The sequence below is a fragment of the Thunnus maccoyii genome, chromosome 17, assembly GCF_910596095.1.
Source record: "Thunnus maccoyii chromosome 17, fThuMac1.1, whole genome shotgun sequence".
NCBI lineage: Eukaryota > Metazoa > Chordata > Actinopteri > Scombriformes > Scombridae > Thunnus > Thunnus maccoyii.
Window position 1 is genome coordinate 19826969 of NC_056549.1, and position 121924 is coordinate 19948892.

A 121924-nucleotide genomic window follows, 5' to 3' on the forward strand; every position below is an offset into this window, starting at 1 on the left:
CCAAGTAGAAACAGTTGTAATTTGGAGGGAAAAAAAACAGCAAAACATTGTGTATTCTGGTGAAGAGATTGTTAGCTAAAATTATACAAATATACTCGGAGATTATGACTCACAAAGAGTTTTACAGATTCCACTGACCTCTGAAATACGCTCATTAATCCTAAAACTAAGCTACGAATCCCCATTTGCAATTAGGGCCTATTCCATATTCATATATACATTATTTACTGACTTACTTTTTAGTATAACAGAGAGAAAGTAGGATGATCTTGGAGCATTTGATCAAGCTGATTTCTGGGAAAGAAAAAGCAAAGAGTTGCCTTTTAATTGTTGCTTTAATTAAATATGACATATTGCTGTTAGAAAACTTTTTAATTGATTGTTGGTCTCTGTGGCTCACTTTGTTTCCTGGTGCAGAGACTGTTACTGGCATCAGAAGACTGGACAATTACAGCTGTATGTAATTCTGTTTGTGCTCATAAAATGTGGTATCTATATATGCACACAGGCCTGCATTTGAGACGTCACGGGATGTTTTATATGTTTTCACAGTGGGGGATTTTGAATATGGTCAGAAATAACCTTTAGATATTGCTCTGACATCTTATGACCTATTTTGCAGAGAGAATGATACACTCTTGCTTTGACTGCTGGAGTTTCATTAAGTTTGTAAACTGAACATTGCCTGCGAGCATTTCTTGATACACAACAGCCTCTCCAGATTGCCATTCCACGTTCAGTGTTTGCAATTCCCCTCGATTACACAGCAACAGTCTCTCTCCTTGTCCCCAACCCCCATAACCATCCCTGTGCTGTATGGTCCACTTTTTTTCCCTGCCTAATGAGTCTGTTTCACATAGGCTCCAGTGCAGCATGTAGCTATCCCCAGCCCCAAGGCTACAGTGTGTATCCTATAAACTTCTGACCAGGCAGGTTTCACTGCTGTTTGCCAAATAGGCCCACCTCATTTCCTAGGTTATGGATTGTCACAACAAAGAAAGGCTTTATTCATTTCCCAGATGCTCGTTACTTCATCTATAGCAAAGGACAAATTCCAAAGACAGTCAGATGAAGTAAGATGAAGGGCGTGTGTTCAGTCACATGAAGGAAGTTGGACGGCTAAACTGCACATTAGCACATCCGTAAAGAATGACAAACAGCTGATGGAGTAAATTACGCTTCTGACAGAACATCTGTTAGTGAGTGTAGGAAACAAATGATGACTTATGTCAATGTTTACATTTTGAAGAAGGAACATGTTTTCTTTTTTGTGGCAAACAAACTAAACTTTCTGAATCAGCTGGATAATTTCCAAATGTTCTCCTAAAATAGAACTGGCTCTACATTTCATGATGTCAGAGGTCACATGGAACAGTTCCCATCGTCAACTCTGTATAAACACGACGGAGAAAATATTTTTCATGCTGTCTGTATCGCGCCTCTTTTGAATGGAATGTAAATCAAACAAATTGATATGGTTGGGCGCACAGAGAGAAAGCAGAGTTCTCATTTTATTGTTGCACAGCAGCCTGAAGTACTGCGTGCTGGCAACTGCTGTAAGACTGCATGAGGAGGGTGAGGAGTTAATTGGTCCAGTGTATGAGGAAGAAAAAAAGAGAAAATGAGCTCTTCGCTTATTCTCGCTTTCAGCGCTGCTTCATGACAGTCTTCTCTGAACTAGTGTCAGAGAAAATCACGCAGTGGATCAGGATGAAGTCCCCTGACACACCAGTAGTCAAGGCAACAGGATAGTAGTGCAAAGGCTTATGAGAGGGAGGCAGTGTAACTATCAATCTGGGGCACAAGCAGGGCAGGAGATATAACGAGAAACAAGAACATTTTGTGTGTGTATGTGTGTGACTTTATAAATCATTGCTTGATATTTTCCAGCATACATGTTGTTATAATTCATATTCTAAATGTAAGTGTTTGGGAGCAAAAGTTTACTTTCATTTTAACAGCAAGTTTTTGCAACTGATTAGTTGGTTTCCTGCATTTTTTCTAGGAAGCACACTCTTGACATGTTGGCTTTGGTCTTGTTAAAAAACTGGAACAGTAGTGTTGAAATTAATGCACTGGCAGGCATAATTATGGCAAGATACAACATTTTTAGGGCTGCATTGTCCCATCAGAAAAGGAGACTGACACACCTTTAGCTTTAGATCCATGTATGTTTTACTTAGGGCACACTGATGACTATATTGTAATTAAAAATGACAAAAATAGTTACTGAAGTGTTTCCACATATATGATGGATTTCGTCACAACACAGCTTTATTATTTTTACATGTGATTATGCATACTTATTTTCTATATCATGATGTACCTATATCAATATTATTATCATGATATTTACAACTATCACTCACTCTGTCTTCAACTAAATATATAACTTAAATAAATATGAATTACATTTATTTCAGAATGTGTTTACAGTATGTTTAAAGCTACTTGCAAACTGCATTGAAAATGATAGATTTTTTCCTACTTTGAAACACTTGTAACATAACCTCATGTGTAGGTGAGATGTAGGCTGGTCTTGTTTGGGTGTAACCCCTTTAACACCCTCTTCTGTCTTGGGGAAACTGACACAGCAGTCCAGGGCAGACTTACCACTGGAGTATTTTTTACAATTAAGTCACGTAAACTTACCTCTTTAGGCGTAAACGTTGTTTGTGAGTCTTTCGGTTGAAAAGTCCACTTTGGTTAAGTCCACTTTCCCACTTTATGTCGTCACCAGCAGCCTAACTTCACCGTTAACTTAGCCTCACCTAACACCTCCTCCAACTGATAAAACTCAATGAAATCCAACACGACAATTTAAATGCTGGGGTGAGTTTAACGGCCGCCAAACACTTACAGAGAAAGAAATAAGATACGGAGTTTGACCAAGTAACGTCGTTTCTTCAAAGCTAGCTTCTTAGTCCTGCCTCCAGTTCCCGATGTAGCGGCTTTATCATTTAGTGGAAGATGTGGCACAGAGCTCGGTTTTCATCCGACTCTTCCAAGTTACTACTAAAGGGGTTCTTTTCTCTTTTAGGACGATTGAACGTACTTCGTCCGGGCACTGTGGTGCTGAGCATACATTGTGTTAATACAGAATGCGAAAAAGTGCCATAAATACATGTAACCGTTACTTAAAACGCCTTCAGTATAATTTTCTGACTTTTAGTTTAGGTGTAGTACTTCCAACCCCCCCTACACACTGAGTAGATCATTCCACACCCGCTCGCTTCCATCGTAGAAACGGTCGCAGCAGCGTCCTGTGGAAAATTATCACTGGGGACTATTATTAGCCCCATATCTTAAATAAACGGCTCACATTTGAGGCAAAATCTTGAAACTTGGAGAAGCACCAAGCAAATGAACCCAACATACATAAAAGCCCGCAGAAGTTCATTTACAAAGCCACTACTGTTTGGTAATTCTATACGAGATGTATGATTAATAACTCAATTATGTATAGCATCCTATAAAAGATGATTTTATTGGTTGCTATTATTATTGTGATGCCTGAAAATAACAAAAAGTGGCTTCAGGATATCAACAAAATCACTACAAGTTCTACAAACACACAGAGGAAAAACAATTTAATTTACTATTATACATGTTACATTTCATTTCAACCTACAACCACCAGCATCATTATGTATGATAAATAAAAATCAAATGTAAACTATTTTATCCATCACAAGTCTCTCTTATGTTGCAGTACAAGCTGCACTAGAAAGCAGTGGTATTACATAATCAAGTTATTTTCATCTTTTTTTTTCCAGTATGACTTCTCTCTCAGCCTCTTTGAAGACGTATATTCACCCATCAGCACCTGTGACAGTAACTCCTCTTCTGTAGGCTAAAGTGACACAGCAGGCACGGTGGTGTGTATGTCAGCATTTCAGTGAGTGGATAAATAATTAACTGTGAGTGTATGCATGTGTGTGTGTGTGTGTCTTCCTGAAGCCTGACACCTGTTTCTATAAGCACATGGAGTGTTTATCTCTACCTAAGAGTGAGTACAATGAAGACTGGAGGGGGTTCGAGGCAGTGATAAAGTAGTCTGAGGTTGCTTCTGTTGTTGTTGCCAGTTTGCAACTTAATACTGTCACAAGCCTGCATTGTTGAGGTAATGCGGATGAAAACATTGTTATGACTCCCTTTTAAAAAAGAACTACAGGATCCCTTTCATATATTTGGACTTTATCTTATACATGTTAAATCATTCCAAATATTATAATACAGTAAATACAGTTAAAATGTTCATCCCACAAAAGTCATACTGTAAATCTGTATGTGAGTGTTGTTATCAGGGCATCACAATCAAAAATTCAACATGACTACAGAAACTTCACAACATCAGTTTGAGCTCGTAAACAGTAATTGCGCAATGAAATAAACAAAAATCTTAACTCAAGGTCCACTTACTAGCTTTTTCTGAAAGATTTTTCTCAGATGAAGACTGTGAGATGTAATTGATAGCTCTGGCAGAAGCTAGTCAGTGGACTCTGATGTTCTACATGTTGATTGTTAACCTTTTTCACACTCGCTGGCATAAAATGTTACTCTAAATAGTGAATAATTGTAGTAATGAAAATTGTTACCTTTGAAGATAGTGAATATTGAGACAAAATTGTCTCTGTGACAACTGGACAAACTCCATCTGTGGAAGAAAAGTGTGATATGTAGTTGAAAGTTCCAGGAAAAAGTGAGATAAGGTTCTCTCTCTTTTTTTTCTAAAAGCCTTAATTGTTTTTCTAACTAGTTACTATTTCCCTCCAACAGAGGCACTGTTGTACAATCTATTTTGTCAAGGAAACGCAGTAATAGTGGATAGTCGACAAATAATACACACATACATTAAATCAAAAATCATCATATTTTACAAAATTAAATTCATCATTACATTTACATCTTTAACTTTGCACTTTAGGCATCAAGATGATTATTTAATCCAGGACAAAAGTTTAAATGGACTGAGCAAGGATTACATTTCTTAAGTCTTGCTCAATGACACCACAACAGAGCATAATGGCTGTTTCTAGGAGTGAATCTGAGACACTGTATGAAGAAGAGGGACAACTTCTATGTTATTCTGCAGAAATGTATTAATCCACTAGAGGCCACTAACAGCCCTCCAGTTTTCTGGTAGTATTGTTGGTTAGGATTGAGCAGGCAGGCCTGTCCTTAGAGTTGAACTCAAAAGCTTAATTTGATTCAGGGGTTAAACTTAATGGAATGAGACTTTTTATTTGTAATAGGGGTGTTTATTGGCATAATCCCCTTCCAACAAATGACTAAAGAGAATTTTGTACTTGGAAAGAACACGCCATGTTATGTCATATCATCTCTCCTAATTGTCTGTTTTGATAGTACATTACAGTGTACTGTTGTAACCCCCCCCCCCCCCCCCCCCCATACTGTATCTAAAATACTGTTGTTAAAAATGATGCATCTTTCCTTGAAAAGTATTAGATTTATGCCATTAAAAGCCAGCATAAATCTCTCCGATTCTTATTTATTGTCCAACAAGAGTAAATGAAATGTTACTAGTTAAACAAAGTTTTCATGTTCCCATTGAACAAACATGAACCAAATTTAGAACAGGTCATGTTTTGTAACCTACAGCTGTTATGACTGAAGACCTCATCATGTATTAATTTATTTTGTGCTAAAACCTCCAAAAATAATTTAAAAATACCTTCAGATTAACCAAGCCAAGATTTTATCATGGGCATGAAAACACTTGTAGAAAACATAGATATTCATGGGGCACTGCAAGCCTAAGCAATGAGCTTATCCCTCAGTCTGAGTTTATTGAGTTCATCTCCCTGTTAGGTGGATCACCAAGTCTATCTGCACAGCATTGCAAAAGAAAATCACAGGCTATTTTTATTTTATATATTATTTTATGGTTACTTGACTCCATACCAACCATAATGCAAGTGACAAGTGTTGTAATAGGATTTCATACTGTAAAGATGTGATTAGATTAACTGAGGTTCAAGTCTATACATGTTGCAAAATGGAGTCACATTTCTTCGGAAAAAACTTGTTGACCCTCTTCCTCGATTGCACGCATGTACATTTAATCTTCTGCACTTGTCATTAGTGACAAGCAGTCGCTGCACATGTAAAAGCAACACACACAGCTCAAATATTGATCTGTCTGCCTTTACATTCAACAGAGTGAGGGGCAATGATCCCTCTATAGTCCTCTGTCAATATTTAGGGAACACATGGCATTGAAATCAAGGTTTAACTTGATTAGGGTGAAATAACATGCCCTTTAAATTATTTTCCATGTGTTCCATGTACATTTCCAATGTGTTTCAGTTCACTTTATCTCTCTGAGATAAGTCACACAGTATCCATACTACATATTTAAGTACCAAACCAACATAAGACACAAACAATAAAATATTTTAAAGCATATCAGTATACAGTCACAATCTGCCCAGTCATGTCCAGTCATGTTAATGTTCCTCACCTAGTTCATACCACAATACTGGAAACCTACCGAAAGCATCATTGCAGTAATGGTGCCATAAAATAAGATATTTAAAAAGGGATATGTTGTGTACAATTACTTGATATAATTACCATGAAAACAATGCAACGTTTCAATTATAATCACAGTATTTTTATAGACCATGTCTCTCATACTGTTGCTTTTGGTTGTAAGTCAAATGTTTTCCTGCTTAGTTAAATAACCCTTTCAGACCAAAGCAAGGACCTGGAATAAACCCATGTTTGTCATCAGTATGAATGAGTCAGCATTGGGTATTCCGCCTGACTTCACAATAACATGAATCTGAGCAATTCTGCCCTGCTTTTGTATGAAAGGTATTCTATCAGGTAATATAACTGTAAGTAGATATTAGCTCTTACTTCTATCCCACTGAGAAATTCAAAACATCACTGGTGGCCAAGAGAGATATCCTATAAGGTAACTTCCAATTTGACCAGTGACAACACTTTCTAGCTCTTATAAACAGATATGGTTTAGGGATGATGTATATGCAACTACAGCTTAATGTCAGAAGTGAATAAAATGTAAGTTTGATGTGTATTTATCGCCTATCACTTGCAGTGAGGAGGTCCGCTCTGTCTGTCTGCCTGCCTGCCTCTCTCTCACTGCGCTTTCAGGCTGCTCTGACACACACAGACAAAAAGAGAAGTCAGGAACCAGCTTCTTCTATCACAAATAGTTAAAATCAGCAAGCCACACTTCCAAAATGAGGTTGGAGGTAGGAGAGAAATCTGGTTACGAATTTGCTACTATATGGCCACAGTCAGAAGAGCTCACCAGCGGCTTTTTATTCATGAAAAAAGGAGAACTGAGCTGTTGACCCCTCACACAAGCCTACAGAGGATTGGTTGAGTGCCTCCTGACCAGAGGGATCTGTATGGTTTGGAGACACCGCACAGCAGGAAAGTAATGCTCTCCCATGGGTTGTAAAAACTGCAGAGAGGATTATCGTCTCCCCTCCATAGAGACTCTGTACTGTGACCGCTGCAGGAGCAAAGCACAGGCCATCCTCAGAGACCCCCATCACCCAGCACACTCTCTGTTCAGGTGGACGAACACTGACCTGAGACATCACAAACCAAGAGAGTGTCAGCACAAACCGAACAAGATTCAGCAACAGCGTCTTCCCAGCAGCAGATTGGTTTCTAAGGACATTCAGGCTGGTGTGAAGTACCCTCGACCCCCCTTCTCACATAGACTTTGGTGTCTTAGCACACACACACACACACACACACACACACACCTTGGACTGTAATGTGAATTGCCTACATCTGGCACATCAAGCTTATGCTTATTTATTCAAAACCCTTATTTATATACTGCTATAACATGCTGCTACACTGCAGTATTATATCCTCGCTGGTGCAATATTTGTGCATTACCTCCTTCCAACTGCTGCTTCAGTACTTCATTAGAGCTCTGTAAATATCTGATGTAAATACTATAATATCGCTCAAACTTCACTACTCTTTAAAAAAGGTAACTTTATTTTTTATTATTTAATATAAATTTAATTTATGGTAAACTTGTTTCTTTTTTTAACCTGACTGAGTGAACTGCACAAGAATTCCAGTGTGCATGAACCCTGTGCCTGTGCATATAGCAATAAAGTCTCTTGAATCTCGAATCTGCTGCATGTACACGCAGATTTACAGTGACCAGATTACTACAGTGCATGTAAATATGTTCGCCGATTACCTGTAGTAACCTGGTTACTTAGGTGCATGTAAACTCACTGACTATCAGGGTTTGGATGATTGAAGAGATTTCTGTCCCTGCGTTTTGCTTCCTTCTCCATTCTTTTAAATTATTTTTTATTAGATAGCAATAGTGGAGAGATGACAGGAAATGAGGGAGAGAAAGTTGCTCAGAGTTGAACTGGGGACAACACAGTTCATGGTCAGTCACCCCCTCCCTCTCCAATTTTGTGGAAGTGTGTGACTTCCCCTTTTTGTGGCCTGATGCACAAACTTTTATGGTCTAAATCTTAGTTAGAAACTGCTAGATGCTATCAGTCATCTTCATAATAATCCTGTTTGTTTATGACAATTACAGCAGTATCTCAAAATGATCCATTTAAACACATAGATTTTGAAAGAACATGTTTTTTAGTAGAATTATGTGGATATGCTGATATACTGATAAGCTACATGTGCTATAAAACCCACTACCTGCTTATCATATTTGTACTACTTCACCTTTCATTGTGCTGTGTTGATAGTAGCAATGCTGAGTAGTCATTCCTAGAAGTTTCTGGATGTTGAATGACTATAAAGTCACACTGACATTGAGGTGAGATATTCTTTGTTTTTGAGCCAAGTGTCGGTAATGTTCCTCTCGTAAAGCAATACACAACATGACCAATGACATGACCCATGCTGACTTGAACTTAACTCCATGTTATGTCATACTATAGATTTAGTTTTAGAGGTTGAATTCAAAACCAGCAAGCCACTCTCAGTCGGTCAGAACATTGCATCTACTCTAGTTAGCAGCATGTAAAAAAGTGCAGTACATGCTGCTCTGAGTTGACAATATTGAATATAATGACACTACATGACATGACATGACATGACATTACAAGTCTTTGCAATAGATGCTGAGACTGACATATCTATCAGCATAAAAATAATAATGGTAATATTAGCAATACATCATGTGTTCATTTGATGACAACCCCCTCTTTGTTGGTACAAACATGGACATGTTTAATATTTTGTGTGTGTGTGTGTTGGAAATCCTTGTTGCAGTGATGAATAATGCTTCCTGATCAAGCTATTGGTTTTGTGTGTAGAAAGGAACAGGTTTGTTTGTGAACATGAGCATGCAACAGTTCTCATAACCATTTGGAATTCAAATCACACTAAAAAAAATTACCCATAAATTTATCTGAGGTACATGCCGCCTGTCCACTCGTGTACTAGCAGTGCTTTATGTTTTAATGCCTACATAGTTACTGTGGCAGCATACAGTTACTGTCACATATTGAACAAAGGTTGTATCCAACACAAATTTTGTCAATCAAAGTCCAATCACGACGTATGTGTGTGCTTGTGTGTATATGTCTGTTGGAAGGGAGCCAAATGCACAGTGTATATGTGTCCAGGCACAGAATACTGCATGTCCTGTACATTTGGTGTGCTCTGTTGCAAGAACTCATTGATGTGATATGAGAGGTACTGAGGTCCTTTCAACTCTTCAACATCATGGTTACACTACTGTATGTTAGGTCTGCAACTAATAATTATTTTACCAATAATTATAATAATTATTAATCTGTTGATTACAATTAATCAGTTAATCTGTTGATCAATAAAATGTCCAAAAAACGGTGAAAAATGTCAATCACTTCGTTTCTAAAGCCCAAGGTGACGTTCTCAAGTGTCTTGGCCAGCAGTCCACAACACAAAGATATTCAGTTTTCTATCATAGAAGAATAAATAAACCAGAAAGTATTCTAAAAAATTATTTAAAACTAACTATTATCAAAATGGTTGGCGATTAATTTTTGGTGATCGATTTATCGATTAATCGACTAATCATGTAGCAAGGTTTTGCAACTACAAGCATTTTTTACACTGAACTTAACTGAAATTAAGAACATAATTAATTCATTGAACTCCATTTCTGAAAATGCAAACGTTATGTTTGTATGCATAAACAATTCAGCAAAGTGACCGTAATAATGCAACACATTCCTGAGAATATGTCCACACATATATTTTCACTGTTGATGTCTAATGTGTAGTAGGTTTTTGCCTAATAGTGCACCAGCTGAAAACTAAATACAAGAAAATATCAAAATTGTAATTTTTTTTTTCCCAAAAAAGTCAAAGTACAAAATTTCTGTTACACTTTAATACATTGACCCTTGGGTGGTTTTGACTTCATGCCCTCGTTTATCATCTCAGCCAAGTAGACACAGTTACATAAATGACATTGTATGTTTGACTTTCTTTGAACAAAATACCTCAAAAACTAAGGGAAGAATAGAATGAGCTTTGCTGTTCACATTACTTAATCTCTATACTTCTTAAAGTCAAACCATATCAGTTTTGTTTATCCTATTTTTTTTTATATGGAGAACATGATCCAAACTACATTTTGAACTGATCATACCCCATCACCTGTTACTCACAGACATAAAACTTGGCATACACATTGAGTCTGTTTTTCTTAATGTACATTGCTATTTGCAGGGTGGAAACAATAAAATAAATACATGTGCAAAATCTAATGCAATAGCTCTCCAATAAATGCTACCCTGCTTCAAGAAAGATCAAAGAGTTACACTTACCTGATATATTCTTAACAAAAATGTGGCAACCTAGTTGGATGAATGATGATTAAATGAAAACTACAAATAAAATAGCATAATTTGACAAACTAGTTGGTCCTGAGACTCTTAATATTTGAACATCGGGATGTTTTTTATGCTAAGGGAAGGGGATGTTGAATGCTGTGCAGCTTGTGCAGCCCCCTGAGGCAAATTTGTGATTTGTGATTGATATAAATAAAAAATTGACTAGACTAGACTTAATGATCCATAAACGTAAGGATTCCTGTACATGTGAATCTTTTATTTGTGCATGCATATATGCATGTGTTCTCTATGCTGTGCAGTGCATGATAAACTTTTATCTGTCTTCGTAGAAAGTTTCTATCAGTGAGATTTTTATGAGGTTTGGCCCAAAGTGCTATGTGTCAGTACCTGATAAAGCTGAAGAACAATATGACTGAGAGTGAACAGGGTGGTTTATGACAGCGATACCCTGTGCATGACTTCATTGTGTCTGGACTTTCAGCCAATGTTTGCTCAATCAGATTGACTAATAGGTCAGTAAACTCTAGGATAATGTGCAATTGCATACTATATTATGCAGTTAACAACACTGCAGATTAATGCATTAACTTGTGGTAACAAGATCCAATCCAAGTATCAAAAACAGGAGTGTATGTTGAGCAATGCATATTAACACATTTAATTAAGCACGTACACATAGACAATAATATTGATTTTTGGAGAATATATTTGGAGAATATCTAAATTCTTTATGATTTTAATTAATATGACTTCATTAAAGGATGAGTTGTGCAAAAGATAAATTGAGACAGACTCATGAACACTGAGTTGTGGCCATTTAATCTGTCATGTTGTTGTAGCACCTCTGATGGGTGAAATAGCTGGGAGTTGACATAATAGTTCTGAGTTAAGTAATGCACTTGTCTGCAGTGCAAGTTGTTGCAATAGCAATATTAGATGTTGGCAGACATTTATAGAAAATAACACAGGATATTTTTCCATAAAGAAAGTTACATTAACTAAATGGGAAGAGGTGAAGCCATATAAAACAATCTGCAGATCACCAAACATTAGAATATATTTTAATATTGCAACAAAGTTACATTGGAAAAAGCTACTGCTCACAATAGACTTTAGGTAAGAGAGGCAAAGAGATAAAGCAAAATTTAAGATTTAAGAGACTTGAAGACATTAGTTAAAACAAGAGATGGAGTTTGAGGGGGGTCATGCACATTTCCAGGACTATATTTATATTCTGGGGCTCTACTGGAATATTTTCGTGATTTACAGTAAAAAAAAACCCTCCTTATTTAGCTTATACTGACCTTTTATGTAGCCCCTCAGTTCAGCCTCTGTCTGAAACAGGCAGTTTTAGCTACTGTCTCTTTAAGGCCCCCCTTCTGATGAGCCCACTCTGTTCCAATTGGCCGGTTTCAGGAAGCTGCCCTTCGACAGACTTCTGGTGGCTCCGGAGGCCACATAAAAAAACAATTGTTGATTCCACTTTCTGTTTTTTTTTTACGAGAAATGGAAATATTTACATCCGTACATGTTTGAGCCTGAATCTGATTTGAAATATGCATGTGGACAGCACGAACAACCCATGGAACGACCTTAGCAGAAACCATAGTAACGAAGGCTATGGAATGGATGGCCATTTGTGGGCATCCGTGAACGATCTGATGTCATTACAAGGAGGAAGTAGAGGTGACATCACAAACAGACCATTCAGAGCAGGCTGAAGCCCTTTTTGAAGCCCGTTTTGGGCCTTTGACCATGTTTAACAGAAACATCCCATATCATAAAACTATTAAATCACAAAACCATGATGTATTCCCTTTAACATTATCAAGGCAATCAAGAAAAGACAGGCTACACCCAGTTTCAAGATAGGTACAGTTGTGCATGACTCAGTATTATGGTGCATACTGAAAGCTAAATTACAGTGAACATACAGTAATTTCCAATAAAGTAAAATCCTTTGGGTTACGTTTGGAAACAATTGGCTAATTTTGCAATTTTTATTTTTTTACAAACTGTGACAATTTTAGTTGTTTTTGCTCTTTTAACATTTATCATGACTTTTTTAGGCATTTTACCCTTTATTGATAATTATAGTAGAGACAGACAGGAAACATTGAGCGAAAGAAAGGGATGGCCACGTTGCTTTTCAGAGCACAAATTGTAGTCAGTGTGCTGGGAGCATATATGACTGGATGAACAGGGCAAATCTGTAAACAGGGTGGGGTTAGAAGGAATCCACAACCTCTCAGTTAATGTGTTGGGAGCTGATAGCAATCGTAGCCAATCACATCAGCTCCTCTCATCCCTTTTAAAACCCGGCCCTGCCCACTAGGACATGCTGACAGTTTGGTTTTTACAGATAAATATATACGACAGCCCAAATACCTAAAGCCTGATAACTATCCCACCAAAGGCAAATGTTGCAAACAATGGGAAATAAATAAATCATAAAGTTGAACAGTACCTTACAAAATACTATCAGTGTTATCAGTGGATTAAACAGTTGACCTTTACCCTGAATGATTGATTAGGCAACTGAGCCAACAGCTGCCCTGCTGGGACAGAAGACAGCACATGTCTGTCTCCTGTAATCACAGAGTTTATTATCACTGTCATGGGCCTCATCAGGTGGACAGCAACAGCATGTACTATTCTTTCATTTATTTTGTCAGATAATAACATCTTCCTCTTTTTTTCCATCAACAGCCATTGCTGGCACCAGCTGATGGAATAAGAAGATGGATATCAATAGAGCAGCTATTTATATGATCCTCAGGGAAAAGACGCAAACAAAGTTAGTTACAGCCCACAACCACCCTCACACGGTCACAACAACAAAACTTTGAGTAAAGATTAACCTAGGAGAAAAAACAGCTTGCTGCAAATACATAAGTGGTTACAGAATAAGGCGTTTTTACAAATCAACAACATCTACCATACTGTACTACATTATTTCCATTCAGCACTACTGAACTAGCTCACATCTGCCACTGATCTCTTTCATGCACACCAACAGTTAGATCTTTGATTGAAAAAAATATTTCAAAGAACTATCATTTGTGCAGCATGTACTGTATGATTCATGTAATTGAGTTTATTAACAACTATTTTAGATGTTTTCCCTCAAAGTAGCTTCTCCCCTCTGACCCTCTGAGATCATTGAGAGCATGCAGATGAATTGAGCATATCTGAAATCTGCTCAACTGCAGTGAGGCTTGGAGGGGGTAAACCTCAGACTGTCAGTAAACTGGACTCTGCACGTAGAGCTTACATCACCGTTTAGAAGCCTACATGGGTGTAACTACTATATATATGATTGTTTTGATTGTATTTATATAAATATAAATAATGCATAAAGATAATTCATTAAAAATTTGACATGCTGGATTAGAGCATCAGCAAAATGTCTAAAATGCAAATGAAGCATAAAGTGCTCAGAGGCTCAAGCCCCCTTTGGACTCTATGTGTGTACATGTCTGTCAGTGCAAACACCGTCAATATCAGACAAACTTCTAAAAAGATGCTGATGGGGATCTATTGCAACAGGCCATTACACAATGTGCAGATGCAGTTATGTGATCAATGTACAAAAAAGATTTTTTTTAAATTGCATGCTCTCTCAAACATTGCATAGTTAATGCAAAATAAATATAATAAAATATAAGAAAAGGCCTTTGCCAATCCAAGGTTATCAAACATTTTAACATAAAAAAAATACATAAAATAAAATGCTCCATGGACCCTTGAGTCTTTGTAGATCAAAGTTCATATCTAACCCATATCGAAGTTTGGCAAATGTTTTCTGTTTTCATTTTGGCTTTGTTGCAGTGGAAGCAGAACAACAAGCATCTAACTCTGTTACAAGGTACTGTACTGTAAGTACTAAAATTATTTTAATGGTAAAGATTAGCAACAATTAGATGGAAAACACTGAGTATAGTATATGTGAATAGTATTGTGTTTAATAAATATATTTAAATTATGTGTGTGTTGGGGGGAGGGGGTATCTAAATTATTAAATGGGACATAATTAAATGTAAAACTATCCACAACTGTAACTAAAATTAGGGCATTAAGGGACTCATCCAACATTTACATAACAGTGGAAATTCTCCTTGAAGGTGCCGGTTTGTTTTGTGGTTAATATCATCAATGCATAAAAGCAGCTGATAAGTTTATTATCTTTTTCACATCTAGAGGGACTTTGTGTTTGGAGCATGTGTTGATCACACAGTGTTCGCTAATGAGTTAAGTGCCTTTCCAGTCGTATCAGTGACCTAATTCACACTGGAGCTGTTAGCTTCACTGATTGACTTTGCATTTTTACAGCATCAGTTCAAGAATATTACCAATTATAGAACATGGACCTTTGAAAATGCTGGACCTGAATTTTATGTTTTTAATGTATGTAATTGTTCATCAGTTCTAACTATGAATCCAGTGGAAGGCAAACCTACTTAAACCTGTCATTCTCACATCATGAACTGTGAAATATTTTACCCAAATTTTCAAGTCAAGTCAGTAAATCACAGTGAATGGTTTATTTAATCAACTGCAGCTTAACTTATTTTACTGACAAATAGACTACACCAAGAAAAAGGTCTACATATGACTGAAAATGTATTGTAAGCTGTCCTTTTGACAACACTACTGCTCATGGAAATTTTAATTTTTTGAATTTACTTTAAACCCACTACTATCTGAAAAGGCTGGACTTTATTTTAATCAAAGAAAAATTTAAATATCTTATCCAATTAAATATCCATAATATGCATTTTTAAATGCACATAGACACTTTGAACATTTGACAGAATTGATCATTTTTGTAAGCCTGTGCTCTGGGCAATGAGTATCTTTTTAAACCTTTTGCCTTTGTCCCTCCACACAGGAGGGTGGGATGGACTTTGAGCGTTCAAAGCACTGTCTGGGCCCCTCAGTGGTCTGATAGAGCACAGCTCAGGGTATAAAAGTCTCGAGCTGAATCTGAGAAATCAGTCTCCTCTGAGTACTCGCCAACCCTAAGGGAGAGAGTTTCACGAACCCATCATGGGGGACTCAAAGCTCTGCCTTTTGCTGCTCCTGAGCACATCTGCCTTGGCTTGTGAGTAGCTCTTCATTCTCACCTATGATAGCTCACTGTTTTGCTGCACATTATTTTATCAAGAATTTCCTAAATTGTATTGTTTTATTTCTTTTTTTTTTGTTACAAATCCTCAAAAGTATGTTGTAGTAAAAATTAGAAATAATATGTGTTTGCCACCCATGTGATGTGGGGAGCCAAACTACAACTATTATGACCTATGACCTATGGATTAGTGTAGTGATGTTACAGTTTATTTTATTTTATTTTATTTAACACATTCTGATTTATGTTGGTTTCATTAGAATTATTAAAAAATAAATGATCTGACTTTGTCTTCACAGTTGCCCAAGATGAAGATCAGCCAACCTGCCTGCGTAAGTTACACTAGACTACTTGCTGTGATCATGTAACTGTGTAGACATCCAAACTACACAGTTACAATCATTTTATGGGACTGACCTGATCACTATTACATGCACAATCTCTTCTCAACATCGATTTTCTCTTCTAGTTGCCAAAAGATACAAGACCCTGCACAAGTATGAATACCAATATGAAGCTGAATCTCTGAATGCCATCAACGGAGCCTCACTGTCTAAGCATGGACCCAAGGCCTCTTGCATGGTACAAGCAAGATATTTAAAAACATCTTCAGTCATCAGATTTTTCTTTCCATGTAAAAAAGAGACATGAGAAAAAATGTTTGCCCTCTCTCACAGGTTGAAATTGAAGTGCCTCAGACTTGCAGTTTCATTGTCCGCACCTCTGGCTGTAGCCTGAGTGAGGTGTATGACATGGACACAGACGGCAGCCCTATGTTCAGGCCTGCATCTGGCTCTGATGCCTTTGCTGCTGAAATGGAGAAGTAAGTTACTCCATAAAAAATCCATAATATCAAACTGCCACAAGAATATCTACTTTGAAACGTCAGAGCCAACTGAATTGAATTAAAATATCTCTCTTTTTCTTTTAGATATCCTCTGAAGGTTGTAGTTGAGGGTGAGTACGATGTGAAACTGTACCCTGAGGAAGGTGAGACAACAACCATCCTGAACATCAAGAGGGGTATCATCTCTGCTCTGGCTGTGCCTCTGCTGGAAGAGGAAAAGAACAAGAATATGGTACAGTTATTTCCCATGAAAATGCCCTAAAGAGCAATATATTTTGGTAGCATCTTCAAAAGGAATCATGCTTTCTGATAATTAGTTTGAAAAAAGCTGTCTATAATACACTCTAAATCTATATTTTTTCCTGTAATAATTTATTTTAGCCCACAATCCACGGCATGTGCAAGACCTATTACACCATCAACGCTAGAGAGGACATTGCAACTGACATCAGCCTCAACAGGGATCTGTCCAGATGTGACAAATTTGTCCCAATGAGAGATCACACCAGCCCCCTGGCGCTCATCTCTGGCATGGTAAGACATCCAACAAACATGGTAGCAACAAGAATTTTTTTGGAAAGATACCGAATTTGTGACAGCTTTTACATAAGCAACATTTGCTGTCTTAAACAGTACATCCAGTCTTGGTTCTTAAATCGAAAATCAGAAAGTAATTTTATGTTTGTGAGAAGAGCAAAAGTAATTTGTGTAAATTAAAAATGACTGACACTAGCGTTAAGTTGTAATAGTAGCAATGTTAAAAGTACAAGAAAAGGCACCCCTACAGCATTCAAGCTTTATGCACAGAATTTTTAAGTATAAGTACTTTACTGCAGTGCATAAACACAGTGGCTGTTAACCTCTTTAAAGTCAAATATTCCTCAATATTGACATGATCATTTGTCTACTTTCAGCATTACCCTCTTGCCCAGCTGGTCAGAAGCTCCCAGACCTGCAACTACAAGTTTGACAATGAGAAGAAACACATGACCTCTGGATCCTGCACAGAGAACCACATCCTCATTCCCTTCTCACACAAGTAAGTCCAACCTTGCTGTGCTCTATTATGTAAGTGTATGTACTGATATTTGATGTGTCTTATCCAAGTGTTCTACATTACTTTTTAACCAAGTGTTTTCTTCCTACAGGGGAGAGTATGGAGTTACCAATGTTGGAAAGCAAGAACTGACCCTGGTTCAGGTTTCTCCTCACAATGACAGAGTCTTTGACCGAAGTAAGCCCAATATTTCATTTGTGTTGTTTTAATTTATGGTTCATTGTTGAAATTACACTAAAGATAAATTTAACTCACTTCTACAATGCTGCTTGTGTATCACAGGTGACATTGCTATGGGTCTTCATATGGAGGCTGTCGAGGACAAGTCTGTTGTCCAGGATAAAGCTGCATGTCTGGATCTCCTGAGAGAACTGGCCACTCTGCCTGAGACCGAAGGTGAGAGGAGGGCCCACCTCTTCCACAAGCTTGTCACCATGGTCCGCGGAATGAAGACTGAGACCCTGAGCCCTGCTATTCCTGAGGCTCTTGCAGTGTCCCGTGTCCTGACCTACCAGGTTCTGGCCCAGTGTGGAACCCCTGAGTGCAGCAGTGCCATCATGCAGATCCTCAGGACCTTTGACAGCTCGTCACTTGAGGTTGATGCCGCTGTTTTTGCTATGGGACTTGTGTCCAATCCCTCTGCCCTACTGATCAATGACATGCTTGAGATGGCCAAATACAAGATCAGCAAGCCCATCATGTATGCCCTGAGCAATGTTGTCAAGAGGTGAGTGAAGTTAACCAGACTTTAATCAAGGTAGAGGATTAGCTGGATGTTTCAGCGGATGTTTTTAAAATCAGATATTCAGGCTTGGAATTTCATTATCAATTTTCTCTATAACAGGTTTTACAAAACTGAAGGAAAACTGATCCCTGAGATTTACTCTGTTGCTGAGTTCATGGCAGCCCAGTTGGGTGACTGTTCTGGTCACAAAGACAACACTTTTATGACATTGAGGGTAGGTATCTAAAAAAACAAAAATTGTCACAATATTATCTGTGGAATTACTGCATGCATGCGCAATAAATCATTTGGTAGATTATCAGATGCATTTGAATTACATAATTTTTTAGTTATGTATTTACAAAAACCTCTGTGGTTTTCTCTATACAATTTTTGATTTAAAAAAAACAAAAACTGAACATAGACCTACAGAATGGCATTGTGAAATAACACTGCCACTGCCAAAAAAGGAAAAAAAATTAATGAGGTAGAAAATGATGCTAAATGGAGAGTACCATAAATTATATTAAAAGACAGGAAAAACATTAGCATTTGAAAGGTTTTCACATTAAATAAAAGATGCTAACTTTAGTCAAAACCTGACCACCACTGGATGTCCCCAAAAGCATGTCTGAATTTACATTCTGCTCAATGAAGAGAATGATTTTTTTTTTTTTGTTTTGATTCTAGGTTATTGGAAACATGGCCCCAGCTGTTGTGCCTGCTAGTCCTGCACTCAGAGCTGCAGTGATCCAATGTGTGAACCAACCTGCAGCTTCCCTTGCTGTGCAGCAGGCTGCCATCCAAGTATACAGGCTGACTCCCGTCCCTGAAGAGGCAAGTCAAATTCATTGGTTTGACAGATTATTGTAATATTTATATCTACTGTAGGCTCATTTTATTGATCTCTTTTGGTCACAGGGCAGAGAGGTTCTCATGCAGGTACTCTTGGACAGCGCTAGCCCCATGCAAAAGCGTATTGCTGCATATCTGGTACTTATGAAGGACCCCCAGCCAAGTGAACTGGCTCAGCTGACCAATGCCTTGCCCACTGAGCAGGATAAACAAGTCATGAGCTTTGTGATCTCCCACATTACCAACATCTTGTCTTCAACTGAGCCCAAGACCCAAGAGTAAGTGAAGAGTTGATGCAGGTTTATATTTATATTAATGTTTAAATTTGTGTTTTCACATACTTGGTGAGTAGATTTTCCAATTTGACCACTATCATTGGAATAACTATGATATTTTTTCTTTCTTTCATAAAGACTGAGGCAGAAGATTCGTGATGCCCTGCAGGGTAATGAGATTGGTCCCATCATGGACCCCACCAAGTTCTCTCGCAACTACAAGATCGGATCTATGGAGGGCAACATGATCTTTGAGGGTACCAGTTACCTGCCCAAGGAAGTCATGCTTGAAATGACTCTTAAGGCATTTGGCTATGACATTGACATGATGGAGGTAAACAGTTTGAGCTATTTTAATACAAATCATGGTTGAGGTTGTCTTTCAGTAAGTTCAGTTGTGACTATGAAATTTTTGTCACCTTTACAGGTCGGTATGGAGGGCAAAGGATTTGAACCAACTGTTGATGCCCTGTTTGGAGAGAATGGATTCTTCCCTGACACTGCCCTCAAGACAATGTACTTTGTCGCTGACAACATGCCACTCAGAGTCAATGAGATCCTGCAGAACATGCTGCCAGCTATGAAGAAGTACAAGATGGAGAGACAGGTACTCAGAGCAATCCATTTGGTTAATCAGACTGAAAACAATTGTAGTCATCATGTGTAATTTTTACATAATGGAATACTTTTGTAATAGTGTGCACACCTCTGTTTAGGCTTCCCAGAACCTTATGAGGGAGATCGGACGCAACCTCAACAAACTGGTAACGGAACTGAAGAGCACACAGTCTCCAGAGGCAATGGTGTATATGAGACTCTTAGGAAATGAGCTTGGATATCTGAGGACCAATGATATGGAGAGGATGGCTTATTCTGCTGCCATGATGATTGACAGCATGTTCAAGATGTTCCCTACAGATGTAAGTTGTTTTCCCAGTTATGTTAATTAAACATAGCTAACAGAATTGATTGTGTATTTGTTTATCATTTAAATTTCAATTGTGTTTTATGTGTTTTTATCTGTCATAGCTAATGAAGGAACTGATGACTAAGGCTGACAATTCGATCTTTGCCCACTACATCTTCATGGATAATGAATTCTTCCTGCCTACTGTCACTGGTGTGCCTCTGAGGATTGCACTGTCTGGTACATTCACCCCTGGTATCAAGGGTGGACTTAAGATTGCTCGTGACATGGTAATTACCCATAAATGTGTTTAATGCCACCTGTAGTTTTAATATTACACAGCATTGACAAAACTATTCACATTTCTCCTACTTTCCCACACAGAGCGAAGTTGCATTCATGCCCTCTGCTGGCATTGAGTTTGTAACTCAGGTTGGCTCCTACATCCCTGAATATGTCAACTCTGGATTAGAGATGCACACCAACATTTTCCACGAGAGTGGGCTCAGTGCCAAGATCTCCATGGAACGTGACCAAGTCAAGCTGACCATCCCTGCTCCACAGAGCCCTACCAAGCTCATCAAAATGACGTAAGCCTTGGTAGAACTTTCAGATATGCTATTTTTTCCATCTCAAATGCAGGACACAGGCAACAGTACCATTAGTAATGGAATAAAGCATCAGGCAGAAGCTGTTTTGCACTTCTGGTTGTAATGCAACTGTTAATCTAGCTAACCTGAAGTATAAAGGGAACAAATCATAAATGGAGAGACCAGGGGGGCAGAGGGGTAGGCCGCCCCAGGACCCAAGCTCAGTAGGGCTCCACTAGGGACATAGCGCATGACCCGATTCGTGAGCGCAGCAGGAATAATAGAACTCTCTTAACTTTTTCAATTCATTCTCAATGTGGGTTGCAATGGCAAAGTGACTGTCTGTATTTCTGCTCGGTGACTGGGAAGTGAAGACTGCTGAAGCAGTGATTCAAAGTTAATGACCAACTTCGCTGACAACTTTATCCAAAATATGAGCTATTCGTGTCTTTTTATGTTTGTGGTGAATGAAACTTGCAAGACGAAGTTTCAGCTGTCTGAGGCTCATTATGAGCTATTTGTGTTTGTGCATGGATGAGGCCAGACTAACTGACCTCACTTAACTTAATGGACTATGCTTAACTACAGGCTGAGCAGGGTCAAAAATTGGTGAGTGAAACATGTAACTTCCATAACTTATGGAAATTATGTTATGTACTAGATCTTGTACTGGGATTGACAAGCCTGCCAAGGCTTTGAATAAGGTGGATTTTCCCCAGTTTTGCATTTATAAGTGGTCCAGTCACCTGATGACTGTGTGTGATTTGAGAATGAGCCTGTGCAGAAGCTCTGTCTGCTTGTTGCTTGTGACAATTCATTCAAGGATATAGATATATATATAAAACAAGAGTGAGTGAGTCGTGTATTTGTTAAAGGCAGTGATACTTTTTGACATGGACAAAAACTCTTAAAGAATGAAGAAATATATGTAAAGTCATGTATCTACAATATGTGTGCATTGTTTCTTTTTACATGCCGTCTAAATGCCATCCTAGAGTTTTCTACTTAAATGTAATGTGGTTTGCTGTATTACACCACTATGAAACACTCTGTTTTGATAAAATGACATGTTATCCTACTTAATACCTTATTTCTTTATAATGACCTGTCTTACCACACTGCTATTATAAGTGCTTAGTCTTAGACTTAATTTAGCTAACTTTGATGAATGTGTAGGGTCACAAGATGATAAAAAGTATAAAACAGAAAAAAGAGCAATTTCTGTTAATTTTTTTTTTTTTTTTTTTAGATTTTTCTCTAATTGCATTGCTCTTTTCTTGGGAAATACAGGGCATACTCACCTCTCCAGGGTTAAACAAAGATACAAACATCCGTAATAAGTCTTTACTAACTTAAATTTTGTTTATGAAGAAATCAGTCAGGATGTTATATTAATCTGTTTTTTAACTCCATGCTCATTGCATCTCAGCACCTCTCTGTGACACTGCCTGTGGTGTTGTAGACCACTGTGTCTATTTTATGTTTATGTTATTTCCGTGTAAGAAAAACATGGTACTGAGACAGCACACCTGGCTTGTTGCTGTCTGTGGTCGTGGTGCTGAACCATTTGTTAATCAATGCACACTGAGCACTGTGTGCTGTCCTCGGTGCTGAAATGTCTGAATATGGCTGGCAAACTGTTTTCTTTTTTGTTCTTCAAAACAAGCTTGTTTGACAAAGTGGCTTCACTATATGTAATGACGCACTATACTATATTTCTTAGACATAGGCTTACTTTGTTCAATAAGTGATAATTTGTGCAACATTTTTTTCCTCCGCATAAACATAGCCTCTAATAAATAATTTAGGGAATTTTATATCTGTGATTTCAACCATTTTAACTTTCCTGAATTTAAATGAAAGAAAAACAGCCAAATTTCAATTTTAACTTTGTTACATTTCAAATTTAGAAACAACCTGGTGGCAGTGACTGGATCAGAGGTGAGGACCATCCCCCCTATGGTGATGGACAAGGTTGACGTTAGTGAGTGCACCCCCTTCTTCGCTGGAATGAAATACTGCACTGCTCTGCAGTACACCGATGCTTTCTCTCAACAGACAGCCCCCTACTTCCCCTTCAACGGAGACAGCAAGTGAGCAAACCAACAGCAAATAATTAGCCATCTAAAATAAGTTACTTGAGAAATACTGGCTAATTTATTGAATTATCTTAATAGATTTGCTGTAGAGCTCCACCCTACTGGTGAAGTCACTGAGTACACAGCCACTGTTGCCTATGAGCTCCTCAGGGAAGGAGAAGAAGGCAGGCAGAAGGTTGACTCTGTGAAGTTTGTTCTGAGGGCTGAAGGTAATGTACAATATTTAAAAATCTTTCAACCTCATCACTGGCTCAATCTAGAGAGGTTTAATGGAGTTAAATAATATTACTGTACTGGTTTGTCAACAATAGGTGCAGAACCCACAGAAGCCAGAGCAATCATGAAATATAACAGAAGGAAGAATGTCATCACAGCCGACTTCCAGATCCCTGACTATGATGTGGAGGCTGGATTCAGACTGGGCGTTGTTGATGGGAACACCAAGGGCAAAGGAACTCACTCCATCTCTCTTGACCTTATTAACAAGAACATCCCTCAGCTCTCCCTGGTTGGCCGTGCCAAGTAAGAAATTAACCATGTATCCTGACCAAATAATATAAATGTCACCCTTATGATTGAGATTATGCTAACTCATTGGTAATTCTTTCAGTCTCAAGGCCATGAGGGAAGGTATGCTGCAAGTCCAACTTCTGGTCCCCTCAATCAACACTGATGCCACTGTCACAGCTAACCTGAAGCGTGAAGAAGAATTGGAATTGCAGCTTAAGAGTGAAATCAAGGTCATGGATGCCACATCTGAGCAGAAAATTGAAATTAAATATGGTAATGTATTTTCCAATTACTAATTTTTCAGAATATTCCTTGACAATTAACTTAATGGTTGCTTACTTCTTATATAGGTGCAGATGTTTTTTAATTTGTGTTTTGTTTTAATTCCTAAACCTGGGTCACAGTAGCTGGTTATCCTAAACGTTGTAAGACAAGAATCAGAATCAAGATGTTAGACAGAATCAAGATTTTGATCACATCTGTTAGAGCCTACACAGACTGCAGCCCTCAAAGCAAAATACATTTTGGTTGCAAACCTGCCATTTTACTTGGGAGAAAATGCCAAATTCGATTTTGTTTAGAATTTTTTCCCCTTAACTCTAACCTGGGTTTTAAAAGGATATTTCCACATGTCTGATGATTTCATTGTTCTCTATTATTGCAGATTTTACTTGGGAGAAAATGCCAAATTCGATTTTGTTAACAATTTTTTCCCCTTAACTCTAACCTGGGTTTTAAAAGGATATTTCCACATGTCTGATGATTTCATTGTTCTCTATTGTTGCAGATGCCAGCAAAGTTGAGGTTCAGTTCAAGTCTGATGTGAACGCTGAGACAACCATCTTGCCAAACGCTGATATGTTTGAGAAGTATGGCAACCAACTTCTTGACACACAGGTGGGGCAGACTGACATGAAAGTCCGTCACATCTTTAAGGAGTTTGTGGAGGTATGAATCTTTGATTTAATAATTAATCTGATTTTCATGGGTAAAATGTGAAGCAAGCATAAAACAAGGATTATCTGTTTCTTAGGCGGCAAACAACTACATGGACAAGTATGGTGCTGATATCCCTTACATTCAGAACTTCAGAGTACCTGATATGCCTGAGATTTCCCTGCCAGAGACACTGTTCCTGAATGCGTAAGTGTACACAAGTTCATGGCAATTGTTTAAATTATCTGATTTTATTCCCAAAACATTTATGCATTTGACTTCTGTCTTTTTAACAGTGAAGCAAAGGCTGTCTACTACTTCAACAATGAGCGCTTCACCATTACTATCCCTCTCCCTCTTGGAGGAAAGTCAACAGAAGAGCTCAACTTCCCACCCGCTTTGACCACACCTTATGTGTCTCTACCCCAGTTTGGACTAGAGATCGCATCCATGGAGATTCCAATCCCAGAGCTTTTTGTCCCTGAGAGCCTTACTCTCTCTTTTCCTCTTTTTGGTAAAGCTGAGGTTTCAACTCTGATGAAGAGCAACCTTTACGACATGGAGGCCTCAATGGCTGCCGGCAAAGATGTTGTGGAAACACCTAGCTACTCAGCTAAGTTTGATGTGAAAGGAACCTCCCCACTTGACATCCTCTCAGTTAAGATTGAAGGTATTTCATAGTAAATATCATTCATGAATTTAGAAATTGTCACATTATTGCCTTTAACTAACAGTTATAAGGATGTACTATTACTATTGTAATATAATCCCACTATCGTTGCAATGATCAGTTATCTTTTCTTCTTGCGTGTTTTATTTAGGCTCTGGAATGTTGGCCACCGCTGAATCCATCAAGGCCCACTTGAAAAGCTCTTTGGCCCATAAATTTATTGAAGCCAGTATTAGTATTGTTGAAGATGCAACCATCACTGACAAAATCAATTTGAGATCAAGCAGCAAGATTGAAGCCACAAGCCCTTTTGGTCTCAATATTGCACTGGAGCACACTGGTATGGCTGGAGTCAACACTGAAGAAATCTCTGCCGACAGCAACTTTGAGGGAATGTTCAACGCTGGACCCCTCTATGGCAAGACCATTTCAACCCAGTCATTTACCATCCTCCCATTCAGGCCAGAAGCAAAGATCGATTCTTCTGTTCAGTTTGACTCTACAATTGTTAAGGCCCAAAACACAATTGCAGCAACCCTTGTCAATGGAGAATTCTCAGTTGTGTCCAACACCAATGCCTTTGAAGACACCTTGACCCATGTTGTTGACCTTTCCTTCAAAGACAGCAAGCTCTCACTGAAATGTGATGCTAATGCCCTTGCTCTTGGTATGAAGATCCACAACCAGGCTAAAGCCTCTGCTGGTGCTGGCGAAGTTGTCCTGAGAATGGAGACAAATGCAGACCACTCTGAAAACCGTGTTTACTCTCTGCTGACTGCCTCTCTTGATGTCAATGGTCTGGCTGTAAACAGTGATGCCACTGTGAAGCTCCTTGAGAATGAGGGTACTCACAAGATAACTCTGAGAATGAACAAGGATGGTTTGACCACAAGTGGAACAACCACCCTCCAGAGCCCCCTGTCCCTGGAAAACACCTTCAGTGCTGGGCTTGATGCTTCAAGGGCTACTCTATCCATTACCAATAAGGCTGCAATGGATGTCATCAAGGTTGATAATGCCAACACTCTGATCATTACTCTTTCTAGCCTTGACTTTAACTCAAAGGCTGAAGCCACCGTTAGTGAATATGCTTCTTACATTCATGATATCACCATTGACCTGAAACCCTACACTGCTTCTGCAAATGTTAATAATAACCTGAAACTTCTGGCTGCCAATTTCATAAATGAGGCTCAGCTGCAGGCAGAGCTTTACAAGATGGACCTGACTGGAAGCATGAAAGCCACCTATGGGGAGGAAGAGATCAAGCACACCTATCAGGTTAACTATGCTGATATGACTGCTACCGCAAAGTGCAGCACCACTGGAAAACTCTTTGGAACTCACATGAGCCACAACACTGAGCTTGAAATTATTGGTCTTGCTGCCAGGATCACCAATGATGCCCGCTTCAACTCACAGCCAATGCGCTTTGACCACACCATCCGTTGCAGCATTGTTCCCTTTGATTTCAACCTTGATGCCATCTTCAATGCTGATGGAGACATGACCATGTATGGAAAGCAGAGTGCCCAGCTCTATGGCAAGTTCCTCCTCAAAGCACAACCCCTGGCTTTTGCTAGCTCACATGAATGCAGGGCATCTGTGACCCAGCAGTTTGATAATGGTTTTTCCCTAGAGACCACATTTGACAACAAGATGGATACTGTTCTGTCACTCCAAGAGCAGAAGACCAGTTTTAGAGTGAAGTCTAAAATTAATGAGCATGCCTTTAATCAGGACATGAGTGTTTACAACACTGCTGAAAGAACAGGAATGGAAATTTCTGGCACCATCCTCACAAACATCATTAACACAGAGTCCACAGAGAACCAGGAATTCACCATCTCTGGCTTCCTCAAGTATGACAAGAACACAAATAGTCACATAATTCAGTTTCCTCTAATTGAAAATTTGCCTGTCTTCATGGAAAGCATCAAGGGTTTTGTTGTGCATATTGCAGAGGCACTGCAGGACTACATTAACAATGAGGAGATAAGGGCTAAACTTGAGGCTCTTCCCCAGTATGTAAGTGAATTTGTTTCTCAACTGAATATTGATGGCAAGGTCATTCAGCTGAAGCAGTATTTCAATGATTTTACCCAACAATATGTCATCTCCATGGAGGATGTGGAAGACTCTTTGAGAAACCTGAAAGTTACTGTTGAGAAGCTGCTGGCTGATCTCTCTGTTTACATCCAACATTTTGCTGATATGATGAAAGAGATTATTGTTAGTGGCACCCTGCCTGAAACCCTCATTCAGAAGATCCAGCAACAGCTGAATGCTATTAATGAGGACTTTGACATCAAGGCTATGGTTGTATATATGATTGATACCATGAGGGAGATGATCCAGCAGATTCACCTGGAGCGCAGTAGCGTTGAATTCCTGCGTTATATTGAGAACAACTACGAAATCACGTTGAAACTGAAGATGTTCCTGAATGATATGAAGAACTTCATTGAGAACTTTGACATGTCGACATACGTCGCTGAACTGAAAACATATATTTCATCCATCAACTTCAAAGGTCACATTGAGGAACTGGTGAGTCAGATTCCCACAGAGATATTCAGTGACATTAGCAAAATGATTCGGGACCTTGACATCGTAGGCAAAATCAACACATTCTATGCCAATATGAGAGAGTTGATTGTAAAGTTTGAGGTTGACAAGAAGGTTCAAGCTGTCTTGGAAAAGGTTGTGGAGGTCATCGAGCAGTTCAAAATTGATGAAACTATCAGGGCTGTAGCCAAGATGGTGAAAGATGCAGACATCCCTACAAGATTCACACAAGCCTTCCAGGGTGCTATCAACTATTTGAAAGCAACCGAAGTGAGGGATATAATTGGGCAACTGAATATGTATATCGAATCTATTGTGCAGAAGCTGAACTCATTGGATTATAATGACATTGTGGATTTGGCCAATCAATTCATTGCTGAGTACACAATGTACGTGAATGAGCTGATCAGGACTCTTGAAATCCCCCAGAAGCTTGAGGCAACAAGAGATTTTGTCAACTTTGTCTTATCCTCTGCTAAAGGATTCATGGATCACCTGAGAGAAATCAAAGTTGCGGAAATGATGAAATCGGTAAAGGAAATGATTGACCAGGTTGTGTTTGATGACCTTAAGAGATTCTTCGAATTTATAAAACAGGAAATCACAAATCTGGATGTCAAAGCTGTGTTTGGCTTTTATCTAGAGACAGTGAGTGAATTCTACAGGGAGGTCATAGTCTTTGTCACTGATGTGTTTACCACAATGGTTGAGATGATTAAGAAGGTGGCACCTGAGCAAAAGATCATCAGCGAGATTCAGCAGATCATTGATGGGTTAATTACTGAACTGAAGAAAGCCGAGCTGAACACGCCATCCTTCATTGTTCCTCTCACTAATCTTATTGTACCTTCCATGAAGTTCAGGATGGATGAGATTCAGCAGTTTGAAATTCCAACACAGCTGGACATCCCTGAGTTCACCATCCTGGGTTTCCACACTGTGGAAGCTACCACAATTTCCTTTGATGACATCAAGCAGAAAATCATTGAAATCATTGATTTCATTGTAAACTTTGAGATCAAAATGCTTGATTCAGATGCTTTCTTTGGAGACCTGACACTGAACTACCTACCTTCCATGCCTGAGATAAACCTCCCAGAGATCACTCTTCCTGAGATCTCATTCCCTACCATCCCACAATTTCCCATAGAAAAGCTGGTTAAGTCTCTTCAGGTTCCTGAGATCAAACTGCCAACTATTCCAAGTGAGATCATGGTCCCATGCTTTGGTAAACTCTATGGTGAGATTAGATTCCAAACTCCCATCTACACTGTCAAGACATCTGCTGAGTTCCAAAACTCCACTGAGAATGAAATGACACCTAAGTTCACTGGATTCCTTATTTCCCAGGGCACATCTCCAAGTTTTGAAATTCTTAATTACAAATTTGACTCCACTGCTCACATTGCAATCCCCAAAATGAGTCGTGTTGTCCTTGCAGAGACTCTAAAGTTCAACCATCTTGCTCTTGGAGTTGATCATCAGGCATCTGTAACTCTCTATGGACGATCAGCCCAGGCACAAGCCAAGACTGCAGTGAAGGTCACCACTACACCTTACACTGCTGACCTTATGAATACAGCCTTTATTGCTATGGAAGGGGGAGTGTCTGCTGCTCTGGACACAACTTACAATCATTTAGTGAACTTCCCAATCATCAATGTCAGAAGTGATGCCACTGTAACCCAGAAAGTAATTGCTCGCCAAGATGGCTACACCCTCACTCTAACAGTTGACAATGTTGGCAATGGCAAGTTTAATGCTGAAGAGGGCAACCACAAGAGCAACCTGCATATGTCACTCACTCCTAGCATTGTCACACTAACTTTCTCTGGTGACACAGACTCTACCATCTTGAAGATGAAACAGCAAATTACTGCTGAATCTGGCACCCTTGTCTACTTCAAGTTTAACATCCGTAATGAGGCAGAAGCACCAATTATAAAGAACAGTCTTGTTGTGGCATCTGGACATGCTAACCTTTATGATATGAAGATTGAGCTGAAGGCAAACCATGATACAGAACTGTACGGTGCAGTGACTGGAGTCCTGTCCAATGGAATCAACATCATAGTCCAACCCATTGAGTTTGTCTTTGAATTCCAGAACAAAGGAAATGCCAAGGTCAACATTTTTGAAACTCTGATTGCTAAGATAGATCTGCAGAATGATTACTCAGCCATCTTCAAACCTGACAGCCAACAGATGAACACAGTATCTCTGGCTCGTCTTAATCAGTACAAAATGTCATACAACTTCACTGTTAGTAATAATGAAAACGAGGCTGGTGTCTTTGTTGCCATGGAAAGTGAAGCCGATCTTGACTTTCTGAGATCCCCCATCAGCATTCCTGAAATTGATCTGCCTTTTGTTGACTTCCGTACTCCAGCTATCAGTGATCTGAACTTGTATGAGCAGACCGGATTGAAGCAACTTTTGACCACCACCGAACAGACTGTTGATGTGGATGCCAAGATAGTTTACCAGAAAATGAAGGCTGCCCCCATGGGTAACATGATCACGGAGCTGTCCTTCAAGTCTGCTATTATTAATCTAAATGTCAATGCTGGACTGTATGCTGAGGATGATCTTGTATTCCGTATGGGAGCTACCACCACCTCTGTATTTGAGGGCCTTAAAGCCAAACTTGATGGTACCACCAGTCTGACCACCAAGAGAGGAATCAAATTGGCCAATTCCCTGTCCCTGGAAAATAGTCACATTGAAGGCACTCATGACAGCACAGTCAGTATGAGCACTGAAACTTTTGAAACTGCTGTCTCTGTGACTACTGTTGCAAAGATTGCCCTGCCCATACTCAACCTGGAAGCAAACCAAAATCTGGTTGCAGACACCAAAACCAAAGCAAATGCTATCTCCACCATGAGAATGAGGGGTGATTTCAACATCCCTGTGATCAATGCTGTTGGAAAGACAGAGGCAGACCACAGTCTGAAGTTGGAGGGAACCTTTGAGGATGTTTCCATGGAGTCATCCACTAAGGCAAACATGGATGGCACAGTGCTTGAAGACTATCTAGTTTTGGGAATCCTGGATAATGAGGTTAATCTGTACCTGAATAATGATGGTCTACGCTCCACCTCCAAGATCATTGCTGATGCCAAACTTAACCATGCCACCACCAAAGTCATCAGCATGGATATAAATGAGAATCTTGCTGTTGAAGCCTCCATGAGCCGTGTATATGCAGTGCTGAAGTATACTGGCAACAACGAAGCAAACCTGTTCAATTTCAACACCAAGGGGAAGCATGTGGCCCAGGCTACCATTGATCTTGCACCAACATCCTTGACTGCTGATATTGAGATTGATATGTCTCAGCCAAGTGATCTGGGTGATCTCACCTTCTATGAGAAAACTGTTGCTGAAGTGACAGCTGCCAAGCAGAAGATCTCTACCAATACCAAGTTTGTCAGCTCACTGTACACCACAAACCTGGTAGCAGAAGTGGAGGGCGATGCTCCTGTCTTCAAAGTCACCTTTAAGTCCTCTGCCACCTCTGGCATTGTGTTCTTGGAATATGACATGGATGGTGAGTTGTTTAAATTCCTTAACCATATTTAACTGTTTTATGTTGCAAGCATTGTTGAGCACAAAATCTTACAAACAATTCTTTTCATTAGGTTCTACTACAGCAAACTTTGAGAACGAAGCTCTGAGCATGAATACCAAGGTTGTCCTGACACATGCTGACCTGACCATGGATGTCAATCATGTCATTACCCAAGCCTTGAGGTAACATTCTGTGTTTGTTTTAAAATAAATTTTGAATAATTGCTTCCAATTTTCAAAGTTTAAAGTAATTGTGAAATTTCTTCAAATTTTAGGAGAAAGCGCCAAGTTGATGACAGGTAAATATTTTTTCTACTTTTTCTACATTTTTAATTTTTGATAATTTATTTTAACATATAAATCAGATTACTTCATGTTAAATTGCATATCAAAAATTAATCAAAAAATTTCGTTTGAAATGTTCTTTTTCTTTCTCAGTGTCTCTCGCCACACCCTGAATGTGGACATCACCAGTCCTACTTTCACTGATGTGAACCTTCGCTATGCTGCTCGCAGAGATGGTATCAGCGCTTCAGTATCTACCCCATCCACCGGCTTCCTTGGCCTTCAGTTCAATGGCAGAGTCCCATCTCAGATGGGTGCAAGAGTCTATGGCCGTTATCCTGTGAGTATGATTAACGTGATCGTTTTAATAGCATAGGGAAGTGGATACTAAAATCCCAATATCACAAACAATATTTTCTTTTCTCCCATTCAACAGTCTGCCCCAGAGGTTGATGTTGACATCTTGGTCATCAGAACATCTTCTAAGGATGCTGATAAGATGAACCTACAAATTGCCTACAACATGGAGACACCCAAAGTGATGCTCTCTGAATTCAAGACAAGACTCCCTTCCATCATCTCTTCAATCACAGTGTTTGCTGACAAGTACCAGATCACTAAGAACATGGAGGAGCTGAAGAACTCTGTTGTTAACCGCATCAACGAGGCCTATAACGATGCCATCAACTATGACGTTCAAATGAGCCAGCTGTCAATCTTCTTCAGGAACATCATTGTCCAGTACCAGAAAACTGTCCAGGTCTTCCTGGATGCTGTTGTCAAGGTCTTGAGGGAGACCCAGTTTAAACTGCCAGGGTCTGAGGAGATGACCACTCTCCCTGAGGTCCTAAAGCAGCTGACCAGCAGCATTGCTGCTATGCTAGATAAAACCATCCAGATTATTTATGAGAACATGGAGGTCTACTATAACTCCTTTGTTGAGAAGATCAGCAGTGTGAAATTGCGCATGCCGGTTGGTGATGCAATTACTGGAGGCCAGATCTTTGATCAGGTGAAAACAGCTTTCAAGAACATCTTTGATGAACTGGTGGACTTTGTGAAAAATATGGAGAGTCTTGACACAATGCTAGTGAAGATAGGTGACACTCTGAAAGCTGTTGTTGAGAAATCTGAGGAGTTTGTTGACTCAGTCAAGTCTGACTATTTAGATGCAGTGTTCATCAACATCAATGTCCTCTATCGTAACTTTATCACAGTCATAAAGACAGCTGTTAACAAGCTCTCTCTAAGTATGGAGGACCTCAACAATCTTTTTAATAACATTATGAATGTGGTCATTAATGTGATGGGGCAGTTCAATGAAACTGTTTATAGTTTCCTGCAGCAAGTTTCAGAGGAGGCTCAAGGCAACATAAAAGTTAGTGAAGGAAGGCTTGAGATTGACCTTCCATTTCCCTTCCAACAGTGAGGAACCCTCACAGACTGAGGCATAAGTCAATATGAAACACTATCACCTGTTTAAGACATATGCTTGGAAGGAGTATGGACAATTAGCTCTTTAACCATATTTATAACAACAAGTTTAACAAAGACACCTGTTGTATCATTTTAATTTAGATAGTTTATTGTGTACAAACATTGAAAATGTAACATTGTGCTGAGATTCACCATCCTGCAAAGAGTGAAAAGCATAAATAAAATACATCAATACAATCTGTAAATGTCTGATTTCCTTATTCATGTTTTTCAGAATTCACAACCAGTTAGTCTTTTACCCAAGTTAGTGTTTTAACACATTTTGCATGAATTTCACTGATTTTTTTTTTTTTAAAGCTCAGAGCTTCAGAGTTACCCTGATTAATTTTCTCTGGGAAGTTAACAATTTGATTTGCAAGGCATTGGGGAATTCAAGGTAACATGAGACTGGCCAGTGATGTAAAAAACTTAATTTGCAAAATTTTGAAAAATTAAAACTTAATAGAAATGTGGGCAAAATTTGCTTGGAAACTCCATAGTGATTTGCCGAAAGTGATATAGTGGTGGGACGGGAAGTTTAGTGTTTATGTGCTGTTAATAAATTTCTGTAGAGGAGTTGATCATTGCTACAGTCTATTATGTAGTTGTTATGTAGTAGTACAATATATGTTCACTGTAAAAACATTCTTTCAAGCAGTCAGCTGTTTTACCTTACAACAGCTGGTTTAACAGGAACATCTTGTACATTACATATTAAAAGTTATGTTCTAGATTATATCAAATGCTTTCATCACTAAGGACAAAAGAGACAGAAATAAAAATAAAACATTTAGAGCCACTGATTGATGCAATTAAAAGGTTTTCTGTTTCCATATCTTTGTCAGCCTTTGTAGTGGAAGATGGACTGAGCAGTAGAAATTAAATGTATTTTGTTCATGTACAGTTACTTTGCACTTGACCACATACAGTATGTTATATGGGCTACAGAACTGTCCTTTTCAGGTTCTTGTTCCTCCTCTGTTGTGGTCAGAGGATCCAATCAAGGGAACTGCTATTAACTGAACTATTCGAACAATCTATGTTTTTATGCCATGTATAACGTGTCAAAAATATACTGTCAATATACCTATTAAAGCCATGCATCTTCTGAATGCCCTGGGTCTCTAGTTTGTGGTTGTAAAGTTTCATCAGGCTGTGATTATCCTAGAGGTCTCAATAGGTCATTTTATACAGTGAGGTCAAGTTTCAATAAATGATCTCACTACAATGAAATGGCTACTATAGGGACTAACATCATCACACATGAATACAATTGGGCTCATTTAATCCACAAGAGTCTGAGCTTTCCAGTCACACCAAATTAATTCAATTCCAAGACTGTTTGAGGACCCCAGTATGCAGAAATATTCAAATACACCATTTTTGGAATAAGCAAAAATAACACATTTATACTGCATGCAAAAAACTGCATGGTTTTTGCCCAAAACTGCATGGGACTAGCATTAAGTGGGCATGTCTGTCAAGGGCTGACTTGTGGGTGACCTTAGAACCCCTTTTCATTCAGATATCTTGAAGTGAGAGGCCAAGGGACATCTTTAAAAATGGCTTTGCCAGTTTTTCCCTCGCCAAAATTTAGCGTAATTTTGGAGTGTTATTCAGCTCCCTTTGCGACAAGCTAGCATGACATGGTTGGTACCAATGGATTCCTTAGGTCACCTAGTTTCACATGATACCAAATATCTTCACTGTATCTGAAAACTGAGCCTACAGCCTCTGAAAGCCAGTAATGTCAACCGGCATCCTCGGGGAGTGGAAGAGGTTAAAAGTATCCAGACTGATTCTTATGTTTTCATTATGTAGCAGTCATTGTTTGTATCTCTTGCCAGTCATTATCTCAGCTCCTTCTTATGTTTCCTCTTTGGCTTAATATCACCTTCCTTCGAGATGGATATACATCTTTAAATCAGACTCTTAAATTGTTTGATATTGTTGTTATTAGGAAAAAATATAACATCTTTTATCCCAGGGAGGTGGGATTTTCTAATATACAGGAGGAATACAATTAATTGTTAATTAATTAAATTTTTTACATTTATTGCCTCTCAAGTAGCCTGTTGCCCTTTCAGGATAGAGCAAGCAAGAATAGATCACTGATCATTGTTTTTATGTCCATATAGTGGTGTAAACTGAGATTTGTATGCCAAACTCCAATCATCCAAACATAAAAAATGGGTTAATGAATAATAAAACTAATGCTGTTTGATATGATGAGCCCTCTTAGATTAGATATTGACACCTTTCACAACTACCAGGCTCATCAGAAACTGATTATTTTCTCTAAAGCAATCACATCAGCCTCTGTCAGATTCACCAGGGTCCTGTCTGTTGATAAGAGGTTTGTTACGATTGAACATTTGAAGGTTTGCACAGTGACAAAAATAATTTCTCACCATTTGTGAAGTGAAAAGGTATGATGCATTTATGTTTATCTTTATTTATTTATCTTGTGTATGTCGCTTTGGATAAAATGCAAAATGAAATTGTAACATTGTAACAACTGATAGTGTTATAAACCAGGAGTATCCTTCATATAGCCCATGAAAACTTGGTTTCAAATCTCAAGTTTTTCTCAATAACATTGAATATTCATGACTAAATAAATAACATCAAAGTTTAAGTTCGGGAAAAAAAAATCTAAATCTTCTCTTATCATTTATTAAGAGGTTAACATTTAAAACGTCAGCTAATCTGCTTCATCAGGATTGGATGGGTGTGGTTTAATCAGTTTTGACTGATATGTTACCAAGTGGCTCTGCAACATGAGCAAACAATCCACAATTGTCAGCACATTTGGATTCAAATGTTGCTAGCTCTTGATCAGTGCACATAAGTACATGACATCACCTTTTTCCAACTGAGCCCTGCCCACTTGATAGCAGGGAGAAAGTTGCAGACGAAACAAATAAACATATACATACAACAAATCTCAGAAAACAACCAAAACCCATGCAACTTTGGCAGAAAATGTGATGTTCTTGTAGGACGATATCATTCAAAGTAAGAATATGATAAAATATTGAGAAAATATGTTTGTTTATGTTTAAAGTTTTGTAATATTTTGGTGAAGTTTTATATATATTACAGATATCTCTGCAACAACTATGCCTCAAAATGATTTCACTACACCTTTGGTGTGGCCCACTATGTGTCATGATAAGATTATTTTTATCCAAAAAAGATAACCAGTTGAGAGAATGTTAAACATAATTTAATGTAAAAGTGCAAAATATCATGTCACAGCGTACAGAGACTGTAGTCCAATGCCACTTTGACAAGATGCTTGATAACAACCTGTTCAAGTTCAGTGTTACAACTCCTTATCAATGGCATGGGGGCAAAACCTCACAGTTTCTAGCTTGTACTTTTGAATAAGCATTTCAACTGTATGATTATGCAATATATACTTCTCAACTTGACACACCAATTAAAGTTGAGAGACTAAGTGGCATCATTTTGATTGTTTCTCTTTAATCAGTTTCAGTACTTTGTCAAAAAAAAAGAAACTTTAAATATTTTATATATTTAATCTTAGCTGTTGATTATTAAGAAGTATATTTAATATTGAGATGAATTATAGATTTACAGTACCAGTCAAAAGTTTGGACACACCCTCCCATTCACTTAAATGAGAAAGTGTGTCCAGACCTTTGACTGGCACTGTATATTTAAATATATGATTTATATAGAAAAATGTAAAGCAATTCATACAAAAAATGAAAAACAAAATCTTCTGACATAGTGGTCAATTTACTATGTACTGTTATGTGTTCAGAGTTTGCAGATGCAGTTTTGACATAAACTTATACAAAGGCATCTTTTGTATTCACGATGATGAGACATTTGGAAAGGAAGTATTAAGAAACTCAACAATTCTAAATTCATTTGTCACCTAAGCTAAAACAGGATATTCCTTGTATCATATTACAATTTGATATTGCAACCACTCAGACCAGTTAAAGTCTGTGATTAAATCATCAGTAACTCAGTGACAAAAAGACAGGATTCTTCATATTTGTTCAGATTTATTATAAATCAGGATTGCTCTATGCTCAATCTAATGACTTAAACTCTGGAATGATACCCATCAGTAGTGATGTGGAGTATGTGAATTGCACTTCTGGTTATTTGTAACTTCTAATTATCTTCCACTGAACGCTACTTGAATGGGTTCACAAATATTAACTTATTTATACCTGGCAATCATATTCATGGAAGGCTTTATGGAACCAGTTGCCTTTGTCCCTCCACACATACATATGAAGTGGACTTTGGAGCTGAGACAGTACTGTATGTAATACCCACCTCCCCTTCATATGGAACACCTTTGCTATAAAAAGCCTATGGAGAGGTTAAGGTCTCAGTCTCACCTGAGTACTCACAACGAGAGAGTTTCAGCGAGCCCATCATGGGGGACTCAAAGCTTTGTCTTTTCATACTCCTAATCACTCTTGCCTTGGCTTGTAAGTATATTTTAATTACCATCATGCTGCTTTTGATTAGGGATACCATGAATATGATAATAATTAAAGCAAACAAATTGAAGTGAACACTGAACTCTCTTTGGAGTAAAATAATTTACTTGCAGGAGGAAACAAAGTTTTGCATTTAACTTTCTTTATTTCTTTTACAGATGCACAGACGGAGCATGTATCCTGCCTGCGTAAGTTCAATATTTTAATATTACACAACCTGTATGCAATGTAAATGTTAGTAACCGCAACTGTTAAAGAAATTGACAATCAACAATAGTTTTTAAAAGTCCAGACTTAAACTGAACTTTGGTGCCAGCACACACGGTATAGTATTTTTCCCAACATTTTGCAAATGAATACTACATGACTGCATTGCATTGTCTCACCGTTCTTGTAGTATAGAGAACTCTAATTTAAAAAAAAACATTATCTTCTCTATTAGTAAACCAAAGGTACAAAGCCTACCACAAGTATGAATACTTGTACGAAGCTGAGTCCTTGAACGCCGTCAATGGTGCTTCACATCTCAAGAATGGACCTAAGGCCACTTGCAAGGTATAGTACATGCCACTCTCTTGATAGCTAAATTTCACCATTCTACATTATAATCTATGTTTTTCTTCCTACACTATATGTGGCAAGGAAAATCTAAAATCATCTTTTGAAACAGGTTGAAATTGAAGTACCCCAGGCTTGTAGTTTCAACATCCGCACCACTGGCTGTAGCCTGAGTGAGGTGGTCAACATAGACACAGAGGGCAACCCTATGTTCAGTCCTGCACCCGGCTCTGATGCCTTTGCTGCTGAAATGGAGAGGTATAGTTTCCCATTAAGTGACATATCCAGTTTTATGAACATGCGTATATACAGTATTATGCAATGGAACATATTTACAAAATGACTTTATGGAAAATATCCCTACTTTCTTAGATATCCTCTGAAGGTTGTAGTTGAGGGTGTGTATGATGTGAAATTGTACCCTGAGGACGGTGAGACAACAACCATCCTGAACATCAAAAGGGGTATCATCTCTGGCCTGGCTGTGCCTCTGCTGGAAGAAGACAAGAACAAGAACATGGTAAGTCTTTTACTTATCACTGTATGCTTACAAATGTAGACTTACATATTTTTTAATCAAACACTTCTTCCTCATATGAGAACTGCTTCCCCAAACACAATGAAAAGAATGCAATGGTATTGAAATGATATCAATATTTCTGTTCACACCATTTCAGCCCACTATCCACGGCATGTGCAAAACCCATTACTCTATCAATGCTAGAGAGGACATTGCAACTGACATCAGTCTCAGCAGAGATCTGTCCACATGTGACAAATTTGTCCCAATGAGAGATCACACCAGCCCCTTGGCGCTCATCTCTGGCATGGTAAGACATCCAAGCAACACGTGGGTGCATCTGGTTTAAAATTTTCATGACATTCTGCCTAATAGACAATACTGCTAGAACTGATGTGAGCAAATTCACTGACTCAAAATCCAATGAAAATTGTATCAAAGTACTAGTTCTACTTGACTGGCATGTAACCTATCTTCAGTGCAGTGTAAAACCAAAGCACAACAGAATCCTTAGCATCCACATTGTTGTTCAAATCATTGGATAAGAATCATGCAGTTTAGCTTGATTTTTTGTCTACTTTCAGCACTACCCTCTTGCCCAGCTGGTCAGAAGCTCCCAGACCTGCAACTACAAGTTTGACAATGAGAAGAAACACATGACCTCTGGATCCTGCACAGAGAACCACATCCTCATTCCCTTCTCACACAAGTAAGTCCAACCTTACATTGCACTCTGTACCATGCTCCATTATGTAAGTGTACTGATATTTGATGTGTCTTATCCAAGTGTTCTACATTACTTTTTAACCAAGTGTTTTCTTCCTACAGGGGAGAGTATGGAGTTACCAATGTTGGAAAGCAAGAACTGACCCTGGTTCAGGTTTCTCCTCACAACGACAGAGTCTTTGACCGAAGTAAGTCCATGGTTTAATTTGTGTTGTTTTAATTTATGGTTCATTGTTGAAATTGTCACTAAAGATAAATTTAACTCACTTCTACAATGCTGCTTGTGTATCACAGGTGACATTGCTCTGGGTCTTCATATGGAGGCTGTCGAGGACAAGTCTGTTGTCCAGGATAAAGCTGCATGTCTGGATCTCCTGAGAGAACTGGCCACTCTGCCTGAGACCGAAGGTGAGAGGAGGGCCCACCTCTTCCACAAGCTTGTCACCATGGTCCGCGGAATGAAGACTGAGACCCTGAGCCCTGCTATTCCTGAGGCTCTTGCAGTGTCCCGTGTTCTGACCTACCAGGTTCTGGCCCAGTGTGGAACCCCTGAGTGCAGCAGTGCCATCATGCAGATCCTCAGGACCTTTGACAGCTCGTCACTTGAGGTTGATGCCGCTGTTTTTGCTATGGGACTTGTGTCCAATCCCTCTGCCCTACTGATCAATGACATGCTTGAGATGGCCAAATACAAGATCAGCAAGCCCATCATGTATGCCCTGAGCAATGTTGTCAAGAGGTGAGTGAAGTTAACCAGACTTTAATCAAGGTAGAGGATTAGCTGGATGTTTCAGCGGATGTTTTTAAAATCATATATTCAGGCTTGGAATTTCATTATCAATTTTCTCTATAACAGGTTTTACAAAACTGAAGGAAAACTGATCCCTGAGATTTACTCTGTTGCTGAGTTCATGGCAGCCCAGTTGGGTGACTGTTCTGGTCACAAAGACAACACTTTTATGACATTGAGGGTAGGTATCTAAAAAAACAAAAATTGTCACAATATTATCTGTGGAATTACTGCATGCATGCGCAATAAATCATTTGGTAGATTATCAGATGCATTTGAATTACATAATTTTTTAGTTATGTATTTACAAAAACCGCTGTGGTTTTCTCTATACAATTTTTGATTTAAAAAAAACAAAAACTGAACATAGACCTACAGAATGGCATTGTGAAATAACACTGCCACTGCCAAAAAAGGAAAAAAATTAATGAGGTAGAAAATGATGCTAAATGGAGAGTACCATAAATTATATTAAAAGACAGGAAAAACATTAACATTTGAAAGGTTTTCACATTAAATAAAAGATGCTAACTTTAGTCAAAACCTGACCACCACTGGATGTCCCCAAAAGCATGTCTGAATTTACATTCTGCTCAATGAAGAGAATGATTTTTTTTTTTTGTTTTGATTCTAGGTTATTGGAAACATGGCCCCAGCTGTTGTGCCTGCTAGTCCTGCACTCAGAGCTGCAGTGATCCAATGTGTGAACCAACCTGCAGCTTCCCTTGCTGTGCAGCAGGCTGCCATCCAAGTATACAGGCTGACTCCCGTCCCTGAAGAGGCAAGTCAAATTCATTGGTTTGACAGATTATTGTAATATTTATATCTACTGTAGGCTCATTTTATTGATCTCTTTTGGTCACAGGGCAGAGAGGTTCTCATGCAGGTACTCTTGGACAGCGCTAGCCCCATGCAAAAGCGTATTGCTGCATATCTGGTACTTATGAAGGACCCCCAGCCAAGTGAACTGGCTCAGCTGACCAATGCCTTGCCCACTGAGCAGGATAAACAAGTCATGAGCTTTGTGATCTCCCACATTACCAACATCTTGTCTTCAACTGAGCCCAAGACCCAAGAGTAAGTGAAGAGTTGATGCAGGTTTATATTTATATTAATGTTTAAATTTGTGTTTTCACATACTTGGTGAGTAGATTTTCCAATTTGACCACTATCATTGGAATAACTATGATATTTTTTCTTTCTTTCATAAAGACTGAGGCAGAAGATTCGTGATGCCCTGCAGGGTAATGAGATTGGTCCCATCATGGACCCCACCAAGTTCTCTCGCAACTACAAGATCGGATCTATGGAGGGCAACATGATCTTTGAGGGTACCAGTTACCTGCCCAAGGAAGTCATGCTTGAAATGACTCTTAAGGCATTTGGCTATGACATTGACATAATGGAGGTAAACAGTTTGAGCTATTTTAATACAAATCATGGTTGAGGTTGTCTTTCAGTAAGTTCAGTTGTGACTATGAAATTTTTGTCACCTTTACAACAGGTCGGTATGGAGGGCAAAGGATTTGAACCAACTGTTGATGCCCTGTTTGGAGAGAATGGATTCTTCCCTGACACTGCCCTCAAGACAATGTACTTTGTTGCTGACAACATGCCACTCAGAGTCAATGAGATCCTGCAGAACATGCTGCCAGCTATGAAGAAGTACAAGATGGAGAGACAGGTACTCAGAGCAATCCATTTGGTTAATCAGACTGAAAACAACTGTATTCATCATGTGTAATTTTTACACATGAAGGGGATACTTTTGTAATAGTGTGCACACCTCTGTTTAGGCTTCCCAGAACCTTATGAGGGAAATCGGACGCAACCTCAACAAACTGGTAACAGAACTGAAGAGCACACAGTCTCCAGAGGCAATGGTGTATATGAGACTCTTAGGAAATGAGCTTGGATATCTGAGGACCAATGAAATGGAGGAGATGGCTTATTCTGCTGCTATGATGATTGACAGCATGTTCAAGATGTTCCCTACAGATGTAAGTTAAAGCAGTTATTTTCAGTAAATATAGCTAACAGAATTAATTATTTATTTGTTATTTCCATGCTTATCATTTAAATTTCAATTGTGTTTTATGTGTTTTTATCTGTCAAAGCTAATGAAGGAACTGATGACTAAGGCTGACAATACGATCTTTGCCCACTACATCTTCATGGATAATGAATTCTTTCTGCCTACTGTCACTGGTGTGCCTCTGAGGATTGCATTGTCTGGTACATTCACCCCTGGTATCAAGGGTGGACTTAAGATTGCTCGTGACATGGTAATTGTCTTTAAAATTATCTTTATATATACATATACATATATATATACACACACACATATACATATAAGTTTACTGTCAAATACAATTTTAACATCACATAGAATAATCACAACTGACTTTCCTCTTATATCTCCATACAGAGCGAAGTTGCCTTCATGCCCTCTGCTGGCATTGAGTTTGCAACTCAGGTTGGCTCCCACATCCCTGAATATGTCAATTCTGGATTAGAGATACACACCAACATTTTCCATGAGAGTGGGCTCAGTGCCAAGATCTCCATGGAACGTGACCAAGTCAAGCTGACCATCCCTGCTCCAAAGAGCTCTACCAAGCTCATCAAAATGACGTAAGCCTAAGCAGGACTTCTTGACTGCTATCACTTAGATTCCAAGACCTGTCAGAAACACAGAAAGTAAGGGTTCAACAGGCACTAAGAAGATAATGTACAATTCACTATGCACTTCTGGTTTCAAGGCAACTTTTAGCTAAAGTAAAGTTTCTATCCTTTAAACTTTCATACATAGAAATACCCTGGTGGCAGTGACTGGATCAGAGGTGCGGACCATCCCCCCTATGCTGAAGGATGAGGTTGACGTTAGTGAGTGCACTCCCTTCTTCACTGGAATGAAATACTGCACTGCTCTGAAGTACACTGATGCTTTCTCTCAAGAGACAGCCCCCTACTTCCCCTTCACCGGAGACAGCAAGTGAGTAAGACTCTGAACCATCAGCAAATGATTGTGTCTCAAACTATCTTACTAAGAAATCTGGCTCTTTATTAACTCTTAATAGATTTGCTGTGGAGCTCCACCCTACTGGTGAAGTCACTGAGTACACAGCCACTGTTGCCTATGAGCTCCTCAGGGAAGGAGAAGAAGGCAGGCAGAAGGTTGACTCTGTGAAGTTTGTTCTGAGGGCTGAAGGTAATGTACTATATTCAAAAATCTTTCAACCTCATCACTGGCTCAATCTAGAGAGGTTTAATGGAGTTAAGTAATATTACTGTACTGGTTGGTCAACAATAGGTGCAGAACCCACAGAAGCCAGAGCAATCATGAAATATAACAGAAGGAAGAATGTCATCACAGCCGACTTCCAGATCCCTGACTATGATGTGGAGGCTGGATTCAGACTGGGCATTGTTGATCGAAACACCAAGGGCAAAGGAACTCACTCCATCTCTCTTGACCTTATTAACAAGAACATCCCTCAGCTCTCCCTGGTTGGCCGTGCCAAGTAAGAAATTAACCATGTATCCTGACCAAATAATATAAATGTCACCCTTATGATTGAGATTATGCTGACTCACTGGTAAATCTTTCAGTCTGAAGGCCATGAGGGAAGGTATGCTGCAAGTCCAACTTCTGGTCCCCTCAATCAACACTGATGCCACTGTCACAGCTAACCTGAAGCGTGAAGAAGAATTGGAATTGCAGCTTAAGAGTGAAATCAAGGTCATGGATGCCACATCTGAGCAGAAAATTGCAATGAAATATGGTAATGTAATTTTCCAGTTACTCAATTTTCAGAATATTACTTAACAATTCATTTAATAGTTACTTACTTCTTAGATAGGTGCATGTTTTTTTAAAATTCCTAAACCTGAGTCACAGTAGCTGGTGATAATGCTGATCCTAAATGTTGTTAGACAATTTGGGACCCAAAGGTAGCACTATATAACTCTGTGGTAAAAAAAAAAAATCACATGACATTGTTGATCATTTAAAGGCAACTTGGTTTTAGAGCAATCAGCAAGACAGAATTAAGATTTTGATTACATCTGTTAGAGCCTACACAGACTGCAGCCATCAAACCAAAATACATTTTGGTTGCAAACCTGCCATTTTACCTGGGAGAAAATGCCAAAATCAATTTTGTTTAGAGTAAGTTTCCCCCTAACTCTTAACCTGGGTTTTTAAAGGATATTTCCACATGTCTTATGATTTCATTATTCTCTATTGTTGCAGATGGCCTCAAGGTTGAGGTTCAGTTCAAGTCTGATGTGAATGCTGAGACAACCATCTTGCCAAATGCTGTTATGTTTAAGAAGTACGGCAACCAACTTCTTGATGCACCGGTGGGGCAGACTGACATGAAAGTCCGTCACATCTTTAAGGAGTTTGTGGAGGTATAAATCTTTGATTTAATAATTAATCTGATTTTCATGGTCAAAATGTGAAGCAAGCATAAAACAAGGATTGCCTGTTTCTTAGGCGGCAAACAACTACATGGACAGGTATGGTGCTGATATCCCTTACATTCAGAACTTCAGAGTACCTGATATGCCTGAGATTTCCCTGCCAGAGACACTGTTCCTGAATGCGTAAGTGTACACAAGTTCATGGCAATTGTTTAAATGATCTGATTTTATTCCCAAAACATTTATGCATTTGGCTTCTGTCTTTTTAACAGTGAGACAAAGGCTGTCTACTACTTCAACAATGAGCGCTTCACCATTACTATCCCTCTCCCTCTTGGAGGAAAGTCAACAGAAGAGCTCAACTTCCCACCCGCTTTGACCACACCTTATGTGACTCTACCCCAGTTTGGACTGGAGATCATGTCCATAGAGATTCCAATCCCAGAGCTTTTTGTCCCTGAGAGCCTTACTCTGTCTGTTCCTCTTTTTGGCAAAGCTGAGGTTTCAACATTGATGAAAAGCAACCTATACGACATGGAGGCCTCAATGGCTGCCGGCAAAGATGTTGCGGAAATACCTAGCTACTCAGCTAAGTTTAATGTGAAAGGAACCTCCCCACTTGACATCCTCACAGTTAAGATTGAAGGTATTTCATAGTAAATATCATTCATGAATTTAGAAATTGTCACATTATTGTCTTTAACTGACAGTTATAAGATGTACTATTACTATTGTAATATAATCCCACTATCCTTGCAATGATCAGTTATCTTTTCTTCTTGTGTGTTTTATTTAGGCTCTGGAATGTTGGCCACCGCTGAATCCATCAAGGCCCACTTGAAAAGCTCTTTGGCCCATAAATTTATTGAAGCCAGTATTAGTATTGTTGAAGATGCAACCATCACTGACAAAATCAATTTGAGATCAAGCAGCAAAATTGAAGCCACAAGCCCTTTTGGTCTCAATATTGCACTGGAGCACACTAGTATGGCTGGAGTCAACACTGAAGAAATCTCTGCCGACAGCAACTTTGAGGGAATGTTCAACGCTGGACCCCTCTATGGCAAGACCATTTCAACCCAGTCATTTACCATCCTCCCATTCAGGCCAGAAGCAAAGATCGATTCTTCTGTTCAGTTTGACTCTACAATTGTTAAGGCCCAGAACACAATTGCAGCAACCCTTGTCAATGGCGAATTCTCAGTTGTGTTCAACACCAATGCCTTTGAAGACACCTTGACCCATGTTGTTGACCTTTCCTTCAAAGACAGCAAGCTCTCACTGAAATGTGATGCTAATGCCCTTGCTCTTGGTATGAAGATCCACAACCAGGCTGAAGCCTCTGCTGGTGCTAGCGAAGTTGTCCTGAGAATGGAGACAAATGCAGACCATTCTGAAAACCGTGTTTACTCTCTGCTGACTGCCTCTCTTGATGTCAATGGTCTGGCTGTAAACAGTGATGCCACTGTGAAGCTCCTTGAGAATGAGGGTACTCACAAGATAACTCTGAGAATGAACAAGGATGGTTTGACCACAAGTGGAACAACCACCCTCCAGAGCCCCCTGTCCCTGGAAAACACCTTCAGTGCTGGGCTTGATGCTTCAAGAGCTACTCTATCCATTACCAACAAGGTTGCAATGCGTGACATCAAGGTTGATAATGCCAACACTCTGATCATTACTCTCTCTAGCCTTGACTTTAACTCAAAGGCTGAAGCCACCGTTAGTGAATATGCTTCTTACACTCATGATATCACCATCGACCTGAAACCCTACACTGCTTCTGCAAATGTTAATAATAACCTGAAACTTCTGGCTGCCAATTTCATGAATGAGGCTCAGCTGCAGGCAGAGCTTTACAAGATGGACCTGACTGGAAGCATGAAAGCCACTTATGAGGAGGAAGAGATCAAGCACACCTATCAGGTTAACTATGCTGATATGACTGCCAACGCAAAGTGCAGCACCACTGGAAAACTCTTTGGAACGCATATGAACCACAACACTGAGCTTGAAATTATTGGTCTTGCTGCCAGGATCACCAATGATGCCCGCTTCAACTCACAGCCAATGCGCTTTGACCACACCATCCGTTGCAGCATTGTTCCCTTTGATTTCAACCTTGATGCCATCTTCAATGCTGATGGAGACGTGACCATGTATGGAAAGCACAGTGCCCAGCTCTATGGCAAGTTCCTCCTCAAAGCACAACCCCTGGCTCTTGCTAGCTCACATGAATGCAGGGCATCTGTGACCCAGCAGTTTGATAATGGTTTTTCCCTTGAGACAGTGATTGACAACAACTGGGATACTGTTCTGTCACTCCAAGAGCAGAAGACCAATTTTAGAATGAAGTCTAAAATGAATAAGCACATCTTCAGTCAAGACACGAGTGTTTACAACACTGCTGAAAGAACTGGAATGGAAATTTCTGGCACCATCCTCACAAACATTGTCAACAAAGACTCGAGAGAGAACCAAGAATTCACCATCTCTGGCTTTCTCAAATATGACAAGAGTACAAGTAGTCATATAATTCAGTTCCCTCTAATTGAAGATCTTTCCGTTGTTTTAGAAAGCATCAAGGTTTGTGTTGTACAGTTTGCAGAGGCACTGCACGATTACATTAACAATGCAGAGATAAGGGCTAAGCTTGAGGCTCTTCCTCAATATGTAGGCGACTTTGTTGCTCAATTGAATATAGAAGGCAAACTCATCCAGCTGAAACAGCACTTAAATGATTTTAGCCAAAAGTATGTCATCTCCATAGATGATGTAGAGGCCTCTTTGAGGAATCTGAAGGTTTCTGTTGAGAAACTGCTGGCTGATCTGACTGTTTACATCCAACACTTTGCTGGTATGATGAAGGACATTTTTGTTAGCGGCAACCTCCCTGAGACCTTAATTCAGAATATCCAGCAGCAGCTGAATGTCATAAATGAGGAGTATGGTATCAAGTCTAGGGTTCTGTCTGTGATTGATACCATAAGGGAGATGATAGGGCAGATTGACCTGGAAAAGCTGAAGGGCAGCAGCATTGCATTCCTGTATGATATCGATGCAAAGTATGAAATCAGAGCTAAACTACAGACAATAATGAGTGGTTTGAAACAAATAATTGAAAACTTTGACATGCAGAAATTTGCTGCAGAGCTGAAAAGGTACATTTCATCCATCAATGTCAAAGCTCACATCGAGGAAATAATGAGTCATATTCCCACAGAGATTTTCAGTGAGATGACAGATTATGTTAGGGAACTGGTGCAGGATTTTGACATTGTTGGTAGAATCAACACATTTGATGCCAAGATGAGAATGTTGATTGTACAGTTTGAGGTTGACAAGAAGGTTCAAACCATCCTGGAAAAAGTTGTAGAGCTCATCAAGCAATTCCGAATTGAGGAAACCATCAGGGCTGTAGCCAAATTAGTGAAGGACACAGACATCCCCACCAAATTCACGAAAGCCTTCCAGGGTGCTATCAACTACATGAAAGCAACTGAGATTAGGGAAATAATTACACAGCTGAATGTATATCTTGGCATTATTGAACAGAAACTGAATTCATTTGATTACAATGACTTTTTGGATTATACCAATCAAATGGTCGCTAATGTGAATGAACTCATCAGGTCTCTTGAAATCCCCCAGAAACTTGAGGCAACAAGAGATTTTGCCAACTTTGTCTTTTCCTCTATTAGGGGATCTTTGGAACAACTGAGAGAAATCAAAATTGCAGAAATTATGAAAACTGTGAAGGATATTATTGACAATGTCATGTTTAATAATCTAAAGGGATTGGTTGAAAATATAAAGCAGGAAATTACAAAACTGGATTTGAGCGCTGAAATGACCTCTTATCTGCAGTTGGTAAGCAAGTCCTATACTAAGTTCATAATCATCATCACTGATATATTTACCAATATGGTTGAGATGATAAAGAGGGTCACACCAGAGCAAAAGATCATCAGTGAGATTCAGCAGATCATTGACGGGCTCATTACTGGGCTGAAAAAAACTGAGTTGAACACACCATCATTCACCATCCTCCTCACTGATCTTGTTGTGCCTCCCATGAGGATCAGCATCGATAAGCTTCAACAGTTTGAAATCCCAACACAGCTGGACATCCCTGAGTTCACCATCTTAGGCTTCCATACAGTGCAAGCCAGTACCATCTCAACTGATGACATTAAACAGAGAATCATTGACTTAATTGATTTAATTCTCAACATTGAGGTGAAACTGTTTGAGATTGGTGCTTCATTTGGGGACCTGACTATGACCTACCTTCCTGCCCTGCCTGAGTTTTCACTTCCTGAGATTACTGTACGTGAGTTCTCTTTCCCCACTCTGCCTCCTTTTCCAGCAGAGAAACTCGTTAAGACTCTCCAACTCCCAACATTTAATATGCCAGTCATTCCTAGTGAGATCAGGATTCCAGGATTTGGTAAACTGAGTTTTGAGATAAAAGTCAACTCCCCCATCTACACTATTAGGAATGCTGCTGAGGTCCAGCGTTCTCTTGATGTGGATGATACTTCACAGCTGACAGCTTTTCTGACTTCTCAAGGGACATCTCTCAGCTTTGAAAGCCTTAACTTCAACCTGGATTCCACTGCTCGCATTGCTGTTCCCACGGGGGGTCGTGTGATTGCTGCTGAAACCTTTAAATTCACCCATGCTTTCCTTGCAGTGGACCACCATGTATCTGTGACATTCTATGACTTTTCAGCCCAGGCCTCAGCCAAGACCATAGTAAAGGCCACCACAGCAGCTTACAATGCTGAGCTTTTAAATGAAGCTTTCTTAGCTACCCAGGGTGGTTTATCTACCACAATTGACACTTCCTATAAACATGCGCTCAACCTCCCCGCCATTGCCCTCACTGGTGAGACATCTGTGACTCAAAAAGTAATGGCCCGCCAGGAAGGTACTACTATTACAATAACTGTTGGAAATCAGGGCACTACCACCTTCAACTCTCATGACAGCACCCACAAGAGTGATCTGCAAGTCATGGTCAATCCGAGTACAGTCAAGTTTACTTTCATTAGCGACACTGATACATTCCTTCTGAAGATGAAACAGACCTTGAGTGCTGACTTTGTCATCTTCAGCTATTTTAAGTTTGATGTTCGCTCTGAAGCAGAAGGTCCTGCCATCAAAAACAGCCTTCTAGTGGGATCGATAAATGCCAACCTTCAAGACATGAAGCTTGAGTTGAGGGCAACCCATAGCACAGATTTAATTGGTATTGTTAATGGAGTCCTCTACAATACAATCAATATTGCTGTTTGTCCCACTGAGGTTGTGTTCAGCTTTCAGAATAAGGGAAACACCAAGTTCAATTTCAATGATGCTTTTACTGCCAAAATGGATCTGCAGAATGATTACTCTGCAACCTTCAGGCCCGACATACAACATATGAACACTGTAGCTCTGGCCCGTCTCAATCAGCACAAACTGTTCTTGAACTTCACTGTAGAGAACAATGAGAGAGAGGCTGCCATCATTACTGCTGTAGAAGGAGCTGCAAACCTTGATTTCCTGACCAGGCCCATCAGCATTCCTGAGATTGATATTCCATTTGTTGACTTCCATACCCCGGCCATTAGTGAACTTGATTTGTATGACCAAACTGGGCTGAAAAACATTTTGACTACCACTGAACAAACTGTTGATGTGGATGCTAAGATTGTTTACCAAAAAAACCAAGCTGCCCCCCTTGTTGATATAATGGGTCTGATCAACATTCCCCCTATGGGTAACCTGATCACAGAACTGTCTTTCAAGTCTGCTATCATTAATCTAAATGTCAATGCTGGACTGTATGCTGAGGATGATCTTGTATTCCGTATGGGAGCTACCACCACCTCTGTATTTGAGGGCCTTAAAGCCAAACTTGATGGTACCACCAGTCTGACCACCAAGAGAGGAATCAAATTGGCCAATTCCCTGTCCCTGGAAAATAGTCACATTGAAGGCACTCATGACAGCACAGTCAGTACGAGCACTGAAACTTTTGAAACTGCCGTCTCTGTGACTACTGTGGCAAAGATTGCCCTGCCCATACTCAACCTGGAAGCAAACCAAAATCTGGTTGCAGACACCAAAACCAAAGCAAATGCTATCTCCACCATGAGAATGAGGGGTGATTTCAACATCCCTGTTATCAATGCTATTGGAAAGGCAGAGGCAGACCACAGTTTGAAGCTGGAGGGAACCTTTGAGGATGTTTCCATGGAGTCATCCACTAAGGCAAACATGGATGGCACAGTGCTTGAAGACTATCTAGTTTTGGGAATCCTGGATAATGAGGTTAATCTGTACCTGAATAATGACGGTCTACGCTCCACCTCCAAGATCATTGCTGATGCCAAACTTAACCATGCCACCACCAAAGTCATCAGCATGGATATAAATGAGAATCTTGCTGTTGAAGCCTCCATGAGCCGTGTATATGCAGTGCTGAAGTATACTGGCAACAACGAAGCAAACCTGTTCAATTTCAACACCAAGGGGAAGCATGTGGCCCAGGCTACCATTGATCTTGCACCAACATCCTTGACTGCTAATATTGAGATTGATATGTCTCAGCCAAGCGATCTGGGTGATCTCACCTTCTATGAGAAAACTGTTGCTGAAGTGACAGCTGCCAAGCAGAAGATCTCTATCAATACCAAGTTTGTCAGCCAACTGTACACCACAAACCTGGTAGCAGAAGTGGAGGGCAATGCCCCTGTCTTCAAAGTCACCTATAAGTCCTCTGCGACCTCTGCTCTCTACTTCTTGAATTATGACCTGGACTGTAAGTTATTTTTTCTTTGAATAAAACACTTTTATATGTTAAATAAAAAGCACAATAATACATGTTAACTAAGGTCAATGTGCTTCAACAGCTGCCATTACCATTAACTGTGAACAAGCTGGAGTAAGCCTGACTGGGACAGGGGTTTTCACCCATGCTGATCTGACCATGGACATTCAACATGTTTTTTCCCATACTTTGAGGTAACACTTTAAACAAGCATTACATATTATTTTGGGGGATTTGTTGTAATTTGACTAGTTACAGGTCACACACACATACATATTTACTTATATTCCAAGAACAGACAATATATCATGTATATTCATGTATTCCCTGTAAAATAGTTGTGTTTTTATGGGTTAAATTGCCTTCTTTACTAAAGTGACAAATTCCTGTGTCTCTACAGTGACTCCCGTGCCACCCTGAATGTGGATATCACCAGCCCTTCCTTCACAGATGTTAACTTGCGTTATGCTGCCCGCAAAGATGGAATCAGTGCTACAATTTCTATCCCCTCTACTGGCTTCCTGGGTCTTCAGCTCCATGGCAGGGTCCCATCTCAGATGAATGCAAGGCTTTATGGCCGTTATGCTGTAAGAATATCTCATATAAAATCTCATATTGCTATTGCATTTGCAAACTTAAAATGATCAAGAGTTTTACATCTCATTTTATCCTTTTTTAAAATGTTTTCTTAACAGTCTGATCCTGGGAAGGATGTTGATATCTTTACCATGAGAGCTTCTGCCAAGGATGCTGATAAAATAAATCTGAAGTTGTTCTTCAACATGGATGCCCCTGACATCATGCTTAGCGGACTACAGGAAAGGCTTCCTGCTGTCACCTCATGCTTGTCTAGCTTTGCTGAGAAATACCAGCTCTTCAGATATGCTGCTCAGCTGAAGATTATTATTATTGACTATATTGAGGAGGCCCACAATATTGCAAAGAACCATAGCCCACATCTGAGCCAGGTGTCTATCCTCTTTAGAAACACTGTTGTTCAGTACCAGAAGACTGTTCAGGTCTTCCTAGATGCTGCCATCAAGGTGCTGAGGGAGACCCAGGTCAAACTGCCTGGCTCTGAAGAAATGATCTCTCTTATTGAGGTGGTCAATAAGATGACTGTTAGCATTACTACTATGGTACAAAAGGCAATCCACATGGTGGCTGTTAATGTTGAATATGCTTTCAATGCTGTGTTTGACATGATCAGTAAAATTCACGTCACAATGCACATTGGTGATGTCATGGCTGGAGCCAAAATAATAGACCAGATTAGGGACAGGATAAAGACAGTGTCTAATTCTGTTGTGGATCTTGGACACTTTGAGAGTGTAGACATGGTTCTGGAGAACCTGGGTGACACCCTGAAATTCTTTGTTGACAAAGCTCAGGACTTTGTTGACAACACCCTGAAGTCCGATGTCCTTGATGCCATTGCTGTCTACATGAATGCTTTCTATGACAAATACATAAACTTGATGAAAACAATCACCAAGTATGCAAACATAGCTGTAGACATTGAGACTATAAATGGCGCCATTAATTACATTCTGGATATTGTCAGATCTGTAGTGAATCAATTTAACTACACCGTTACTGACCTTCTACAGCAGGCTCCTGCTCACTACAGGTCTTATGTAAAAGTTCAGGGTAAAAGGCTTGAGATTAATCTTTGATTCCACCTCCACTAGTAAAATAGGAGATCGAAATGCTAGAGTATTACCTAAACATAAAGGTGTGAGTGTTCAAAACATGTTTATTTACAAAATGTATTTAAAATGAATATAAAGCACCCTGTTCAGCTTTGTTTAAAAATAGATGGAAAAAGCAGTGGATGAGTAACAAAGGTATTACATGTAACAACGGCACATATAAACCTGTATATCACATATGTGTTGCAAATTTTCTGTCTTTGTGTTTGATAGTCATGTGAAATAAACCATGTTTATTGAATAGCATTGTGCAGCAGTCTTTTTATTTTCTTCATTCAATGCCACTACCCTAGTTGCTTCAGCTTGATCATTGTCAGCCAGTTTTGGATTTCTTATGTCTGTAAACCACAAAGTATGAATGCATGAACTGTTAATACAAGTTAAATGAGTGCAAAGCTCTACTTTTTTAATTCATCCAAGATGTAGTATTATTATTGTCTTAATTGTAACAGACATTTCAAATGCAAAGTGTCCCACAAGTTAAGAAATTGCCACTGATTCAAATATAACTGTCAATGTACTATATGTCTCAAACGTAAAAAAAAAAAGGACTACATCACACTTTGGAGCTTGGTACACCATAATCATTTAAAAATAAAGTTAGAATCTAATTGAGCATCATTAAACAGGGTGGCGTCTTCTCCTTTGCTCATCAAAAAAAAAGATCCAGCATAAGGTTGACCAGAAGGTGTTAGCTATATACTTATCGTTGACTAAGGTTTCTCTCTATGAAGTCAAATTTTATTGATTGCCAAGTGACATACAGATTGGTGAGGGAAGGAGAGACATTGTACATATGTCACTGCACATGAGTTTCTTATTTTTTCAGCTTCTATGCTATTTGTAAAATTTGGTTTTGCTGTTTTAGAATATTAAGTAGCATGCTGTATATTTATTTTGAGGTACAATGTTGTAAAATACAGTGTGTTAACTACTTTAAGATATTCTTATTGGTATCACAATAAAAATTATATTTCATGCTAATATTATAATTATATGGACTCCAATAAAACAGAAAAGCAGAGCATGACCTCTTGTCTGAAACTCTAGAGATAAGACACGTTCTCTTCACTTAATGAGATATATGAACAAGCCTGCAGATGCACAAATGCAGTGTCTTACAGCTACCAGAGGGGGTCACTGGAACATTTTCCTCATTAACTATCATGCTACTATTACATAACTGTTACTTTGTCAGAATAGACACGCTGATGAATCAGTCAGTATCAGGCGTAGACTTGTACAGAAGACTTTATGTTTTTGGTGGGCTGGGGCAAATCACTATGTCTAATGTGGATACCTGTGTTGTGGGCCTGTAGTTTTATGAAGGCACAGCCTAATGTTCATTACTCATTTTCATTGTTGCATGACATTTTGTAATGCTTGTACTATGGCAGTAAAGATATCATGTACTGTATGTTGATTGTCAGTAGATTTGGTTCATCATACAACTTAATTTTCCCAAACCCTACAAGCTACTTTAGGGCCAACCACCTATGAAAAGAATACATTCCAAATTAATATGACATATAAATTAATGGGTAACATAAAATTATATATTGTATATATATTATTATTTTATATCAATATTTGAACCTGATTGGATCCTCAGTACATTCAGCTGATGGCCTTTGGTGACCTTCTCTTGGCTAAAGTTTTTTTTTAAATGCCCTTATTAAGATGATTACTGTTTTCTTGAGCAAGTGTTTGTTTTCCAGCTGACCTTACCTCAAATACCATGTTTTATTTACTTAAACAGAGTCTTAATAAATATATAAATAATAATATATAATCCTTTTTTTAACATAATATTAAATTATTATGAAAAAATAGGCAAGCCTTGTTCAGCTGGACCCCTGATTGAGCCTTTGGGGAATATTGTCAGAAACTGAAACCTTTGATCCATGACTGTATCTCCTTAACAGTACTGGAACATGTTATCAAGTAGTTCCTGAAGCTCCAAGAAGATACCAATCAGTGAGATGTAGGGCAATGTTTTCATTGAGCCGCCCTCTGCCTCAAAGCAAGTGAAGTGTAATCGAAGGTGCACTTGGAATAACAGTTTCCATGTACAGTTTCAAGACAAACAATTCCAAACCTTTTTCTGCTGTGCTATTATGTAAGACACCTACTGCATGCCAGCTCTTCTGATGTAATACTTTGCAATAAATGAAAACCTAGCAAACAACAGCCAGCCTCAACAGGTATGATGACTTTTGACAGCTCAAGATGCTAGGCCAACTAATATTGATTCGTTACTAATTGCAATTTATGTCTTAAGTATTTCTGTTGGCCAACTACAGACATGTTCAAACATATGCCGTGTGTCATGTGTGCAGAATGGCTAGAGTACATTGTATACCCAAGCATTACAATTATTTATAAGTTGACAGGGACCAGCAACTAAGGTAACTCAACAACATGCCCATCTGGCTTTGCTTTGCACCACCTGCTGCACACCCTGATCTGGTGTTGGGGTGGCTGCCCTGAGTGCTAGCGCATTCTCACAGTTCAGCCTCAATTTTTCCATAATTTCAAAACCTTTATTATTAATAATGTGCATAAAAGTTATTCTAGCTTTTCAAAAGCTGAAGCAAGGACCATTCCTCACATTTGGAAAGTATACTATCTCAAAACTGAAACACATTTCTTTAATAGTAAAGTAATGTATTTTAGCACTTTGAGGAACTCACTTACACCCAAAACAATTGGAAGAATAATGGGAGAACTCCCTATCTTAAATTTGTCACAACAATCCCTTCAAAAACTTGCCTTGCCTTGCCATACACACTCTTAGAAATAAAGGTGCTGACTAGAACGATATAGGGCTCTTTGGCGTGGTTCCCAGTACAACTTTTTCATAAAGGTTCCACCTGAAACCCTTTCAGAGGGCTCTACCTAGACCCCAACATAGAGGGTTATAACTTGAACTGCCTATGACATGTTCCACAGAGAACCATTCTGTGGTGTAATGGTTTCACCCAGAACCCTCACTGGGGTTTCTATCCAGAACCTTTTCACCTTCTAAGAGTTTCATCCAAAACCCACACAGGGAGTTCCACCAAGAGCCCTTTCATATTTCAAGAGTTTCACCTAGAACTCTCTTGTCTTCTGAGGGTTCTATGAAAAACCATATTGTATTCTACAGATAAGGCAAAAAGTTATTGAATCCCATATATTGTTTATTGTGGACATCCATCATTCTATGTTGCAATTACCAATGTTTACAATGTTGACATTGAGAAAACATTTTTAAAGAGAAAAAATTTAAAAATCTTGGAACAATGATGGATAAAGAAAGGAGACTCTCTGAGGATAAGCTATCAGAACAGGAGAGGCCGTGTAGGTCCCGAGGGGAACAGGTCAGTGAGCATAGGACCAGTGGAATCAGCAACAAGACAGTTAGAGCACAAGCCAGGCACATCAGGCTGTCCTCAGCAGGTGGAATTCATGTAATCTCCAGCAATAGTGACATAGCAGAGAGGGAAGAGAAAAAAAGATAGTTAGTAGCATCGATCCAAGATACACTTACCACAGGGTGAGTAATCTACAAACAACAAAGTAATGCATGGTCCAATGAGAGCAATCTGAGTATGGGCACATAATAATGGTGACAGTGGAACAGATTGAATAAGTCTGTCCTCCAACTCCTGTACTAAGAGCCTCCACTGGCACACAATCAGGTGAAAGTGAGGGAACATTGATAATTCATTATCAATGTTTAACTCACTAGAAAAGGCCTTTGAGTAATCACCCAAACCTTCTTCTTCAAGCCACTGGCACACATATTTTTTGTCCAGGTTGTATGACTAATTTCTATCAAAAAAAAAAAAAACAAGAAAGAAATTCTAGCATAAAAATAGTCCACCTTTTACCATAAAAGTCCTTAGCTAGAGTCAAGCTTGCTGAAATAAGATATTAGATTTAGCTTACCTTGATTATCTGAAGTATCTTCTGTCACTTCAATCCAGCTTCTAGTATCAATTCATATACAGGTGATCACACAGTGTGTGAACAGTAATCACTACTGATATGTCACTCCTGTTTTGTAGAGAAAGGCAGACCATGTAGTGCAATCTGTCGGGAAACCAGCTCTCAGCTCCCACATACTAACTCCAAAAGGGCAGCCAGCTCCCAGACCCCACACACCAAACCTTGCCTGGGAGACTGGGTTTCAATTCCCAGCTCCAAAACCCTCCACACTGTAGCCCTCCCACCATCCATAATAAAGGAAAAATAGATACGCAGAGTCAACTACCCACTTTCCAGAAACAAAATAAATTTTTTCTTTTTTTTGGCTCATGAGCTCCTCCCTCCAGAGGTTGTAGTTAAAATGGTCAAAACAAAACTAACATGGTGGCTCAGTAGGTGAGAGCACAGCAGTGCTATTTTGAAGACTGAGGGTTCAAGACATGATCTTCCCACCAGAGAGCACATCATGCAGCTATATTATATATATGCACTATATTCTTAGCCACTCTTTATAAAAGCACCACTTAAGTGTTGTACATCAGGAATTAGAAATTACATATTAAAAAAACAATATCAAAAAAGATCTTAACATAGTGTCTGTTCAATACAGGTACGCAATTAACTTTTGTATGGCATGAAATGATGGTAAAATGCATTGATGAAGGGGATTCCAGACATTGTACAATGTACATTTAAAAATACTATTTGAAACATGGGTAAACATTTGAATATTTTTGGGTGAGGATCTTCTCATATCCATGCTTTCAACAATCCTTGAAGAATTCTTTCTTCCAAAAAGGTTCTTTGGATCAAAAGGATCTTACTGTAACTCAAAGTCTTACAAAGAATCCTTGTAGAGCTCTTTCTTCGAAAAAGGGTTTTTCAGAAGCAAATGGTTCGGGGTAGAACCTCAGCCCTTCAAGAAGAACCCTTTAGGAACCCTTACTTCTAAGAGTGTAACTTCTGCCAATGCAAACTGCAGAATGCTACAATACATCAAGATTAACTTCTTGTGTTATCAATTCTTTAAAAACACTGCCCTGATTGGGATGGAGCTCTTGAGATTACGCTTCCATGGGGCTATATAATAGACCTGTTTCACAGCAGACATTTCAACTCGTCACAGTAGGAAAAGCACATGTGTTACTAATAACATTACGACATTAACAAAATGTCAGAAAATGGTGAAAAACGTTGATCACTGTTTCCCAAAGCCCAAGATGACATCCTCAAATGTCACAACCAACAGTCAACAACCCAAAGATACTCAGTTTCCTGTCATAGAGGACTAAAGAAACCAGAAAATATTCACATTTAAGAAGCTGGAACAAGAGAATTTATAAGTTTTCTTCTTAAAAAATTTCCAAAAGATGAATCAACTATCAAATTTGTTGGCAGTTGGTTAATTGGCAACTAATCAATTAAATTATTTATCATTGCTGCTCTAGGCATTGGCCTACCTAAACTATGTTTTAAGCCAGAAGTTTCATGACGATTCATTGAGTTCTCTAGGTATTGTAGACCCACAAGATCCCTCATTAAAGGAAACATAAAACACAGTTCCACTGTTAAAACAATACACTGAATTATAACTGCATCTCTCACTTATAAAAAGAACTCTAAAAAAAGAACTAAGCTAAAATTAGACTGAAGTTTCTTTCATTAAAGCTTGTTTATTCATGTATGTATTGTACCTCATTTTAACTTTCAAAGCTCTATCCAGTAATGATCTGAACATACAGTATGATTCATAATTTTATCTCTTCTGGTTGCCATTGTCTCTTTTTCAGTCAGATGCATCTTATCTCTCATTTGTACCAAGTCCAGCATAGTTATGACTCCCACTGCATCAGCAAAGCAAGACTATCACCACAATTACAGAGGTGAGTTCAGTTTGCTGAGCACACTTAAAGCAATGATTGGTCTGCCTCCAACTAATCTTGTAAGGGTCCAGAGTGGTACAAATCCAGATTACAAGCAAGATGCAATCAGGCCTTATAAAAGTTCATTGAGTTTAAGATGACCTGCATTTTAGGCTGGCTATATCAGTTATGCCCTAAACAATTATCTTCCTCAACTCCTTTTTATAGGTGCTAATTTATATAAAAAACAAACAAACAAACTGATCACATTATCCTATTCTTTAAACATCTATTATTATCTCTTTTTCCCCTATTCATTCTTTTGACACCTGGATCTTACTAGTCAGAAGTGCTGCATCCACACTGGTTTTGAGGACCACTGAGAACCTTTTGAGGACACTGATTAGTAGACTGTAGCCATACAATGGTGTCATGTGTAACCTATTGAACAATATTGATTTCATGAGTCCTCTCTCCTTTTATAACAACACTGAGTGATCCCTGTGTTAAAAGTACAGCAGATCAGTTTCACGGAGGGAACTTTGACTTGAGATCAGCAGTACAGTAGGCAAAGGGGCGGAAAAAATTAATTTGGGTATTTTATTGATCTGTATTGGTGGATCATGTTTTGATGTGACAGAAAGTGTTAACGTTCCTCAAAATTGTTTCTGTGTTTTTGTGCTAACCAGGTATATTTTAATGATAGATTATTCTACAAAACTGGTTTCATTTAATTAAAAGCTGAAGATTTATTATTGAAGAAAGGTTTGTCTAGTTTTACAGGATATCTATAGAATCCAAGGATATTTTATTTTTCGCAACCACCTCTCTTTATAAACTTGTTTTTGACTGTCTTTGAATAATTTACAGCAACATTGAAAATGCTTTTACATCTCTACATAATCATTGTGCACAGCGCTCTTTTTTTTTTACTCACTCTTATGCAACATCTGACTGTCTTCCCCTTCCTGATTAACTTATCTTGAGTTCACTTCTGTTGTAATCCTGATCAAACAGCTTTCATATACTTCCCTATGGAGGTGAAAGGTTAGCCAACAATGTTAAGACAGAGGTGATATGACACCAATTTTCAACTGAACTAACTAAATCAACAAAATGTAACAAAATGTTAATACCATGACAAAATCTGATTTTTTTTTTTTTATGCACAATATTTATAGTCTTTTGAGCTACATGGTATGACACAGCCCCATATAAGATATAAATAGATATACAGAATAAAATAGCCAATACAACTTTAAAACATGCTCTAATATGTAATGGTAACACACAACACACAAGTAACAAAAGCACCCAGTGACTCAGGTTTCGATTCTGCGTCAATATGATTCATATTGTTCAGCGGTCATGGGGCAAAGGTTGACTTTCTGTAAGAGACTTTTATGTATTTGTGGATGTCTGAGGGGCACTTTAACAAAACCTTTGTGCTCAAAAGGTTTAAATCAAAAACTGCCTAGTATTTGTCTCCTTTTAATTAGGTTGAATATGTGTACAACAAGAAATCAGACCTCATGAAAAGTCAAAACTATAGTTTACAGATAATACTTTTGAATATCCAGAATAAAAAACTAAATGGCCCACAAAGCTAAAAATAAAAGTAAAATATATCCCCTTGCTTTGGAGATACCAACAAATTAGTTTATTTGTGTACTGCCCTTTGAGCACTACAAACAAGTAACCAAGGTTAGTGATTGAGATTATATTAACTGTTATATGGCAGTGACGTAATTTCGGGCAGTTTTTTTGTATAGATATCTATTATTTCATGATAAACACTATTATATTAATTTCTGCATTCAAAACTGACTTCAAAATGGGTTTCATGTCTAAAGAACACAACCCCAAATACTAAAACAAGAGCCGAATAAGCATAACATTATCACACAGACCACCCTCACCCAGTGCTGACAGACAAGTCTTAGTTTGTGAAACGTTTTTACCTTTGGCCTGCCACAAGGACTGCTCAGACTTTGGAACCAGGGCAACACATTTGCAAGTCCTGGTTATCACATACAGTAAGACTGGAGACCTATAAAAGCCAAAAGACTGAAGCACAAGATTAGTCTTCACTGAAAGAGGAGGACTCCCTACCTTAAGGTTTCTGGAGCTTTACTAATCCCATCATGGGGAGTACCAAGCTCTGCCTTTTGCTGCTGCTGGGCACATACACACTAGCCCGTAAGTATTGTGGTTTTTATTTTAAAGCTAATAGAATTTAAGGGTGTATTAAAAAACTAAATATATTTGAGAAAAAAAGTTAATTCTTAGTATTTAAAAAAAGCAAGTACATTCTCTAAAATATAGGTTTTGTGTGTGACAAATTCATAACTACAATAGTATATAATAGCATGTTTTATATTTTTAGAAATAGTTTTTTCATACTATTGTTATATTAATTGTCATGCTACTTAAAGAGAGGATCGTTTTTAAAATCACTGACAAGCCAAATACAACACTCACTAATGAGTTAATCAGAAGTGTAAATGTAATTTGAACTGAATAATGTTCTCAGTGGAGTTTTGAGCAGGCTGTGGGTTTTTGAAATGTCAAGCAAACACATTTTTTTCATCTTTTACAGAGCAAGATGTGGGAAGTGTTGATGAACAATCCCCAGTGTGCTTTTGTAAGTTACTTCTTTATTGTCGACATTGTGTTATTTTCATTACTTACTGTAATGTTCAGGTGTGATTTATAAATACATCACTATAAGAAAGTAATTCACCACCTCTAAATCCTTAATGATGAGCTCAGCTGTCAGTAATCATTTGTGATGATCTCTTAGTTTTTACCATTAATTTAAATTAAAACAAATGTATATAAAGCCTGTGATATTTTTTATATCAGTGTAAAAGGATCTACAATGTTTAAATCATTAATGTTACAATTTTCTAAATGATGTTTCAAATACTTTTTAGTGGCCAAAAGATTCAAGAACTTCAGGCGGTTTGTGTACGACTACGAAGTTGAGACCTTGAACGGCGTGACCGGAGCCACCGACAACAAGAGCGGCCCCAAAGTCTCCTGCAAAGTATGTCTCACAGCCCTGATCATTACCGCAAACATGACAGTCTTCTGACCCTGAATAGAAAACAGTGGTTCTAAAAACAATATTTAATCTGCTACACAGGTTGAGGTTGATGTGCCCCAGACCTGTAGCTTCATCCTCCGCACAACAGAGTGCTCTCTGAGTGAGATTGTTGATGTGGATGCAGAGGGGAACCCAATGTATCGTCCTGCTGATGGAGCTACAGCTTTCCAAGCTGCCATGGCCAAGTAAGTAACTTCTTTATTTTTCCAGGAAAGATTAAGCAGTCATCTCTACTGTTTGGTTTGAAAACTGAAGTCTATATGGTCAGAAAAGTGGGCTAAATCAGGTTGTAAATGATGGTCATCTGTCCATGTCAACAGGAACTCTTTGAAGATCACAGTGGAAGGACAGACTGATGTCAAACTCTTCCCTGAGGATGATGAGCCTGCCAACATCTTGAACATCAAGAGGGGAATCGTCTCTGCTCTCATCGTGCCAGTAATGGAAGAGGAGAGGAACAAAGAAATGGTATGAACTGCTCCCCTGCCTGTTTATTGCCTTGTTTTTGTTTTATCAGTGCATGCAGTCACCAATCAATTCAGGCCAGAGTTGCCAAGTAGAACTTGATCCTGTTTGTGGTGCAGACTCATGAAAAGATAAACAGGTTGCACAATGAATAGATAAGATGCCCTAGACAGAGGTGATAAATGCACGCCTGTGACAGCATGTTCTCAAAAATGACAATCTTCAGCTGCAGGTCAAAGTCCTAGATAAGTTTATCTTGCTAATGGCATCATCTGATCTTATAATAGGGGGGGGTAATCTTTGAGATCAATTGATAATCTGATTCAGGTAGATTGCTGTATGACAGAAAGCACGTTTACCACTCCAGCTGTCGCAACTGTGTTTCTTTGAATTGTTTCCAATTTCCTCAATATTGATGATACTCTCATAATTTTATCAGGCCACCGTGCATGGAGTCTGTTCCACCGACTTCACCGTCAACTCCAGGGAGGACATTGCCACTGATGTGACTGTCAGCAGAGATCTTTCCAAATGTGACTGGTTCATGGCCCGCAGGCAGGACACCAGTCCCTTGGCACTCATCTCTGGCATGGTAAGAGCTTAAGCAACAACCAAACTAAAGCCAAGATGATATGCTTTAAAACATTTCACTTACTTAAATCATATATTTTACAGGGCATTATTTTTTCACTGTATAAATCGACAAAAACACTAAAAAGCAAAGCAGGCCAAGAGAAAATTAAGAAAAATAAAAGTCAAATTATGCTAAATCTGATGTTTTTCAGCAGTCTGCTCTTCCTTATAATCTAACGAAACATGGATGTTTTCTTGTTGTCTTTCTCCCATCAGAACTATCCTCTGTCCAAGATGATTAGCAGTACCCAGACTTGCAACTACCAGTTTGACAACCAGAAGAAGCACATGACCAGTGGAACCTGCACAGAGAAACACATCTTCCTGCCCCTCTCCCACCAGTAAGTTTTGTGAAAACAAAGCACCCACAAAATCATAGAGGAGTATTTAATTTACTCGATCTTTTGGCCTTCCAAAGTGATCTATGTCTAAAGTGGGCAGAGGGTGTCTATTCTAGAGAGCAAAGGTTAACAATTTGAAATGTGGGTTTCTTTACCCATATATGCCTTTAAAACATATTAACATTTGGTATATTTATATAAATTATTTTGGACTGGGTATGAGCCTTTCAGTGTAAAATTAAACGCAGACCCATATTTATTCAACAGTTTTGCCAAAATGTAGACATTTTGAATAAAATAAAATTATTACTGGCCAAATGTAACTATTTCCTAATGTTATTCATGTGTTGCAATTGTCCCTTCTGCAAACAGGAATGAATATGGAATTTCTACTCTGGTGAAGCAGACTGTGACTCTGAGGGAGTTTGCCAAGATCAATGACAGAATCTTTGACCGCAGTGAGTGTTGTAGAATATGTTATAAAATATATCAAAATACTCTCAGTATCTCAAATGTGTCATCATTTCTTGCATTTATTCACTGTTTGTGTTGTAATTCTGTACAGATGAGGCCAACCTCAAGTACTTGCCCATGGATGTTGCTGATGACAAGTCCCCTGTGCAAACCAAGGATGCTGTCATTGCCACAATGCAGGAGCTGAACACCCTGTCACAGACCACTCAGGGCCAAGAGCGTGCCAGCCTCTTCCGTAAGCTGGTGTCTGAGCTCCGTGGCCTGAAGGTTGACGTCCTAGGATCTGCTGTTGAAGAGATGATGGACATGTCCAACTCTCTGACATGGCAAGCTCTGGCTCAGTGCGGCACCCCAGAGTGCACCAGCGCCATGCTGAAGGTTCTCAGGACCTTTGATGAAGCTGCTCTTGAGGTTGATGCCGCTGTCTATGCCCTGGGACTGCTGCCTAACCCCTCCCGCCTCATGGTCAAGGACATGCTGGCAATGGCTCAGTACAAGCAGAGCAAGCCCATCATGTATGCCCTGAGCAATGCAGTCAGGAAGTAAGTACACCTATTTATCATCTTTTTAAAATCTGAAGAAAGTCCTACACAATACTGTAACAGTGAGTAGTGCTTCCTGTTGTAAATAATGTCTGTCTTTGTCACTAGACTGTATCAGGCTGAGGGCAGAATCACCCCTGAGATCACTGCTGTTTCTGAGTTCATGGCTTCCCTTCTGGGCGCAGACTGTGCCGGGGAGAAAGATCTGACCTTCCTGACCTTGAGGGTGGGTGACCAGCTTTGAACATAGATCTGATACACCTCTTCTAAAAATATAAACTTTTATGGCAATTTCCAATTCCATATTTATTTCTAATTTTCTTTACTGTTCCATAAAGGTTGTTGGAAACATGGGAGATGCAATGGAGGCTGCTGACCCTGCTATAAAGAACATCTTGATGAAGTGCATGAGACAGCCTGCAACTACTCTGTCTGTGCAGCTGGCTGCCATCCAGGCTTTCAGACGCATGTCTGTGACAGATGAGGTAACTAACATCCTCCTCCATGGAAAAACTACCCATTTCCCAGTTTTAGAGTGATGAGTTTCTCAAAACATAGTGACAAACATGTTACTCTTGTTTTTCTATCCAGGTTCGTTCTAATCTCCAGAGGGTCTGCCAGTACCCCAAGGGTGCTGTGCAGAAGCGCCTGGCAGCCTACCTGATTCTGATGAGGAATCCCCAGGACAGTGACATTGAGATGGTCAAGAAGCTGATTAAGCAGGAGCAGAACGTGCAGGTCAAGGCCTTTGTGACCTCTCACGTCTACAACATCATTTCCTCCACTGATTCAGAGACCCAGAAGTAAGAATGGAGTGCCAATTTGAATTAAATCCTGCTTTAAGTCATGAAAATACTATGCTGATTTAACAACCAAAAGATTTATATTTAAGTAATTGTTTTCATTTTTACCTCAGGCTTGGTGAGAAGATAATGGATGCCCTTCAGGACACTGATGTCACCACACACAATGACTACACCACAAAGTCTCGCAACTACAAGCTGGGCATGGCACATGAAAGCACGCAGGCCAACATTCAGGGCAACATTGTCTTTGATCCCAGTAGCCACTTGCCCAGAGAGGTCATGCTGGAAACTACCCTGAAAGCCTTTGGTTACAACATGGATCTTTGGGAGGTATGTAACACTGTAGGTTAAAATAATCAGTCATTTCTTGCTGTTTCAAAATGTAGTTTTACAGTTTCAAGTAACACAAGCAGAGAACATTTTAATACTAACAGTAGAAAACAAAATGTGTCCTATTATGTACTGCTTTTTTCAGTTTGGCCTACCCTGCCCATCTGACACTGAAATTAAACCTAATAGCATTTGTAAGCTTAGTATTTGTCCTAGATTCAGACTTTAACACACCTAACTGTGTTAAAGTCTGTTTTTCAACTGTTTTTGAATCAAATTATCTTTTTTCTGCTGGTAGGTTGGCATGGACGGAAAAGGCTTTGAGCCAACCATTGATGCTTTGTTTGGAAAGAACGGATTCTTCCCAGACACCGTGTCCAAGGCTCTGTACTGGGCTGAGGATAAGATGCCAATTAAGATCAAAGAAGTTCTTGAGAAATGGGTTGCTCCCCTGAAATCAGAAGGACAGAAGGTATATTTAATGTCTAATTCTTTCTTGTAAACACTGTCAGTTTGTGTTATTTTATCAATTTCTGCTGATACCATCACCACTAATAAAAGAACTCAATGGAAATCTTTCCTAAGGTTCCCGAAAATCTAATGAGAGAAATTGTTCGCAACTTCAACAAGCTGGTTAAAGATCTGCAGAGTCAAGAGTCCCCAGAGTCTATGGCCTACCTTAGGATCATGGGAGCTGAGCTTGGCTTCATCAAGGGCAGCGAACTGAAGTTTATTGCTGATAACGCAAGGATGTATGCAGACATTTTCATGAGGATCATTCCTACCCAGGTACTGTTCTGTATTCCTTTTATCCATTTAATAAAATACCTGCCCAGAAAATTATAATTCTTTCTTTGCCACAGCAAGAGAGCATTCAAATTGACTGTTTATTCTTTTTTTCAGGTCATGGCTAAACTGATGTCCAGCACTGACAACGAGATCTTTGCCCATTACATGTTCATGGACAACAAATTCATCTTGCCAACAGCATCTGGCTTGCCTTTGACATTTGCTATGTCTGGTACCTTTACTCCTGGTGCAAAGGGAGGCCTTCGCATGGCTCCAAACATGGTAAATTTTTCATCTTTTATCCTCATTCTATCCTCAGTGTTCCACCAGAAAAGTCAATTGTGATTTCATGATTATGCTGCTGCCCTTTCATTGATTTACATCCTGTCAAATGTCCTGCAAAGTGTTATTAAAATTTATGCTAATAATAATTCATTTTAAATAGTGGCCGAAGTATTTCCTGTTGTCTTAGATTTCAGTAGTAGTTTTATGATGATAGAAGAATTATTTGATATTTCATGACTCTGCAGCCTTCCTCATTTCATGTGATCTGTTTTGTTCACAGAAGGAACTGTTGTTCATGCCCTCTGTTGGAGTTGAGTTTGTGACCGAAATGGGAGTCCACGTCCCTGAATTTGTTGTCTCTGCCGTTGAGATGCACACCAACATGTACCATGAGAGCGCACTCAATGCCAAGATCACCATGGAGCAGAACGAGGTCAAACTCTCCATCCCTGCCCCACAGGGCACCACAAAGCTCTTGAGTATCAGGTAAAAAATAACATAAAATAAATTAATCAATTATATTTAATAGATTAACTACTTTTCTGTTAATTTTTAGTTGTAGATGACAAATGTTTGTATTTGATTTTGTTGTGTTTTTGTTGTACTTAAAACCTCACCAGCAATAAAAACAAAGCCACTATCAAGGTGTTTACAGTGTTTCAACATGTGGCACCATAGTGCATTGCATGTGATCTTTATTACAGCATGTTCAACAAAATTAGTAGAAAACAGGGACTGATTTTGCTGTTCTTTCTTTGAAATAGCAATAGAGTGATGATTGTGGGTGGGGGTCGTGCTGCAATGATCCCACACAGTCTGGGTGAAGAAAACTGCAGCCCTCTCTTCTCTGGAGTCAGATACTGCACCAAAACACTTCGTGCTGACACTGGGGATAAGACTGATGTTCCTTACTTCCCCCTGAATGGAGAGACAGGGTAAGTTGTAGTTTGAAGACTGATTATATTGTCAAAGTAATAATATTGAACGATTATCATTCATTGTGTCACAAGAAATGACAGTTTAATGGTGCCTCGCCTTTGTAATGGGACGTATTTCAGTTTGATAGAGATTGTTGTTTGAGAATAAAAGAATGTGGTCTCACTTTGAAAGTTAAGAAGTAATGGTGATAGCAGGGCAAATATGGAGGGGGAAATAAATTCAAAAAGCTGAGGTGATGTTATTAGTTGGATTTGTGTGTGTACATGTGCTGGTAAAGAATAAAAACTAAGTAAAGGTGGTGTAATTTTGATACACAAATGCCATATTAGAAATGTTCTTTTGTGGTTTTCTAGATACACAGAACAATATCATAGAGGAGTTATAAAAAAACAAATCAGATTTAATCTTTGTTCTTTTTCCCCTAGGTTTGCTGTAGACATCAAGCCTACCAAAGAGGTCTCTGAGTACACAGCCACCATCGCCTATGAACTCCTCAATGAAGGAAAGGACGGCCGCCAGAAGGTTGATTCATTGAAGATGACCCTGAGAGCTGAGGGTATGAGCGTCATATTTAGAAAAAAAATCGACTTAAGGTTTTCTATGAGCCATTTCCCTCTTTAATTTCGTAAGGTTACATACATCACTAATGAAGTTATATTTTTTCCAACTAGGCACTCAGTCTACCGAGGCTACAGCCACCCTAAAATACAACAGGAACAGGAATGTCTTTACCACCCAAATGGAGATACCTGACTTTGATCTAGAGGCCGGTGTCAAGGTTGGCATGACTGACAGCAATAACAAAGGCCAATCCCTTATCCTTGAGATCACCAATAAGAACATCCCACAGCTCTCTCTGACTGGTCGTGTCCAGTAAGTCATCCAAGGCACTATCTTTCTTTAAACACACTGTCAATAAATATTATATCTGACTTACAGCTTGGTTTTATAACACACGCATGCACTCATTTAACAGTCTTTAAGTTTTTTTATATATAGGAATTGATTAGATCATGTTTTTTATTCATCACAGGCTTCGGGGCGTGGCTGATGGCATGATGCAGGTTCAACTGTTAGTCCCCTCACTCAAGACTGATGCCGCCATCACTGCTACCATGAGCAATGCTGACTTGGTCACATTGGAGATCAAAAGTGATGTCAAGCTCCCAGAGACCTCCTCAATTCAGGCAATCACATTCAAATATGGTATGTCTGTTAAAAAAAAACTGCTAATGAACTTCAAACACTGATAATTTCAGGGATTTTTCCAAACACAATTTCAAATGTAAAATTAAAATGCTAAATGCTTTGTATCTCAGGTGAAGACCTCGCTGAGGTTCAGCTGATGTCCAACATGAATGCTGATACTAAGACCCTGGTGCCTTACACTGATGCCCTCCAGGCCTGGCTCAGGCAGGTTGTGGAGGATGTCATGGACCAGCAGATTGTCAAGACTGACATGAAACTGCGCCATATCTTCAACAAGGGACTCGAGGTGAAAATAATATAATCGTTTTAACTAATTTACCAAACCTTGACTTAGATTAAGTTCTTCAAGACTAAAGCATGGTGTTCTTTATTCAGGCCAGCAATATCTGGATGGATAAGATCTCAACTGATGTTCCCTATGTTGAGACTCTGAGGAACAATATAGCAATGGTGGAAATGCCCTCCATGCCTGCCAACCTATTCATGAACCTGTAAGTAAAACACATTCAAAAGTTCAATTTAGGATTTACATCATTTTTATATGAATTATGAGAAAATTACAGCTTTGTCCTGATTGAATCATAAAATAAGTACATTTACTCTCAAGTTAAATGTCTGTTTTAAATTTAACAAATGTTTTCATCCTCTCACCAGTGACAGCACATTCAGTTACCGGTTCAACCAGGACCGTTTGACCATCAGTGTCCCTCTGCCCCTTGGAGGCAAATCATCTGAGGAGCTAAGGATACCTCCCACAGTCACCTCACCATACATCTCTATGCCTCAGCTGGGTGTAGATTTTGCCCCACAGGAGATCCAAATCCCAACTTTTACCATCCCTTCTGAATATGATCTCACCCTGCCTCTGATGGGAATGGTGGAAGTATCTGCTAAGGTCAACAGCAACTACTATAACTGGGAGACAAAGGTTTCTGCTGGCAACAACACTGCAGTGTCTCCTAGCTACTTGGCCAAATTCAAAGTCATGGCTGAAAGTCCAATCAAACTTCTCTCTTTCACAACTGAGGGTAATTTTATATTAATTCTTTTCTTAAATTATAAAAAGTATACATTTGTTATTTAATAGAACAGAAAGAAAATAATAGTTGATACTAATTAATATTTTACTGATTTGTCTGTTTTAAAGGAGCTACAGAAATTACCGACACAGCAGATGAAACTATGAAATTCACCATGGATGTTTCCCTGAACCACGAGCTCATGAGTACAAGTTTTAATGTGATGGAAACTGTTGCTGTGTCAGAAAAAGTCATGTCATCAGGAAGATACAACATGCAAGCCATTACCCCTCTGGGTCTGGAGACTTCTCTGACTGTTACTAACCAGTTCAACCTAGACTCAAACATGCTCTCTGGAGATGTCAACACAGACGGAAGTGTGTCCATCGGACCCATGACCGCTAGCACCACTTATCTCCACACCTTTTCTGTTGAGCCAGTGAAGAGGGAAGCAAGATTGGAGAGTACACTGAGGGTGAACTCCGAAATCCTGAAGGTTGTAAACAAGATCAAGGCATCATATGAAAATGAGGAACTCATGGTTGAGTCTAACACCAACATGAACACTGACCCCATCAAGCACACCACCAAATTTGGCCTTAGCTACAAGGATGTCAAGCTTACCATCCAGTCTGACTCCGTGACCAAGTCTGCTGAGAGAATGCTTCGTAGCCAGGTGGAGTTCTCTGCCTCTGGAGCACAGGTCAGCCTCAGAATAGAGAATCAAGCTGATGATACAGTGAACCGTGCCTACTCTCTGCTCACTGGGTCCATGAATCCTTCCGGCTTGGAGCTCAATGCTGATGCCTCCATTAACATCTTTTCAAGCCTTGCCTCTCACAAAGCAACCTTGGCCCTGAACATGAATGGCCTGACCACCAGCTGCACAACAACTGCACAGCACAGCCCAATGACCTTTGAGAATGTTTTCCATGGTGGATTTGACACTAATGGTGCCACCATGTCTCTCACCACAAAGGGAGGCATTAAGGAGAACAAAGCTGAGCTCAACATTGAAGGAAAGATTGCAAGCTCAGAAGTCTATTTCAACAGCATCTTTAAGGGTAATCTATTTGACATGAACACCAGGAACAGAGTGAACCTCAGAGTGAATGAAGATGGCTTGATCCTCTCCAACAACATGGTTGGATCTTTCAATGAGATGAGGACTGAAAATACCCACTCACTGTCTCTTACACTGAGATCTTTTACCCTCCAGTCCAAGACTGACAACTTCCTTGACCAGAGAAACTCCTACATGCATGACATCACAGTTAACATGGAGCGTTTTACAGCCTCAGTTACTATGAAAAATGACCTGAAGATCATGGAGATTAACTTTGTAAATGATGCTCGGTTCAAGGCAGAGCCCTACAACATGGAGCTGACTGGAACAATGAAGGGAGTCTTCTCAGAGGAGGAGCTTAAGCACACCTATGAAATCAAATTTGTTGACATGGTCCTATCTGCTAAGTACAATACCAATGGTAAACTCCTGGGATCTCAAATGACACATGCCACGGATATGGAGGTTGCTGGTCTGACCATGAAGTTCAACAATGTTGCCAACTTCAAATCACAATCTCTTCATCTGGACAGCACAATCAAAACTGTTGCTGAACCCTTCACTCTGAACATTGATGCCATTTTCAACTCAAATGGTGCAATGTATCTGTATGGACAGCAGAGTGGCGAACTGTACAGCAAGTTCCTCCTGAAAGCAGAACCACTGCTCCTCACGCATTCATTTGAGTACAGAGCCTCAACCACTCATGAATTGGAAGGCAGACCTACTATCAAGACCAACATGGACAACAAGCTCAACAGCATGCTGAGCCTCCAAGAGCAAAGTGTCACAATGAAGATGACATCCAGTGTAAACGACCACAGTTTTGAACAAGAAATGGGTGCCTATAACAACGCAGAGAGAATGGGTATTGAGATGAAAGGAGCAGTCTCCACCACCCTCTTCAGTGAAGCCAGTCAAGATTATGCCATCTCTGGATTTGTGAAATATGACAAGAACAGTGACAGCCACTTCATCCAGATCCCATTCATTGAGCACCTGCCTGCAGTCATTGAAAATGCAAAGGCCACAATGATGACGCTGATGGACCAGAGCATTGAGATGCTGAAAGACATCAACACAAGGTATGAGATCAGTGCCAAGTTTCAGAACAAAGTATCAGAATTGAAGGAGGTCATTGACAACTTTGACTTCAACCTCTTTGTGGAAGACCTGAGAAAGTTTATCAACTCAATGGAAAATTTCATGACCAACCTGAGAGCCAAGGTCCCAACTGAAAAAATCATGAATGCGCTGAAATCAATGAAAGACACTATCATGGCTTGGATCAAGAAGTATAACATTGCAAACAAGTTCAATGTAATTTACAGCAAAATAGAAGAGATCCTCTCCAACTATGAGATTGAGAAGATGATTGAGGCTGTCATGAATGAGGTTGTTGAAATCATGAAGCAGTATCAGGTGAGGGAAAAGATTCAGTCTGCATTTGCTGCTCTCAGGTCAATTGACATCCAGCCTTTGCTCAAAAAGATTATGGTACCTGCTCAGGAGCTTGTGAATGAACTGTATTCCTTTGACTTCAAACAGCTGATTGATGACATGAGTGACTATTTCATGAGAATGGTCGAGAAAATCAGATCTTTCGATTATGACACATTCACTATGGAGTTGAAAGAGAAAGTGGTAGATATGAGCAAGATTCCCTGTTTTGGAAAGCTCTACGGAGAGTTCAGAGTTATCTCACCTCATTACAACCTCAGGACCACTGCTGACCTGGAGAACACCACCACTACATCAGTCACACCAGAGTTCAAAATGAACCTTAACTCACAGGCCACATCTACCTTGAAAGTCCTTGACTTCACTGTGGATGCCAGTGCACATTTTGCTGCGCCCGAGATGAGTCATCTGTCGATCTCTGAGAACATCAAGGTTGACCAGTCATCTTTTACACTTGACCACAAGGGAACAATGAATCTCGATGGCTTGTCAGCCCGAGCTTCTGCTGAAACTACTGCAAGAGCCACAACTGAGCCCTATTCTGGAGAGCTTGTCAATAATGCATTCTTTACCACGGAAAATAGAGTCTCTGCCACAGTAGAGACTAGCTACAAACATGACCTCAACATGCCAACCCTCAACATCTTCAGTGAAGCATCAATGAGTCAAAAGACAGTTTTCCTGCTTGAAGATGGTTCTGCCAATCTGAACATTAACAATCTGGCCAATGGAAAATATGCAGTTCAGGACTTCTCAGATGAGGCAACCCACAAGAGTGACATGGAGGTGGTCATGGATCTCCATACAGCCAAAGTGACTTTCACTGGAGCAACAGGCTGCACCAATTTCAAAGCTAACCAAAATGTGGTTGCTGATATTTGCATTTTCCGCCACATAATTGTTGATGCCAAGGCTGAGACAGAAACACCATTCATGAGGGGCAGCATTGCAGAGGTGAAGTTCCAGGCTAAGGTTGAAGACATGAAAATTGATTTCACTGCCTCTCACAATGCAGAGCTGGTTGGACAGGTTGAGGGAACTCTCTCAAGCTCTGCTCTTGCGTTGGTCACACCTAATGAGCTTATGCTTGACACCAAGAATAAGGGAAATGCCAAGGTTGCCCTTCCATTCAAGCTGTCCGGAAAGATGGATCTCCAGAATGACATCTCTCTTACCCTGAACTCCGAAGTGCAGCAAGCTAGCTGGACAGGTTTGGCTAGATTCAACCAGTACAAATACTCCCATTTCGTCTCCATGGATAATGGTGAGAGGGAAATTAACATATTTTCCCAGATTAATGGAGAAGCAAATCTTGATGTACTGAAAGAATATATCACCATTCCTGAAATGACTGTGCCATTTTTTGGTATGAGGACACCAAGAGTGGAACACTACTCACTGTGGGAAGACACTGGCCTGAGCTATCTCCTCACCACAACCCAGCAGACATTTGACATGAACTCCAAGATAAAGTACATGAAGAACCCTGAGGTGATCACGATTGATATTAATGTGGATCCAGTCATCAATACCATTAATGCCAACATCAAGACTCTGCATAAGAAAGTTCTCATCAGCAAGGATAAGGCTGCTGACATCTTCGCTACATCTTATGACAAAGCAAAGGCAGAGTATGAAAAATACAGCATTGAATTGCCTAAAACCATCACAATCCCTGCCTACAAAGTCCCAGTGATGAATGTTGAAGTGTCTACATTCACCATTCCAGTGCCTGACTTCAGTCTCATCAGAATGCCTGCTCTGCATGTTCCATCTGCTCTTAGCAAGCTGACAATCCCAAAAATCACTCTGCCCAAAATTCAGAGCATTAAGATCCCAGTAATGGGTGATCTGACCTATGACTTCTCCATGAAAACAGCAATGCTCACTCTCAAAACTGATGCCAGCATCCTTAACCAGGACGGCATTGTCATGAAACTTGATGCTTCCTCATCCTCTGAATGTGAGCTTCTGACTGGAAAGATTGAGGGCAGTGCCAATGTGAACATAGCCGGTGGATTCAAAATGGCCTCTGTCCTGGCTGTAAAACATTCAGTGGTAGAGGGAAACCATGACAGCACCATCATCTTAAGTTACGAAAATGTGGATACCTCCATCACCAACTCAGCAAAGGTCAATCTGCCCGATCTGACTATGGAAATCAATCAGGAGATTACTGGAAATCCAGTGGAAGGCCTTGTTGTCTCTATGTCCACTCCATCTGCTGGACTCATTGCAGTTCAGATGCAGACTAAGCGCCCAGCACAAGTGAAAGCAAGAGTCTATGGACGCTACCCGGTAAGAGCACTTTTGTTCACTTATTTGCCTACAAATTACTTATTGACTGCAATTTTTAATGTAAATTGTTATCATTTATTTTTGTAGTAAAATGTTTGTTTTATGTTTTATGTTTTATTTTTTCCCCACAGTCTGAGCCAACAACAGACATTGATATCTTGGGTCTGAAGATGTCTGTGATGAACTCCGAGAAGCTGAACCTTCAGACAACCTGGAATATGGAGATGCCATATGAGATGATGCTGGGACTGAAGAGCAAGGTTCCCACAGTTGTGGAAATGGTCTCTGCCCATGGTCGCAGGACATATAATACAATCAACAAACATGCTAGAAGCCTTGGTGATTCCTTTGAACAGGCTGGTCAGCAGAGTAAAGTGATGTTCAAGAGGGCTGTCGACAACCTTGCAGCAATATATCCTTCTAACACTATGACAGCTGTCACAGATAAGACCATTTTGATCCTGAGAGAGTACCAAAAGAAAGTTGAGATTGTTCTTGATGCTGTTGTTAAATTCCTGAGAGAGACCAAGTTCCAGATCCCTGGCTATGAAGAGAGGCTGTCTGGGCTTGAGGTCTACCAGAAATTTAGTGCTTTTGTTGCTGATGTATCTGAGGAGGCTATTGAAAAGGTTCCAGAGTACTTCTCCTCCATGTTTACAGCTGTCTTTGATTATGTTCAAGCCATTGAATTCACCCTTCCTGGCTCTAGCTATGTTGTCAGTGGAAGAGAAATTCTTGATGACTTGTTGGTAGCTTTGAGGAAAATCCAGGACCAAGTGATTGTCACTGTTAGGAAAGTGGGAGATATCCAGCTGGAAGATCTCATTACTAAATTCTCAGCATTCGTACAGTTTACCATTGAACAAAGTGAGAAGCTCCTCCAAACCCTAAAATCTCAGAATGTTGAGAAGCTCTCCACTTTTGTGACTGAAGTATACAATGATGCCATCAACTCTCCTATCCTGGCTGATGTTGCCAAGCAGGTCGAACAGGCCAGCACAATTGTTATGGAGTATTTAAAAGCTGTGAAAGCTAAACTCCAGACTATTTTGGCCGACATGTCTAGCGAACAGCTTCAAGCTGACATCCAGTCCTGGATTGACTCAATGGTAAAACGTACAAATGCTTTCCACAACAATGTCATCAAGACCCTTAAGGAGAAAAGCAAAAATGTTGAGCAATTTGTGAGAGTAAGTGACAGACAGATGGAGGTCGACATTCCTTTACCATTTGTTACCCAATTCAACTAAGTGACCATGGCTAACAAGGATATACAGTGTTTGTATTGTCTGTATCTGTTGTATAACCAACAAGACAACTGTCTATTCTCATCTAAACAAAATAAAACTACATGCTAACAAATATGGTCTGTACTTATGATGCTTGTCTCTGTACTCTGTTTTTCCAATTATTAATTTTATTATTTCACAGTAAACTCCCAGTTATTATAATCCTACTGTGCTCCCTTTCTGTCTTGTACTATTTAAAAAAAACAATATTATGTGGGCTTCAATAAATACAGTTTATACTGCATACATCTCTTTGCATTTCTTAAATATAATTTAACATAAATGTCTAAAAATCTAACTTCTTGACAGGCTTATAGAAGTAAGAATGCAAGCAAAAGCACTATAATATGATTTTTACACACTTGTAAACATTTTTCTCAAAATGAATATTCACTCCCCGGGTGTTTTGGTGTATAAATTGGTATTTTTTAGGGCAGCTAATGATTATTTCCATTATCGATTATTCTGCCACTTATTTTCTGAATAATTTGATTAATCGTTTGGTCTGTAAAATGTCAGAAAATTGTGAAATATTGCCCATTACAATTTTTTAAAGCCCAAGGTGATGATATTGAACTGCTTCTTTTGTCTGATTAACACTTCAGAACCTAAAGATATTTAGTTTACTATAATATAACACAAAGAAATCCTCACAATTAAGAAGCTGGAAGTAAGGAATGTTAGGAAGGAAGGCATTTTTGATTGGAAATAAACTTTAATGAAGAGACTGAAGACTTTAATGAATGATTAACAGAGTGTCAAAATCGTTTCTCATTATTTTTCTATCTGTTCAATAAATCGGTTGACTAATCATTTTAGCTCTAGTATTTTCCTGACATGAACCCTGACAGCTTATATCAGAGCTGCTTCCCAAATAGAATCAAGATACTCATTAAAAACAACTAAACTGAACACAGTCACAATATGGTATCATTAAAAAAAAAAAACACTATACTTCCCTGTCATATGCTCATTAGTCATTTGAATCCTCAGGTCTAAATTAAGCTGAGACAAAAATAGCTTCTGTGACGCAGACACACTGTGGCACTGTCTTGTCATTAAACAATGAGAATGAGTACAGACACATAGTCAGTTTGACAGTTGCTGTTAACAACAGTAAAAAGTCAAACCCTAAAAGGTACCCACCCTTTGGAATACATGAATCAAGTTTTCCAGTGATAGCTATTGGTAATGTGTAATCATAAGCAGTGGTGGAGGAAATATTCAGATCTTTAACATGAGTAAAAGTAACAATACAAAGACTCCATTTCTAGTAAATGTCCTAAATTTAAAATAGTACTTGAGTAAAAGTATGGAAGTATTATCAGTACTTTAAGTACCAAAAGTAATCAAAATACAGGAAAATGACCACTGAGCCTGTCATCCTACTTTAGAAGCTCATCATCTGTTTTGTATGTAAAATATAAAACAGCAAACTATTTACCAGCTGTCAGATAAATGTAGCAGAGTAAAAAGTAAGTCTGAGATGTAGTAGAGTAGAAATATTAAGTATCATAATGGAAATACTGAGTACCTCAAAACTGAACCTAATGTAAGTAAAAGTACTTATTTACTTCACACCACCACCATAAGGAATATTTTAAAGTTATGGGTCAATTTGTCCTTCCAGAAACAGAAAAAATAGATGATGTAAATCACAAAATTTAAAAACCAAGTTCATATGTTTATCAATATATATATACTTTTTCTTTCAAGTATAATGGAACAAATGCCAGCTGCAACACTGAAGTAAGTATTTGTTTTCAGTGTGAGAAAATTAGGCTAAAGAATGGAAAAGTAGAGATAGTGACACATTGATTTTTTTATTGACTTTCCCAGAACAGTATTGCTTGTTCCCTTACATACCGTATTGTTTTTCCTCACAAAAATTTCCATTGTTGTTTCTGATGTACCATTCAAACCTACAAATTATGTCATTACATGAATGTGGTCATAATTTGATAAACTCTTACAAACAGATAAGTTTGGCACGTTTTCAGAATTTTTCCTCTCTGTGATTCCATTGTTTATTTGTTTTTTTCTCCTGGAAAAAAATTAAAATAAAATGAAGAAAAAGATGAAAACTGAACTGTCTGATTGGTGAATAATAACCTAACAACATTGGAAATCAGAGGCACATGAGGGGGGCCAGTGTGGGAAAATTAACCAGTCCATCACAATGCATTCCTGTCCTGTAAGTCAGCAAAAAGCCCAGCAACAGAAGGCAGGGAGGAATGTGACTTTTACACCATCGTAACTCTGGGTGGATTCAGATAAACTCTGGTTTATCTTTACTAATGTTTCTTATTGAACCATGGAAAAATTACACGTTTCAAGCAAAATTTAGCTTTTTTTTCCTCTCAAGTAACCATTAAAAGAATAACTGGCATAGCAAATCCACCAGGATTTTACCCTGGATCCCCAGTGTAGCAACAGTCTCTTGTTCATTGCTGTCATTTGAGCAAGCACTCCCACCATCGTCTAAGAGGACAGTTACACAACACTTATTTGTAGACACAGATCAAACATGAGCTGAATTTATTCCACAAGTATGGAAAATTTACTCAGAAACACTGATTTCTGTCACAAACTTTCAAGCCCCAAAAATATTTTATACCCAATAAATTTGAGGTACATTCACAGTCATAATGAAAGACAATGCATTTGAAAATTAGTATTCATGTATTTATCAACCAATCATAATTCAGTTTTACTGCTGTAAACAAACATTTTACAGCTTCAAAAAACATTAATACTTCACATTAGTTTTTGTCTATTGTCTCAGTCAAAGGGATACCCTTTTGCTAAAGTTTGTGTAATTATTATAAGTTTGTGGTTATAATAACATATCATGATACATTTCCATCAAAGTTGTCAATTGCCATCAGATGGCTTAATCCCATATGAGTGTGTGCTAGTGGCTCATAGAGCTGTGACATAGCCCACCTTTCTTTTCACAACTCTTTCTAAAACAACTTGTTTCATTGAGCAAAGCACTCACACGCCAGTGTTCAATCTTCTCTGGAAATATCACCCACATAACTGTAAATTACGCTGTACCTAAATAGAAAATGTCAAGCAGGTCTTCCAAGTCTTTGACACAGCTGAAATGTGTCAGCCTCTGAAATAGCTAGACCATGAGTGCAGTGTTCAGAAACATAGTGTACAGTATGTGCTTCAATAAAACCATTGTTTCATAAGCCATGTTCAAAAAGCAGCTACTTCATCATTGTCCTCCCAAAACTAGTCACTGTATAGCCACCAACAAGCATAAAATGTGGGATAGAAGCATGCTTAGCAAACTTTAAAAGGATATTTCTGGTGACACATACTGTTTGTGCACTGAACTGCAACAGATTATCTATCTGAAAACTTGCAAAACAAATATTAAACTAGGAAGTTAATACTGTGGAGTCAAAAACATACTTTTTGGATGGGGTTCCAGCTGACAAACTTGAGACATAACCTGCCATTAACTGTAAACTTAAGCGATGTATTTATTTAAAAAAAACAAAACATGTAAAACATCAGAAGAAACTATACAGAACCCCATGGGCATCCTTTCACTGACTCGTACTTTTATATATAAAAAAAAAAACTTTCTGTGAATTACTGCAGTGTCCAGATGCTGTGCAATTTCCCAAACTTAATACAGTTGTTTACAATACAAGGTGGACATAAATAACGAGTGCAAGTGTACTGCTTTGCTTATTACAAAGTATAACCTTGGCAGAAAGGCAAGTGGCCTATGCAAACACTTTGAAACACAATAAGTGAGCAATTGAAATGTTGTCTCGAAAGCAGGCCTTTGGAGAGGCCTTGGCCACATTAGAGGGGGTGAATAAGGCCTCCACTGAAATGTAGTGGTTTGTCCTTTTTACCCCTCCACCAATCAGACTGGGATCATGTGACCCAAGAACATGCTGTAACCAGTGCATTTCCACACACCCCGATATCAGATGGTTATCGTCTGCGTGTTCAAAAGAACTTCTTAGTCATTCGTTTTGGTTCAACCAAGGTCGAATACGAGGAGGGAGTATCAAAACCATGGTCACTGCCCTTACATGTTCAGACAAATCCCGGCGGTGGAAACGTCTTGGCTGTGCGTTACAGTTCTCTAGACAGCGTCGATTCACATCAAAACACAGCATTTGAGACAACTACCTGATGGCGTTTTTCGTTTTTGTAAGGCTGCCCGTGTTGCAGTCTCAAACACTTCCCAGATGCCCTCCTTGGTTTTGGCAGAGCACTCCAAATAGTCATATGCGCCAATGCGCATGGCCATCGCCCGGCCATCCTCTGCTTTCACTGGCTCCAGCTTCAGTCGGGACAGCTCGTTCTTTACGTTCTCGTCGTTGCGTAAATCTTTCTTGTTGGCCACTAATATAATGGGTACATTCGGACAAAAGTGTTTGACTTCAGGGACCCACTTTTCAGGGATGTTTTCCAACGAGTCCGGGCTGTCCACGGAGAAGCACATCAGAATGACATCGGTGTCCGGATAGGACAAGGGGCGCAGCCGGTCGTAGTCCTCTTGTCCAGCTGTGTCCCACAAAGCCAGCTGGACCTGCTTGTTGTCCACTTCTATGTCCGCAACATATGTCTCAAACACAGTCGGGACATAGACCTCGGGAAACTCGTCTTTGCTGAATAAAATGAGTAGACATGTTTTCCCACATGCGCCGTCCCCCACCACGACAAGTTTCTTACGTATGTCTGCCATGTCTGCCTTTTCCCTATTGCCTCTCGCTCACATGTAGCCTCCAAAAGACAAAAGTACCAGCTGTGTCCGCTTCTCTCAGCCTAAATACTCTGAATGAGACTAAACAGGCTTGTTCCCGACAGCCGCTCCTGACTCTCAACTACACAACCTTAACCAGAAACCACTGCGATCTCTTTATAAAGCGCAGGGTGGTTTCCTAAATATAGCAACCCAATCGGAAATAGGGAGGTGAGATCACAGTCTGTAAAGGAAGAGGTGATTGGATCTCATCGGTTTTCCTTATGTAGAGGAGGGTCATGGACCACGAGGACCCACCCGACCCAGGATCAGCCCAAAGCAACCAAATCTAACTGCATGATGATGTATTACGGGGATTTTTTTTATTTTGTAATTTAACATGATTCACGTTAGGAGCCATTAGAACATAACCCACACCCGAAGCATTGTTTCACGCCTTTGCCACCTATTGTTACTGAGCCAACCTTGTCCATAATATTGAATTAGCCAGCATCCAATAAAGAGTCATTCACAATCATCTTTATTGGTCAAGTATGTTAACGCATACAAGGAATTTGACTCCGGTTTAGTGACTCTCAATATGCTTGCACACAATAACAACACAACAATCTTTAGAAATGCACACAAGAGATGACTATATACAGGTGAGACTGTTTCTGTGAACTGTAAACAGGATACAAATAGTGCAAAAAAAAGTGAAAAGTGTAGGCTAAAGGGCACTGAGATAAGTAAAAATAAGACGTTACTTTATATAGTACATGTAGGTGGTTATGTACAGTAATAGAGCCTGTTCAAATATTCAGTAATGAGTGCAATGTATTGCACATTTTGTATTTTAAACTAAATAAATATGTATAATTAGTTCAAACAACTTAGACATTTCTTAACAGCAATAAGAAACGTTTTTTAAATTTTATTTTATATTTGAATTCATAAAATATCGGATGGCAGGTTGCTGAAGGAAATAAAATACAGTGAAGCAGGTTTACCCTCACATGGTGCACAAAGGTACGTTAGGTAAGGCAGATTTACATTGCATGTCTACGTAGTTCACGCTATTTACAGGGAGGGGGCACCAGCGAAGACAAACTCTTAGCTTTGACCAACCAGCCTTGCTAAATCACCGCTCTCTCTGCAAGGAAACAAAACAATATAGATTCAGGTTGACGGCGTGCAACAAGCAGAGCCCCTCTCTCGACACGACAGCGCGTAAGTATCTCCTCTTTATTTGTTCACGTCGGAAGCAAAATATTTTGTAAAGCGACTATGTTAGTCGCGACTGCCGTGCTGTGAGTGTTTCCCCTTTTGTTTAGCGGTAAAGGCCCCTCTGTTTGTAACTTGAAGGGGGGCCATGTTGTTCAGCCGCTGAGTGTTTGGTTGATGTTTCAGCTCACACAACACACCAACTTGGCAATTAGCTTTTGCTAGCTCGTACATTAGCTTTGTTGGTGTGTTTTGTCTTGTTGTTGCATCCAAGTTGGTATTTTAAGCCAAGAAAAACAACCTGTTTTCTGCCCAACAAATGCGCCACAAATTACTATTAAAGCAATGGTCAAATAATTAATTTAACTTTGATGTCCAGCGTAGCCAACCAATAATAAACAGAGAAGGCCTGCTGCGTTTAGCGTTAGCTGCCTAGCTAAGGAGCTTGCTATCGCTAATGCTCTCTCCAGTCGGGTAACGTTAAACATGTCCGATTTCCGCCATATAAAATAAACGAAGTGGCGAAAAAGGAAACAACAGTAGACCAAATGAGTACGAACTGCTACAAATTAAACATTTTAAGATTAACGCTGACGTAAATTGTCAGTTAAAGCCGTTAAGTTAGCTGGCTAGCTTGCTCGTTAGCAGCGGACTTGCTGGTTAGGTTAGCTAGCTAGTTAGCTTGCTAAAAGGCACGTCGCTTTGCCACAACGACCAGTAATGTTGGATGTATCGTTGTAGCTAGTAACATATGTACATAAGCCAACCATAGCTCTCATCGTGGTTAATCGATAATTGCCTTTTGAGTGTATTTTTTTATCAGCAGTAACGTTACATTAATTGTAGTGTTACGTTAGCTTTATGGTCACCAGCTAACACTAGGCTAACGGTAAATGTAGCATTCGTGTTATTGCAAGCCATCAACATCCTTGTCAGCCGCTTGTTTTGTTCTTTTTTTTGCTAATTCGGAAATAAGCAGCACGCTAAATTAGACTTTCCACGTACCGTTAATGCCCAGTTGTTAAAGAAGCAATGTATTTTTTATGTTCAGGGCTACAGTAACTATCGTTACAATCTACAGTAATGGCATGGAGATAAGTTAGCAATTCAGGAATTAGTCATGTCCCGGCGAAGAAATTTTAAGTTGTACCATTTTTTGTGTTTATTCTTCAGTTGGGAGGATCCTTTTCCTAAACAACACTTGAAAGTTAGTCTCAAGAGTCACAGTAGTCAGAAATTAGGGCCATATGCTGTAACTTATAGTTTTCATTACTTAAAAGCTCACCAGGATATAATAACTGTCATTTTATGATGGGGGTTACATTGACGTAGGCGGTTATTTAAAAAAAAAAACCCAACTTAAATCAGATAGCAGAGTACTTTTATCATGAAGTCATCCTGGTAGACCACCAACTCAATTATATGTAATTAGGCAGAGAAGCACAAAAGGGCTATGTCCTCTAGTGAGATTGCTCTTCATATCATCATCAATACCAATATATTTGTCAAAAAACTGAAGATACCCTGTGCACAGCAGTGCTTCTCTCCTGGGTGCCAGCTTAATGTAATCTGTAAATAAAAATAGTGTCAATCCTAGCATCCTGGTGTGCGCTGTAATACTTTTTTGATATACCAATATATTTGTATCTATAAATTTGATAGAGGTAAACTTGAACTATGATTATCATTTTATTGACTCATGTTATGTTTGTTTAGGCTTTCCCGTGGAATGAGCGTTCCATGCAGCATCCTAGGTATGAATGACGTGGCCTGGCAGGAGACGAGAGGTGGGATGCTGCATGCAAATGGCGCTCCTGAGACTGGAGGTGTCAGAGTTCACGGTGGAGGTCCCCTAGCGTCAGTTGGGGGGGCTGGACAGGCTCCTGGAGGCCCACATTTACAGGGCATGGACAGGGGTGCTAACCCTAACCCAGGTACCCCGCAGCCTCCGCTGAGTGGACGATCTCAGGATGACGCCACAGTTGGATACTTCTTTCAGAGGCAGCCCGGAGAGCAGCTTGGAGGTTGCCCACCCAGCAAGCATCGCTGGCCAACTGGAGATGCCAATCATATTGATCAGGTAAAGAGACCGGTCATTGAAATGATATTCAGTTTAGTGCAGGTTTGATGGACAGACAGCAATATTTTTGCATCATCTGAGGCCTGACATTTCACTGAATGTTGTATCAATATTAGACATATTGTATTTTGTTTACATATTATACTTCGTGAATCGATGTGGTGTGTGTGTGTGTGTGTGGGGGGGGGGGGGGGTTGTCAGTTTCTCCAAAACTGCAGAACTGACTATTCATTGACAATGTCATAGAAAGAAAACAAAATAATACATGATCACCTGCTGATAATTTTTATTGGTTCATTTGTAGAGTGCAAACTCTTTTTCACAATTCAGAAAAGTGCCCATCAGACATAGGGTTTATCTCAGGTGCCAGCCATATATCCTATATTTTTTCCACTAGGCACCCCTTATTATGGATGTTCAAGCACATAAAATGTCACTGGCTTTTGTTGGTAGAGCTTAATGGCGTGTAGTGCAGCAAATACTAAATACAATGACAATTCATTCAGCATAAAAAAAAGGGTGTGTATGATTTCTTGTTCATTTTGTTTTTGGTTTTTTTTTGTGTGTGTGTGTTTTTGTTTTTTATACCCAATGACTAATTCAAGGTGAAAATGTATGTTGCCATGGTTGTGCTTTTAAAAAAAATCTAGTTTATGATGGGAAAGTACAGTGTGTACAAATCATTTAGTAGCATAACTACACTGGGGGAAACAAACTAGAAATGGACCTTATGACAACTACATGTGTAAAATTAGTTTTGGTTCCTGATGCATAGTGGTTGTTCCACTGTGATTCAATGTAAGTGACACCAGCAGGCAATTAAAATGTGTTTGTTGCTAAAACTACACAACAGACATGAGGCAACAATTTTAACTGCTAAAATAATATCAGTATGTAGGTTAATTACCACATTTCTTCGAATCATGGCCAGGGCCTTTATTTACCTCAACTGCAGAGGGTACCAGGCAAATATTGGAAGCAGGCTAATATTAGAGAGAGGCCTTTATTTCTAATTTCCTCTGTTTGATAAGTATATTTGCTCATAATTTAGTATGAGCCTCCTTGTCCTCTGATCTGCTTCTGTTGGTTCTGTTAAATCTTTGTTACTGTTACCGTTAATCCACTTACTCCGAGGTGTAGAACAATAATTCTCGATATCACGTCTCCTCTGTTCCCCTCCCCTCTCTGTGACGGTCGGCTATGTACTCATAGAATTGGAGCTACATCCAGGTAACTACTACTTATGCTTAACTGGCATGCAGGTTATATAACAGGCACCCACTTGTTTTTTCCCTGGCCTGTTTTTGGGGCTGACCTTTATTTGTTTGTGTCGACCACGCCCCCAGCCATTATCAGAGACCCGGCTTTTAATTGAGTACTGCCTTGTATTTGAGGAAATATGGTAATCATCATTCATTTATCAAATTCCAGAGAATGTGAATTATATTGGCTATATCTCAGTTAGTGCTTTTTGTTGACACCGATAATTAATTTTTACTTAAAAGTGAAGGGGTGTGTCTGTCCAAAAAGACTTCTGTGTAGGATGCCCTTGTTTCTTTCTCAAGCCTCTAACACCGAGCAAAATCTGAGAGTTGAGAGCTCCTTTTATGATGGTGAACCTATTTGAGTTCAGGCTCCATCCACCCCCCCCATATTCACTTTTTCCAGCACACACTGGGTGAGACATGGGCCATACACTGGAAAGATCACCAGTCTGTCACAGGAAAAATGCATACAGACCAAGATGTGTTAAGACAGCAATAGCACTGCATTAATAAAACATTCACAGCCCCTTCATTCGCAGTGGGCAAAGGAATTAGACCAGTGCTTTGGCCACTGCGGTGCACAGCAGGGGGGTGATTCTCACTAGAGGTCAACCGATAGTACATTTTTAAAGGCTGATATAATGATAGTTTGGAGCAGGAAAAAGCCAATAATCAATTAATTGGCCGATGTATCTCCCCCCCCACCTTGTCCACAGTAACCTCAATAAACCCCTTTGACTTTATTACTTTGACTTAGGTGTTCAGTTCAACAGTTATCCAGTTTCTAATAAATACCTAAAACCTGCTCATCCTCCCAAATTCAGGGTGAAGCCACTAACCAACTGCAGAGATGGGTATGTTAGGATTTTATCTTGATCTCATCCATACTCTTGTCAGCCCGGTTCTTTATCAGTACTCTTAATGGTTCTTTTTCATTACTAAAGAGTTTTTTTTAATAATTATTTTTAAAACATATAAATTCAGAACAGGATTAGAATTGATTTATATTCAAACACAACTAAATACTGTTTTTAGAGCAGCATCAGCAATGTTCACAACAGCAAAGTCACTATATAAAGTCTATAATATCTCAGTGGAAACAAATCTAAAATGAATAGTAATATTCATGACATCAAAATACTGAGTGAAGTTTAGAAAGAATGAAGAATACAGACATCAGTCGGTATCAGTAATTCCGCCTGTCCTCCTCCCTCTGCTGCTGATGCGATTCACTGCCTGCAGGTACCGCAGGTAGAGAAGAGGGGCTGCTGTTTCAGCCTGTAGCTAAGTTTTCAAGAATTTGCCAAATTTTAAGATATGTGGCCAACTAAGCTTAACAGTTCGACTTTATACAGACAGCTTTAGTTTTAGGTTGTTCGTAACAATTCGCTGTTCACTGTGGTTGTGTAAAACATGCCAGGAGACTACGGACAAAGCAGTTGAAAATATGGCTTTTCTACACGCTCATGCTTGTTGAACAGGTGCTTTGATAAAGTACTTTTATTGGCTTTTTAATTGCAGAGGTTTTATTGCACTTACAGTAACGAGCATAGTTGCCGTCAACTCGAGAAATCTTTGAGTTATCTTCTCTTCACTGTGTCCACCGGCCTCTTTTCTCTGCTTTTCGCTCTGTGTAGGCTATCTGTCAAACACAGAGAGGAGAGAACAGAGAAGCAGCGCAACCATAAATGACACCAAAATGCAGTAGAGAACTCTAAGCACAGTTTTTTTTCCCTGTACATTCAGCTTAGGTGCTGTAAAAAAAAGCACTTAGGCACTGTACTAGAATCTTATAATGGTAGGGAAAACCTTGACTTTGTGTAAGGAGCCTCCATGCAAAATGGTGATGTACGTCCCCATGTGACCGGTGGAGGCTGCACAGCCATTAGCCATTATTGGAGCCAAGTTCCACCGATTCCGAGAGTTTGTAAAACGTCCTATCGATGCTTTGACTGAATAATCGATTGACCTCTAATTCTCACTGTGATAACTAGCCAGAGTTGTAATATCCGATCTTAAAGCATTATAAATTGTTTTTCAGTGTTTTGGCATCTGAAGATCCTCAAAAGAGTAGCAGAGTGAGACGTCTGTCCTCCCCCCTGCTCTCTGCTGTAATCACACATAGCTGTTAGAGAGCAGCTGCTCTCATGTCTCCCTGGGTCTCTGTGCTTGTTTTCGACAGACTTTTATAACACATTTTAGTTTCGAAAACATCTTAAAATACTTCTACTAAAAAATCAGGGAGTCTTACAAGGACTGGGCAAACAGACTATCAATAGTAGACTTGCAATAATTTTAATGGACCTTCTAAAGGAGATAAAAGAAGGCAAGATTGTTATTATTGCAGTGATCTTAATATGGGCTTTATGTAGTTAAATAGGTCACACAGTATAATAGGTCAGATAGTATTGAGCTTCCACCGGACTGGACTGGCCTTGTCTCATCTATACCAGTAAGGTGGCTGATGTATCAGGCACCTGTCGTTTGTAAGTTCTTAATTAAGAGTTTTTCTGTTTTGTTGTGTTTTTTGGTTTTTCAGGCTCTACACAAATGGTCAGCTGGGATTTATGCAAATTGTTCCTTTTTTAACTTCCTGGTGTAGGGCAAGCCTTCTAATCATTGAATTGGGGAGACACATGGCATCTCAGTCCATTTACTGAGCAAAGGTTCTTCAGTTTGTATCCCCATGCATGTGTGAGACCTTTGTTCAACTGGGCCCCCGTGTATACAGTGGATTGGCCGTGGGGTTATCACTCAGCCTGATGAAACGAAAGATGCTGTCTGAGGGCACAGTCTGTTTAAGGCAGATACTATCCAGGTTAATATTGCATTACTGCTCATTTCTGGTTTTATTTTCTTTCCCTTAAAATAAGATACAGTGTTGCAGGTCGCACTTCATGCCAACAATCTCTAGGCTCAACAGTCAAGTCAGAGTGAATTTTTTTTTATTAGGACAACCCTACCTTTCACATGCACACATTATCTTTCCATGAAGTGGTTGCATTGTGGTGCTTATTTAGAAACTTCATGTAAAATGCTTCTGTATTGAACAACAGTCTTTTATGGGGTGAGGCACCTTTTTTGAAATGATGTTAAGGCCATGTTATTTTGTAGTTGGCTTGTTTATTTCACAAAACCAAAATGTTTTCAACTGAGCAAACAGTAGTTTGTTCTCTGAATTTGTACTGTCTGTATTTTGCAGCCTTGCATTGAGTACTTTTAGCTTTCTGGTCACAGGCTAAGTAATATTACTTGGATAGTGTTAAATCAAAATTGGTGTATAAAACTGTGTCCTTGTCTTCTCCTCTGTCTCAGGTCCGTGCTGTGGATGAAATGAACTATGATTTTCAAGCTCTTGCTTTGGAGTCAAGGGGGATGGGAGAGGTAAGCATATTTTGTCTTATCAACCATCCTTTTCCCCGTTCTTGTACGTTTATAAAATCAAAATGAAAAAAAAAAGTGGATTGTGATGAATACACTCTGCACTGCAGTAGGTGCAGTCATGAGGGATAAAAACATTAAGTATGATTGATTATTTCCATTGTGGTCCTTGAGAAGTTTTTATGGTGTTTATGATTTTTTTTTATTTCCTACCATTAAAACACATGGTAGGGCATTTGGAATACACTGCCTCTGTTCTATATGAAGGAGCCAACTACAGCCACCGTAAAGTCTATTGGAAAAAGGAGATTGGAGTGTTCACACTTACAGATAGATTTTTGGTGTGTGCCATTTTTAAGTGAGAAAAGGTTTGCCTAACCAAGACAACAGTTAAGGGCTGCAACACTTATTTTTATAATTGATTGATCTGCTGATTAATTTCTGAATTAATCGTTTCGACTACAGAATGTCAGAAAATAGTGGAAAGCTGGCCGTTATAATTTTCCAGAGCCAAAGGTGACGTCTTCAGATGTCAGATGTCTGATCAACAGTTCAAAGCTCAAATATTTTCAGTTTGCTGTCATGTTGGACAAAGAAAAGCAGTAAAACATCACATTTGAGAGGCTGAAACCAACAAATTTCTGCTTAAAATTTTTTTTACGATTAAAACGATTAATCGATTATAAAAATAGTTGATAATTAATTTTCTGTTGATTGAATAATTGATTAATCGACTAATCATTTCAGCTCTAAAGCCATGGCTGTTGATTGTTGCATATTTCAAATGTCACACTCCCCTTAGACATGCAGTAATTTTACAGATCCTTAGAAAATGTGTACAATTTTTTTTTATTTATTTATTTATTTTATTTTTAGCTTTTGCCAGCAAAAAAGCTCTGGGATTCTGATGAGTTGGCTAAGGATGGAAGGAAAGGGATGCTTCTCGGAGAGGAGTGGAGGGACAATGCGTGGGGATCGTCTCGTGAGTTACTCCTTTTAAATTTGATTATTATTTTCATGGGTGTATTTTTTCTTTTCTTAAAGAATTAATTAGATCTGATTGTAAGGACATTAGCATTAATCCTCATCCATTGACCATGGTTTTCAGTGTTACCTTTTATGAATGGGTTTTTACCCAGCTATAGTTTACACACACAACTATTTAGATATTTGATCACGGCTTTTCATTTAGATCATTCAGTGTCTCAGCCAATCATGGTGCAGCGGCGACCAGGCCAGAGTTTCCATGGGAATGGTGATGCCAATTCTGTGCTTTCACCTCGCTCAGAAGGTGGAGGCCTGGGGGTGAGCATGGTGGAGTACGTCCTGAGCTCCTCTCCTGGTGACAAGATGGATGGTCGCTACAGGAACGGTGGCTATGTAAGTCAAGCCTCTCAATCACAATCTTTATCATCAAATAGAGTTGTTTGTTCTACCCTTGTTCTCATGGGTGGCACATAGTCTTACTCAGGGTTATTATAAATACAGGGTGGAGGAGATACTGACCAAGATGGGAGAGAGAAGAGTGATGCCCAAGAGAATGTGTCCCCGTTTGAAGAGGATAAGAGCCCAGAGATGAAGGTGGGAGAGGAAGGTGATCCTGCTAAAGCCAATGGAAGAGGTCTACTGAATGGCATGGACAGAGACTGCAAAGATTTCAAGTAGGTGTTCCTTTTTAGAGTAACATGAAGTAAACAAATAAGTATTTGATGCTTTATAGTAGGCTGTGTGCTGTAATTTAGTTTCTTAATCTCTCTCCCACACCTTTTTTATCTTCCCCATAATCCTCCCATTTTTGAATGCTCAAGGCTATTTTAAGTCATCACTGTCCTGGTATTTAAGTTCTTCTGGTGTTTTGACACATTTGATCATTGCAATCCACAGCAAGAAGGAAACATAATGAAAATGTCCAATTGAGTGAATGAATATAATTGTAAAGGCTTACAGGCTTATTTACCATCACTGGGCTTCCTGTAGGCTTGTGCTGATTGGCAATTGGATTGTATATCGATGATTGAAGGGATAATCCAATGTTTTTTCCTGCGCCAATATTAAGGCGATTTTAACTAACGTACTATAACTAAAATGTGTTATAAAAGTAGTGTAGCTCTTTTAAGGGGCAGCTCAGTGAGTAGGTTGTGTGCGTAGCGAGCATGAATGTATAAAGAGAACTGGATACAGGAAGAGCACCAGGCTTTGAAGCAAATTTGACATAGCGGCCAAACCATGTAATTACAACGTCTCGTGATGCACACTGGCCCAAAAAGACTTTTTTCTCATAGACTTACATTGTGAAAGAGACATCTGTAAATCAGCGGATACATTAATTTGAGTGTCACAACCCCCGCAAAATGACTTGTTTCTCTATCAGAATTTGATTCATTTGATCCAATCATATTTCAAAAGCCTAGAGGAGCCGCACAATTGAATTGTTTCATCCCCATTCAAGTTAGCCAGAGGGCTAAACCGGAAGTAGCCGACTCTGCCGGCGAAAGTCACTACTGCACTTGCTCTGTGGGCCTCACAGATGCGGAAGCAATGCGGAAGTTGTTGAACTTTTTTTGGCTTCATGCGCCACTGAGCAACTTTCATAGGAATGAACGGGGCCCCGCCTCCGACACTGTATCCAGTTCTCTTTATACATCCATGGTAGCGAGTGTGCAGTTGAGAGAGAGCGCATGGGTGTGTGACGGTGAGGCTGGCGACCAGAGCAGAGGGTATGAAGTTAGCAGTATAGCTGTGAACATAGCAGTGCAGTATGTGTACAGTCTAGGCTATTTGTCGGTGAATAAATGCTACAACTCCTCAAGACCCAAGCCAAGTTCCCATGTCTTGCTTGCCACCTAACTTCTTTGCTCCCCCAGTCCAACTCCTGGAAGCCGTCAAGCTTCTCCCACTGAGGCTGTGGAGAGGATGGGCCCCAGTCAGACAGGTTTGGAGATGATGAGCCAGCACCACGCCCATGTCCTCCAGCAACAGAATCCCACCCAAAACAAAGCCCCAACCGAAGACTTTCAGAACCAGGAGGCCCACAACATGGGAGGTATGGAGCAACAAGCTGGGGTGGAGTCCCTCCAGTTTGACTATGCTGGGAACCAGATTCAGGTGGACTCCTCGGGAACTCCAGTAGGATTGTTTGACTACAACTCTCAACAACAGGTCTGTTCAACCCCAAACCATCATTTCTACTATACTAAGAGTTCTTATGGTATGTTTGCATAACAGATTGTGATCTGTTATTTTGTTTGTTTGTTTCCAGTTGTTCCAGAGATCTAATCCCCTGACTGTTCAGCAGCTCACAGCAGCTCAGCAACAACAATATGCCCTGGCTGCAGCCCAGCAGCAACATCTCGGTAAGACAGGCTTTGTTTTACTCAGTGTAGTGTGCAATCTGTCCTGTCATGCAGTTAAACTACTTTATGTGTCAAGTTGCCTTGTGATCTGTTTTTACTGTTTTACTGGAGTCATTTGAATGAGATTTGATATGGAAATGTGAATTGCATTGCTGTTCCTCATATTACTCAGCTGGCCTCGCTCCTGCATTTGTGCCAAACCCTTACATCATTAATGCTGGCCCCCCTGGAGCCGATCCCTACACTGCCGCTGGGTTGGCAGCAGCAGCCACGCTTGCAGGTGATCACACAGCACATTTACATCACTTGTATGCAGCAGTGTTTGATACACGATACTGTTTTGCCAAGTTCAAATAAAGTTTTATCTTGATCAGTTGTAAGATGTTAATGTAATATCAAAATGTTTCTTCAGGCCCCACAGTGGTTCCACCACAGTACTATGGTGTTCCTTGGGGTGTGTACCCAGCCAATCTTTTCCAGCAACAGGCTGCATCTACTGCCAATCACTCAGCTAATCAGCAAGCATCCAATCAGGGACCAGGGCCAGGCCAACCACAGGTACAAAGTGTAATGCTTGATTTGGTTTACATATATTTAGCCTGGATGTTCCTCCCAGTTTTAAATGATGTTCATCCCATTTCTATTTGAACTGTATAATGTATATATAATATTAGAATATTGCACTTGGGATTTATTCCTGATTAATTTATACAAAGAGCAGGTGTTTACATGCAAAATGTTTGGAAGCTTTAAAAGGCCTGAAAACATTTTTTTATTTATCTTCTAACTATGAGCAATGGATTTCTACATGAACACAAATTTTATGTAACATTTGGAACAGTTTTGTTTATTTTCAAATGACATTTCTTTAAATGTTGCTTGCTCAGCAACATTTGAATCAAAATATGACAACAGTTGTTGGGTTGATTGCTTATGTTGCCAGGTCACCATTAATCAAATCTAATCAAACCACTTAAATCTAGATTGTTATTCATTTAGTCCTGAACATTTAATGTCATACTGAACTAAAGATTTGAAACTAAGTTTTCAGGGTTAGTGCACAACACGCTTGAAAGGTTTTAATCCAGTACTTTGGCAGCCTGTGAGTGTGACAGTATCCTTACCTTCTTCTTCAGGTGATGCGCACAGGAAACAACCAGCGCCCTCTTACCCCTGGGCAAGGCCAACAGAGTCAACAGGAATCTCTAGCTGCTGCAGCTGCTGCAAACCCTGCATTGGCATACGCAGGAATGCCAGGTTGGTAGACTTCATACAGCCACTATACCATATTTTTACTCAAATAGCCAAACATGGTCATCTTCGCTGTAATATGTTCTGTAAGCAGGATTTTTGGATTGTGATAACCATGTTCAAAACATCAACTATTCAATTTCTCATAATTATCAGGTATTGAAGATGATGTTTTCTCTTGTGTAGATCACAACTGAATTGAATGTCTTTTAAATTGCTTTATATTTAATAATCTGTAATTGCTGTGTTCCTCATTATCTTAGGTTATCAGGTGTTGGCCCCTGCAGCTTACTATGACCAGACTGGGGCCCTTGTGATGGGCCCTGGTGCCCGAACTGGTCTGGGTGGGCCAGTTCGTCTAGTCCAGACTCCTCTCCTCATCAACCCTGCTGCAGCACAGGCTGGTAAGTACTAGTCCACCTGTCATTGTAGATAATTTTCAATATGTGGAAACAAGGCATTTAGAATTGGTGATAGACCAAAACCATTGTCAGATTCTTAATCATTTAGTCATCATTGTGTTGTTGTTAATCATTTAGTCATCATTGTGTTGTTGTTTTTTTTTTTAAATCCTTCATTTTCAAATAGTAAAGTACCTGGTCATCCTCATTTCATACTAAAATTGCACTGCTTTTTATTTTGTTACCATCACAAAGCCACATGATACTCCTCCCTGTTCTTACTTAATTTATACCATTCTGGGCCATGTTGACCTCTGCTCTCCTTTCACTCCTCACACTCCCCTCTGTCCCTTCACCAGCAGCTGCGGTGTCAGCGTCTGGCTCTGGTAACAACATGTCTGGTCCTCCAGCCAATGGGTTGTACCGCTCCATGCCTCAACCTCAACCCCAGCCGCAGCAGCAGCAGGCTCCCCCACCCAGCAGCGGCCTGCCGTCCAGCTCATTCTACGGCTCTGGATCAGTCCCTAACACTTCTCAGAGCAGCTCCCTTTTCTCACACACCTCTGCTGCCCCACCACCACCAAGCTCCTCCCTGGGCTTCAGCAGCACTGGTGGCTCCCTCGGTGTGGGCCTGGGCTCTGCTCTTGGAGGCTTTGGCTCTTCAGGTCAGTGACTAAAGCACAAGTTACAGAGAAATAGTTTTTAGATTCTCTGATGAGCATCTTTTATATTTCATTAGTTACTGTTTTGCTATTAGATTGTTGTCATTGTTTGTTTGTTTTTTTATCCTTTTTCAGTATCAAGCTCTACTAGTAGCAGTGTATCTCGCAGGGACTCCCTGTTGGCAAGCTCTGATCTATACAAACGTGGCGGCAGCAGTTTAACTCCCATCGGCCAGCCCTTTTACAATAGCCTGGGTTACTCCTCTTCACCCAGCCCCATTGGTCTCACACCAGGCCACTCCCCACTCACTCCTCCACCTTCTCTGCCCTCTTCTCATGGATCCTCTTCCAGCCTTCACCTAGGTAAGCCTGATATTAATGAGAACAATGTAAACAATAATATTATCATTATTATTATTATTATTATTTAAATAATTTTTAAGGTCAGTCACTATGTCGTTCCAGAAACAAAAAATAATTTTGTATTATGTTCAACTGATGCTACTATAACAGTGATAACAGTGTCTGGTCATGATTGTCACCCTGTAATCCTAGGTGGCCTGACGAATGGTAGCGGACGTTACATTTCTGCAGCACCTGGAGCTGAAGCCAAGTACCGGAGCACCGGCGGGACGTCCAGTCTGTTCAATTCCAGCAGCCAGCTGTTCCCTCCGTCTCGACCCCGCTACAGTCGCTCAGATGTAATGCCATCCGGACGCAGCCGCCTACTGGAAGACTTCAGGAACAACCGTTTCCCAAACCTCCAGCTCCGTGACCTGCCAGGACACATGGTGGAGTTCTCTCAAGACCAGCATGGATCCAGGTGGCTGAGATATGCTTTCTGGCTTGAAATGCAGCTTCATTCTGACACTTCAAAAAAATCTTTTTAAATTTTAGATCTCATCAATTGTGAACCTAACATGAGTAAATTGCACTGGTGTACTGAAATCTGACTGATTTCTTTCTATTCTATCTAAACGCATCTTCTAATCTTGTCTTTCTAGATTTATCCAGCAGAAGCTTGAGAGAGCCACTCCTGCTGAGAGGCAGATGGTATTTGGAGAGATTCTGCAGGCAGCATACCAGCTGATGACTGATGTATTTGGGAACTATGTCATCCAAAAGTTCTTTGAGGTTGGGATTGTTAAAGTGTATCATGGTGTCATGCTAGTAACCGCACTAGAGTAACTAGAATGATGATTGTGTTTTGTAGCATGTCTGCAATAGTTTTGTGTTTTTGTGTCATGCAGTTTGGAAGTGCAGACCAGAAGTTGGCTTTAGCAACACGTATCCGTGGGCATGTCCTCCCCCTGGCATTGCAGATGTATGGTTGCAGGGTCATTCAGAAAGCCCTGGAGTCCATTTCCTCTGACCAGCAGGTAATTGTAAGTGAGATTTCACTTTTTTTAAACAGTTTTTGCAAACCTTGTCTTAGTGGGGTTTTCTTATCCAACATATTGCAGTCATAAATTTTAACACACTGACATCTGTTAAAATTGGTTTTCCCCTGTTCCCTGAATTCTTCATTTCAGAGCGACATTGTCCGTGAGCTGGATGGCCATGTGTTGAAGTGTGTGAAGGACCAGAATGGCAACCATGTGGTGCAGAAGTGCATCGAGTGTGTCCAGCCTCAAGCCCTGCAGTTCATTATTGATGCCTTCCAAGGCCAGGTGGGTTGTTGTTGTTGTTGTTGTTATTATAAGTAATGGCTCAATCATTGCCCATATAATCTACTTATGAGTAGGGGAAATGGAAATGTAACTTCCATTCAGTCTTCCATTAGTTACAAGCGTGTCCTCTATTTGCTTTGACCCATGGCATTGTTTGATGTAAATACAAGAATGTAAGAAGAAACAATGAGATTAGAGGTCAGAAACATGATACAAATACAAAAAAGAATCAAACATAGGAAAACAGTTAAACATCCATTTAATTAGTTTTATTCAGGTTATCAAAAGCATGTGAGCTACTGATAAAAGGAACAATGCCATCTGTGTGAAACCTCTTTTAAGTAGTTAATGGTAAAGCCGCAAAGAGCACAGTGTTGTGCGCTCGTGGCTGAACAGCAAGGCTGACTTCAAATTTATACAACCACTGAAAAGAAATTGTAAGGCAATACAACAATCGGTGAATGAGCCAACTTTTCCGTTTTTCATAGGTAAAATAATCAGCCTAAGGATAAAAACTGAATAGTGATGCATCTTAAGGTTCCCTTTTTAATGCAGTTTAGTGCAGCTGTAATATTCTAGTTATGATGTAATATTTGTGCTGCTACATAATACTGTTCTCCTCTTGTTTTTGCAGGTGTTTGTGCTGTCCACACACCCTTATGGTTGCAGAGTTATCCAAAGGATTTTGGAGCACTGCACCCAGGAGCAGACTCTGCCCATCCTGGAAGAGTTGCATCAGCACTCTGAACAGCTGGGCCAGGTGAGCACATCTGTCTCCAGTCTTTTTCATTTTCTAAGCCCAGATTTATCGCAGATGCAACGTATATGTTTGCTAGATGTGACTGATCATTGTTGAGATGTGTGCTTGTCATGTGTATTTGCATGTCTCCTCCATGTTTGAACATTTCATATTTTTAGCGTGTCATTGTTCCTGTGTAGTTGTGGTCTGCTAAATGTAAAAGAATGAATGTTATTGTACTGTTAGCTGTCATTACATCTGACATATGTGATTATTTAAACATCCACCCTGCCCCCTCACTTATTCCATCTAGAAATATCAAGGCGTATCATTGGAGATGACACCCAAAACATATTATACAGTGTCCCGCGATGCACTGTTCAAGGTCAGAGCAATTTGCCTCTCTCTCGCGGATGTCTCCGTGTTTCCTTCCTCTTTCCCTTTTTTTCTCTCTTCTTTTTTTTTTTTTTTGGTAAAGAATCTGATTTAACGTTTAGATAGTCCTCCAACTCCCACCTTTTACAGGCCTTCTCCTAACCCACTGAGCTGCTTTTTTTTTCTTGCCTCCCTCCCCCCTTTCTTGCTTTATGCCACAGAGGATTCACAAGGCTTCCCTGCTGTCTGACGATTCCTCTCGTTTGCCTACAGCATCTCCTGATCAATCTGTTATTTCTTTATATCTGCTTGATGTTTTTTTTTCCTTTTCTGCCTAGAATTATTTGATAGAAGCTCCCCAAGAGTTTGAAAACTCTTAATCAATACTTCAGGACCACTAAGCTGTACATATGTAGTCCTCAAAATACTTGTAAATTGAGCTTGAGTACTTGACTTAAAGTCAAGCCCAAGAGCAAATTGATACAGGTTCTTATTAAAACAGATTGACAGGAAATGCATTTGAAGGCAAATAGTGCAAAATTAAAGGTGGAGATCACATTACCTACCCAACAAATTACTACTTTAACAAAACAGTTCAGTGGTTTTATTTGTTGCTTGGTCAGGTGAGTTTTTCGTCTCCATCTTGTCACACTAAAACTACACCCATAACTGTCTATCACCCATTTCTGAAGGGGCAAAGATGCTATTGGTTGTGTTGTTTGGTCAGCAACACTCCAAACCAGCAGCATCTGTTTTGTCTGACCTTCCGCAGTGATGACGTAAGGGTATTTGTAAGACTACAAATGGGGGTGTCACTCATTTCGTCTACCTGTCATTGTAGAGATGCATGATTATTTCACAACAATTAAGGCGAATGGTGAAAAGTAGTGCATGAGTATCAATCGGAGTTACGGGTGTCTCACTGATTCTTTGTGATGAATAGATATTGAAATGACTGTTTGTTTACCTTGTGCTTACACCTCCACTGCCTCCTGCAGGATCAGTATGGTAACTACGTCATTCAGCATGTTTTGGAGCACGGCAGACCTGAGGATAAGAGCAAGATAGTCACAGAGGTTCGCGGAAAGGTTCTTATTCTGAGCCAACACAAGTTTGCAAGGTAAGCCATGTTTTTATGTAACAGCAGAGATAAAGATTTCACTGAGGTCTATCTGGGGGTGACAAGATTGCCAGATTTTACTCTGACCTTACAGTATTTCATAAACTAGTACAGAATTTTATTTGAATTGTCCCCAAAAATATTTTCCACTACCAGGGACCCACTCCTACGACTGAATGTTTCATCATCATTTCATTTGCTGATGGAGTAAGTGCACAGCTAATCCAATAAAGAAAACCTTAATCAAATGGGTCAATTGTATCACAGGATATTCACATTCACTGTAAGATCCACTTGTCAGTGCCTCTTTTTTTTCCAGTGAATTGAACAATCATAGCAGTACTGCAAATACAAGCTATTAACGTCAACCCAGTTAGCAACCCTGCTTCAGGCCAAACGGTATCATTACATACTGACCATAAGCACATTGCGGGAACCAGCTAGATAATCAGCTGCTGACTAGACATCAGTGTGGTATGACCATTTAATGACATGTTCCCGAGCCTTGTGGAGAGGGGAAAAAAATGTGGTCTTGATTCTCAAATTGATTCCTGAATTTTAGTTTTCTTTATCAGAGCTCCTTGACACACCAAAGTCTCTTGAATGATCATCTAAAATCTGTAATATCGTGTGTGTATTTTAATAAAAAGTGCATTATGAGCCATCCTAAAAGGAAGTAAGAACTTGCTACTTACATACCCTTAAGTTTAATGGGACATCTCATAACCACACAGACACTTGTAAAATTAGGCCAGCGTGGAATTGTTGTAGTTTTCTACCCAGTGTTGCTGTTTATCTGTTGCATACAAGCCACAGATACAATGTCAAGAGAAAAGGGTTTTAACATCCCAGTAAGCCTGACCAACCAATAAAGCATCTTCCCTGACTGGACATCACTATGACTCCTTCAGCCAAGTTATGAATTTGTTTGTAATAGAATCTTCTCTCTCTGTTTTTCCTCAGTAATGTTGTTGAGAAATGTGTGATCCACTCTTCACGTGCTGAGAGAGCTCTGCTGATAGATGAAGTGTGCTGCCAGAAGGATGGCCCCCACAGCGCCCTGTACACCATGATGAAGGACCAGTACGCCAACTATGTTGTCCAAAGAATGATTGACATGGCAGAACCCGCTCAGCGTAAAATCATCATGCACAAGGTTGGTAAACTACTAAATGTGTGTACATGTTTAGATATTGTGGGAGTGGGACTGTATGCAGAGCAAGATGATGCATAGCTAGCAAGACATTTGAAACCTCTGCTTTAGTGAATTCATATTATTTGGACAAAATTAAAAGTGTGTGAGCTAATTTACACTTTTTTACCAATGCAGTTTGTGGAATCAAGTAGAGATGCTCCGATGCCATCTTTCCTTTCTCGATACCTGAACTTTCATTCCGGGTGTGAAACTACTTTTAAGTTTATTAATAAATTATGTGGTATTGGATTGGTGCATAGACTCACATACTCACCGATACCTGATCCAGCATTTTAGGCAGTATCGGAGGCATTTCCAATACTGATATCACAACAACTCTAGAATAAAGAAGCCACAGTGATGCTAACCCTTTTAATATCATCAGAAAACTCCAGACTTGGATTTAGTTGTTGTGAAAAGACTTTCTTTTCATTAATTTCTAAGTGATGACAGGTTCCAGTTGGTACATACTCAGCATTGTGCCTTTTTTAAACTAACTTGAGTGTGTGAGCCTGTAGTGGAAACTATTATTTATTATTTTGTAACTTTCATGCAGTAATGCAAAAAATTGAGTATAAAACGTGGGAATGACTACATTTTGCTTTTCTTGTTTCTCCTATATTATGTGTTGGACTTGGTGAAATTAGTTTAGTTTACTTTTTTGAAATGAAACTTCATTGATTTTGAGCTGGGGCTTCAACTAATTTTATCAATTCATCTGCCTATTTTCTTGATTTTTATTTATTGTTTTTGTCCAACCATCAGTCCAAAACCTTAAAGATATTTAATTTACCATCATGGAAGACTAAAAAATACATCAAATGTTCACATTTGAGAAGCAGGAATCTGTGAATTGTTGGCTTTTTTGCTGCTACAATGACTCTAACAAATCAACTATCAGAACTGTTGCTGACTAATTTTCTGTCAACTAGCTGATTCATTTTGCCCTCGCTGCCTTTTCAGATCCGGCCTCACATTGCCACTTTGCGTAAGTACACCTACGGGAAGCACATTCTTGCCAAGCTAGAAAAGTACTACATGAAGAGTGGATCTGAACTGGGCCCCATCGGTGGCCCCACGAACGGCCTCATGTAGTCGCGTTGACACCCTGGGTCCCCTGAAGAAGAAGTGGAGGAGTAGGAGCCCCAAACCCCCTGTTCTGTGAGATGCTCATTAGCCATAGGGGTTAGCCTTTAACACCCTCTCATCCCACTTTTTGGGAATTACCAAAAAAAAAAAAAAAAAAAAAGACAAGTCAACTTCACCTAAGAACGCTGTGACAACTGACCCCTGCCACTCTGCCACCCCTGGTGCAGGTCCCCAGCGTGGCCCCCAGGGGACGCACAGTCAGCAGGCTGTTTTTCCTGGGTAAAGCACAAGCCCATTGTTAATGATGTAATTGATGTATTTGACTGGTTTTCATATATCTTGTACATTTAGTTTTTTACCTTGTAAATTCTGTGTAGAAAAAAAAAAAACTTATACACATTTGCTGAAATTTACAATTCTTACAATTAACACCAGCAAGTGACTTTATAAGGCTAAACTGAGTGATCCTTTTAACAAAAATTCCATTTGTTTTTGTAACCAGACTTACTATGTCAGCTGTTCTAATTAAGTCTAGGCAATTGAATATTATATTTGTATATTATCCCATGCACAGTAAAAATGTTTTCCCATGCCAAAGCAGCTGATGGATTAGTTTTCAAATAGCACTACATAGTATGGATGGATATAAACGCCTCCGTCCACAGGTGAGGACTATGTGTCAGGTGCCACAGTCACCCAGAGGTCTCGACGACCAGTTTGCGAGCTTGGCTTTGGGGATTGGTGCTTTAGTCTAGGGTAGTGTTTTCCAATGGTGGCTTTTTCTTGCCTTTTTCATTGCCTCCTTTCTCCAGGCTAAGTGGCTCAAGTGTTTACCCTGTTGACCAGCAGCTAGTAGTCTGAACAGTTTTCGGTACTAAATGCTACAGACTGACGAACGTGAGCTGCTGCATCCACTGAGCCCCATTCTGAGCTGTATTACTTTCCCTCATCCAGGTGATCACTCGAGGGGGGGTGGGGGGGTTTATGCAAGATAAAACGTTACCATTAACTTATAGAAGCAGAGCATGAGGTTTGGTTGTACAGTGGGCGTGTAACCTGGTATAATCTTAACATGAAATTACCATAGTTGGGGGGCTTTTTGTGGGATAGCGGGTGGGAGTGGGGTATGCATTGGCATGCTGTGACAGGTTTTAATCCTTGGAATGATTTTTTTCTTTATCATGTTTTGTGTAACATCTTATCTGTCTTGTAGTTTGAGATGAACACTGCCCTAGAAAACGGTATCTTTATGTACTGAATAATCATCTCTTGCGTAGAAGTAGTTTAGCAATGTATAGCATCTTTATGTATGAGTAAATTGTTGCTTTTGGGTAGGGGGCTTGCAGCAATGATGGGACCCCCACCGCCTGAAGGTCAGAGTACTTTAAAAAAAAAAAATGTTGTGATGTGGCGCTTATCCCAGCTTTGTACATCTGAGATGAAATGAACCAGAATTAGTGGGATAAGTGGAAGAAAGGGATGTCTAAAGAACCTTTTTTTTTTTTTTTTTTTAATGGTTCTGTTTTTGTTTTTTAAAGTTTCTTTTTTTTGTTTGGTTGGGTATGCAAGTGCATTGGTGGAGGCTGGTGGGGCCATCAGAAGCTATACAAGTCACCTGTAATGCTTGTAGTGACGGCTTCTTTGCTTCATATGAATAATTGTAGAATACATGTAGTATATGTGCAGTTATTAAGTGTAAGATTATTAGTTCAATTGAAAAATGTCTAGTCGTGGTGTTTGACAGGCCTTGCTAAATTTGTAGTGATGCTTTTATTTCGTCTGTACAGTTGTACATTTGTAAACGTTTATGCTGTAAATGGGATGTCTTTTACACTTTTTGGGGAGAAAAGGCAAAAATGTGCATTTTGATGTGTGTATATTCATCACTCCTTTCCCCTTGAATATAATGTATACAGTTTTATTTGATCAAGTGTTATTTTAAAGAAGAAAAAAAAAAAACTTTATGGCTTCACAATCTGGCATGGTTTTTATTTTTAATCTGTTATGGGAAAGGCCAGCCTCTATTTGTACTGGAGCTGTAACATCCACTGTTGATAGTCTTTCTGATGTGTGACAGTTTAAAAAGAGGAAAAAAAAAACTGTACTAAAACTGAGGCTGCATTTAGTCCTCTCTGCTACCATGGAAACTTCACAGGATATGACAAGAATTATTTTTGTACAGAAGAGTGCTGTATTTTGGAACAGCTACTACCTTGTAAGCAAAAGCAATGTAAAATATTGTCAATTATATAAATATGAACATATGAGTTTTGTCACACTGTCAAAGTCATGTACATTTTCAGGTGGCCTTATGTACATTTCCAGATGTTAGATGAAGAAAACAAACTCATTTTTGGAAGCAGAATTGTGACTATGTATGATTAAACCGTTCTTCTAACATTTGACCTGCATTGTTGTGGTTTTTCTCATGTTCGGTTGGGTATAATTACAAGTAAAAATTTTATAATTTAAATTTTCAGAAGCTGGAATTGAACTAATGCTGTAGTCTTGTGTCTAAAATAAGGAAAAATGTTAAATGTTAATCTGGGTCAAGTTTTATCCCCAGTGGAGTAGGCCTAGTAAAGTAAATAGTAGTATAAACATAATGTACAAGAGTATAAGAATTGTGCTGCTAACAATTCATTTAATACAGTCTTTTAACAGATGCAATTTTCTATTTACAGACAATTTCACAAAAATATTACCCACCAAGCATTCGGTCTGTAGAACAAATGTTTGCCTAAGAAAACTAAATACATTTTATTTGAATACATTATGAGATGAAAGTGATTAAAATGTACACAAAGAAAAAAAGAAATGAGTATTAGCCATATTGTGAATGAATGTAGACCAGTGGTGGAAAGTAGTAACTTGTGTAAATGGAGTATTTTCTTTTCATATACTTGAATATTTATACTTCTACTCTACTACATTTTAGAGAGACTCTGTACTTTGTACTACACTTCATTTATCTGATGCTACTTTGTACTTCTACTCTACTACATTTCAGAGGGAAATATTTTACTTTTTTTTTTTACGTTTATAGTTACTTTTCAGATTAAAAATTTACATAAAATATATTTTATTCTGTTTAAATTGTTTCTCTTTTTTTAATCTGTCATGCACTTTGTGTGATAAAGTATATTATAAAAAACACGATACATGTTCTAATATTTAGTACTATTACTATTAATCTATTTTTATTATCTAATATTGGCCCCACATTGATGAACTACAATGTGATATATTATAATAATATAACACTAAAAGAAGCCAGTCTGCATAATAAGTACTTTTACTTTTCATACTTTAAGTACATTTTACTGATGATACTTCATATTTTACTTAAGTAACATTTTGAATTCAGGACTTTCACTTGTAATGGAGTACTTTTAGACTATGGTATTTCTAACATTACTTCTGAATACTTCTTATACCACTGAATACTGCTAACATATTAATGCATCAATAATAATACGAATCAAATTAAATAACATTAATTAAAACACACTATAACAGTGGTTCTCAAACTTTTTCATGTCAAGCTGACACAAATCAGACCATGGATCCCCATTTGATAAGATTTTGTCCCAGGTTCCCCCATCTGATGAGATTTTTGCTTTTAGATGTTTTATTACATAAAGTGTACGAAACCCATGACCAAATAATCATACATACTGTCATTGTGTTACTTATGGGTGGAATTATAGTGAAAAAAAAAAAATTCCCCTTTTTGCTGGGACCTCTGGGTGACCCCACTTTAAGAACCACTGCTCTAAAAGGGGCAATTTCTAAATGTCACATACTTCTGATACTATAATATTTTTCGTACTTTATATTACTTTATGTAAGAGTTAGGGTTAGTAATGTAAGTAATACTATAAATACTTGCTGGGGGGGGGGAACAGGCCTGCCCATCCAGGAATTTGGCCCTCCCAGGAGAAATCAGCATCAACTCTGTTTTAATGCAAGGGTTAATGCAATGCTTTCACATCGGGCCAACGAGGCTCAGGAAAAAAATAAAATAAAATTCACCAGGAGGAAAAACTCGTTTGTACGTTTTTTTGTGGGCCACATGTGAAAAATTGATTTGAGTTCTGAGAATAAACTCAGAATTCTGACTTTGGACACTTGGATAACCATCAGCGTGATAAGGACTACCTAAAACAAAAATTTATTTGACATGAACTTTAATATTTTAGTTTTGCTCATGTCCCATCCACTAAGACGAAGGGGGCTGGATTTGTGATCTGTACTGCAGCCAGCCACCAGGGGATGATCGAGATGTTTTGCTTCACTTTTGGGGAGCTGCCATGTCGTCCATCAAACAGTCAATGGTTGCAATATGCAGCTTCACCGCTAGATGCCACTAAACTTACACACTGGACCTTTAAATAAGGGATATTTTTCCACCAATGGTTAAACATACAGAGGCCAAAACGATTGGGCTTCCTTATTTATCCCTCGTATAAAGTGTGTTATATAGTTATATTTAATATAAATATTAATATAAATATAAGTTATATTTTTAATGTTTTCATATAATTAAATTTGGCACTTTTTTATAGACTCTATATTGTAAGTATAGTAGTAATTTTTTGTATTGGCCTTTGTGAGCACTGCTGCACTTGTTATCATGCAGAGTTCACAGTGTAGGCAGGTTCTCCAGGTTTTATTGGTAGGCGGGGTTTCGCCAGCCCGACTGAGGCTGAAGATTGAATCAAAACACCTGTAGAGACCCTGAAGAGGACGCTGGATAAAATACGCCGTTCACCATCTCATCTGAAACATGAGGATATCTTTGACAGCTTCTTTACTCGTAGCGTTGGGCTTCATGTGCCCGATCCATATGTTGGTGAGTCATCTTTTAGTCTGTGGAACAAACTTTTTTTTTTTTTTTTTTTTTAACTCGGAGCTCACCTTTCTTACTTCCTGATGTGAGCCGACGATTTCACTACCGTGTAAAGTGGGTTTTATCACATGTCGACGTGTTAACTGTTTATCCGGCTTGAGTTTTGTTTACAACTTGAAATAAACCAATTAGTGTTAGATACAGTCATCTAAAATTAAATTACAGTCACTTGAAGGCTACATGCTCATCTGCTTATTCGTGTCTATCTCTTGTGTAACACTCATTAGGTGTCACATGGCCCGATTTACACCCCGGGGCTCAATTTCGGACAAAACATTGTAGACAATATTATATGTATGTATGTATGTATAGAGATTAAAAGAGCAGAGAAGCTCACACTTCCCATTTTATGGATTTTCTGGGTGAAATCACCTGATGGCTTTTTTAAATTATTTGTATAATATCCACCATAAAAGTCAAATGAAGTATATGAGTAAATGTGTTCACTACTGCCTGTTGGCTAGAGGTGAGTAATATGATGATACACAATAACTGTCTTACCCTATACTGAGGTATCTATTTGTTTTATGTTTTGGTTGTATTGGGAGATTTTGCAAATTATTCAGAAGTACTGCTTAATGGTAATATAGCTTTACAGATTTAGCATCTATGTGATGACTTACCTTGATCTTTAGGTATCCAGTTCACTAGATTAGCCAATAAGATGCATTCCCATTGGTTGTTTTTAATCTATAAATGGTTTCTCAGTTGAAATTCCAGAAAACGTACTAAATCAAAATACTGCGTATATCAGCTATATATAAACTTACTACGATACAAGATTTTATGAACATGGCCTCTCCATATGATTGGGTACGGCCATTCCTCATCTGCTGAATCCTCCCTCACCCCCACAACAGAATGAATTCAGCTGGGAATGAATTTAAATCTAAATCCATCCTCTACCCACTTCAGGTTACTGAGGCGTTGGACAGTCACACAGTATCACAGGGCTGCAGACACAGTTCACCTAACCTTCATGTCTGTATACTGTGGCAACAAAGCCATGTGTGAACTCTGAGAGAAACAAACAAACCAGAGACATTTCTCACCAGGAATAGAAACTAGAAGATGGTTAAGTTTTGGTCCATTATGATCAGTCACAAGTTAGACAGAGAGTTTACTGCATCCCTTAAATTAGCACTATCTCCAGGAGTAAACATTATTGGTATGGTTGAAAAAACAGTCATATGAAGCTGTCAGCTTCAGTCATATCAAAATCATGATCTTTCTCAGCAGAAAGAGTTTGTCCAGTTGTCATGGAATTGTAGATGTGAAATTTACACTCTAACTGAGCACTTCTCATCCACGTTGACTTAAAAGCTGAGGTTCAAACATCACTCTTGACCTTTTTAGAAACAGAAGAAAATTTCTCCATTTAGTAGCTCCTCTGAAGCTTTTTGATCATGATCTTCAGCAGCTGTTTATTATAGTGCATTATGTTTTATCACCGATGACATATTTCACACTCGTCACTGTTCTCTGTTATCACAAGTTTGGATGGACTTTGTAATTGACAAGAAGAATTAATCATTGAATCTATAAAGCTCTACCATTGAAGCCTCTGATCTATCTCACGTCTCTTGTAACATTTAAATCTTGTAACTAGAGTCTTTCATATCTCGTGGAGATTTTAAAGCTTTATTAGCTGATATTTTTATGACTCTTGTGACTGTTTTTATTAATTCTTTGTTGTTGTTTGTTTCTTGTTCTCAGGTCTCTCTTGAAAAAGAGATCTCAATCTCAATGAGACCACGTGATAAAATAAAGATATATACATACAGTATGGGTGCAACATAATGTTTCTTGGCAGCATTCCTACAGAGTGACTGTTCAGATCGTTCCAAAACGCACATATTCTTTTATGACTGAGTCATCAGCAGTACTCTGTTTTCCAAAGCAAACGTTTTATTCCTCATCCAATATTCACCTTCTTTAGGACTAAAAAGTGGCTGTAAAAACCTTCAAGTAATGTATGCTGGTTACAGGCCATTTAGTCCTCACAACTGATTTTAGTGTGTGACTATCCAGCGCCTTAGAACTTCACACAGTAAATGCAAATTGATTCATGGAATATTGATCAATAACTAATAGAGCAATGTTATCTCTTGGAAGAGCTTATTTAACTTTATATTGCGCCTCTATAATTCTGTTCAAACACTCAAACTGCCATTTGTCAAACGAGAGAAGCTTTTTCCACCTGCATTGTTCTTTATTTTGTATTAAAAGTGTTAAAACAACATTTTGTGCTCTGCTACTTTTACTTACGTGCCAAATGGATGGAATGACATCACCATTTATATCAAGCTGTATTCTTTACATGTGACTTTTTATTGGTTATAACAATGTGATCACTTGCATCATTATGGGTTTATCAGCCACAGTGTCTTTTTTTGAGTTTGTGTTCCTCAACAGGACTTTGTATCTGTGACCTGATTCATGCCTTTATTGCTCTCCTAAAGAAATCTGTTTTTATATGCTTGACAATAAACAGTATTGTGATGATGTTGTTCTCCCATCACCCCCAACTTGAATTATCCTCATCCTTCCTTTTTCTTCATGCGTTTAGTCTCCAGTCCTTACAGACTTTGAGGGATCAGGATATGACCTGGACGGCTCTGGTTCAGGGGATTGGTCGGACCAAGGTAACGCTTGGTGCCATGTTCAATGATTATAAATTTGGCATAGTATCTGTTGTTTATCTAGTGTTCATTTCCAACACCATACACAATATATTTCATCCTTTCTCTTCTCCGCAATCTCACCAGGTGAAATCAACAACAAGGATCAGTCCAACAACAAAGATGTCAGAATATTGGGAGGTGGAACCAAGAATACTTTACAGGTATGACACATGACTTTCTGTGATGATTCTCACTAGCAGGAAATAGAGTAATGCAACTCTTCCTACTTTTGTCTTCAGGATTCTTCGGACTTGACCTTTGATAGTACACACTGGCTTGCAAAAGACAGCGGATCAGGATATGTTGTTGTGGCAAACAGCAAGAGCTTCTTGGAGAACAAAGAAATCCTTGCAGGTAATTTGCAGTATGTTACAAAGACTTTGACAAAGTAACATACTGTGAATGTTTATTTGAACTCATTAATTTATGTTCATGTACGCAGGCATTGTTGCAGGAGGAGTAATAGGAGTGATGGTGGCTGCTGTACTGGGAGCAATATTAATCTACAAATGGCAGAAGAAAGATGGAGGATACATTATGGGCCAGCAGAGGGCTTCAGATGATTTTCACTAACCCGACATGGAGGTGGTTGTTGTTGTTTAAACGTCCACACGATTGAAAACTGTCAAATCAAAACTTGTTTTATAAGGCAGATGTTCCCACGGAGCAACGGACCGGTGCCGTTTCTTAGGACATTTGCTGCTGGGCCTTTTGGAAACTGAAAGCTGAATCATAATTATATAATTTTATAGGCTGCTGAACACTGTTTTTGTGGTAATTATCTTGAACTTTGCACAATCCCTGCTGCATTTCTCTTAATCACTTACTGTCATGACCCCCAACAACATTATACTTACTTTTAATTAAAGTAGTTCATCAGTGGGTCACAAGTCAGTCATCATCACCTCTTCTCAGCACTCAGTGGTGCATGAAATCTGTCTGACTGCACTACCTGAGGTCTATCTGACCATACTTTAATTTAGTACTGTAAGTAACCACAATTAAACACACACACACAAGTTTTGCTTTTTGTTTAGTTCTGTTTTGCTCTCTTTCTCTGTCATTTTTAACTGGGTATCGAGGCTTATTTTTGATTTGTGAATCAAAATTTGTTCAGCCTGTACCCAACAAAATTTTTTTTTTTTGTATAAAAACAGTCTATGGTGCAGAAAAAGGTTGGTATCACCAAGACGGTGAGACTAATAACTATTTTTTTCTATTTTTACTTGATATTCTGTTGCTTAATGCAAATATTATCTGTTGTTATTCATTGATAATTTATTTATATCTATGGTAAAATATGAAGTATTGTCTTTATTTGATGATTTAGTGGATTTCCTCTTTTACAAAGATGTGAGATTGCTTCATTCTATCTTAGGACAGTAGCTGCCATTGAGGACACTGAGGTCATGTTTTGCATGTGCAACTTTAAATTTCAGTGGTAATTAGATACTTGCGGTAGTATGCCAGGATAATGATCAGTGACAACACTGAAATTATATTTGAAATGTACACGACATGTAAGTTGAGCATTGAAAGAAAATGGTAACAGTTGCCATATTTGATCTGTCAGTTTAAAGTGGCTCCTTTCTTTGTTTCCATGTAAACATTTTGTAACATTTGAATTTAAAAAATAGGACCTATGATCAAAATGTACAGTAACTGTAATATAGTAACAGATGAAGGATTTTATTTTTATTATTAAAACGGGCAAAAATTGGTTGTTGTTAGGCCCTATTCATCCATATCACACACACATTTTGCCTGATTACACTTCTTCTCAGGACTGTGTGGGCATGAACAGAGCATGTCTGATTGACATCTCCTTCCTGTTACACCTGTCAAGGTGGCACCATTTACCTTCAGTACGTGTGTGTGTGTGTGTGTGTGTGCAGGGCCTTTCAGAGCAACATGTACGACAAATGACCTCCAGTATTTCTCTGCTCTCTGTCACAGCTCTGCTTGTAGCAAAATTATTTCACCCACTGTGTAAAGCAGTGAAACCTCAGGAGGATAACTCCATTACTGTAAGCTAAATAATTCATGTGATCTGAAATAAGACTTTGGGGTATTTAATTCTTGGGTCTTTATTAAATGTAAATGACAATGGTTTGCCACAATGTAACACATTATCTCACCTGTATGCATCACGAAATGATATTTACTATTGTGATGCTCCATAATTGTTAATAAATTATCTTTATAACAATTTAAATCTCTAGAATTGTCTTTATTTTGAGGTTATTAAGAAAAAGGCTGTATGGAACTATATGGTCCTTTTTCTTTGGAACAACCAGGATTCTACTAGAGCTGGCGTCCGACCAAACTGAGCGATTGGGGAAGAAGGGTCTTGATAAGAGAGGTGACCAAGAACCCGATGGTCACTCTGGCTGAGCTCCAGAGAGCCTGTGTGAAGATGGGAGAAACCTCAAGAAGGACAACCATCACGGCAACACTCCACCAATCTCGGCTTTATGGCAGAGTGGCCAGACGGAAGCCTCTTCTCAGTGAAAGACACGGGAAAGTCTGCTTGGAGTTTGCAAAAAAGCACCTAAAGGTCTCTCAGACTGTGAGAAACAAGATTCTCTGGTCTGATGAAACCAAGATTGAACTGTTTGGCCTCAGTTCTAATCTTTATTTCTGGAGGAAACCAGGCACCGCCCATCACCTGTCCAATACCATCCCAGCGGTGAAGCATGGTGGTGGCAGCATCATGCTGTGGGGGTTTTCAGCGGCAGGGACTAGGGGACTGGTCAGGGCTGAGGTAAAGCTGAACGGAGCAAAATACAGAGATATCCTTAATGAAAACCTGGTCCAGAGCCCTCAGGACCTTGGACTGGGCCGAAGGTTCACCTTCCAACAAGACAAGGACCCTAAGCACACAGCCAAGACAACGCAGGAGTGGCTTATGGACAACTCTGAATGTCCTTGAGTGGCCCAGCCGAAGCCCTAACCTGAACCCAATCGAACATCTCTGGAGAGACCTGAAAATGGCTGTCCATCGATGGTCCCCATCCAATCTGACAGAGCTTGAGAGGATCGGTAGAGAAGAATGGCAGAAAATCCCCAAATCCAGGTGTGCAAAGCATGTTGCTTCATACTCAAGAAGACTCGAGGCTGTAATCGCTGCCAGAGGTGCTTCAACTATGTACTGAGTAAAGGGTCTGAATACTTATGTCAATGTGATATTTCAGTTTTTCCTTTTTAATAAATTTGCAAAAAATTCTAAAATTCTGCCTTCGCTTTGTCATTATGGGGTATTGAGTGTAGATTGATGAGGGGTAAAAATGAATTTACACAATTTTTGCATAAGGCTGCAACATAACAAAATGTGGGGAAAAAGAAGGGGTCTGAATACTTTCTGAATGCACTGTATAAAGTAAATAAAAGAAATTGTTTTAAATTAATCAATAAATAAATCAGCTGAATAAAATAATGAAGTACTGAATACTGAAGTAAAAAATTAATAGAATTTTGTTACATAAATATTCCAACTCTTTCCTCTACATGATTGCAATTAAAACTATGTGTCTGTTCTATTTTTTATGCTTTACTGAACAATGAATTGACAATATCTATGGTAATAGATATTTGGCATGTGTCTAATAAAGTAGTAAATATAAATAACATAATATAATGTCAAATCAATAAAAATATGATTACATAAATTGGTCTTCAATTTAAAGGTTTGTACTGCCTATTAATTTGTATAATTATACACATCTCAACAGTGAGATTTTAAATTCATACACAGTAATTGTAAAAAAGTCATGTACTCTATCTATCTATCTATCTATCTATCTATCTATCTATCTATCTATCTATCTATCTATCTATTAGGCTACATAGACAAGCTACACAACAACATGCATGCACAGAAAATCAAAACATTTGCACATAAATCTCAAAACAAAACGATTACCTGAAGCCTGTTGGTTACCTTGTAACTTCTAAACATCCATTGGTTTAAGTTCCTGTCCGTCACACGAGTCTCTGTAGTCCCCTCCTTTTCCTCCTCTTTCTCCCCGGGCAGAGCGTTTGTTTTTATCCGCGGTGTCGTGCAGGTTTGTCGGGGAAGCGGTGGGCGTTCCTACGTGTTCGTTCGCTAACTGTTGATGTCGAGAAGCATTTCTCACCTCCACCACGACTAGCTATCCCGATGTTTCTCCCTACGCTTGTGGAGGACATGCATCATTTCAAGCCGAGTCGAGACAGACTGTACACCACCCGGTGTTGTGGATGTTGCCACGTCCGGACGGGGACCATCATCCTGGGAACATGGTACATGGTGCGTAAAATGGTTGATAGCATTGCTAATGTTAGCTATCACTTGTGTTAAGTTCACTGAAGTAGCAAGTTACATAAAGAATGGCAACAAGGCAGTGACATCTGCTTCTGGTTGTGTGTTGTAATTGTTGTCGGCAGCTGCAATATTAGCTAAATGTCATTTTTGACTGTTTTAAACAGCTGTTACGAGGCTAGCGCAGGATGCTAGCATTAGCCATTAGCCTGCAATCGTCTCAGGTTTGGCTAGTAGTATTTCTGTCGGTGCAGCTCACACAGACTTAAAAACGCGGTTAGTAACCCGATCACCGCACAGCAAATAGTCGATGCCTACCGGTTATTTGCACCTGGATGATATGTGAAGGTTAAACATTTAGAAAAAAATGACATTTGGCCTGGATAGCACGTTAGCTAACTTAGCCGACACTCGGCTGACGTTATGTTGTCAAATCATAACAAGAAGAAATCCGCAGAAACATTCATTTCAGGACACAGATTTAAATCACGTCCCTGTTTTGCAATTTAATTTAGGCACGTTGAAATAGTTCACTGTCATATGCACATTTTGTTCCTGCAGCACTCTAAACTCAGAGCTGAATAAATCACAGATGTTTTGGTTGGGTCTCAAAATCCTCTTCTGCGTTTTTTTGCCAGCTGGACAATATTTAGCACTCAGAGCACGTCAGTCATCTTCCTCTGTTTTCTCTGTGTTTTTATTTTATTTAACATTGATTTTACCAGGAAAACCTCATTGTTATTAAAAATCTCATTTGCAAGGTTGTCCTGGACAAGACAGGCAGCAACATAAAAATAAGTTATGACAGACAGACCTCCTTTTAGTCAATATAAAAGAATGAAGTCATGAATAAAATTACAATAAAAGAGAAAATAAAAATACAATCTTAATACTAGAATTTAGCACTCAAACCTGTATAGTGAAGTTAAATTCTGCTACAACAATCAGACATACAGCTATTTAGGGACCTGTGGTTGGACAATTATCAATGTAAGAGCAGCCAGATTAGGGATGTTAAATCACTTTTTGCATTTATGTCAGTCTCGAGAATATTTACTTGTTTTGTAAAGGCTTATTTATGGTAAGTAGCACGACACTTGCCAGGAATTTAAAAAGTCGCGCGTGGTTTTCAAGTGTATGCTTTGGCGAAAGGTTTCAGTCGTCTCCATGGTAACCAGACACCAACCTCCTGCCGGCTTGTTTAGTTACATTATATCATCCTGACCGGGACTAATTAAACAACAATGTTACAAGTTATCTAAAGTTACAGACCAAACTATAAATAAGGAAGTTCAGTGAAAACTACAGTCTCCATGGCAACGTGGTAACGCTACCCAATCACATTGCGCGCCAAGATATGATGGTGTCAGCAACAACAAAATTCTCTAGGTGCGCGACATGAAAGGAAAGTGCTTTTTTCTGTCGAAAATACGTCATTTATGTCGAGCGACACTTATCTAAAATGTCCAGCGACCTACCATGAAGGAGCCTTTAATGTTTGTTGTTTTGGTTTGATAAATCCTCTATTACACATAAGATAGCCTACTCTTCAATACTACCTGAAGCCTTGTTGGGAAGGCGTTAAGACAGCAGCACACAAAATACAATTACTGATACAAAATGATAAAAATATTTATAATAGTTGTTGTTAGGATGTTGACCTTGTTGTAGAACCTTACACTAACAGCTTGAGGTTTTTTTGAGAGCATTCTTCGTCAGTTTTGTTACTACTACATCTCCATTCTTGATTAAAGGACAGCACAGTGACTTTGTTTATATTTCTGCAACATCAAATTTTGTACATTTTACAAGGCTGCCAAAGATTTTCCAGAACATATTTTCCTTCCTTTATGTCAGTCATTGGTTTCAGTTCACTGCACCATGATATCATTTCTTTTTCACGGTATTTACAGTTGATTAGTTGTCTTGCAAGCTCAATTTTTCAACAACATATCTTGTAAATGCAGCTGACAATTAATGATGGAGTTTCCTTGAATGGTTCCTCCTCACGACTGCCTTCCCACGATGATGATGATGAAGTAACTTGGACAAAAAAAAAGGGTCATTAATTGTTGACAGTGTTTCCTATCTCTCCCATTTCTTAAGTTTTTCATAAAATACAAGCATGAACTGAAACCAATGGTTGCTTTTGGGGTAAGAATTCAATGAAAAAACATTCCAAATCACTTGGAAAATTGGTAAAGGACATACAAGTTCACTTCAAATAGAGTCCTTTTTTGTAAAAAAAAAAAAAAAATAAAAAAAAGCCTTTTTCTTTTACCACCTTCTCCTCAGGTTGTCAACCTGTTGATGGGCATCCTGCTGACTGTCGCTGTTACCCACCCAGAAAATGTACCCACCATCGACTTGCAGTACGAGGTCATCGACCATTATTTCGCCTCTGATAGGATGTCTGGTAAGCAATGACATATACATAAGAACGGCTGTAAAGGACTAACAAATTGCATTGAAAAAACAGTGAAATTTATTCAGTTCATCAAGCATTTACACATCAAACACATCACTTTTATTATGTGGGCCTTCGGATTCCACTGTGGCTTGATGAAGATGGTTTGACCACTGAAACATCATGAACAAATAGTATCTGCATTAGACCTACATGTGTATAGCTGCTTTTTTTCTGTTCGGGGCCTTTCACCAACCCATGAGCGGCTGTTATGCTGAGGTTGAACATGTGATTCATCTTCCACAGGGAGCAGAGCTCCCTGGTGACAGCAAAACAAAACAACTCATGATGACAACAGCACGCTGCTGCGTTGTCTACATGTTGTTTGAAAATGTTGTTGTTGGTGTGATGCCACCAGATCTGCTCCTCTGTATTTTCTCAAAGGGTGTATGTTTGTCTAAGGTGTTTGTATGTGCTAGGGCAGGACTGCAAGAGGGTTTTTCTTTTAAGCTGGCGGTTGTTTTGTTGATTCATTCGTTGGCTTGGTGAAGGCCTCTTCATTTTTCTGAAACAGTGATTCAGCGGGAGAGGAGGGGAAACAAGCCATGGTGGGTTGACCTTCCCACAGCAGGCTCATGCCAGCACTCAGGGCAGTGGAGGTTGTCCAGAGGCAATGTTAGCATTCAGACTGGTTCAGTTATCATTAACCTTGACTATTGGTGCAGCTTCAACAGGCTGCTATCATTTTATTCCATCATCCAGGCCATGTTTACAAGATTTAACTGACAAAATGTGTGGAAAATGGCTTTTCTTAAGTATTTTTTTTCTAAGTTAATTACAATTATCTACAGGAAATAGCAAGGTAGCCTTGGCATAATGAATGCCAAACATTGTCAGATTGCAACTTCTCCAATGTGCTGAATATCTTTGGGTTCAAGACTGTATTCATGATCTAACTAAATATGAAGTAAAACACTATAGTGATATAAAGACAAGAATGAAACTGTTTAGACCTGGCAGAGATTGATGTAGATTGAAATTTGTGTTTTACACACAGTAACAAAGTGGTATCTCCAGCATCTGCATTGTGTAAGTCTGTTTTTTCTTTTCATAATTCGATAAAGATTAGAACTTTTTTTCCCCTCAAAAAAAACTTAAAATTAGATCCAGACAGTCCACTGACACATCCATACATTGATATACAAGTTATTCTGCTTGAGCTACTGAATAACAAAGACATGTGTCTGGACCGCAGTGCTGCTGTAGCTCTCTCACTAGCATCCTTCTAGTGCAACAGGCAGGACAATTTGAGGAAGCGAGAGAGTGAGTGATGGCGAGAGAAGAGGATATGAAAGGCAGACCTTTTTAATTATCCCGGACTGAGTTTCATTGTGTGTTCTTTACCGGGAGAGAGCGCGAGGCTTAATGCTCCCCAGAGCTGGCCTTTTAAAACGGAGTAAGCTGGAAAGTGAGAAGCCCGGGAGACTGTTCACTCACACTGTATGCAAATCACAGCAGCCCCTAAGAACACAAGCGAATGTCCACTCAACTACACTCAGTCATATATTAACAGTTAAATCTAAAGCTGTACTAAAATCATACTTTACCTTTGTCTTCATTTGATCACCTTATTTATTCCCACTTGCTCCCATACAGAGAATGCCTGTGTCGGATTTGCCATCTCTCTGCTGATGCTCACCATCAGTGCCATGATGGTGTATGGAGCCATAACTGTAAGTGTGCACAGTAGTTATGTTGGCTTTTTAAAGTCTTTTTTTATATATATATATACTTAAAGCACTTTCACGATTTCTTATGCAAATATGTAATCCCAAAATGTGCATGCATTAAAAAAAAATCTTTCAAGAGGTAAGTATGACATAACATGAAATACCAAAGCTCCCTGCCCTGTTTCTTTCTTCCTCTTTTTTTTTTTTTTTTTTTTAGTACAGTACGTTTTAACAAGATGTTCAAAAGAGCACTGATGCAGTGGGAGTGTAGCACACAATGCTATGTTCTCACCGCCTGTCATCTTTACCTCACAGGCCTGCCTGATGGCATCAAGACTGACAGGTTTGATAGCCTTTTGATGTGGATCTGTATTAAGCTGCTAGTTGGGGTGACTGCACAGTTAAAGTATGACACGCGCCTGCATGCCGTCTGTCTGTGCAGGAGTTATGCTTTAGCTGTGCAAGTACATGCTCCCAGACAACTGTAGTTGGCACCCTTTTCAAAGTAGTGAGGCGGAGCGGAACCGCTTTTGCTGTAGTGTCCCAGTGAAATATCCCTCAATGTCTGAAAGCTGATCATAATACAAAACAGATGTATTTTGCTATATGATGTAGTAATGGAGAGTGAAGTAGGCCATACAGAGTTTACTGTGCTTTCGCTAGAAAAAAAACATCCACAGTGCCAGTAGAGACTCTTGTGAACAACCTAATTGAAGGACCACTTTGCTGATTTTCAACCTGCTGTCTGTATTTGTTACACTAATACGTGCTAATATACACAGTTGCAGCGTCAGCACTTAACTGTAGGTAGGCTCTTTTCATTTACTTACTCCAAACCACATCTGAAGATACATTTAAATGAGAAAAAATAAGAATAAACGTAAGAAATAAGATATATATATAAAGAAAACTAGAGTAAGATATTTAAAAACCAGGATAATGTTAAACATTGAAACTAGGAAAACTACTGTGTTAGTTTCTTCTGCTCAGTATGTGTGTGAATGCATCATCAGCTGTAGGATTTGCAGAGGTAAATTAAACCTACCTACAGGATACAGATATAATATGTAGAGATGAGGTTGGAAAAAAAAAAAGCAACAGGGTCCTTCTGTGTCCTCTGAGTTGATTGATCACATCTATTAATCTCCTCCTGTTTCCGTCCTCAGCATCGCGATGGCTGGCTCATCCCGTTTTTCTGCTACCAGCTGTTTGACTTTGCTCTGAGCTGCCTGGTGGCCATCAGCTCTCTCACCTACCTGCCCAGGATCAAGGACTACTTGGACCAGCTGGTTAGTCTGCATCTTCTTGTTGACATAATGTGCTCAATGCACCCTTCTATTAACAGAAGACAGTTCTAATAGATAAAGCTCACTAAAAAATCAGGGTTTATTTAAGAGTAAAGTTATTCTAATTTTAAAGCGCAGTAAATAAGTCCCGACACATTAAGAATAAGTTGTTTCCTCCTACAAGAGGACGCTGTTACCATTTTAGAACATGATTCAACACTCATAAAAATTGACAAGAAAAATTGGGGGGAAGGCAAAGAAGCCCGAGTCCCTCAAAATAATTAAGTCAGAGAAAAAATACTTTAAAATAACCTATTCTTTTTTTTTTTTTTTTAAAGTAATGAAAGAGTCCAGTCTAACAGTTTTCTGCTACAATAGTCCCAAAGTTGTATTCTGTTGGTCTTGAAGTCAGCTTTGATGCTGATGTGAGCTGAATAAGCACAAGTGTTATTGATTATATGACATCGTCTGTTCTTTTCTTCCTCAGCCGGATTTCCCCTACAAGGATAACCTCCTGTCTATGGACTCCAGCTGCCTATTGCTCTTTGTGCTTGTCTTCTTTGCCTTCCTGATCATCCTCAAGGTGAAACTGGCCTTCTTTCGCATTTAAATATATGTTTTTTTTCCATTGTGTTGGCTCAGAAAACTTAGATTCTTATAAAGCAAACTATTAGCACTCTGATCTAAAGAGAAATGTGACATGTTACAGTACACTTAGTTGCTGCCTTACAAAGAGTAAGATGAGAACATTGATATATTAATTTTCCGTCTGCGTGTTCAGTAAAGGGACGAGTCCAAGACGTGGTTAGCTGAGCAAGGAAAAATCCTGCATGATTATCTGTTTACCATCAACACTGGTTCTGTCATGTTTACATTTTTTTCTGGTGCATTTAACTTGTAATGGAAAAAGAGACGTCATGGTTCAACAAGTTTAAAGATTGAAGCTGTTGACTGACAATTAATTCACCCAGTCTGACTCAACCCTAAAATCCCCAAATACATACTTCTCTTTGCTCTCAAGGCTTACTTGATCAACTGTGTGTGGAACTGCTACAAGTACATCAACAACAGGAACATGCCAGAGATTGCCGTCTACCCCGCCTTTGAGACTCCACCACAGGTATGCAAGCGAACTCAGTCACTCTCTGATTGACTTTTATGAACTTGTGAGTGTCATCCACTGCCACGAAGACAAACTGTGTATCAGATTGTACAACATGTAATGTTTAAATCAAGCCAGCAGGTGGCATCGCCCTCCACACATTTACTATACTGTTTGTAAGAGTGTTCCATGTCAGGAAAAACATTTTATTACCAGTTAAATTTTCCAAAGGAAGTATAAAACATACTATATTTAAGACTCACTGTTTTATTTTTAGCACTTTCACTAAAATAAAAGAGACACAAAAGATGAATATGCTGCCAGAGTCCCTAGAAAAATCTTTGTGAAATGCAACTTTCTGGCAATTTTTATCCACTCATCCTCATGATCTGTGTGCAGTCAGAAAAAATTCCGTTTAATATGGAATACCTGGTTGATGTTTTTTTGTACATTTACTCTAATTGGCCTTCCCCCCCCCATTTTCTCTACAGTACATCCTGCCCACCTACGAGATGGCAATGAAGATGCCAGAGAAGGAACCACCTCCCCCTTACATGCCTGCTTAAGCACCAGCCCCATTGCCAAAACACATACACAAACAAACACACATTGCCATATGCATTCCTACGTTCCCTCACCAACCCTTTCTGAACACCATTACGCCCTAATCCCCCACCCCCCCTCCTCCCCGGACCTACTGTGTACGTGTAAGGCCACTGATAATGTTTTGTTTGACCCCCCCCCCCCCTCGCTCACTGTATTTCTAGAGAGATTCTATCGAGCATCCTGCAACGTGAGAGGACAAAGGTGGGAGAGACTGAAAATTGTGTGAAATGAATGAATGAATGTGATGTTTGAAAAGTGATGGAAGCTACCCGCCCGCCCCATACCCCCCACCCCCCTCTCTGGCCTTTTTTATGTCTTAGTAAAAGGGATACATGTGATAATTAAATTGCTTGAAATGCTATCATCAATCCAGCACCATCCTATCTATAGATTGATATATGAAGTGTAAAATGAAAAAAAATATGACAATCCACTTATTATAGCTCTTATTGTTGAATTGTGTTACTTTTTTTCTCCTAATTATTAAGATCTAGACTATTCCATCACAGTCTTGAATGGAGTCCGTAGCACTTGTTTGTCTGTTATTTATTTAGCTTTGCTGTGGTTCAGTTCACCACCACTCCTGACATTTTCGTCACTTCTCTGCTGCCCTGACGGTCTATGGCCTCGTGTTAGCAAAGCTAGTGAAAAGGTTTTCCAGCTGAGACAGAGAGAGAGAGAAAGCAGAGGGCACTGACAGATGGATCATCTTCTCTGCTTCTTTCTCGCCTGACATCTGGAGCAATCGGCTAGTCTTGTGAACATTAGTAGTTGCATGCTTATCCACCCGCCCATTACTTTACTGGTATTATGATTTTATCCTAGTGGAAAAAATATTTGACTTCAATAAAAGTTTCAAAACATTTATATCATCATTTGACTCATGTTTTTTTTTTTTAATGTCATGGCTTAAGTGAAGTCAAGTGAAGTGTAGCAATCAGCATTTTTTGCTGCTGATGTTTTGACTTGTCTGAAAAAGCACAGGAAAAAAACACACTAATTACAAAACTTAGTGCCGATGATGTTAGATTAAATGACCAAATAATGACGGTTAGTTCAGCATAATTGGATATTTGCCTCTCACTACTAGCTTATTCCAAACTATGTATATTTCTCCAAGTATGTCCCACATTCACAAAGGATTGACAGTTGAGTTTATTTTATATTTTGGCCCCTAAAGTTTATTTTTTGAAGTAATGTTACAGCTCAGGATGCTACAGTGATTTCTTGTTTACGCAACTGGTCGCTTCATATTGTGAAATGCTATATACATTTCCTAGCAACCAATTTACACATTACCAGAGCCATATTTTAATAACTCTGCACATTACTAATGTGTTTATTAGTTAAGATGCGTTTTAATGACATGATTTAATAAATCACTAGTTTGAAACTAGCTAACAACTTGTAGGAAGGACTTTACGCGCAAACCTAGTGATGGATGTCTAGATTTCTGTGAGAAAGGCCTGTTGTGTGTCATGATAAACAACATGATAAACAAACATAAAAATGCAACCTTGAGCATGCATATTCATCCTTGACCTCTTGAACATATTTTAAAGAAAAGGTTCATTTCTTTGGTAAAATCTCTGGACCTATAATCTCCAAATCCATATATCACGACAAGTTTTTTTTTTTAAAATCTAAATCAAAGAAAAGAGATTATTACCAAGTAGTTACACATTGCTTAAATTAATATTGTCATATAAGCCAGCTACATTGCAGAAGAGGAATTTTAGGCCAACTGTTAGGGGAAAAAAATAAGGATTTGAATTGTTTGAGCAATTTATTTAGAACAGTTTGTTCTCAGCTTGTCTCCAGATCATTGATTTTGACAATATTGAGCTGCTTAAACACTTTTTGCCTCCACTGGCCACTTTTGATGACCTCTGGCCCTTAAACACAATTAGATCCTTAACTAGAATACTTAAGCCAATTCTTCAGTATTTCATTTATGTGTTTTATTGTTTATTTAGTGAATTTGAGGGTTTAGCCTTAAGTGGGGCAGTTTTCATTCTATTATTAAAAATCTATAGGCCTACATGTTGAGTATTTTTTTTAAGTTGATTTCAGTATTTTTAGGCTT

At 39.2% G+C, this 121924-nt stretch overlaps 7 protein-coding genes across 15 annotated transcripts in view; 5 read left to right on the forward strand and 2 right to left on the reverse strand.

The window, feature by feature from the left end:
* The window catches only part of hpcal1 (hippocalcin-like 1), an 11420-nt gene extending 8408 nt beyond the window's left edge, over positions 1–3012 (reverse strand). The window contains exons 1-2 of one of the 2 annotated variants that reach the window (XM_042390742.1): positions 2653–3012; positions 237–294 (exon numbers count right to left, since the gene is read on the reverse strand). The gene's annotated coding sequence lies outside the window, so the exon portion shown is untranslated. The remainder of the gene's footprint in view (positions 1–236; positions 295–2652) is intronic. The other variant, XM_042390741.1, reaches the window with a different exon arrangement.
* Positions 3013–16483: 13471 nt separating this feature from the next.
* apobb.1 (apolipoprotein Bb, tandem duplicate 1) lies at positions 16484–33473 on the forward strand. The gene is made up of 27 exons (XM_042389567.1): positions 16484–16560; positions 16656–16801; positions 16910–17057; positions 17207–17359; positions 17740–17864; positions 17974–18059; positions 18165–18609; positions 18727–18841; positions 19297–19447; positions 19535–19739; positions 19875–20070; positions 20164–20364; positions 20477–20656; positions 20766–20933; positions 21028–21233; positions 23144–23326; positions 23411–23541; positions 23644–23854; positions 23943–24115; positions 24630–24790; positions 24876–24985; positions 25075–25448; positions 25600–31569; positions 31661–31772; positions 31865–31888; positions 32028–32214; positions 32311–33473. The coding sequence occupies exons 1-27, from the start codon at positions 16558–16560 to the stop codon at positions 33301–33303; spliced, it is 11157 nt and encodes a 3718-aa protein (XP_042245501.1). The 5' UTR covers positions 16484–16557; the 3' UTR covers positions 33304–33473.
* A 6447-nt stretch (positions 33474–39920) lies between these two features.
* Positions 39921–53594, forward strand: LOC121882956 (apolipoprotein B-100-like). Its single transcript, XM_042391510.1, has 20 exons — positions 39921–40386; positions 40504–40618; positions 41072–41218; positions 41303–41514; positions 41650–41845; positions 41942–42121; positions 42234–42437; positions 42555–42722; positions 42866–43071; positions 43250–43432; positions 43518–43648; positions 43751–43961; positions 44050–44222; positions 44693–44853; positions 44939–45048; positions 45138–45511; positions 45662–51676; positions 51768–51879; positions 52086–52272; positions 52381–53594. Exons 1-20 carry the CDS (start codon positions 39965–39967, stop codon positions 53359–53361), a joined length of 10488 nt encoding a protein of 3495 aa, XP_042247444.1. The 5' UTR covers positions 39921–39964; the 3' UTR covers positions 53362–53594.
* Positions 53595–61375: 7781 nt separating this feature from the next.
* Positions 61376–76495, forward strand: LOC121882797 (apolipoprotein B-100-like). Its single transcript, XM_042391242.1, has 25 exons — positions 61376–61430; positions 62168–62280; positions 62380–62525; positions 62661–62808; positions 63245–63397; positions 63655–63779; positions 64152–64237; positions 64345–64795; positions 64904–65021; positions 65134–65280; positions 65387–65598; positions 65712–65931; positions 66230–66403; positions 66517–66720; positions 66835–67002; positions 67286–67491; positions 67770–67940; positions 68370–68500; positions 68616–68817; positions 68978–69150; positions 69264–69439; positions 69529–69644; positions 69808–70181; positions 70301–74997; positions 75129–76495. The coding sequence occupies exons 1-25, from the start codon at positions 61376–61378 to the stop codon at positions 76245–76247; spliced, it is 9885 nt and encodes a 3294-aa protein (XP_042247176.1). The 3' UTR covers positions 76248–76495.
* A 2312-nt stretch (positions 76496–78807) lies between these two features.
* On the reverse strand, positions 78808–81238 carry LOC121882938 (rho-related GTP-binding protein RhoB). Its single transcript, XM_042391476.1, has one exon. It carries the CDS (start codon positions 81007–81009, stop codon positions 80419–80421), a length of 591 nt encoding a protein of 196 aa, XP_042247410.1. The 5' UTR covers positions 81010–81238; the 3' UTR covers positions 78808–80418.
* Positions 81239–82030: 792 nt separating this feature from the next.
* On the forward strand, positions 82031–103216 carry pum2 (pumilio RNA-binding family member 2). 8 transcript variants are annotated; one of them, XM_042391469.1, is made up of 23 exons: positions 82031–82236; positions 83947–84310; positions 88891–88959; positions 89833–89938; positions 90149–90336; positions 90445–90617; positions 91821–92115; positions 92216–92309; positions 92482–92589; positions 92722–92867; positions 93446–93566; positions 93824–93964; positions 94321–94626; positions 94759–94986; positions 95179–95446; positions 95628–95757; positions 95874–96008; positions 96156–96293; positions 96928–97053; positions 97346–97417; positions 98406–98527; positions 99491–99683; positions 100686–103216. In XM_042391469.1, exons 2-23 carry the CDS (start codon positions 83960–83962, stop codon positions 100815–100817), a joined length of 3642 nt encoding a protein of 1213 aa, XP_042247403.1. In that variant the 5' UTR covers positions 82031–82236; positions 83947–83959; the 3' UTR covers positions 100818–103216. The 8 variants fall into 8 exon arrangements, with proteins under 8 accessions (XP_042247403.1, XP_042247405.1, XP_042247406.1 ...); XM_042391471.1 differs by lacking the exon at positions 82031–82236 and adding an exon at positions 82401–82782; XM_042391472.1 differs by lacking the exon at positions 82031–82236 and adding an exon at positions 82870–83437.
* Positions 103217–112422: 9206 nt separating this feature from the next.
* Positions 112423–120713, forward strand: laptm4a (lysosomal protein transmembrane 4 alpha). The gene is made up of 7 exons (XM_042391480.1): positions 112423–112695; positions 115003–115123; positions 116771–116847; positions 118011–118133; positions 118618–118713; positions 119152–119250; positions 119724–120713. Exons 1-7 carry the CDS (start codon positions 112567–112569, stop codon positions 119796–119798), a joined length of 720 nt encoding a protein of 239 aa, XP_042247414.1. The 5' UTR covers positions 112423–112566; the 3' UTR covers positions 119799–120713.
* The last annotated feature ends 1211 nt before the right edge of the window (positions 120714–121924 follow it).

Coding starts and splice junctions, on each gene's coding strand:
- apobb.1 (XM_042389567.1), top strand. Junction 18,610..18,726: donor CTGAGCAATGTTGTCAAGAG/GTGAGTGAAGTT, acceptor TCTCTATAACAG/GTTTTACAAAACTGAAGGAA. Junction 20,365..20,476: donor TACTCAGAGCAATCCATTTG/GTTAATCAGACT, acceptor CTTATGAGGGAG/ATCGGACGCAACCTCAACAA.
- LOC121882956 (XM_042391510.1), top strand. CDS start 39,965: ATGGAGGCTGTCGAGGACAAGTCTGTTGTCCAGGATAAAGCTGCATGT. Junction 41,515..41,649: donor ACTGAGCCCAAGACCCAAGA/GTAAGTGAAGAG, acceptor TCTTTCATAAAG/ACTGAGGCAGAAGATTCGTG. Junction 52,273..52,380: donor GGCTTTATGGCCGTTATGCT/GTAAGAATATCT, acceptor TTTTCTTAACAG/TCTGATCCTGGGAAGGATGT.
- LOC121882797 (XM_042391242.1), top strand. CDS start 61,376: ATGGGGAGTACCAAGCTCTGCCTTTTGCTGCTGCTGGGCACATACACA. Junction 62,526..62,660: donor TTCCAAGCTGCCATGGCCAA/GTAAGTAACTTC, acceptor CCATGTCAACAG/GAACTCTTTGAAGATCACAG. Junction 65,599..65,711: donor ACTGATTCAGAGACCCAGAA/GTAAGAATGGAG, acceptor TTTTTACCTCAG/GCTTGGTGAGAAGATAATGG.
- LOC121882938 (XM_042391476.1), bottom strand. CDS start 81,009: ATGGCAGACATACGTAAGAAACTTGTCGTGGTGGGGGACGGCGCATGT.
- pum2 (XM_042391469.1), top strand. CDS start 83,960: ATGAGCGTTCCATGCAGCATCCTAGGTATGAATGACGTGGCCTGGCAG. Junction 97,418..98,405: donor CCCGCGATGCACTGTTCAAG/GTCAGAGCAATT, acceptor TGCCTCCTGCAG/GATCAGTATGGTAACTACGT. Junction 99,684..100,685: donor GTAAAATCATCATGCACAAG/GTTGGTAAACTA, acceptor CTGCCTTTTCAG/ATCCGGCCTCACATTGCCAC.
- laptm4a (XM_042391480.1), top strand. CDS start 112,567: ATGTTTCTCCCTACGCTTGTGGAGGACATGCATCATTTCAAGCCGAGT. Junction 112,696..115,002: donor TCCTGGGAACATGGTACATG/GTGCGTAAAATG, acceptor CCTTCTCCTCAG/GTTGTCAACCTGTTGATGGG. Junction 116,848..118,010: donor TGGTGTATGGAGCCATAACT/GTAAGTGTGCAC, acceptor TTCCGTCCTCAG/CATCGCGATGGCTGGCTCAT.